Source organism: Curcuma longa, unplaced genomic scaffold (assembly GCF_044706935.1).
Source record: "Curcuma longa cultivar G26 ecotype Majalengka, Jawa Barat unplaced genomic scaffold, ITB_CL_G26_1.1 contig_18626, whole genome shotgun sequence".
NCBI lineage: Eukaryota > Viridiplantae > Streptophyta > Magnoliopsida > Zingiberales > Zingiberaceae > Curcuma > Curcuma longa.
Window position 1 is genome coordinate 64,583 of NW_027430861.1, and position 141,787 is coordinate 206,369.

The 141,787-nt window shown below is 37.0% G+C and overlaps 15 protein-coding genes, 1 long non-coding RNA gene, 1 other non-coding gene and 2 pseudogenes across 21 annotated transcripts in view; 9 read left to right on the forward strand and 10 right to left on the reverse strand.

The window, feature by feature from the left end:
* The first annotated feature begins 1,488 nt into the window (after window positions 1-1,488).
* Window positions 1,489-3,418, forward strand: LOC141816913 (uncharacterized). 2 transcript variants are annotated; one of them, XM_074704634.1, is made up of 3 exons: window positions 1,489-1,588; window positions 1,699-2,437; window positions 2,885-3,418. In XM_074704634.1, the coding sequence occupies exons 2-3, from the start codon at window positions 1,783-1,785 to the stop codon at window positions 3,175-3,177; spliced, it is 948 nt and encodes a 315-aa protein (XP_074560735.1). In that variant the 5' UTR covers window positions 1,489-1,588; window positions 1,699-1,782; the 3' UTR covers window positions 3,178-3,418. The 2 variants fall into 2 exon arrangements, with proteins under 2 accessions (XP_074560735.1, XP_074560734.1); XM_074704633.1 differs by having other exon boundaries at window positions 1,489-2,437.
* Window positions 3,419-4,168: 750 nt separating this feature from the next.
* Window positions 4,169-4,271, forward strand: LOC141816926 (small nucleolar RNA snoR103). The gene has a single exon (XR_012600759.1). It is a non-coding gene; the product is annotated as a small nucleolar RNA snoR103 (small nucleolar RNA).
* A 3,639-nt stretch (window positions 4,272-7,910) lies between these two features.
* Window positions 7,911-10,953, forward strand: LOC141816903 (cation transporter HKT1;3-like; annotated as a pseudogene).
* An 848-nt stretch (window positions 10,954-11,801) lies between these two features.
* LOC141816915 (uncharacterized protein At4g18257-like) lies at window positions 11,802-14,463 on the reverse strand. Of its 2 annotated transcripts, none has more exons than XM_074704638.1 (5): window positions 14,125-14,463; window positions 13,544-13,861; window positions 12,980-13,181; window positions 12,304-12,435; window positions 11,802-12,191 (listed from the first exon to the last, which is right to left on the reverse strand). In XM_074704638.1, exons 1-3 carry the CDS (start codon window positions 14,409-14,411, stop codon window positions 12,980-12,982), a joined length of 807 nt encoding a protein of 268 aa, XP_074560739.1. In that variant the 5' UTR covers window positions 14,412-14,463; the 3' UTR covers window positions 11,802-12,191; window positions 12,304-12,435. The 2 variants fall into 2 exon arrangements, with proteins under 2 accessions (XP_074560739.1, XP_074560738.1); XM_074704637.1 differs by having other exon boundaries at window positions 12,938-13,181.
* Window positions 14,464-16,021: 1,558 nt separating this feature from the next.
* Window positions 16,022-25,803, reverse strand: LOC141816889 (pumilio homolog 5-like). Its single transcript, XM_074704612.1, has 10 exons — window positions 25,639-25,803; window positions 23,177-23,957; window positions 20,577-22,015; window positions 20,348-20,489; window positions 20,128-20,235; window positions 18,581-18,793; window positions 18,390-18,500; window positions 17,478-17,672; window positions 16,444-16,615; window positions 16,022-16,339 (listed from the first exon to the last, which is right to left on the reverse strand). Exons 2-10 carry the CDS (start codon window positions 23,789-23,791, stop codon window positions 16,323-16,325), a joined length of 3,012 nt encoding a protein of 1,003 aa, XP_074560713.1. The 5' UTR covers window positions 23,792-23,957; window positions 25,639-25,803; the 3' UTR covers window positions 16,022-16,322.
* A 3,371-nt stretch (window positions 25,804-29,174) lies between these two features.
* LOC141816890 (F-box/kelch-repeat protein At1g51550-like) lies at window positions 29,175-33,807 on the forward strand. The gene is made up of 2 exons (XM_074704613.1): window positions 29,175-29,696; window positions 31,830-33,807. Exons 1-2 carry the CDS (start codon window positions 29,210-29,212, stop codon window positions 32,786-32,788), a joined length of 1,446 nt encoding a protein of 481 aa, XP_074560714.1. The 5' UTR covers window positions 29,175-29,209; the 3' UTR covers window positions 32,789-33,807.
* Window positions 33,808-35,855: 2,048 nt separating this feature from the next.
* Window positions 35,856-37,332, reverse strand: LOC141816905 (putative plastid-lipid-associated protein 8, chloroplastic). Its single transcript, XM_074704628.1, has 4 exons — window positions 37,080-37,332; window positions 36,642-36,765; window positions 36,374-36,553; window positions 35,856-36,291 (listed from the first exon to the last, which is right to left on the reverse strand). The coding sequence occupies exons 1-4, from the start codon at window positions 37,266-37,268 to the stop codon at window positions 36,101-36,103; spliced, it is 684 nt and encodes a 227-aa protein (XP_074560729.1). The 5' UTR covers window positions 37,269-37,332; the 3' UTR covers window positions 35,856-36,100.
* Window positions 37,333-37,548: 216 nt separating this feature from the next.
* On the reverse strand, window positions 37,549-38,482 carry LOC141816921 (B-box zinc finger protein 32-like). Its single transcript, XM_074704644.1, has one exon. The coding sequence runs from the start codon at window positions 38,400-38,402 to the stop codon at window positions 37,734-37,736; it is 669 nt and encodes a 222-aa protein (XP_074560745.1). The 5' UTR covers window positions 38,403-38,482; the 3' UTR covers window positions 37,549-37,733.
* A 3,296-nt stretch (window positions 38,483-41,778) lies between these two features.
* Window positions 41,779-42,490, forward strand: LOC141816916 (uncharacterized). The gene is made up of 2 exons (XM_074704639.1): window positions 41,779-42,114; window positions 42,203-42,490. Exons 1-2 carry the CDS (start codon window positions 41,922-41,924, stop codon window positions 42,322-42,324), a joined length of 315 nt encoding a protein of 104 aa, XP_074560740.1. The 5' UTR covers window positions 41,779-41,921; the 3' UTR covers window positions 42,325-42,490.
* A 3,021-nt stretch (window positions 42,491-45,511) lies between these two features.
* Window positions 45,512-61,932, forward strand: LOC141816906 (uncharacterized). The gene is made up of 14 exons (XM_074704629.1): window positions 45,512-45,685; window positions 45,759-45,855; window positions 45,924-46,170; window positions 50,493-50,534; window positions 51,601-51,672; window positions 51,942-52,077; window positions 52,190-52,347; window positions 53,688-53,766; window positions 55,436-55,575; window positions 56,604-56,765; window positions 58,047-58,199; window positions 58,827-59,087; window positions 59,713-59,964; window positions 61,486-61,932. Exons 1-14 carry the CDS (start codon window positions 45,622-45,624, stop codon window positions 61,735-61,737), a joined length of 2,115 nt encoding a protein of 704 aa, XP_074560730.1. The 5' UTR covers window positions 45,512-45,621; the 3' UTR covers window positions 61,738-61,932.
* A 4,844-nt stretch (window positions 61,933-66,776) lies between these two features.
* Window positions 66,777-68,209, forward strand: LOC141816894 (uncharacterized). The gene is made up of 4 exons (XR_012600755.1): window positions 66,777-66,855; window positions 67,152-67,199; window positions 67,702-67,767; window positions 68,062-68,209. It is a non-coding gene; the product is annotated as an uncharacterized LOC141816894 (long non-coding RNA).
* Window positions 68,210-69,600: 1,391 nt separating this feature from the next.
* Window positions 69,601-75,328, reverse strand: LOC141816893 (4-coumarate--CoA ligase 1-like). The gene is made up of 5 exons (XM_074704615.1): window positions 74,221-75,328; window positions 73,799-73,997; window positions 71,687-71,900; window positions 71,469-71,571; window positions 69,601-70,068 (listed from the first exon to the last, which is right to left on the reverse strand). The coding sequence occupies exons 1-5, from the start codon at window positions 75,223-75,225 to the stop codon at window positions 69,937-69,939; spliced, it is 1,653 nt and encodes a 550-aa protein (XP_074560716.1). The 5' UTR covers window positions 75,226-75,328; the 3' UTR covers window positions 69,601-69,936.
* Window positions 75,329-84,260: 8,932 nt separating this feature from the next.
* On the forward strand, window positions 84,261-85,690 carry LOC141816887 (F-box protein AFR-like; annotated as a pseudogene).
* Window positions 85,691-87,972: 2,282 nt separating this feature from the next.
* On the reverse strand, window positions 87,973-91,360 carry LOC141816925 (protein SMAX1-like). Its single transcript, XM_074704648.1, has 3 exons — window positions 90,009-91,360; window positions 89,596-89,878; window positions 87,973-89,516 (listed from the first exon to the last, which is right to left on the reverse strand). The coding sequence occupies exons 1-3, from the start codon at window positions 91,130-91,132 to the stop codon at window positions 88,128-88,130; spliced, it is 2,796 nt and encodes a 931-aa protein (XP_074560749.1). The 5' UTR covers window positions 91,133-91,360; the 3' UTR covers window positions 87,973-88,127.
* A 6,675-nt stretch (window positions 91,361-98,035) lies between these two features.
* Window positions 98,036-106,054, forward strand: LOC141816891 (putative ubiquitin receptor RAD23a). The gene is made up of 13 exons (XM_074704614.1): window positions 98,036-98,181; window positions 98,771-98,932; window positions 100,669-100,707; window positions 100,781-100,875; window positions 100,974-101,027; window positions 102,606-102,774; window positions 102,906-103,055; window positions 103,145-103,210; window positions 103,734-103,781; window positions 103,849-103,958; window positions 105,013-105,094; window positions 105,185-105,299; window positions 105,705-106,054. Exons 1-12 carry the CDS (start codon window positions 98,116-98,118, stop codon window positions 105,296-105,298), a joined length of 1,155 nt encoding a protein of 384 aa, XP_074560715.1. The 5' UTR covers window positions 98,036-98,115; the 3' UTR covers window position 105,299; window positions 105,705-106,054.
* Window positions 106,055-109,941: 3,887 nt separating this feature from the next.
* LOC141816886 (autophagy-related protein 11-like) lies at window positions 109,942-115,919 on the reverse strand. The gene is made up of 5 exons (XM_074704610.1): window positions 114,615-115,919; window positions 112,854-114,540; window positions 111,316-111,536; window positions 110,721-110,937; window positions 109,942-110,472 (listed from the first exon to the last, which is right to left on the reverse strand). Exons 1-5 carry the CDS (start codon window positions 115,577-115,579, stop codon window positions 110,077-110,079), a joined length of 3,486 nt encoding a protein of 1,161 aa, XP_074560711.1. The 5' UTR covers window positions 115,580-115,919; the 3' UTR covers window positions 109,942-110,076.
* A 3,761-nt stretch (window positions 115,920-119,680) lies between these two features.
* LOC141816914 (protein RRC1) lies at window positions 119,681-132,228 on the reverse strand. The gene is made up of 14 exons (XM_074704635.1): window positions 131,728-132,228; window positions 130,773-130,910; window positions 129,430-129,549; window positions 129,181-129,346; window positions 128,711-128,823; window positions 128,546-128,608; window positions 126,658-126,879; window positions 124,202-124,260; window positions 123,984-124,068; window positions 123,685-123,822; window positions 123,382-123,606; window positions 121,616-122,391; window positions 121,342-121,520; window positions 119,681-120,424 (listed from the first exon to the last, which is right to left on the reverse strand). The coding sequence occupies exons 1-14, from the start codon at window positions 131,881-131,883 to the stop codon at window positions 120,171-120,173; spliced, it is 2,694 nt and encodes an 897-aa protein (XP_074560736.1). The 5' UTR covers window positions 131,884-132,228; the 3' UTR covers window positions 119,681-120,170.
* A 3,619-nt stretch (window positions 132,229-135,847) lies between these two features.
* On the reverse strand, window positions 135,848-136,729 carry LOC141816924 (uncharacterized protein At1g66480-like). The gene has a single exon (XM_074704647.1). The coding sequence runs from the start codon at window positions 136,611-136,613 to the stop codon at window positions 136,110-136,112; it is 504 nt and encodes a 167-aa protein (XP_074560748.1). The 5' UTR covers window positions 136,614-136,729; the 3' UTR covers window positions 135,848-136,109.
* Window positions 136,730-138,860: 2,131 nt separating this feature from the next.
* Window positions 138,861-141,787, reverse strand: part of LOC141816904 (putative inactive cadmium/zinc-transporting ATPase HMA3) — a 4,727-nt gene continuing 1,800 nt past the window's right edge. For all 3 annotated transcript variants that reach the window (XM_074704627.1, XM_074704625.1, XM_074704624.1), the window contains 6 exons: window positions 141,410-141,665; window positions 141,172-141,309; window positions 140,765-141,092; window positions 140,455-140,657; window positions 140,154-140,350; window positions 138,861-140,082 (listed from right to left, as the gene is read on the reverse strand). In XM_074704627.1, the coding sequence (XP_074560728.1) occupies window positions 139,075-140,082; window positions 140,154-140,350; window positions 140,455-140,657; window positions 140,765-141,092; window positions 141,172-141,309; window positions 141,410-141,665 (2,130 nt within the window). In that variant the 3' untranslated portion in view covers window positions 138,861-139,074. The remainder of the gene's footprint in view (window positions 140,083-140,153; window positions 140,351-140,454; window positions 140,658-140,764; window positions 141,093-141,171; window positions 141,310-141,409; window positions 141,666-141,787) is intronic.

The following is a 141,787-nucleotide window of genomic DNA, read 5'->3' on the forward strand; positions in this document are numbered from 1 at the left end:
AACTTTTAATTGTTGTGGGCACTGAACTAGTTCCACTCTCATTCCTATGATGGAAAATTGCCACCTATCACATGTAGGTTAAGTTATAAACTTTTAATGACACATATACTTGACAAGGACATGAATCCAAAAAGTATTATTTGTATTTCCTATTTAAAGAGTATCATAGGATACTCTTAATATGACATATCACCTATAAAAATGTGAAGATGGACCACTTCAATTAAATTACTTATGAATTCAAGATGTTGTCCATGGTCAAAACGGACACAATAGTGAGAACTATAAAGATGTGAGAAAGGTTATTATGTAGGTATCATGGTCTTGATTTTCATAAACGACTGAATAGTTCAAGAAATGTTCACTAAACAGCTTAGTAAATTTGATAATATTCTACTATGGAAGGTTCAAACCATAAGTTATCTCTCTTGATGCAATAATCGTTCGATTGAACTCTCCTTTTATGTTAACATACATGCATGCATTAAGCCCTCACGGGTTGAGTCAGATGGTTCCTGCATGAGAGTTGTTATAATAAGGTTTAAGGGTCGATTGCTCAACATGTGCGGAATGCCCCATTGGTTGTCTCACCTTCTCATGTAGTGGACCACTAAGCCAAGGTGGTCCTTCGTGATTTGTCTCTCTTTCAGATCGCTTGGGATAATACTGGAAGGACCCCTAGGTAAGGGTATCATCTTTTTTGCCACAATACATGCATGCATTAATTTTCATTAACGTGGGAGATTGTTGAAAAATTAATTTTGAATCAATTAATGTGTGAATAAGAAATCACTTGATATAGATTAATGACATGGTTTAATTTGGATCATCGAATTAAGATGGACAAATCATATTCATCCAAATGAGAGGATATAAGTGCCTCTTCATGATGATTCAATCTCAGTTATTGAATTCAAAATGGAAGACTTAGATGCATCCAAATAAAGAGACAAAGTACTCTTTCAAATGAAACTTGATCTAAACCGTTAGTTTCAAAATAAATGAATTAGATTAACCCAAATGAAAGGGCATTTCTTATGTTCTACACGATCCAATTCAAACGGGACGAATGACATCTAATTGAACCAAGAGGTTTAATATATTTTTTTTATCTATTTTAATAGGACGGAAAATCATTTTCTCTTCTCCCTTCTTTATTTTTTCTCGTCTCAACCACGAACACACACTGCGCAAGGTCACCGTCTTCACTTTAGTAGAAGATGAAATTCATCACCCCCAATGACCCCAGGAAACAGGACATACAGGAAGGGCATTATCTCAGCTTTATCGAAATTTAATCCTTATCCACTCAACAAATCAGTCCTGCAGTAACCAAGGGCCACCGTCTTTGCGATATTTGGGAATTTCGATAGTGCAGGGTGTTATTTGGGAAATTCTGAAAGATAGAGCCTCAGAAAATCTGCCAAAAAATCGATATAAAAAAATAAAAAATAAATAAATTTCACTAATTTCTTCTGCCGGATCTGTTCTACGTTTGTCTTCCTCGATCACAGTGGGCGACGAGCGACCTGCGGTATTGGCCGGCCGGCGAACTTCTACAGGGGAACCGATCCCTCCGTCCTCGTTGGTAAACCCTCCCCCACCTCTATTTCCTTTGTCTTCTATCTCGCCTGGGATTTGGATCGCTCGGTTCCTTGTCATCGGCAACCAAGTCCGAGAAATCGGTGGATTCCTTAGGGTTCATCTTCGGCAATCCCTAACCTGGAGAAAGATTGATCTCCATCCCCTTCTCATCTCAAAGATTTACTCAAACCCTAGCGAATGGAGCAACCGAGCATCGTCCAGGCTCTTCCGGCCGAGCAACCAAGGATCGTCCGGGTTCTGCCAGGGGAGCAACTAAACATTATACAGGCTCTGCCGGCCACTCCTAGGAAAGAAAAGGTGCGCATCGCCGGAGCCGCTGCCACCGGCAGCAGCAGCCTTCCGGCGCCGACCAGCACTTCTCGATGCACTCGCTTGCAGGCCGCCCCTGACTGGTCCACCTACGAGACGCTCGTCCTTCTCAACGAGATCGCTTCCATGGACGAGGACTGGCTCAAGGCGCTCTCCTCGTACCAGAAGTGGAAGATGGTCGCGGACAACTGTGCCGCCTCGAACGTCGTGCGATCCTCCAACCAGTGCAAGAGGCGGTGGAAGTCGCTGCTCTCTGCCCACTCGAAGATCAGGGAGTGGGAGTTCAAGCATGGAGAGGGATCCTACTGGAGCTTGGATGGTGAGAAGAAGAAGCATTTGCTAGGGCTCCTGTATATGCTCGACCAGGAAGTGTTCAGCGCCATGGATGCAGTTATTAGGCCGCAGGAGGGTCAGGCTGTGTCGGTCGATATGGAGGTGGAGGGCATCATCATGGCTGCCAATGGTTTGCAAGAGCTACCTGTGGCCGCAGAGACAGAAATGCTGGATGTTACTGATGCGCCAGGTCTGTTCACAATTCCACTTTCAGTCATTAAAGCATTTACTTTTGCTAAGCAAAGTTATTGAATTAGGAACCATGAACACATACAGCACGTACCAGCCATCATTCAAATATTTGGGTTGACTACTTATCATTGGCAAACAAGCTAACCAAACGCCATTGTCCGTGAGCCTCTCCTTTAATTTGTGAAAGTTTGCCTCCACACCCAAGCAAAGTCCAACCAATCTTGTAACCAATCATTCTGATGAACTTTGTGGTTTAGAACAGTAAATCATGTTTTCTATGGTTAAGTCTCTATGCCACTAAATCTTCATGGAATTTATGTTCTATGGTTAACCCTCATCATGAAATCTCACACCTTCTTCGCCACTACTTTTGCTTGAACTTGTTGGTTGAAAATCTTCATTCTGTTGATGTATCCTACTGAGAATACAGAATCTCAACTTTCAGGTTCCAAAGAGAATATAGAAGATGAGAATCAAGATAAAGAAAACTTAGAAAAGGCGAGAATTATGATGAGTAAGCTGCAGGAGAATGCTCAACGGATACATGTCATTCTGAAACACGAGCTGAAAGATAATCTTTGTGTGAATCCTGCTTCGGTGGATTTGGAAAACCCTAGCGATGCGACGAGGTTGCAAGCAGATCAGTTAATCAAAGCTCTGAGGAGCATTGTTGGTCCTCTGAACCAGTTCACAGAGCTGATCAGGGTGGTCGGTTATGAAGGCATTCGACCTGTATGAGTCCATGATATGCAATGTGATGCCACTTTCTTGAAGTTTTGGTTGCATCACCTCACACTTTGTACTGATCAGGTCTACAGTGCACTTAATTATTTACAAGTTAAACATGACTAATCACTTTTGAATTTTAGTGTATGAGCTTGTAGCTATCGAGGATCTGTCATGTTCAAAGACAGTTAGATCATATAGCATGACTGTTTTATTTTTGGTCAAATAATTTCAAGGTTTCCTCTAAATTCAATACACAACTTTAGTTATATATGGATTTGCAAGAACACTGCTTGGATTATCCTCACATATACATATGAGAACAACTTCAGAGAGCACCACGCTTCTAATCAGCATTCATAAGCAATCACACTGACTCTGCGACTATTTCGATATGTAAGCATCTCTCTCTGATAAAAATATCATCTTTTGGACATCTGCTTTGCCATTGGTTCATCTGGTAGCTTTGTTTGGATGCAAAATTAATATTTCTCTCAGATTTCTTGCCATTTTGCTGCAGTGCCACACTGTTGATGGGTGATGAATCTTGCAACTATTTTTGTAGGTAAGCTCCTCTCTGATAAATTCTTATCTTTGGATGCCTGCTTTGTGGTTGGTTCATCTGGAAACTTTATTTTGATGGAAAATCAATATCTCTCTCGAATTTCTTGCCATTTGATGCAGAATCAACATCAATCATTCGTCGTGAACAATCACGCTGCTGATGGGTGATGAACCCTGTGGCTATTTTGATAGGTAAGCATTTCTCTCTGATAAAAAAAAAATTTCATCTTTAGATGCCTGCTTTGTTGTTGGTTCATCTCGTAACTTGATCTTGATGCAAAATTAACATTTGCCTCAAATTTATTGCCACTTGATTGTTTTTTTCTGGATTTTCTACGACATGATGACTCTCTTTGCTATATCTGTTCCCTTATCTGTGATTTATCTTATAATTTTATTGTGGAATGAGATTGCAAGTTATGTCCTAATTCTTGGTGGGTTGTTTAAGTTGCGCACTGTAAATATGGACAGAGAACAATTGGTGGGATTTAGATGGATCTTCCTTGAGTTTCTGGAGGTCCATAAAGGTCCACCACACGTCTTATAGATTTACATATTAATGGACCAACTCTTTATACTTTTCCTTTCTTTAAATACTTCATAAATATTCTTAGTTATAATGGTAGGAAGATAATAGTTATAATGGACCCAACTTGGAATGTGGGTCGTTCTTGGCATGGGTTCATGCCATTCTCTGCACAATCCAAACGTGGTTGTGCTAAGCATGACCCACAGGTCAAGTGGTGGCCACCCAACCCGACTGCGGGATAGGCTAAGCTTGGCACAATATGACTTAGTCTTTGGTGGGTCTTGTTCGACACATCTGATCTTGTGTCAAGCTAGGCTATGTTACGGCTAGCTCAACCAATTGATGTCGGGATCATGTGAGCTCAAGAGCATGGGAAGAAGCTTCAAACCATCCAACCCAACTATGTGATAGGTTGAGCATCTCATGTCTTTTAGTGACAAGTACAATTTATTTACACTATACTTTCAGTGGAAGTCATACTGTCCTTCACTACAATATGATTTTAGTGAGGTCATATCACTCTTATTAAAGAGTTAAAAGATTCTCATAAATAATTTATTTCTATAGAGCAAGTCAACCCATTTCCTTATAGAGAAAAATAGACTTCCATTAAAAAACATTTTTGATAGAAGTATATTTTTTGATCTTTTTTAAGTAAAAGATTTTAGATGTCATGATAAAGGATGGGCATCAAGAAGAGGAGAGGAAGAATTTAGAAGTTGAGTTTAGTTTTATCATTGTTTTAGTTTAACTAGTTTTATTGAGGATATTTTTATGATTTTTTAATCAATTCTATAGCTCTTTTTTCTTTATACCATCTAAATATAATTAAAGTAGCCTAAACTTATATTCCATATGGCATCTTCTAGCTTTCATACCCCAATAATTAAAGTAGCCTAAACTTGCTAAATTACTCAGGAACAACTAAAATGATCAGGATTTGAATTCCACTAGGAACGAGATTAATTTATCAGTGTGTATAAATTGTACTCTTAATTTATCCATAGGCGAATTATGAAAAAGATCATCTACTTATTATCGAAATAAAAAATTTTAAAAGAATAAAGTAGCCTAAACTTATATTTAATCTCTCAACGTGTTTTGTGATGCATCTTATCTACTTTCGTGGCTGTGGGTTATTTACTGAAATATAGCAAATCCACTTGAAATCACTGAAATTCTTTTAGAACATTGCTCTGTTTTTCCACACCAGTAATGATACAATGCTGAAAGTTGTTTCAACTTTCAGAATCTGTTGGATTTTATTTAAAATTTTGTGTGTTTTTTAAAAAAAAAAAGTTATTCTGATGCATCAAACTTAGTGGAAGAGTTTGTTTTTGGTAAGACAAGTAAATCACTTTCGTTATCAAGTGACATGGTAACTTGCGGCTCTTTGCACTTTGAAGTTTTTGTATGAAAATTATTGTTCGTAACATCCTCAAGTCATTCGCAACCTCTATCCAGTCTTGTCGAAGACTCGGTAAAGAAAATTAGGAAGAATAGCACACTAAAGATGATTCAACTATAGCTTAGACCTCTATCCATTTGAGGCATTCATTAACCTCATTCCAATCTTCATCACTATAGTCATTAATTTGAATTGGATCTGTTGGATTGATCCACTCCGTCAAATAATTTAGGTGGATTGAATTGAAATTTTATCAATTTATTTTAAAATGGATTCAGATCATTGACTGATCTAGATTCGTGATCCGCGTGAGTTGACCTGCGACGGATTTGGATTGATCCGCGAATTGAGAAAGTTTATTTATTTATTTTAAAATTTAAAATTAAAATAAAAAATTTAATGAATTGTGGACTTGATCTGTTTATATTACAATTCAAGTTTAACAATTTATCAATTTAAATTTAAATTTTTTAATATTTTTTTTATTTTTTGACAGACTCATGGGTTAACCTGTCTAATTCACAATCCACTTTGGATTGGGTAGGAGATTTTTCAACTCTAAATTAATGGATCGATCCGTTTTGCTCATCATATGATGAATTTTTAATGGATTGATCTATTCTATCATGGATTGATCCCAGCTCTATTCATCACCCTTAAACAATTCAATTGAATCCCGAGCAACTCTTGATAGCTATCGGTTTAAAAACCCTGTAAGAAGGCACTGGATTGTAGTCAAAAACATTTTCATTTGACAGCATTTGGCATCCACAAAAGGCTCACACAGAGGGAATCGACAACATGTGTCGACCTCCTCTCCAAACAAAACGTATCCCCAACTTCTTCCACTACAAAAAGCTGTCGAACCCTAACTTTCCACCCATTTTTTCTTCCAAACCCTAAGCACAGCCATGCCAACTCTCAATTAAATTCTTGAAGTTATTCCAAATGAAATGATAATGATGGAGCACTTCCTTGAAAGTAGAACACAAATGGTGAGATGAACAATGATCGACTACTTTGAAGTAATATAATTGGTGAGTGTCCAACTCCATTTCAAGAATAAGTTCCAAAAGTGGCAACCTCACTTGGAAAAGAAAATGGCATTTGGTGTTGGATCACTACATAAAATCATGGCCCTATTTTGTTTTTGTTTTTTAATATATAGCATAATATTTACAAATTATTAGTACTCCAATTTAAATAGAGGTGCTAAAGATATAACTACTAAAGTTACTTATGTAATGTCTTGAGAGTTTAGTAAATACTCAAGCTTCTTACAGTAATCTAACCTTATTATAATTTCTACAACAGTAAAATTATTATTATTTGAAATAACTCAATAAATATATATATATATATATAGGATTTTAATAGGTGGACATCAGTGAGCATCAAGTGTAAAAAATAATAATAATAATTTTGTGTAAAAAAATTAATAATAATAATTTTTTTAGGATTTAGACGGGTTTAGGATGTATGATTTAATGTTTAATTTTTTTAAAAATAAAATAAAATATATATATTTTACAGTTGGGGTTCATTATGATGCTATATATATATATATATCATGATTACTCGATTAGGAAAATTTTGACTATGTAAAATGTCAACATAAATATGTATTCCTTTTAGCGAGCAAATCTAATCAAATATCTCCTTAATTTATGTCACATATTCTCCTAATAAGAACTGATTCACTCCACCTCCTAAGCGATGCATATTCTTATCATTTACCCCCAATTATTAGGAGAACTTTTATTCCATCCCTTAATTTATCTAATTTTATTTTTTAAATAATAATAATAATAATCATCCTTTTATCCTAATAAATAGAATCGACTATATAAATTTTTTTAAATTTATTTTATCTTATTTTATCATTTCTAATAAATCTTTCATAATTTATTTAATTCTAAATTAAGTATTTGTTGATCATTAAATATATATTCATACTATTTTAAATATATCTTTTTTTTCAATAATGAAGAAAAAAAAAGAATCTCAATTTTCTTTTAAATATTTTTATTTCTTTTGTTTTAAAGATCTGAGAAATTAAATTGATAACGATTTAAAATTTCTCTAAAAATGGGGAATAGTCCTATATCGAAAAATTTCGATGGGCTTTCATTCGTTATTAATGATGATGTGAGAGTTAACACAAAAGCTCATGTGCTCTCTTTTCACGACTGAGCATGTGCTCGTCCTTGCCAGCCCGCCACCCGCCACGCACGCACGCGCGCAATGGACGCTTTATCGGCGCACTTTGCACTTCACAAAGTGTCAACGGATGAGAGTCGTTGATCAAAGAGGTGTGATGTATCACATATGATGCGATCTGGAGCGTTGGATCATGAAGAATCACGATCTAACCACTTGGGATGAGACTTGATCTGAAGCATTAAATCATGGCTTGGACCCTAACGGCTGATGACCAAAAGGGAGATCTAATGGTCACAACCCTTCAAATCTGATGGATGATATTAAGAGGGATATGTGAAGGATTACAACCCTCCGATTCCAGATTTTAAAGGGTCACATCCACCCACCTAAAGGGTATTCAACCTCTTCAGTCAGTATAAATAGATCCCATCTTATGCATTCATCTCATCTTATGCATTCAGAGTTCAAAAAACCTACGAAAATATTCGTTGGTCTTGGAATTTGAAGTGTTATTATTTCGAGACGTTCGTCGTTGTAAAAATATCTTGGAAACGAGTTACTGTTATCCGTAAGTACTGTAGAAACAATATCGTTTACGAAGATAATATTAAATACTAATCTCAACGATTCATATCCGTCTGCATCCTTTAAGGGAACCAACATCTTTTTATTTTTTTCTCAATAATCAGAATCTCAATCTTCTTTTTAATATTTTAATATTTTTATGTTCTTCTATCAATTCACAGCGATTTAAAATTTCTCGAAAATTTTCATTAGCTCATTTAGTAATTCCGGAGGTAGATAATACGGCCCCACACACCACCCACCGTACAAATCCGGATGAATATGCAGATTTTCACCCCACTAGACTGCCCATTAGACAAATACATGCTTACCCTTTTGTGTTTACTATAAATATTCCCTCCCTCTCAACAAAATCTTCAAAAACTTTTAACTTTCGATCAAATTTCTTGATCATGGAGATAGAACAAATCTGTACAAGTCTCCTTCTTCTCCTCCTCCTCCTCCTCCTCCTCATTCATGGCGTTCTCGCGCGAGACGCTTCAGCCACTTCCTCCTCTTCTGCTGCGACCCCTTCTTTCTTCAATTCTTATACTTTCTCCTCATTTCGCTCGTCGGCTACCTCGTGCTGAGGACGCCGGCGGTCGCCGGAAGGGGCCGTCACATTGAAGATCTAGACCTGTTCTTCATGTCGGTATCCGCCTCGACGGTGTCCAGCATGGACGCCGTCGAGATGGAGGCCCTCTCGCGCGCTCAGCTCTGGGTCCTCGTCGCCCTCATGCTCGCCGGCGGCGAGGTCTTCACCTCCCTGCTCGGGCTCCACTTCACGAGCGCGAAGCTGAGAATAAAACGGGAGGATTCGAGCGTTGGTTCCGCCGTGAGCGGCGGTGATGAGCTCGAGAACAAGCGCGAAGCGCTCAGGTGGCTCGGCTACGTCGTGTTGGGCTACCTCCTCTTCTTCCACCTCGCCGGAATCTTCCTCGTCTCGGTGTACTTCGCCGTCGCGCGCGACGCGAGGGAGGTGTTGAGGCGGAAGGCGATCGGGGTGCCGCTTTTCGCCGTCTTCCTGATCGTGTCCTCCTTCAGCAACTGCGGCTTCGTCCCCACGAATGAGAACATGGCGGTCTTCAAGAACGACTCTGCTCTGCTTCTCATGGTGATCCCGCAGATCCTGGCCGGCAACACCCTCTTCCCTTGCGGCCTGAGGCTCGCGGCTTGGGTCACGAAGAGGGCGGCGAGGAGGGAGGAACTGGCGGGGGTTCTGCGAGCGCCGGAGGCGGTGGCGAGCGAGTACAAGCACTTGTTGCCTAGCAGGCACTGCGTCTACCTGGCGGCGTCGGCGGTGGGGTTCGTGGCGGTGCAGGTGGCGATGATGTGCGCGCAGGAGTGGAGGTCGTCGCCGGAGGTGTTGGGCGGGATGGAATGGTACCGGAAACTGGTGGCGGCGCTGTTTGAGGCGGTGAACTCGAGGCACACCGGGGAGACGGTGGTCGACATGTCGAAGCTGTCGCCGGCGATCTTGGTGCTCTTCGCCGTCATGATGTGAGTGAATTCATTTCTGCCATGTAAATATTGAAATTAATTATTTATTTATTTAAGAATATTTGAAATTTTTTTATCTCAAATTTGATATTTAAATTTGATTTGGTTTTTCAATGTTTAAATTACGATTTTTTTATGGGAAAAACAATATAAAAATTAAAAAGGCACCTTTCATTTCCAAATTATAGGACGTTTTATTTTAATTTTTTTAATTGTTATTTTTGTCCAACTAGACACATGATAATATCTATGAGTTTATAATTATTATTAAGGTATTCGATCCATTTAAAAATTAAATAAAATTATTATAATATTGAGATATAATTAAATAATTATATATAATTAAATAATAAGATGAAGTGTTTTTTGATTTAAAAATCAAAATGAAACATCAAAGCCTTTGATATTCGAAAAAAAAAACCTTTCTTTATTTATTTTTATCCCAAAAAAAGATAATTAACTATTAATTTTTTATTTAAAAAATTACATACTAAGTTTAGTACATATATATTTGTAGGTACGTTCCTCCGTGTACTTATTTTGTTCCTCTAAAAGAAAGAGACGAAAGAGACTCATGGAACTCTACCAAATCCAAATCCAAATCCAACGAAACAAAGATGCTTATGCGGAGCCTACACCTCTCCCTGATATGTTTCCCGATCATCTTCGTCATTCTCGTTTGCATCGCGGAGAGGGAATCATTTTCGACCGACCCATTGAACTTCAACATCTTCAACGTCGTCTTCGAAGTCATCAGGAAAGCTTCTTGTTACTTAGTATGATACAAATACTTACACGAAATGCTTTACTTTCGTTATCGTTATCAAGTCGTGTTTTCGATGGCCTATCTTACAGTGCCCATGGAAACGTCGGGTTCTCGGTCGGATACAGTTGCGACCGGCTGAAGAAAGTGAACCCTAATGGCAGCTGCAAGGATGCTTCGTATGGGTTTGTAGGGAGATGGAGCGGCAAAGGAAAGATCATCTTGATGATGGTGATGCTACTGGGAAGACTCAAGAAGTTTCAAATGAATGGAGGGAAGGCATGGATGTTTGGTTGAGAAGAATAAAAAAAGACAATCCGGTTCCCGTCAATCTGAGATTCTAAAGAAGAATCTATTATACGCAGTCTTACTTTGCAATGCAAATGACTATTTCTGAAACTCAAACTCATGAAGAAGAAAGAACGAGTAAACAAAAAATAATAATGTAGTTATTGTCTATTCTATCAACAAGCTCTATTGCATTGAATCTATGAGTGTTTGTTTGAGAGCAATGGTAAGCTCCAATAAGACTATAGAGAATGCTGGGAGACGAGCAAAATATGAGTTGCTAACTATGTAGGTGTAGGAGAAGATAACAAAACAAACGATAGGATAGGAATAAAAAGTACCTCTGCCACAAATTTGAGAAAAAAAACATGAAAATGATGAACTTAATCATAAATTCCAGAATTAGGCTAGAAATATTTGACAATCATGTAGAATGAACAATAGAAAAGGGCCAAGTCCAAGATTTTTCGGTTCTTCCACAAATAAGTGAACACATATTCTACCATGGGTAAGCTAGCTTAGATGGATCAATGTCATCAGATCAATCATCCTCTATTACCTTAGTTTGTTTTACCTATCAAGACATCCAGACTTAGCATGACCCATGCCGACTTGAGCAGGGATTCTTGACACATTTTATTCGATAAAAACCTGCAATGCAAAGAGGCATAATACGGAGAGTTTCACTCATCTACTTCTACATTTAGATTCGTTAAGTTCCTTGTCTGAAACCATCTGAAAATTGGCAGATATTAAAGCAACTGATGTAAAATTTCATGAACACCACATAACGCCCAACAATTACAGTTCTGAAACAAGTGAAGTGCATAACATGAAGCAAAAGCAATAAGGACAGCTAAAAGAAAGTGAACCTTTTGGATATTGCGACAGCCATACATCTGAAGACTCAAAGGTAAGACATTGCCAACAAGTTTATTTGCTAGTTCTTTCCTCTGTTCAGCGATTCCATGTTCAAAAAATTGCAAGATTCAAGCAGCGAATGAGAATGGATTGTCAAACAGGTGGTGTCTTCAGAATACTTATACATGAAGAATTTATGAAATGGGAATCAGAGGAATCAGTCAGAGACAAGTTTGGTAGTTGTATCTTCTGAATAACATAATTCCCAAATAAATCAGTCATTAATGAAGAAGCATGTGGAAGTACTTCAATGAAAACCATTGTCTTCTTCTTGTAGATACTGCAAGTCTCTAACTTCTGCTGGATAAATAGACTCCCATGTGGCTCTGGCAAAATAAAAAAAAAAGCATGAACTAAAACAATACACCACATAATAACCTCCAACAATACAATCAAACAAAAGGTGAAATTTAGAAAAGGAAAAAAAATAGTACTTGCCTAAATTCCACCGCACGTCGAATACTGTCAGGCACAATTCATACCTATGAGTTTTGTTAAATTTGAGCTCTTCAAGGAAAGAGTACAGCTTTAGATCATCAAACTTCTTGCGCCCTCTTTGGCTTTGCCACCCTGATAAAGAACCAGTATGTCTCTCAGAATTGAATGTAAACTTAATGCTTTCATTCTTCCATCCTGAAAAGCATGTTCGAGGAGGTCCTTGAAAAACATGACCGTCCAATTGGTAAACAATAGGAAGTGATAAAACCATCATTACCTTTTTTTCTTTCAACATCATTAATAGATTCCAAAAACATATGGGAAACATGATATTAAAGTACCACCCAGCTTCATCCAATTTTGTTGATGAAAAAGTTTAATCTCAGCATGTTAAAAAAATTGAGAAACTACACATCATTCTGAGAGATCTTGTTAAACAATATTTGAAATGTTTAATCTCAACATGTTAAAAATTGAGAAACTACACATCATTCTGAGAGGTCTTGTTAAACAATATTCGAAATGTTTAGTCTCAGCATGTTAGAAATTGAGAAATTACATATCATTCTAAAAGATCGTGTTAAACTATATTTTCCCAAATCAACCAAGTACGTGCTGAATGTTGGTTACATACCCTCATAATGAATATAATCCAGCCCAATGGACTTGCATTCACCTATTTCTGTGAAGCCTCATTGTTCATGGTCTGTGTGCAATTCTCGCTTGAAGCCATTTGTTTTGCAGAGGTCAACTGTTCCAACCGTTTCCTGAGATATGCCTGCTTCAGTTTTTCGCGTCGAGCAGCTTCCTGCTCCTGCCGGCGCAACTTCAACATTGTTGCCTTTTGCCTTGCCTGGCTAGCTTCCTCATGAACTTCCCTAAAGACATTCAAGCAATGAAATCAGGAATCCAGTAGAAACATCAAGAGTGTATCCAATTCAAATATATCACATATCAATGCTCTACTAAAATACAGCCACAGGGCATCTGTTGCTTGTCCAACCTAAATTCTTAAGCCAGAGTGCCAAGAAACGAGGCGATGAGATGGTGTTTAACACAGTATTCTCAAGGAAAAAATAAAGCATAGTAATAATAGCATCCAATCATTTGCAAGCTAGTTTTCTTTTTCAACTTCAAAATAGGCTTCCTGTCAGCTTTAAAACTCATAAATGGTAAACAAGCAGGTGCTACTAAGATTTAATGATAGTATTCAAGGTTGGGTAATGAAGTGTGAACGTACCTCACAAACCGTTTATGCTCATCACCGTCCACAGTGCTGCTGGCGCGTCCAAGACCAAATGGTCTAGCAAATAACAGGGTTTCATCAGTATGAGCTTCTTCCTTTTGTTGTGATAGATCAGAAGGAGTACTATGTTCTTCAGGTGGCTGTGAATTGTCTTGCTCGAGATTCTTGTGGAAAAAATCTACACAATATCGCTCTTTGTCTTCCTCATCTGGGAGTTCTCCTCTAGCTAGTTTTTCATATATCTCAGCCTTCTTCTCTAAGGCTGCATAAACAGCTGATCCATCCTTCATAGCCTTCATTTCCAGCTTATCTCTGAATTATCATGATGAGCAGACAATGAACAATCAAGTTAGTTTCTTCAGAAGAAACCATCAATTTCTCTGAGATCGAACTTACAATTCACAGTCACAAAATCAAATATCCACCAAAATATGATAAGATTCTCTACACTAATTTACTCGATTAATCAAATTCAAGTTGCTAGGATTCACGGTAAACCTAAAATTACTTTTCCCCCCAATAAATTAAACAGCCGACGAGATAAACAATGAAAGAAATAGAAGAGCAGGAAATACTTGTTGGCGCGGTTCTCGACACCGGCGTTCTTGTGCGAGAAGACATCAGAGGGAAGGGGCTTCTTCTTGGCGCGGAGGAACTCGGCAGGGGCGGCCTCCTTTGTTTTTCGGGCCTCCTCCTGGGAGCGGTAGAGCTGGGCCTTGAGCTCGACGATGGAGGCGGCTCCGACGCCCTCGATGGACTTGCGCTTCTTCGGCATCACCGATGACTCCGTGAGCCATCCCAGCGACTCCACGCGCTTCTTCCTCTCCTCTTGCTCCTCTCCCCCCTTGCGATCTTCCCCCATGTGATTCCGCTGCTTCCTCTTCTCTTCTGCCTGGAGTTCGGTTCACGAGAGATCCCTAACCTCGCCGATCTTCTAACACAGGGTTGAAGGTTCGGTTAAACAAACCATTTTTTTTTAAGAAATCAAATTTTTAAATAAAAATTAAATAAATCTATAAAAACTCGATTAATTTAATTAAAAATTAAAATAATTAAAATAATTTATTTTTTAAATATTATAAAAAATTTATCAATTAATTAAAATTTTAAAAATTTAAAAATTATTTTTTATTTTAATTAATTCGATTTTTAAATAAAAAATTTTAAAATTAAAATCGAATTAAATTAACTGAATTAATTAATTTTTTTAAAAATTAAAATTTTAAAATAATTAAATTAAAATTTTAAATTTAATCGATTATTTATTTTGATTAATTGAATATTTACTCACTTCTATTCTCATAACAATGAGATAATTTCAGTTAAACCCATATATTTTAATCATTTTCTGTCCATCTTCTAATAATAATGTCTCAAAATACTTTTTTCAGTGAACAAAACTTCAGTTAAACGAAATAATCGATAAAATCGAACTAATTCAAAATTTTAATTTGATTTATTTATTCACAATTTTATTTTTTTTAAAAGTATATGAATTATTTTAATTAAATTGGTTCGATATTAAAATATTTTAATTTTTTATTAAATCAATTAAGTTTTTATTAAAAAGTTTTAATATTTTTTAAAAAAATAAAAATCGATTAATTACCAACTGAATTAACAAATTTTGTATCATTTATTCGATTTTAATGTAAAATTTAATCATTCGATTGGTCCTATAAAAAATGGAATAATTTGATTCAATTAGTTTGAAAATTCAATTGATTCGATTGGTAAAAAAAACGAATAATTTAGTTTAATTAGTTCTATTTTATCCAATTAAATAGAGGACATTGGAAGATATACAATACAGTCATAAAGTAATTTTAAATGTATCGAGCATGATTTAATTATTTAAAAATTTTAGAGTGTTATTTAATGAATTACTCAATTTAATTGATAATTAAAATAAATTTAATTTGAAGAATTACATATCATGTCAACATTTTAATTTATTTTAATAAGCATTGTATTTTTTCATGGGAAAAAAAGATTAAAACACTCATTTTTTAATTCTAACAAACTGACAGAAATCATCAAATTCCAAAGGGTTCAATTTTATTTAAATATGCAAAAGTCTATTTTTTAAATTGTAAACTGATTTAAATGTCTTAGCTTAATTTAAAAGGCTATTTTGGTAGGCCAGTTATCTTTTTAAAAAATTAAAAAATACTTAAACAATTATATAAATTCCTCTTTTATAAATATATTTACTAATTCTATGAAATATTATTATTCTTTCTCATTGAATATCATTAGGCATGGGAGACAACATTTTTATTTGGTACACTTAAAAAAGCTTATTAGTTGAAATTAAAAAAAAAAGATTATACCGAAATGCATTAAAAGATCGATACGACAATGAAATATATATAGTTATAATAGATGGTTTCTAAGATCTTTAAAACAATACAAAAAGTATCACAAATACATACATGTTCTATACAATTTTAACTATATACTTAATAAAAATACAAACAAGGTTTAGGCAAATCAGAGATATATTATCAACCAAATCTAGGAGGAACAGAAGTCGTACAATACTATCGATATACACCTTCGAATACCCTAAGTTAGATACCTATAAATAGTTTAAATACACAAGGATATACCGAATTTCCGTCGTATTATAGAAGCAATATACACCTGAAGTATGAATCTACTTATACTAAGTCTGACCTGTGCATTGTAGAAGGCATGACAGAAGCCACCTTGAGGACTTTGTTGGAGTTCTCCAGCATTAAGGTCGCAAATGTATGTGGTTTCCCTTGTTTTAGGGTTCAAGGACATCTGGAAGAACAGATTTTATAAACTAAGTAAAGATCCAGTGGAAGAACTTTGAAAAGAATGGTTTAGTTTATTTGTAAGATTATCATCAAAGGGTGGTGTGACACCTTCACTGTATGTTTGTTCGATTCGAGTGACGATATGTTTCCCGTAAGTGTACTTCTTCAAAGCCGACAGATGAACTTTGACGCGGTTGAGCAGGATTTCCCGTTGCTTATCGGTGCATGTTTCGAGAATCTTCTGAACCACATAGTTTGCGAATTGATCCTTCATCATCACCTGAAAAGGGAAATGAAGAGCACCCCAGATGTAATCGCAATTGCCGGAGAATTATTCAGACTAACAAATGGATATGTAACTTAAGAAATGATTCACACAACTCAGCTGCATCAACAGGTTCCAGAAATTTTTCAAGAGAATCTACTTGCTTAAAAATGTCGGTACCGGGCGGTAAGGTCTAAGAGAATGGCAGAATTTATGCATTTTAAGATAATACTGTACTTGGGAGCATTTGGTAGTTGCTACTTCAGGAACAAAATCTACATCAAACCTACTTACTGGTTAGTAGATTACTCCTCCAGTTCTAGCAAGCGAAAACCGAAGTAGGATCAACGATAAGAAACCAGCAAGCTGGTCATTCCATATTCAAATGGGCATTGCTCAACTCAACTAAAAGAACGGCGAAAAGCAGGTGAGACTACAACTAGGGAAACCACATTGCTCTAAGTTTTGGAGATGGCTAAAGTTTCGACATTGAGTTAAGCTGGTTTCTTCGTCTTCTTCTTTTTCCTCCTCTAGTGTTTTTTTCCTCTCCTCCTACCCGATTCCATCCCCTCGGTGTGCATCATCACACCTAACACGATACCGTTCCAACCTGGAACTGAAATCCCAGCTCTGAACTATATTTCAAACTTTGCCTATGAGGTCTTCTTGATCCAAGCATTAGCAAATATAATGAAATATAGGATTCTAACCCCAAAAATGTAGATAAGAAAACAACTATCAAAAGATGCACAAGCTGTTAAATATCCTCGTTCATTATAAAACTTGGCCAAGTTTCAGAACTTATCTAAAACGAAGAGTAGATGATCAGGATACTAAAATACACATATTCAATAATTTGCCAAGGATTTGAGCATACCAATAAATTGTCATTTCCTTCGGTTTGTCCAACTATTTCCCTGATCAAGTGATCCCTCTCTTCAGTACTACCATATGCCAAGCACTTTTCTATAACATTTGAAGCAAACTTGTTCTGACTCATCTGCACGATTTGCCCAAATAATTTGCTGATGATCTCGCTTCTTTCATGTGCTTTTCCCCTCTCCAAAACATGCTGAAAATGACATAACTATGTGAGAATTGAAATGTGTCTGGAGACAGTAAGTCGAATCAAAAGGAGCAAACCGGTATAGATAATCTACAAATTATTCACGGAGAAATTACCTCGTCATAAGATGTAGAACTCAAACACAATTGACAACATATATTCAGTAAAGATTGGCAGGGTTAACTATGGTATACTCTCGACACGGCCTGCACAGACCATACATAGAATACTGACAAATGAGGGAACCGGGAGAAACGAGGGTGCAATGAATGGGTTGGTTTACACATAGCATGAATGTGAAATAAAGGGCTCAATAATATATAATAATATGTTTCCGTCTAGTTTAAGCCTTTATAACACTCATAATTGCACATTGCATTTCACAAAGCATGATGGAAAATGACCAACCCAAGAGCTAAAGGCTCTTGTGTTTCTGCATGCTTGTCAAATGAAGAAAGAAGACCATCCGCTTTTAACTTCAAGGACAACTCAATTAATTTGCTCTATAATAGATAATAACTTGAAGGCAACATAAAGATCAGTAAGGAAAAACGATTGCACTTAGTTAGCCTTGCCCATCAGCCCATGTTATACTGCAGATAATGCCACAGTATCGCACCAGATGGCATTACACGTGGATCAACGAATTAAGCATGTTCAAAGTTTTCATTATTCCAATCGATGATGAATGCATGAAATACATCATTAATTACAAAATCTCACCTGGGTGACATAATTGCCATACTGATCTTGTGCAAGCAGGCAAGCTGACTGCAAAATCTCATCCACAATGAATTGGCTTTGAGATTCATCGCTACAATGCTCCAGGACTCTCTACAAAGAGGAAAATAATGTTTCAGAGTAACTGCATCTCAAAATCAGAGTACTAACTGGAGAATAGAAACTTGCTTGACCTGTATGACACGGCAACCATAAGGATGTGTAGAAAGTGTTGCAACTTGACCATGAAACGCAGATATTATGAAGCCAATTTTTTCTGCTGGTATACACTCAATGCACTTTTGAATTACATGATTTCCATTCTGATCACGAACACATCTCATGACATTTCCATCAAGTTCTTGCACAAGTTGCGTTTTCTGATCAAGATGGATAACCTCAAGAGCCTGCAACAAGAAAATTTCAATGAGATTTGACAGGAACTGGATAAAAGGCTTAAGAAATCTCTCAGCATGACTGAAAATGTTAGTTCTGCCTTTTTTTCTCCTTAAAAAAAATTAAAAACTTGCAAACTCTAGTATGACCTCAAACATAGGATCTAAAGAAAAGAAGCATCCAACTTCCTGCAAAAAAGAACTTCATTTATTTGTAACATAATCACTCTCTAGCTAAAAACAGAACAACATGCATGGCTTTGTGAACATTTACCTTTGAACAAGACAGACGACAACAAATGGCAATTCCAGGCTATTTGGTGCCAGCTACATATCCCATCATTATGTTCTTTGTCAAATTTTTTATATCTCTACCCTCACACTTCTAGCTTTAACTGACGAAATTTGTCCAATAGAACCCAACTTGCAAGAATCTTACAATCCATTATGATTTGAATTAGACTCAACTGCTCATGACTAAATACCAATGAGTTATCACATTTTTTTATTTCCACATGTTGTTTCCAACAACCCGTCCATCTAATCTACGAAACATGGCAGGTGATACAACTTATATTTTTTTTCTCTTACACAGGAAATACCATGATCACATAACAATCTAGAAGTCCCTCCTCATCTTGACCACATGATGTTCGCACAAATTTACCTTAGACCCCATGATAATCAATATCATAAACTTGAATGGATTGTTTGGCCACACAATGAGCCTTCAGCTGTCTGACATTATTACAGTAAACACTCACTTAAGCCATGGATTTGTTAGGGGGAAAGCAACCAAATTCCAAGTATCATTAGAATGCAACGAGGTCATCTCATTTATTATAGCATGTCTCCTTTTCAATCAGAAAGTGCATCTGAAACAGTCTTATGAATGGGGAAACAGAGAGAGAGAGAGAGAGAGAGAGAATAATGAGGTGACAAAGTATAAGAATACAACCATAGAAAGTGGATGTCAAGTAGCACATTTACAGGTCTTTTTAGGTACCTTTTTGGAGGGCAATGGTAAGGTCCAGCCGAGACTAGATCTGAGACAATAGACAACGTTAGAAAAGCAACAAGTCTAGAGGACTGACTTTGTAGGTTTAGATCTTGATCTTCTGCGATAATTATGGAGTGGAAGAGGCTCTGGAGTTCAGTAGAAACAACTGCCCTCCTTAAATTCAGTATGACAAATATAGTTCACAAATCTCAAAGCTACTGATGTAAAATTTCATGAACACCACAGAACTTCAACAAGGTGCCAGACTATGTGCATTACAGTTCTGAAAGAAGTGAAGTGCATAACACGCAGCAAAAGTGATAAGGATAGTTAAAAGAAAGAGAACCTTTTGAATAACGCGACAGCCATACATTTGAAGACTCAAAGGTAAGACATTGCCAGCAAGTTTATTAGCTAGCTCTTTCCTCTGTTCGGGGCTCCCATGTTCGAAAAACTGCAAGAGCAAAGCCATGAATAAGAGCATGGTGTCTTGAGAATACTCATACATGAAGAATTTATGAAGCGGGAATCAGATAAGTAGTCAGAAACAAGTTTGGGAGATGTACCTTCTGAATAACATAATTCCCAAATACATCAGTCATTAATAAAGAGGAATGTGGAAGTACTTCACTGAAAACTGAAGCCTTCTCGTCAACACTACAAGTCTCTAACTTTTGCTGGATAAATCGACTCCCATGTTGGTCAGTGCTGAGGCAAAAGGAAATACAGAAACTAAAACAATACACCACATAATAAGCTCCAACAACAATCGAATAAAAAAATAATAATACTTGCCTAAATTCCACCACACGTCCAACAATGTCAGGCAATTCATATCTATGAGCTTTGTTAGACTTGAGCTCTTCAAGCAAAGAGTACATCTTTGAATCATCAAACTTATCGCGCCCTCTTTGGCTTTGCCGCCCTGATAAAGAGCCAGTATGTCTCTCAGAGTTGAATGTAAACTTAACGTTCTCATTTTTCCATCCTGAAAAACTTGCTCCAGCCACTGGTGGTCTTTGAAAAACAGGACTGCCCATTGGTGAATTTGAAAATTGCATCATTACACCGATATCCATAGGGCTCCCATAGTAAGTAGGGCTGACAGTGCCTGCTCTTGTAGCATTAAGAGCATTGACACCACTAACACTCGTGACTTGGGGTAGTTGATCAGCTAGATATGTAGAAGAACCCTGAGCTTGTTGTGGATCATAGAGGCCTGGTAAGCTCCCTACAGCATTTCCCCTGGATATCATTGACTCATATTGATGTGCAGCTGCAGTACTATAAGCATTGATTGAATGATGTTGATAGAAAGGCATATACGAAGAATCAGTTAAGGGAGAATGCATAGCTAAACCCAATTGACCATACATCTTATATAACTGCTGGATGTCAACTCCAAAAAAAGTGTTTCCCCCTGAAGCAACTACTGGAACCCTAGAACTAAAGTTAGGTCCGACTGCATTCTCAAAAGGCACTGGAATAGCATTTTGATGATAAGAATAAGCAGTGACAAGTGGAGGCCCTAGCGAGGGATTTAATGTGCATCCACTTGTGCTAAACTGAGAAGGAAGTAGGCTACTAGATTGCAAACTATGGTAATATGGAGTTCCATATGCAGCTGCTGTTATGTACAAGGGAGAAATGCTAGAAGATGGTGACAGTGGTTGCACCTCAGCCGCTGATAATTTTGGTTGGCCATGAGACGTATGATTCCCAGGACTCTGAGAATGTTGTATTCCTTGAGAAATTGTCTGAGACTGACCAACCTGAGCTCGAGCAAATGAGCCTTGTGAATGCAAATTACCTGGCTGAGAGTGATGCCTTGATTGGCTGGTTAAATGTCCATCAGAAGATAACCTTAGCTTTCTCATTTCATCTTTGATATTACCAAGGCCTAACCCAATCACAGCACTAGGTGAAACCCTGTTCTCAAAATTGCTGATGCCCTTGCTAGTTTCCATTTGGCTAACTGTCCTCTCAGCCAATGTTGCAGATAAAATTGGCATGCCACCCAGATCACCACTCAATATCGATCCAACTGAATGTGAACCTGTGTGAAGAGAATGAGATTGTAGGCCCACCCTGTTTTTTCTTGGTTCTAGCATAGTCATGCTAACTGAAGAATCATGTACAGCATTCGAAAAGGAACCATGGTTGGATTCTTGCTCCAGCAATATTTGTCTTGAAGGATGAGAATGATCAGGATATGAAGTATGAGGAAAATCCTCCTGAAACATCAGACAATCAAGCTTCAAACAACTGTAAACAAAATAATTGATATTCTCAACACCTAAGATATAGAAATAATCTATCTAAGCCAGTCAAAGTTTACGAAATACTTCTAAAAGAACCACGTATAATTGCAATAACATAAAAATAATGATAAATGATATGTAAGCTACTAAGCTTGAACTATTACTATGAAAACACTAAGAAATGCTCATGCAAACTACCAGACAACCTCCATGGAAAGACTCAGGTAATTATAAGTGTTTATAAAAGTTAAAACGAGATTCTTAGAAAATGCTTAGAACATTTATGAGGACTCAATGGTTTAGTCACATAGCACAAGTGGCAAGCACATGCAGCAAAAAACATTCTAGAATCAACTCAACTGAGCATAATAACAACAAATCTGAATGTTATAATGAATTTCCAAAACAAGGCCTCCAATCAAGCCATGTTTTCTTATGTTGGGTCACTCAGCAGGCAATCTCAAACGACTTCCTAAGGTAGTGCAGAAGAGAACATTGTATTGGTTGATGTATTACGTACTTAAATCATCCAGATCAGACTGGCATAGTACTATTAAGAAACTTACATGCGCAAAGAAAGGGGTATTTACATCCAAACTTAGGCCCAAAGGTTTCAAATGGGTCAGGCCGTTGGTTGCCCATCACAGTCTATAAGCCACACCTACATGGCCAATGGGCTGGGTCATGCATGAACCAGAGCCCAGTCTACCCCGATTCCAACAGATTATAATTTTTTTTAATACTTAATAATGATATTGCTATTTAATATCAATATTTTAATAATGTTTAACCAACAAAAAATTATTAAATACTATCAAATATTTTAAACAATACTTCTATTATCAAAATTTTATATAATTAATAATAAATAATATATTTAATAAAAAGGAAATTTTAAATAAGAAAAAAATCGTGCAGGCTTGTACCCTGGCTAGGCGAGAGTCTAGGCCTTCACGTGCTAGCCTAGATACAATCGGGGTAGCATAGTTACTAGCAGGCCACCTGAGCCCAGATTGGGCTGGTCCATTGTCACCTCTATTTTGGCCATAAGAAAATCATTGATCAGATGCAGCCTTTGCTATTCACTAGGAGAAAAAAGGGGCTATCAAAAAATTAGAAGAATAGATAAATTACCTTCACTAGATCTACCGGATTATTATGCTGCTCTTCAGAATCAGAAAAAATGAAAGGAAGAATATCAGCTTTCTTATCTACCCAATTTCTGGGTTCAATTCTAGGTGCCCTATCATCCTCAGGTTCCTCGTCATGAGTACATAGGGCAGGTCTGTTGTCATCAAATGAAGGCAATCTCCTACTCTGACCAATTCCTCCAATCTGTTGCATCATATGTCGGTTCTCCCGAGAGATAAGAGGCTGAGGAAGCCTTGGTTTCAAGTTTACATTAGCACAGTAGTATGCTAAATAGGATGGATGAGCACGTAGTTCCTCTTCAGAGTTACAATTTTGTGCTTCATCATTTAGGTTCTCCAAGCCACCATCCAAGTCAGCAATCTGGCCTTTTAAGATATCAAATGCTGCACAAGAACCTTCAATACTCGGAGGTGCACTTCCACTTCGACTGAGACCATTGATACCCTTGTTTCCATGGTACTTTTGCCCCTCCAAAAGTGGACCCAAATCTTCTGAAACTAAATTACCTGAAGATGAGAATTCTGATGGGTCCTTTCCAAGGGCCCAGTTCCCAGCTCCATTATTCCCTATGAATCTCAGTGGATTCTCTGTGGCCATTACTTGAAGTTGCTTATCTTCAGATAATTCATTTATAAAATGTCAAATCTTCTATAGTTGTACTAGGAGTGATCTCCAGTTGAAAATTAGGTGGTCAGCAATTCACAGCCAAAAAAACTTCTTCAGAGAAGCTGAGATCAACTCACAAATACAAAGCAATCAGCTCCTGCTAAAATCAAAAAGATCTCTTTGAATTAAGCCAAATACTGAAGAAATAATTAATAAGGTTCAAAACAAAAAGATACAACTGTTCCAAATTCATCTACTACAATAATAGATTTAGAAAAGCCTAGTCCAGAAACTACAAGCAAAAAAAAAAATCATATGTGAAAGACACGAGAGAGAAACTATTTGAAAAAAAAAACATATATACAAGTGCCAGGTCAGAAAGACAAATTCATGAAGCAAGCATATAATGAATAACCAAACTTATTTGTTATAATTAATCAGCCAATGAACTCTATGGACTACGACATTATCAAAATACATTCAGCTTTCAATAGTGATTTCCACCTTGATCAGAGAAAATAAATTAAGAAACATAATCACAGTTGGCTCTAAGAATCAGGGACCAAAAATCCATCTACAGACATGAAATATTTAGAACATTAGATGGAATAATAGCTAGCTCTAAAGTTCCATCAATTCAAAGAGTTTAAAGATCAAGAGGAAGTGTCATTGAAAAATGCAAAAGGCTCCAAAATCCATTAATAAATATACGGAGAGCACTAACTTTAGGTGTCAATTCATCAAAGTTGCTAATATATTAAATTACAGCCTGAGAACAATTGCCACACATTTACATAAACTGATAACACAAAAATAGATACTAAACTACAACTCCATTACCCAAACTACCAATCGAAAGATAGATAACTACCGACTAATGGCTAGGAACATAGACTCTATTGGAGACTGACAGATCGAATCTTAGGACAACACTCTGCTGAAGTTCAACAACCCTCCGTTATGAAAGATTCGACCAAGTTGCTTGCTATGGAACACCCTTAAACATTCGGACTCCAATCATCGTAGTTTGGCAAGCTGAAAACATCTAACACGGAGATATATATCCCTTAGATTTTCAGTAACAAGACTTGTAATCTGATACATCTAATATGGACACATAAAAAGGGCTACAAATATATTTCAGGATTGCAATAATTATGTGTCATCTGTAATCGTGACACATTAAATGCAACCAAATGAGCGTACACAAGATCTTAAACTGGTCAGCCACTGTAGTGATCACTTATCTAATCTCTCCCTTTATCAAAAAGGAAAGCAAAAAAACTTTATTCGCATCACTTCTTTCTTGGAATTGTTTTGTCTTGACCAATAAAAATGACTCAGGCGCATTTCAGGCACCTATCCTTCGACATGAACCCTCCAGTTTCAGACTGCCGATTCTGTTTCCTTCCATGACCATCCGAATCTCCGGTCCGTCTAGGAAAGCCCGAACAAACAAACCAACGCCAACGCACTTGTTCCTGAATTAACTGTGTTGCATGTTGCACTAGCCATATAAAGCATCATAATCATAATGCCCAACCTTTATAAGTAAAAACAAAAACAAAATTTTCACAACTAAATTCTAAATAAACAAAAGCCTAAATCTGTGGCCAGATAGAGATCTAGAAAATTCGAACTTGAACCCTGCCGTGCCGTCTTAAAAATAATCCAGGTCTAAAACCTCTCAGTTCAAATACCATACTACCAGAAAGGGCCTCGAGTAGCGCAAAACGGCAATTTTGGTGCTTTAATCGAGACAAGGCAAGCCAAACGCAATCATGAGCTGGTTATCAACCTGAGCCCAGACCCGGAAGACGACGATGGAAGACTCTCACCTGTTTCCCAGGTCACGAGACATTGACTTCCCGAGCCCCCAATCCATATCGTCAGACAGCAATCCGTTAGCTGCTCTGGTCCATTACGAAGGAGAAACCGAACAAGGTTGGCCGATGACGAACCAGGTCCCCTCGCTAGCTTCCCCCCTCTCTCTCTCTCTCTCGCTTCCTCTTCTCTGCTCGCGTCGCTTCTAAACTCCTCGATCGCCGGGCTTTTGGAAATTTCTCGTGGCCGAGAACGGTGAAATGACCAAAATGGGCCTAGCATCGTTCAGTTGCACCTCTGTAACAGCCAGAGTAAACTTAACCACCAGCCATTGCGCGACACGTCAGCTTTTTGCTGATCTCAATTGCGTGGTTCAGAGCTCAGGATAAGCGGTGTGCTGACTCCGAGTTCCACGTCAAAGGGCAGTTTCGGAATAGAAAAAAGTATTCCCTTTTCCACCCAAAACTAAGTATCCGGTAATTAATTAGTGAATAAACACAAGCTTTGACCATAATTACGGATAAAAATTAGATTATTCCAAAGAGAAAAAAATTCTCTAAACTACATTACCAAAATATATAATAATTTAAATTCAGGTTTAATTTTATTGTTTATAATTAAAAAATATTTTTAAAAAAATAAAAAATTGAAGGCTCGGGAGTTATTGGGTTTTGCGTGAGGGGCCCACGGAACGTATCCTCGGCGACTCCGCGGACGTCGATCCCACCGCGCCGATGACGTGGCAGATTTATAACCGCACGCGGCCCGGAAAGGCTGCCTGTTGCCGTGCTGCCGCTTTATTTTCTCACTTTTTATTTTTCCTTTTTTCTTTTTTTTTTATTTTCCAATTTTTAACTGCAGCGTCCCGTAGAAAGCACATGGAGCGGGGCCTGCAGTACACGTGGAACGTCACCAGGCATCCACGTTGATAGTCCCTGGCTTCGACCACCAGCAGCACGTGTCACGCAAGTGGGTCCTCAGATAGGACGTGACATTGCACGTGAGATGAACGAAATGAGCCAACCTCAGCAATGGTGTAGGACATCCGGATTGGATCCGCGATTCGATCTTTAGCTTGGCGTATTTGTAAAAAAAATTTTCCAAATGAGAAAAACGCAATCAAAGGATGCTGGGCATCTGGATTGGCCGTCGTATGCGCTTCCCGATTTACCCTGATGGTCGGTAGGAAACTTCCGTGGGACCGGCGGCCACTCCTAGAGATGTGGCTACTGGGATTATCATTTTTTTTGTTTGGGAGGAGGTGTCCCCGGGACAATGGGCCAACAGTAGGACATTTGGATTGTGATTTGTTCGATCCTCAACTACGATATATTTACAGAAATTTTCCTCTAAATGGGGAACGCAATCAAAGGATGCTGAGCATCTGGATTGGCCGTCGTATGCGCTTCCCGATTTACCCTAGTAGTCGGTGGAAAACTTCAGACCAGACCGACAACCCTCAGGGATTGAGTCCATGAGACTGACTAAGATTTATCATTTTTTTTTGTTTGGGAGGAGGTGAGGAAGGAAGGGGAAGAAAGGGTAAATAAGGGGAAGGGAAGCCTTGGGATTTAACTTTGTTTGTAAAGAAGAGAGAGAAGAGGAAGGAAGGGTAAGCTTTCTCTTGCATGCCTATAAATAGACATAATTCCTTACACTTCCGATTTGGGATGTAAGGAAGGGGAAGGAAATGTTAAAACATATTTATTCCAATTTTACCCTTATATTAAAATATTAATTATTAAAATAACTTATCTATTAGATTTTTGCACTGTTGTTCCTCGTCACATAATGCAGTCGTCACAAGATCTCATCACTCGCACTCCTTGATGTCGACCTTCGTCGTAAATTTTTACATCAGTAAATTTTTATAAAAATATATATATAAATATTGATTTATCCTTTATCATACCAAAGTGTACAAATTCTGTATTTCGTATATTTTTTATATATCTACTTATTATTTTTTAAAATTTTTATTTATTTAAGTTGTAAATATTAATTTTTTTAATCTTATGAGATATATATTTTTTTTCACATATAGATTTATTTTAAAAAATAAAGATATTTTTATAATTTTATATATTTAACCTTCATTCCTTTTTCTTTCCTTTCAAATAAGATAATACATGTTACGTTAATGAACCTTCCTTTCATCCCAAATAAGGAGAATATAAATACTTATCTTCTCTTCCCTTTCCTCTCCTTTTCTATCTCTTCTCCTTCCATTAATGAACTTCTCACTCCATCCAAGCATTAAGCATGCAATCACAAAGCATTCTTAACGACAGCATATTAAGAATTAATTTCTTCTAGTGGAAATATAATTTTAAAATATTGATTGTAAAATAATAAATAGTTTGTATTTTTTAATTTATTTTGATGAGAAATTTTTATAATACTGAATATCATCTCCAAAATTAATGGTTCCAAAATAATACATGAATTATTAAAAAAATACAAAGCATATAGATGTTAAAACAAATCAATTGGGCCACACACGATTTGAGTTTAATCAATTAATTTTTATAATATATTAGGTTATACTATATCTCATTTGTCATGATCATATCAAACTATCTACGATTGACTAATTAGGTAGTACAAATCGAGTCAATCATGTTTAATATGATTTATGTAAAAATTATAAATTTTTTTAAATTTATTTTTTATTTATAATTATTTGTTTAAGATCATATAAATATATAATTAAACGATGAATAAATATTAAAATTAAATAATATAAAATTATGATAAATATGTATATTATATAAAAAAATAAAGATACAAACGACTTGATTAAAAAAAATAAAATAAAATTTATTTAAATATAAATAATAATATAATAAAAATAAAATTTAATGAATGATAAGATAAGACTTAATATATTATTGTATAATTTGGAATCATCTACAATGAGTTGATAATATCAAGCTATACCCTATTTTCGATAAAAGGTATTATTAAAATCATATCAATTGTCTATTATTTTATCGGTTCGATTTATTTTTTTTCAATTAAATTTTGATATAGAAATATACTATAGAAGACAAAGATGGTGGGACTCGAATGCCATCCAAATCCGTGGAACGCTTAGTCTTATCTAAAAGAATGTCATACGATGCTAATTTTAAAAAACACCATTAAATTTGGTGATATTTGCTCTTCTTCTCTCGTTTTAAATAAAAATATCAAATAATGGATGATATTTTAATTAACATAATAATTAGACCAATGTGGAGGAATCTTTGCTTGTTTATTTGCGAGGAAAAAGGAAGGAAGGAAGGAAGGAAATAATGCGGTGTTTACTTGAATGGAAATGATAGATGAGAAAAAAGAAACAAAAAAATCCTTTTATTATTTTTTGTAAATAGAAAAAACTTCAAAATAACTTTTATCTCGTTTTTTTTTTCCAAATAAACAGCAATCTTTTATCCATCCTTTTCTCTCCTCACAAGTAAACAAGACCAGTGAAACGACGAAACCGCCCTCGCTGGTACAAAGCCTCCGGCGTCTTCTCGTCCGTCCCTTTCCTTCGTCGTCCTTTCTCCTTTCTTCGTCTGTCTTCCTTCTTTTCCTTCTTCCATGAAGCCCACGGCTGAAACAGGGCACCTCGATTCCTTCTCCATCGCCATCTCAAAGAAGGGCCATCTCATGGCGTCAAATCCTCCGTTCTCTTCCTCCTCGTCCTCGAGGTCCCCGCCAAGTATAGCCCAGTTGAGCAACGATCACATCATCTCCGTACTCCTCCTCCTCCCCATCGAATCCGTGCTCTCCTTCTCCATGGCCTGCAGAAGGTTCAGATCCCTCGGCTCCTCGGACGCGCTGTGGGAGCCCATATGCCGGCGGGAGTGGGGCGGCCGCGGAGTCGATGCGCTAGTCGGTTCCTTCTCCCTGCAAGAAAGGCTGCGGATTTCCTGGAAGCGGCTGTATGCTCAAGTTTCCCATCTCAGTTCCCTTTCTTGCCGTCGATTGTCGTGCAAAAGTGGCTCCTTTCCGACTCCTAGGGCTTCTCACTCCCTCGCCTTCGTCTCCGATTGGCTTGTGCTCTTTGGCGGTGGATCCGAAGGAGGTTTGCACCCTTGTTTGTACTTGTCTTTGGTTTCTATCATATTGACTAATTAACCTGTGAGTATATCTCAATTGAGTGCCGAAATGCTGGAGTTTGACTACCGTTGTCTAAGAATTTTGCTGGTTGAGCTTGCAGTGCCTTGATGGATTCTGATTAATCATTGACTCTTAGCATCTAATTTTTTCCTTCTAGTTTGTTAGATCAAATTCATAGAGATTTTTTTGTATAGATCTTGAGTAGAAGATGATGATATGAAGACTAACCCTTTTGAGTATGCTGCAACATATCATCCACTGTCGATTTAATTTTCCTGTTTCCCCTTCTATTGCTTGTTTTTCAATTGAGGATGCAAAAGTACAAAGTGGTAGACGATGCTAGTTCTACAATTGGATTTGTGTTAGCCACTAAATAAGTTATGAACAGGAATGTAAACCATACACCTTCAATTGTTGGGTTTCTTCATATGTGACTCATAAAAAATGTATGCAAAAGCACTTGGCAGTCAACAAGGTTTATATGACAGCCCCGACCTTCATTAGTTTACCTGATTAGTTCATGGATCTTAGATAATCCTGCTATCATTGGCGATCTAGTTAGGCAGACTTATTTTTTTGCAAAATCTCAAAAATTGAAGTAATCACATGAGGGTAGAATAGCCAATTAAGTTTAAAGTGTAACCAGTCTTACTACTTAAATGGCACCTAGCAAGTTTCTAGGAAATGGACTCAAGTCTTGCTATTCCTAGCATTCTGAAATTGGACAGATTCTCTGCTAGCATTCTTTCTCAAAGTAAATAAAGATGGCAATCAATTATTTTTCTTGCAATCCATGCTGTAGAAGGATATGCTCTGTTGTTGATCCTATTTCTTGTTCTGTACTTCGGAATGTTTAGATGATGGTGTGCAAGGAAGATCTTTCTCTCTTAGATTTCATCGTTTGACATTCTTGTTATTGAAAAATAAGCAGATCTCATTTACTTTAAATTTTGGGTTTTTGTTACTTGATATACACTACCTACATTAGTTTATTAATTAATTAATTTTTTTGAACAAAATCTAAGGAAAGCTCACCATTCACTGCTATAACTGGATGAAACTTTATGTAATACAACTTAAAAATTGTTAAATATTTTCTATACATAAATTGAAATTTTTTCTTCCTCGTTGTAGTTATCGTGGTTAATGTATCAACTGCATGTTTTGATGGACATAAGATAGAAAATTTTGAAGTCTTATATTAGAACAACTAGTTCACTTTCAATAAGCTTGTCTTTAGTAGATATTCTAAAACTAGCAGTAATGATGTGTGCAATTTCAGTAATTCAGGTTAGTGATCAATGCTAGTGGAATCGTAGTATTGCCTTTGGCATGCCAACTTGTTAACTAATGTTCCCTTGGAATTGTCATCACCTGCTACTTCTCAATCCATCTATGAACTAAATTTTATGCTTTCTGATGTTTGTAACTTTGTTTGATAGAATACTGTATAAATAGTTTAACAAGATGAGTAGCTCTGAAATTTTCAACTATCCCTTTCTTTTATCCAGCTCAACCTATGGCTCTATCATGAATTTTCACTCCTGGATATTGATCTCCAAAGTAAAAAATCATCAAAATTCATCAGCATGAGAATATTATTTTGTTTACTTTTTGAAGTGCATCTTGTTCTATTCTTGTATTATTTGAACAAATTAAGAAAAATAGGTCCATATCATCCAAATTTGTCAGTTACGAGATACCAATTTGAATTAGTCCAAAATATTTTAGAACATTTGCTAGAAATTCAATGTTCTTCGGAAGGAATCTTATATTTGCATTGGGGTTAATATTTAAGGTAGTTCTAATAAGGTTTTTTTTTAAAATGTTTTTAACAAGTTCCTTCATCAAATATTTGCAATGTTTTATAATCATTTAGTCTGATTTCACCTGACACTATAGAGCTATTGAGCAACCATTCGTCAAGATTAACAGATACCATGAAACTTAGCTAAAATAGTTTTTGCTTAAATAATATGCCATTCTTTTGTTGCTAAGGTATTTTATGCAATTTATTCATTATTTTGAGTTGATTTTCTTTTCATGGGCACACATTTTTTTATAATGAGACCTTAAGGTACATTTCTCTAATTATTAGGACGCCATCTCAATGATACATGGATAGCATACATCGGAAATGGATGCAACAGGGCGCTAAGTTGGCAACACATTAATTCAGGTGTCCCAAGTGGGCGATTTGGACAGACATGCACTGTCCTTGGCAACTATCTAATTCTTTTTGGTGGCATCAGTGATAATGGAGACCGTTTGAATGATACGTGGATCGGAGAGACATTTTACGAGGGACAAGACATGAGAATTGCATGGAGGCTACTGAATGTGAATTCTGTAGTTCCATCTCCTCGTGGAGCTCATGCCGCATGTTGTGCTGCAGATCATAGGATGGTGGTGCATGGAGGAATTGGGTTGCATGGCCTTAGACTTAATGATACATGGATTCTGAATTTGTCAGACGACTTCAAATCTGGCAGATGGCATCAGATAAATAATGTTCAGTCGCTACCTCCACCACGCTCGGGTCACACATTAACTTGGATTGGTGGAACATATATGGTTCTGTTTGGTGGGAGGGGATCAGGATATGAAGTTCTTAATGATGTTTGGCTCTTGGACATTGGTGTCAATAATCCCGAATGGAAGGAACTCAAGTACGAGCTATACGGTTTGCCAAGTGAAATGCCCCTTCCACGAGTTGGACATTCAGCAACACTTGTATTAGGGAGAAAGATTCTCATATATGGTGGTGAAGATTCACAGAGGCATAGGAAGGACGACTTTTGGGTGTTAGATGTAGGTGCTCTTCCGAGGTTCCAAACAGTAGGTTTAAAGAAATCGCCAAGAAATTTTTGGAAAAAGCTGCAAGTTGAAGGTCACCACCCGTCATACAGGTCTTTCCATGGCGCTTGCACTGACAAGTCTGGACGCTACGTCTATATCTTTGGAGGTATGGTCGATGGCATCATTCAACCTGCTGAGCCCTCTAGATTGAGTTTTAACGGGGAATTATATCATATAGAGCTTGTTCTCCAGTTATAGCCATGCGAAGAAGTTCCACATCGGATGCATACTAGCCTTTAGACTATATGTTGCGCGCATACGAGTAATATGGTACAAAATCAGGTGCACCTTGTGAAAACCTGTCTGATGATCAACCTTCTTTGCACATGGACCTGCTTGTAAGAATAATGCTCCTCGAAAGTAAGAGTCCATAGTAATATTGGTTTGTCGTCCACATGTTTGTACAGAGTTGCAGGACTTTCTGATATTTGTTAAGGATCTAGTCTCAAAATGAAGGCTACTAGGAGGTTCCGGTAAGTTACACCGATGCATTTCTTCCAAATTTCCCACAAGCTAGGGTTTGTGCTGGAAGTCTCAGTTTAGGAATTAATACAGCAGTACTTCATATTGGATTTCCAGAAGATATTTTTGTCTCCAAAGAGTGTTTGTGGAAGAACACATTCTTCATACAAGCAACTCTGAAAGTGTAGCTTGATCAGGTTATTCTGGTTCAAAGAGGCCATTTCCATGGTCCCATCTTTCTTTGACAGAATAGCTGGTACCATTCACCCAGGTCTATTGTTCTCCAGCCGCGGACCACTTTCAAGTGACAGGGCTATCGAAAAAGGAAAGGAATTTTTGTAACCAATGAGGATGCTGTAGATTCTATTCTTTTGCAAGAGATGATGGATAGATCTGGAAGCAGTTGCGACATTGCCAAGCCACAAAACATGGATCTAGCAGACAATAATAGAGCATGGAGCTTCACCGGTCCGCTTGTCTTTATGCCTGAGCTCTCATGTGTTGTGGTCACTGCTTGAGCAAGAAGAGGGGACCAACAATTTGCCAAGACAATCTGGTCCTGCAGTTGATTGTGTCACGTCTGGACGGTTGCAATCTCATTCTCGATCGACCGGGCACCTTGTGATGAAGGGGACATGGACCGTGGGCGCGTGCCAACTCTCGGAAGTAATGTTGTTCTCTTCAAGTAAGAATACTAAACCCTCTGATATTACTGTGAACAAAATTGCATGCCTTCATTGTCTCAACTTGTGTTCTGATGCATTGTGTCAATTATCTTGCCTTGTTTTGTTTTTCATCCTTGATGAATATAGAAATGTTGATGGTTAAATAAAATAAGATAAAATTTATTTAGTAAATAAATTCAAAGTACAATTTATGCATACTTATTTAAAGTAGACCTCATCTCTATTGAAATTCGAATTTTGATTCTTTTATTTGTTCCACTAAATGTTTTACCATTATATCACATTCGTGGAGGTAACATGAGTCATTTCTTGCTCTAGCTAGGTGTGTTTGGTTGGTTTAGGCTAATCACATGTAGGGATGACAATTTTCTCTTAACTCGATGGAGGATTCGATACCTGATTCATTTGGAGGCTATGAAAGGATTTTTTGAACCCGATTAAATAATTGAGTAATCAGGTATAGGGATTTTCAGATATGGATATGGAGGTGGATTTAATAAAATTGTACATACCCGACTCGAATATATATATTAATATATATATATATATATATATATATAAACTATTGATTTTTCTTGTTCATTTCACCGGCAACTAATTAAAGAAAAAATAAGAAAAAAAATATGATCTTCTTCTTTTCTTTTTCGGCTTACTCTTGTAGTCTTTAGATGTTTATTCTATTTTTGTTGAATTATATATATCTTTTGTAATGATATTAATTTTAATATATACAAAATGATGATAATTGGATGGAATGAATAAAATTATTAGTATAGAGGATATCCAATCCTTTGATGGGTATGAGGATATGGATGGATATTCATTCTCTGATGGGTATGAGGATGAAGATAAAAGTTGAATATCTGAAGGGACGAGGCTGAGGATGATATAATAAATGGCGATGAAGATGGAGGATATGGACTCAACCCAAATTCTCATCCCTAATCGCATGAGTTAATTGCGATCCAATCACGATTCAAAACTGACGGTTTGACAATTTGAAACAGACGGTTCAACGGTTTAGAATCGTCGATTTGATTCTTGGTAGGTCACTCTTAACTTTAACTGTCTAAGACGATTACGATTTATAATTCAGAATTGTTATTCATAATTCGTCATGGTTCGTCACCGTTCAAAATTATTATATGAAAAATTTTAAATTTATAAATTTATAAAATCATTTGCACATTGTTGGACCAGGATTAATTGATTTGTCGGCAAACGATTATAAATTAAGTAACCCATACGTCTCTCTTACTTTTCTTTCAATTATTAAAAATAATAATATAACAAAATACAAATTATTGATTATATATATATAGTTGTAGTCTAGAATTGATTAGAATACTTAGTATTTATAACACCCGAGTAATACTACTAATACCAATATATTTCTTTTTAACAATATATATATTATTACGGTTCAGGCCCATAACCGGGTCCGGACCGGACCTATCCGTGGGCAGACCTACTTTCAGCAAGTTGATTGACGAGGGCGGCCCGGTCTAGGCCCACCCGTGGGCAGGGCTGCTCTCAGCAAGTTGATTGATATGGGCGGCCGGGTCCAGTTAGGACCCCGCCCGTGGACAGGTTAATGAACGATCAAGCCTGATCAACCCACTTGATATTTTCCTACATGCCACAAAAAAATAAAATAAAATAATATATATATAAATATATATATAATAAATTTTATACATGGCAAATATAGAAAATTAATTTTTTAATAAATAATTTATTTTAAATATATTTCAAATAAATTATAGGGAACCTAAAAATATTTATTTAACAAATAATTTATTTTTTAAAATACGCGCTGTTAATCGCGCGTTTTACAAATAATTATTTTGTAGGGCTAAACCGTTAAATGTGTAATACCTTTAATATATTTTAAAAACAAAGGCGACCACCACTGCCAACCACGTGGCAGTTTAGCTGTGTTGCGCCAGCTGTGTTGCAGCTGCTCTAAGTCTTTAAAACGCATTTTAAACCTGTTAATTTTATATATTCTTAGTATTAAACAAATATCAATGAGGTGTAATGTAAAATATCAAACGTATCCAAAATAAATGACTATGTTCCTAATTTTAATTCTCATTAAAGAAAGGGAAAAAAGATTATGAAGCAATCTTCCTATCAAGTTTAAACAATTCCTAAAGGAACCTGATACAGAAATTACAAAAGAAGAAACAGAGGAACACTTGATTGTGCTGCTGCATTTTGCTCAATCAACATGTTTGTTCAGTTATTACTAGGTCACAACTCTACAAACAACAATGACTCCACATTCCTCCGAACCACATACCGATTGCTATGCGTAACTTTGCCACCTTTGACGAAGGGTAGAGCTTGAGTTTCGCATTCAGCCTCGCCGTAGGAAGACAAAGAGTGAACCCCTGGATCCCAACCCCAGCCTTATTTTCTCATCAATGTATGTGATTTGTAGCTTGACCTCGCTCTGAAGGCCGTATGGTAACTCGAGCGGCCCCAACTTCAGCACGGGGGGTTCGAATATGACTTGGACCCATTTACTGTCTAGCACAATCAGCTTACCTGAAAATGGCTCTTAGGTTAAAGAACAGAAGATGATCCTCACAAAGAATTACCGAACATGTTCTTCGTGTCGGGTGTTTACCTTTCAAGGATACTTCTCCATTGAGGACACCAAAAATAGAAAATGTAACTTTGTTTCTCACGACATCAGGAGCTTCCAATGCCTGCACCATTTCACTGGTCTTGAAGATGAGTCGTCCGAGTACACTTCTATAGCCTCCTCCCGGCGATGTCGGCCTCGAACAGTAGACCACATCCCATTCTGAGGTGCATATCCAGGCATATGAACTTGTTAGACTAATCCTGAAACTTAACCGAGTATTTGTTCATCCGCAAAGCTTGGAACTTACCTCCAAAGATGAGAGGCGACTTAACCGGCTCATCAACGCAATATCCTGCGAGCTGATTAGCCACATTCGCCACCTCTTTGTGTCCATCCGTATTAAGTGCAATCCCTCCATCAGTTCCTTTCACCTACAGCACCAACCAATCTTACTGTCGCCGTTACCGATCTGTTTTCATCTAACCCTAAAACTACAAGCGATTCGAATTCCAACTCCCTCCAAAAAATTTGCTGTCGCAGAAGTTGTTGAAGAAAACAAACTTCAAATTGTGTAAAATGGAGGGAAGGATAAACTCTACTATTTGAATTCTAGAGGACAACAGATAAAAAAATCCCCAAAAAAGTTGAAATCCAGTTCCCAAGAAAAGAAATTCAAATTATAGAAATCCTAGGAGCAGTGTGATTCCATCCATTTCTTTTTCTTTAGGTGTGTAAAGGATAGAACCTTGGATAGGATGGAGGTGACGAGGTCGTCCGGCGCCGCCGCTACGAGGGGCTGCGCCGAGACGGTGGCGCGGACGGTGGGGATCTTCCAGCGACGTGGCAGCGGGATGAAGGAGGGAGGCGGCGATGCCGTAGGACGAGGGAGCGCTGCTACGGGGGAGAAGAGAGCAAGGCCAACGGAGGACGCCATGGCCGGCCGGCGGCGGAAGAAGGTTCTCGATCGTTTCTTTTGCTGTGCCTCCCTTCTAACTTTGACCAACGCCTCTCTATATCTTTTTCCAGTATTTATTTATTTATTTATTTTATTGTAAACTATTTTCTCGTTTTTGATTGGCTGATTCGTGATTTCTGATAAGAGGAGATAGTGGGCCCACTGGCTACGTGGCGTATAGTTATGGCCAATGGGCGTTTTCCGAAATCCAAATTGATCCACCGATTCAACTCACTGCCACTGAGTCAAAAGGACCGAGTTGAATAATAATAATAATAATAATTTCCATTCTCGATTTTTCAAAATTAAATGGAGCAAATTTCACCGTTACATCGATCTGTTTTATTATCGAAAATTAAAAGCTTATTAATTTCCTCGGATAATTATGAACAGCATGTGTCGCGCACGTGCGAGGGTGGTACGCTGTGGAGACTGGAAGCGAGTTCAGTGACTCAGCGACGGGACGCGACGCGACGACGGGGGAATCGGGAGCCTCGCCGGCGCCGCGCCAATGCTGCTCCGCGAATCGCCGGAACTGGAAGGCTCCTCGTTGTCATTCTCATTCTTGACGTCGTCGTCGCCCTTGTCATGCCGCGCGAAGAGCTTGACGGCGGACCAGAGCGCGGCCGCGAGGGCCACCCGTCCCGGCTTCGCGCCGATCACGACCGAACGAGAAGAGAGTAATCGCGCTGCTGCGGCCGTGCATCGCCGCGCGCTCTTCAGCCCCATTCTGCCACTCCAAACATTCAACACCCGCTTCGCCCTCTCGTCTCCAAACTGGCGCCGCCGACCCCGCCGCTTCGACGGGCCTCGCTTCTTCTCCAGCCTCGACGCCGTCGTCGACTCGGCGGCGGACAGGCACGACGAGCTCGAGGGCTCGGCTCCGTCGCAGTGGCTGCAGAGGGAGCGGAAGGGCCGAACCACGGCTCCGGAGACGACGCAGGCTCCGGCGTCTACGGCGCGGCACTCCGCGCAGGCCACGCGGCGGACGTGCCGCGCGACGAGGAAGTTAGCGCCGTGGACGGAGGCGTCGCAGGACCAGCAGAGGAGGGCCTCGTCGGAGTCGCAGTAGAGGGAGGCGCCGCAGCCGCACAGCTCGCATTGCTTCTCCATAGATGCCGTCGGAAGGATGCCCCGTCGCGCCTTCCTTTTAAAAGGCGGCGAAGCGGAAGAAACCTGGTGCCGGTTTTGGGTAAACCGGGCCTGGTTTTGTGGTCGGAAGAGGAAGAAGATGGTCTAAATTAATTAATTAGAATTTTCTTTTGTTTAATTATTAATTTACGGCCAGAAATTTTAATAATAATTAAAAAAAGAGTTTTGAGAGCGCGATAACAGCTGCCACGTGTTCGTGATGCAGTCGACAGACGTGGAGTAGACGGAGGACGCGTGCGTCGCTGTCGCTGCCGGCTGTTGGACCCGGTTCGGTTGAATGGACGCGGTCGTCGGAGAAGGAGTTGAAATCTATGAACGGCGGGTCCGAGTGATGATCGATCACATGGACCATCGGGTTATTGGACGACAGGGTCTTAATCGACGGGCCGACGTCGCGTAATTTGGAGACGTCGCCAGGTTCGAAACCGTTCGCCTCGGTATCAGCCGGGACACGTGTCGGAATGCGCCATCAACGGGCTATTGGCAGTTTTTCGATTAGTTTTTTACATTTATTTGGTATCATAGCGTAAGTTTACATTCTGTTTATCGTATTTTTAAATCTATCAAAATATGATTTTACGATTAATTTTTCAAAATTAATCGTTGCATTTTAGGACTTAAGTTTAACATTTGTTTGGATTTGTTTGTGTATCGAGTAATCGAAAGTCGTATTTGTCGTCGTATCGGGTTTATCGAATTTTGAATTGCTCGATCCAGATTGTGAGATGGAAATGACATGGCAAAGATCTCTAGGCAAAAATCTGTAAGTATATTGGTATATTTCTTTAGTTGGGTAGAAAATTTATATTAGTTATATATCAGGTATCATCTGATTATATGGTTCCTATATCCCGAGAACGAGGTTGACCCCTGAGACGACCTGATAAGTCAGAGGAATTTGATATTATTCAGAAGGAGAGGGATATACAAGATCAAAATCATAATATTCCTATCGGAGAGCCGAGTTGTTAGGCCTAGGGGATTCCTCCGAGTATGCCCCCATCTGTTCTGGCTGACAGAAATCGGATTATGACTTTGGCCAAGTCGGTCAAAGAACTCTTTACTGTATTTCACGGAGGATCTGATCTGTGGAAGGCCCGATCGTAGATGGAGAATTTGGTGGATATTTATGACTATATGGATTGTACGGACTCAGAGAAGGTTGTATTGACTGCTTATCATCTTCGAGACCAGACTCTTACCTGGTGGAAGACTCAGAAGATCATCTTTGGAGCTCAGGAGGTGATTTGGATTTCTTTTAGAGAGGCATTCGAGAGATAATTTTTCCCAGCTACTTTCCGTATGGCACGCCGGCAGGAGTTCTTGAGTTTGAAGCAAGGAGAAAAGTCTGTTACAGAATATAATACGAAATTCTCTAAACTCGTAGAGTTCTGTCCACAACTGGTGGCACAGGACGAGGACCGGATGGTTCAGTTTATGCAGGGCCTTTCCACCTATATACGAGTTCGGATGTCCGGGTCTTCTATCAGCTTGTACAGAGAGGCCTTAGACCGGGCACTTACTATCGAGTTAATTCGGCAGCAGATATCTAGAGAGAAAGAAAAAAAGATTGGAAAGTAGAATGCTTGTGGTAAGATGAAGAGTCCAGACTTTCAGCCGACTGCTCAAAAGGGACAGAGAACTGGACAGCCGTCTAGAGGACAGTTCCGTAATACTTCGTATTCGGACCAAAAAGATCAGAATAAAAAATGTAATCACTGTAGATCGCATAGTCATGTGATAGCTGATTGCCCACTGGATCAGCAATCTTTCTTTTTTCAAAGACAACAATCTTTCTTTTAATTTTTTTTTCCAGCGAGCAACCTTTTCATTTTCTCCCTTTGTCCGACCACAGCAACAATAAGAGGAGTAAGTTATTCTTTTCTTCTTTCATATTTCATTAATTGAAAGACAAGGGTAAAGTATAAACTTTATTTTATTAGATTGCTAGCTAGGATGATTATTTGGATTGGAATGGAAATCTTAGATGTGTTAAATATTATAAAGAAGTGAGATTACAAATGATTCTTTGATTTTAAGTCATAGATAAATTTTGAGGATCCACGGATCATTATTTCAATTAAAATTAAAAGTTAAGATAGGAATTTTTTATATTTAAATTTATATTCAATTTCGTAAATAGACTTGTGAAATCGATTTACACTTTTTAAAATTTTTAAAAAATCTTAACTTATATTTTAAAAGTATTTTTGAATTTTTAAAATTACATAATTCAATTTTATATTATATTAATTTTTAAAATTTATTAAATTCATCCCTCTTAATTGAAAATCCTAACTACTAGTTGAAATGTTCCATAATTACTACAATAACACCGAACAAAAGCATTTTTAAAAATAAAAATATACCGATATGTTTATTTGATGATAAAGGAAAAAGAATGGTCCCTCTATTTGATTGATTCAAATAAAAAGAGATGCCTCTTTAAATTGTTGCACGTTAATATTCATTTTTTTTTTGTTGTCTTGGAACGTGATTGAATTGATTAGTGCGAGACAAATTTATTAAAATAGATAAGAATCGAATCTTGATGAAGTTGAGACAATGATAAATCTAGTTAGTTCCATTGACTATCTCTGGGGGTGACCGATCCGATCCCACGGAAGTTTTCCATCCGCCACCAGGATAAATCAGAGGTCCAACATCCTTTGATTTCACTCTCCATTTAGAGGAAAATTATTGCAAATACGTCATAGCTGGAGATCGAACCGGTCCCTCTATTTGATTGATTCAAATAAAAAGAGATGCCTCCTTAAATTGTTGCATGTTAATATTCATATTTTTTTTGCTCTTGGAACGTGATTGAATTGATTAGTGCGAGACAAATTTATTAAAATGGATAAGAATCGAATCTTGATGAAGTTGAGACAATGATAAATCTCAGTTAGTTCTATTGACTATCTCTGGAGGTGACCGATCTGATCCCACGGAAGTTTTCCATCCGCCACCAAGGTAAATCAGACGTCCAACATCCTTTGATTGCGCTCTCCATTTAGAAAAAAATTCTTACAAATACGTCGTAACTGGAGATCGAACTGTAGATATCTGGGTAACAACTTGAATGTTTTACCGCAACACCATTGCCCCGGAGACCGATGAAGTTAAGACAATGCCCTTCCTCACGTTTCGTACTGGATGACGGATTGACCTTTATCGAAATATTAGCATTCATATTTTATAATGAAATTTTGGAGGACTAGAATGAAATCATGTACCTAATTTTCTCAAGTCACGACTCGACTAATCGTAAGCGTATTCGCGACGTAAGTTGTTACTCGTGCGTCAGTTGTCTTACGCTAAGTCGCGTGTCAGCTGGGAAAAGAGACCGCGAACCTACGCAGAGCAGCGTGGTAGACCTGGTGCTCCTTCCTTCCTAGGGTTTCCTCTTCGATCTCTTCTTCCCTTCTCCTTCCGCATCCCTCTGTCGTCGGGCCGCAGATCTCCCTCTTTCTCCCTCCGATGGCTTACGTCGACCACGCCTTCTCCATCTCCGACGAGGACATCATGATGGGCGATTCCAGCTACGCCATCCGCAGCCGTCCCCCCATCAAAGAGATCGCCTTCGCCGTCGCTCTCCTCGTCTTCGGCTCCCTCGCCATCGTCGTCGGCTCCATCATGGCCGCCAACCGCGTCGGCGGCGACCGCGCCCACGGTACCTGATTTCCCTCTCAATTTAGTCCGGTACCAACTCTTTATGCTGGTCCTTCTTCATACCCTATTGTTGGAATTGGATGAATTAGGGGTTTTCTTCGCGATTTTGGGGTCCGTGCTGTTCTTGCCAGGGTTCTACTACACGAGGATAGCTTATTATGCGTACAAGGGGTATAAAGGCTTTTCCTTTGACAATATTCCTGCGGTCTGAGAACTATGGATGCATTTCTTGGCTCGCCATGAATGATCCCTTCCTGTATAGTATGCTTCGACAACACTTTACTAGGGTTTCTTTATCTCTTGTTCTCTTTGTTCTTCTTGGACCACTTGCATGTAATTTTTTGTTGAAATTATAATAATGAACTGTGTTATGTGAAGTCTTAAAGTTAAATTGTCTATGTGTGCTTGCTAGTTGATAAAGTTTAAGGGTGTTGATTGTTTTTTTCCTTCCCGCTAGAACAATTAGTGTAATATACATTGTGAACGGTGGAGATTAGAAGAACCTCACAAAGTGCATTACTCTGTTGTTTGACAAACTGTTCTATGTATTTTTTTTCTTAGAATTACCTTTTTTCCTCCCAAATAGAACAAATAGTATAATATACATCACACAATTGAGTTTAGAAGAACCTCACAAACTGCATTATTTCTGTCGTTTGACAAACTGTTCTGTGTTTACAGCTACATTTTTTTTCCAGATATCTAAGAAATGCCCTTGTTAATCTCATTTTCAGCTCATTGCTTGATTTTGCATCTCTCAAATAGTTTGTATTTTTTTCAGGAAACTGGCATAAATAGGAGGTTCAATCTTATCGGTAGTCTAGTAGATATATTCTCAATACTTGCTGAGATTTAACTACTGTAAATGAACATCCAAGATTAAAGAATGTGCTTCACTGCATTAATGCCGATCATTTTATGTTTTCACAGTATTTTAGCAGAGATAACACTTCTTTAACATATTTGGGTTCATTCTTATTTCTTGCACAAATTTGAACTGTTTGAGTTGTTTCATCATAGCCAATTACTGAACTGATTCATCATTTTATTTTGGGGTTTCTGAATCATACTAACAAACACTGAAATTTCCTCATGGATCCTGGTTTAACATGTTTTTTTCAGACTTATTTCCACTTTTAGTTTTTTCACACCTTGGGTTTTTGTGTTTAATCACACCTTGGTTTTCTTGGTGGATATATCGATAAACTTCTGCATCATTATTCTTAGGAATATAATGTTCATTTGATGAATCAAAACAACCTTGTATGTCTACCAACAAATGGTTTCTCATTCACTCTGTTGCCAATCAATATGTCTCGAAAGCTTCAGTTCCAAAATTTTTTATATTGCCACCCACACAACCTAGATGATGTTGCTTAAGAACAACATGGTAGAATTGGCCCATGGTTCCAACTTCCGAGTACATTAGATTGTGTTTTCTTCCTTGTTTTCATATTTATTTATTTATCTATTTATTATTTTTCTTTCAACACCATGCTTCTTCTATCCTAAACAGTGTTACTTTAAAGTGGCACTATGATATCAAACTAAACATATTTTGCTGACTGTTGCATTACTTCTACTTGGGTTTCAACATCTAGCAAACTTGGATAGAGTTCATACAAGTCACTTGTTAGAAGCCATCAGTCATTAGGCTTTATGATTCTGTATAATTGTCAATCAACCTCTTCATCTTGTCAACTTGTATGTAAAATTGCAAATCATTGTTGATGTTTTTTTTCTTCTCTTTCTCTTGAAATTGTTATTCCTGTTTGCATCCATTTTCCATGGTACACATTCAAGTATTGCAAATGGATTGAGTTTATGCAACTTTACAATGCAATTGTTAGTATGCAAAAAGTTTGGTTAGAGAATCTACACTTGTTTTTTTAGTAATCTAAGTGTCCCTTTTTCTCTTATGCAAAAAGGTGTAATTCGTCATAACGGCTCCATACGATCGGTCTCACGACTATATGTGAAGTGTTCCTTTTTCTAATTCATCTATTGGTAAATCCATAGTACAATTTATACTCACTCAAAAGTTAAAGTTGACCTTCAAGATATTGATCGATTCAAACATCTACACTTTTTTTTAAAAAGCTTGTAATTGAATATGTTCCGGGAATTTGATACAATAAGTCAATTACTAGCATAACTTTGTGGGCTTCTTATACTGTAAAGAAAAAAAAAACTCTTTTATTGTTTTAGTGACTTCCATAGTTGAAATTGTATTTGGCATAGAGTCGAACTAGACAATTTTGAATGAATTGAACTTATATAAAAATAATGATTTTATTTTAATATTTAATTATAGGTCAAATTCAAATTTAATCAGATTTCAATATATACTTAAGCTTGAATATTCGATTAAAATCCAATCGAACTTGTTGAAATTGAATTGATCCAAGTTTGTTATTAAAATCGAATCAATATAAAATCAGTTAATTCAGATTAATTGATTATTCTTTTTCAAAAAATAATGATAATTTATTGAATCACACTGGAATATTCAAATTAGATAATTAACTTTTACATTTATCAATATATATATATATTTATTTGTTGATTGTTCTTTCATTAACGGTCTATTGTTATTGTTATGTATTAAAACGATTGTTTCAGTAGATTTTTAAATTTATTATATTAGATTTGTGATATAACACATCAATCCATTATGAATATTTTTTTTTAAAAAAATTAAAAGTTTGGATTAATCTAATTGAATTTCTGAATATCGGTTATTTTCTATTTCAAAAAATATTTTAGAATGTTAGAATCATCAAAATGCTCTTTTAAAAATTTAAAATATTTAAAGGAAAACATTTGTTTTATTCTGGATTTATTTTAAATATATAATTTATTTTAAAGAGGATCCACAATAGTGGGTTTTATAAAAATGAAAAATTGACAGAATCTAATTGACTATTTTATGTAGCATATCATTATTATTATTATTATTTTGATGAAATTTTACTTTTCATGCCTATTCGGTCCACGGAAGTTTAAATCTGGAAGCGCATCCCGAAGAAAATTCTTATAAATATGCCAGCATCCTTTGATTGGAAGAAAATTTTTACAAATATACCGTAGTTAGAAATCAGGGGTTAGGACAACTTGGATGTCTTACCGCGTATCATTATTTCGGAATCACAATACTACAATAGTGAGTTTCATGGAATGAGATATAGTTGTTATCGAATTATGATATAATTTATTTTAAAATGGGGCTAAATAAATTTTCATCGGTCGTCGAACTATTTCTGCATTCGGAATTTCGGATCTCCAATTAATCGGTCGGTTGAATCGATTTGGAAGCCATCCGGTCGGGTCGGGTCCGGTCCATGTATTTAGAACAGCCACGGCTGCGGCGAGTTCAGCCACCGACACTGCGGCGAGCACAAGGCGGTGCGGTTTCCCTTCGCAGTCTCCTCCCCTTCCTCTTCCCCGCCTCTCTCCGATCGCTTCTCTTCCTCCTCGGCCGATGCGTTCGAGCAATTAGGGTTCGCCGATGACGAATGCTTTCCGCCCGCTGCTCCTCAATCGCCGCCGCTGGAGACATCTTCCCTCCCCTCGTAACCCTCCTCCCGTTCCCTTTTCCTTCTTTGACTCGCTCGCTCTCTCATTGCAAGAATGCTCGTTTTTCAGATCTTTGTCGTCGGCCCGATTCCTCTGACTGCTCGCTGATTAGACCCTCAGATGGCCTCCGGATCGGGAGTTGTTGGTCGTTTCTTCTGATTCGGAAGTGAGTCTTCGATGCTTTAACAGACTGTTTATTGGTTCGTGTGTCATTCACTTTGATTGGGATTCTAGGTTTTCCACTGGCTTCACGAGTGTCCATGGGGAGAGGCCGTCGGCGGAGTACGCCAAGCTGCGCAAGGAGTCGTTGGAGACGGAGTTTAGGCACATCCTCGGAGCCCACGGATCCAAGTCCTGGTTTTCTTATCATCGGTTTGGTCCCTTCTTGGCGCTGTATAGAGCGGCGATCATTTCCTTTTACCTGGCCAAACTGACCGTATGGCATTTCTTTGTCCGAGATATAAGGAAGCGAGCTGTCAAGGTGAACCAGTCATCCTCTGTAACATCTTTTTCCTGCTGTTTGCTAATTAATCGCAATTCATAAACAGATTCAGCTCTTTATCTTTTTTTTATTAGAATTCTAAACTGGACACTGCGTTTTTGAGTAGTGGAAGCTTCCCAAATTTTATACTAGTTTTACTAATCTTAATCACGCCAGTTTTGTCTTTTTTTCACCTCTGTTTGATGTGCGAATATAAATTAATGCATATTGAATAAAATATTTGTTGTGTATAAAGATTTACTCTTTAGCTTGTAGGAATGACTTAGAGATGAAAATGGGAATACAACAGCTACAAGAATGCCTGTAATGCTTCCTGCATATTAAACTAGTTTATGTTGTGGACAAGGATTCAAGAACTTATTTGCATCCTGTAGAGAAAGGAAGATGAAGGGTACGGTGTGCTTTGGTCACTAATGCTAAAAAGAATGGCAAAGGAGATATCAACAATTCTTGGCAGCGATCAGGCTAAGTGCAGATGTGTGTAACTTTGGCCATAAGTTGGGTCAATACAAGTAATTTGAAGTTGGTGTAGAAGTGTATAAGTGTTCTACCCTAAGTCAATTTCTTGGTATTGTGGTAGGTTGAATATTGCTATAATTTCATAAGTTATTTAGACTCTACAACCCCAACCAACAACAACGAGCCTTATCCCACTAGGTGGAGTTGGCTATATATATTCTTCTATGCCATTAGGCTCTATCCTCTACTATATCATCATCTATACTTAAATAAAGTTTATCTTAGTTTATTATTGTTAACCAAGTCTTTTTTGGTCTTCTTTTTCCTCGTTTGATGTGCGTATTTGTCATAGTTTCACATCGCTTAACTGGAGTATTTATTGGTCATCTATGCATAAATGTGTCTCTCAGAGTTTTCCCTCAATAAATGTAACTCTGACTTTCGCTCTAATGCTCTCATTTCTTATTCTGCCTATCTTCGTATGCCCATACATCCATCTTAACATCTTTATCTTTGCAACTCTTATTTTTTGCTCATGTGCTCAAGTCATAGCCCAACATTCAGTGTTATATAACATAACATGTCTAACCACCGTTTTGTATTCCTTTTAAGTTTTAGAGGTACTTTACGATTATATAAAACACCCGACGTTCTCCTCCATTTCAACCATTCTGTTTGTATTTTATGTAAGATATCTCTCTCAATTCATCTATCATTTTTGCAAAAATAATTATAAATACTTAAAGCTCTTAGTTCCAAGCAACTCGTCATCTCCTATTTTAATAATTGTCTCATTACGTCTAATATTCCTAAACATAAATTTCATATATTCTGTCTTTATTCTATTAAGTCTAAAATCTTTCACTTCTAGTGTTTCTCACAAAGATTCTATCTTAGTATTTACTCCTTCACGTGTTTCATCTACCAAAACAATATCATTTGCAAACATGTACCACGGTACTATGTCTTGAATGTAAAAAGATAGACTTAGAGTTGATCCTCGTTGTAACCTTATCTTTATTGGAAATATTTCAGTTAAACCGCCTGAAGTCTTCACTCTGGTTGTTACATCTAGTTCAATATATGCTACGCTAACACCTCTCTCTTTTAGAATTCTCCATATAATTTCTCTTGAGACTCAATAATAAGTTTTTTCTAAGTCAATGAATATTATGTGTAGATCTTGCTTTTACTCCCGATATTTTTCAATTAGTTGCCCGAGAAGATGCATAGCTTCTATTGTTGATATTCCAGGCATGAACCCAAATTGATTTTTGGTCACCGTGGTTTCCTTAATTCTTTTTTATTATTTTTTTCAAAAATTTTATGGTATGACTCATTAATTTAATACCCCTATAGTTTGCACAATTTTGTACGCCCCCCTTATTCTTATATAAGGGTACTAGAGTACTTACCCTCATTGATCAGATATTTTTTTTCGTTTTCAATATCATATTAAATAATTTTGTAAGTCATTCAATACTGTATTTCCCTAGACACTACCATATCTCTATCAGAATATCATCTGGTCTAACAGTTTTTCTATTTTGCATCCTATGTAAAGCTTGTTTTACTTTTAAAGTTTGAATTTTACGATAAAAATTTAAATTTTCTATACTCATTTTACCTACTTAAATTACCTAAGTTAAGTTGGTCACCCAAACCTTCATTAAAAATTTGATGAAAATACCTTATTTCTCTATGATTTACTAGTACCCTATTGCATTAATCTTTAATACATCTTATTTAGATAAGATCTTTTATCTTTCTCTCTCTCATTTTAACTATTTTATAAATGTTTCTTTTTTCTTCTTTTGTATTTAATTTTTGATATAACCATTCAAAAGTTTCATTCATTACTTTCTTAGTCTCTTTCTTGTCTCTTGTATATATTTTTTAAAGTTTTTCTTATTCTTACAAATATATAATTCCTTATAGGTTGTTCGTTTTTTCTTCACTTTCTCTTGTACTTTCTCATTCCCCTTTGACTCACCGAGTACATTCTTGATTACTATTTTCAACTTTGATACCATCTTATCTCATGTTGTATTAGAGTCACCGTATATTTCACCTAATACTTGTACTCCTACCTTCTCCTTAAATATGTTTTGCTTTCCATCTTTTAACTTCCACTACTTAATTCTAGGAGTTGTGTATATTTTCTTTCTATTGATACTATGCTTGAGGCATGTATCCAATACTACTAACCTATGTTGGGTAGTTATGTTTTTTCCAGGAATGACCTTGCAATCTTTATAAATTTTTCTATCTTTTTACCTAACTATAAGAAAGTCAATTTGTGATTTATTATTCTTACTTTTAAACGTGATCAAATGTTCTTCTCTTTTCTTAAAAAACGTTTTAGCTAGTAAAAAGTCATATGTTATCGCAAAATCTAATATAGTTTTCCCTTCTTCATTTCTTGTTTCAAACCCATAACCTCCATGCACGCTCTCATATTCCTCATTTTCCACTCCGACATGCCTATTTAGATCGCCTCCTATTAAAATCATTTCATTTACAGAATATTTTGTACTTCTGCCAAAACCTTGATTTGGTCGTCTCAAAATCTTGATTTGGTATCTTCATTTAATTTTGCTTGACATGCATATATGCTAATGATGTTCATAGATTTTTTTTTTCATTACTATCTTGATAGGTATAATTCTATCTTCCTTTCTAACTACTCTTATAACTTCATCTTTTAACGAACTATCTATAATAATACTTACTTTATTTCTTGTTTTACTTTTTCTTATGTACCATAACTTAAAACTCGAGTTCTTTATCATCTTTGCCTTCTCGCCTATTCACTTTGTCTCTTGTACACATAAAATATTAATTCTTCTCCTAATCATTGTATCTATTACTTCCATGCTTTATTAGTGAGGGTTCTTATGTTCTATGTTCTAAATCTTAGACTATTAATTTTTCTATAATATTTATTCTTATATAACCTATGGTGAGAGAATTTTTGTCTATTTAACACTACACAAGTTTTCATGGAGATGTAGCAGTCCTTGCAAATATATTACAGTCGAGCCCTACAATGCGAACTCTTGCATATTTATCACTACACTTGAGTTTTGAAAATGTAGCGGTTCTTGCCGAGATGTTACAATCAGACCTTGTGATGCATTCCTTCCGGGGAACAACCTAGCATTAACACAATAGTTTAATCGATCCATTCATTGAACATTTGTCTTAGTTTGACACTGGCTGACAACCTAACGCAGCCCTCCTCCTTATTTAGACTTCCGGGGACCGGCCATGACGGGTTTAATTTGTCGTGGGCGGAGTTAAGTTATTTAGACTCTATATTCAAAATATCAGTGAAATGGATGATCTACATTATCAGTTGGACCAGTACATACTGCACACCATACTGTACTATATTAACAGAGAATAATTATTTTTATAGTGTAATATATCATACAATGTTGTATCAACATAGGAAACACCGTCTACTATCGACTGCCCATAATTGGATGTCTTATTACCTGTCCACCTGTCCCTGTTCAGTAAATAGCAGTCTTACTACCTTATCATAAGTAAATACTAACTCTACTACACGGTATTGTATATTTAGGCTAGTCTTATTCATAGCATTTTATTTTTTTGGGCACGAATAAGCGAGTAAAAAGATGGTGGAGAGATTTTTGTAAATGGTTTATCTTGGTCACTCATATCTTTCCACCGAGCTTAATTTTGACCTGGATAAAACCAAAAATCAGTAGTAAATAATCTGCAGGTTGTTTTTATATACTTGTTTGTTGTCCATATTTCAATATTTTTTTAAATTTCACTGGAAATTAGTTTAATTGTATTTTTTTTTTTTCCAGTTTAGGGAGGCTCTCATTCGCTTAGGCCCTTTCTATATTAAGGTAATCCACTTAAAGTTTTATTTTTTCCCTTCCATTCATATTATTATTTATTTGTCTTTCTCTTTCCTATCATGAATGGCTCTTATTGGGCATCCATGACTATTGATTGTCAAAGTTAACTCTACTACTGAGTTTATTGATTATTTAGAAAAGGGCATTTCTATTATTGTCTTTGTGCAGAAGTTTTCTGGTTAATGATATCCATTTTGTCTACATGCCTGCAACTGGCAACTACACCTTTTGTACACAATTATCTGTAATAGAGGATTGGATAATCCTTTAGGAGCTTGATGACAGCTGCTCAGGATCGTTTCTCAATTTTGTAACATGATTAGTATTTTCTAAATTTGCTAACCATACAATGTCTGATCTCAATGATTGGCTTGGATCCTTATACAATACTGCTTAGTCTATCAACCAATTGTAATGAATTAAGTGTGCTATTTTCAGACTCATGTGCTTTTTGACTGGTGGTACTAAAATTTCAATATTTTGATTATTAATGTTTTTTTTTTGAAAAATTGGCAACTACCATAGCATGAATTATGAGCATATTACAATAGATAACTTTTTGATCTTAGATAACTGGCTATAGTGTGATTCTTTGTTATTATATCTACTTTTCTTTTTATAACTGGCTATAGTGTGAAAAAAAAAAAAAAAAGAAAAGTATCCTGTTTCAGGAGTTTGATGACTTGATCATTTGTTTGAGAAGTATATAGGAAAAAAAATTTAAAATGCTTATCTGATGTATGGCAAAATTATTGAAGAACAGAACTAGCTTTTTCTTTGGATAACTGTGCTTGCTTGTGCATCTTGACCTTCCTAGATATATATATGATAGGTGTGGTTATTTTTTGCATCCAATCTTGCTTGTGGCTGGCTGGCTTTCCTATAAAAAAGAACTGGAGCTTATTTATTTGTTCCTTTTGTAATTGACTAGTTTAAACATTGGATTTTACATTTTTATATCTTTCAGCTGCTTGCCAGGCCATGATGCACTTTAACACATTATTTGCCTACTGTGGAACATGTAAATAACTCTTGTATTTTTCCTTTTTTGCAGCTTGGGCAAGCACTTAGCACACGATCTGATATATTACCCAGTGCTTATTGTCAAGAGCTTTCCAAGCTACAGGTATTTAGAAGCCAATACATTTACAGAAAGAAATTAGTGAACTTCAACTTTATGCATTTGATTCTGAATTACATAATGAGTCACAATACAACATATTTATGCTTGCGAACACTAGCAGATGATTAGGCTTGGGCATGTCCTACAGGAGACTTTATATGGCTTACTAAATGAGCTTGAAGCCATTATGCATCCTTGTTATTCTAACTCCGGTTTTAATACTTTCATTTAACATTTCTTAATCTATATTTGATTTCATTTTTTAAATTCAGGATCAAATACCGCCATATTCTACTATTGATGCAATCAAGTCTATTGAATCTCAGTTGGGACTTCCAATTAATCAAACCTTTGCAGATATAAGTCCAAAACCAATTGCAGCAGCATCCTTGGGTCAAGTTTATAAAGGTTAGCAATCTATATCAATGCGAATGTCTTTGTTAACTCCCATTATGGAGGTCTAAATTTTCTGGAATCTCTGAGGTTAAACACCATCCCTTTGATATATCAAGTCATGCAGCTCATCTGCATTCTGGGGAGCTGGTAGCTGTCAAAGTACAAAGACCTGGCATGAGTTTTTTTCTGACCCTCGACGCGCTATTGTTTCATATGATTGGGGGGCAATTGAAACGATTTGCGAAGGCTCGCAAAGATCTCTTGGTAGCTGTCAATGAGATGGTGAGCATGATCCTTGTTACTATGTATTGATTTCCACTTATCTTTCTGATGTTTCTATGTGTCTTTGATTTTTGTATTCTCTTTTAGGTAATCTCTTGAATAAGTTTGAGTGCCTATACTGAAATTGAGATGTTAATTTGGCAGAAGTCTCTAAATGGACTATAGAACTTTATTACTCGATTGCCATTGTAATGACAGGTACTGACATTGCTTGAATTTTTTACTAGGATCTTCTGTCCACAGGTTCTAAATTCCCTTTCTGAAAGGCATATTGCAACTTTCATTCCTTGAGGGTGTGACAGACATAGCCAGGGATTCTTTAAAAGGGAGATTTAGTTAGTGGTTTTTAAAAAAAAACATTTAAAAGGATGTTTAGATTTATTTGGGAGCTCGTTTAGATTTTAAAAAAAAAGTTTTTTAGATTCATTTGGGAATTTGTTGAAGGGTTTAGGTAATTAAGAGGTACTTTTACAAGAACTAACCTCATTACCTGCCTATAAAAGGTTAAGATCCCTTGTATTGAATCTGTTTTGAATTAATAATATTGGCTTTGTGAAATTTACTAATTGTAAAACTACAGGCATTCAAAAAATCCAAGGATGCGGCTAAACCTAACGAATTGCAAAATTCAAATTTTTTTATCAACCTTGGACGTGGGTTTCAGGTTTTTAGATTTTTGGGGTTGAGTTAGTTTCCATATAAAAAACTCAAAAACATGATTTAACAATAAAATCTAATTAAAGTTCCTTTTAGAAATATAAAGTTAAAAAATTGTTAAAACTGTACCAGACCCTAGTTGATCCTAGTTGGTAACAAAAAGCTATTTTCGAATAACAAATTGACTAACTAAAGTAATTTCTTGATAGTGGAATAACCTGAATCCCATCTCTGCCAGGGAAAAACCTATTCTGATCACTGTAGAGTCATTTTCTCTTCCAAGTTCCAAAAGTCAGATCTGGTTTCTATTCTACACTTTGCAATCACAATAGACTAAATATTCGCTAATCATGATGCTTGTCTATTTGGCTCTTCTCAGAAAACCTGTAAGTTAAGGTTAGGAAAATCTAGTCATATAACAAATGGGAGAGAAAAAATAATCTTAATGACATAAGATAAATAAATGATAAAGGATAGAACTTATGGCTCACTTTTAGTGTAAATTTCTTGCTTATGTATTACAATTTTCTGCAGGATAGGTATGATGCTAATTATTTAGATCTTTTGAAGCTTGACACCCATGTTATATTCTGGTGGTTACTTTTTTGTGTCCTCTGTAGTCAAAGCCTTGCTGTTATATTGTTGCCTATAACATGCTTCTGATCTGGTCTGACAATGAATAGGTTAGACACATGTTTGATGAAATTGATTACATCCTGGAAGCACAAAATGCAGAAAGATTTGCTTCCCTCTATGCATCAAGTAAGTTCAGAGCAGTTTCATTTAACCTTTTTCTTTTTGTTCAAGCATTTGCATAATTAGATCTTTTTAACTTTAGCTTTTTTTTTTAAAATTTTTTTTTATTTTGACCCAAGTTTAGTTGACATGGACACTATTTGGGTGTCTGTTGGTTATAACAAAAAGGAATTTGAGTGATGCTACTGTTACATTGTGTTTATGTACAGAAGAAAAAACAATTAGAATTGTTAGGAATGTTTTAACTATGAAAGTATTCAATAGATAATGGGATTAATTAATAGTATCAAATAAATGTATTAATGAAGTATAACTTAATATATAAAACTTCAGTGTGATTTTGGTTTGATGAGTCCTAAAGGAACTTTGTCCATCTTCTTGCATCACTTTTTGAGTTTTTATTGCATGCACCCACTATAGAGCTTTGCTGCTGATTGCACCTGTTGCTGAATTGTTGGCCATCATCATACTGTGAGCTTCATTGCTCACTTTAAATTTTGAGCCAATCCTCTGTGCATTATGCCTCTCGTCCTTACTGTAAAGTATTTGTCCACAATCCATATACATGCGCCTTGTTTAAGGCTTTGTCTCATGCCCCAACTAGAGCTTTGTTGCCAATGCCTTGTTTGAGGCTTCACCTCATGCGTCAATTAGAGATTTGTCGCCGATTGCTTTTACTGCTAAATTTATTGACTGTCATTGTACTACAAGCTTTGTTGCTCACCTTAGCATCTGTGCTAAGTCTCCGTGCAATTTTCCTCTCATCCTTGATGCAAACCTCACATCCCACCTGGACTGAACTTTATCATCCATTTTCCCCTCTTGCTTCGTCTCCTGCTTTTGTGGTTGATTTGTGTGTGATAGAAGGTAATCAACTTAATTTGATAGAAAATGGCCAATTTGTTTGATTCTTGGTTAATTGCATCTACTTTTCTTGTATAATTAGCCAAATGTGAGGTTCTTCTGTCAGTATTGAGGATTCTGGAATGCCTCATAGGAGTGATCAAGAAATCAATAAGCCTTGGAACAGCTATTATCACTTCCAAGTTGTATTACACATAATGTTTTTACCTTAGATATATATCTTTACTTTATCTATTTTCATCCATTTTGTGATCCAATGAATATGATATCATAGTCAGAAGTAGCTAATTGGCATGCCCCATGAAAATGCTAGATTGTGATGCTGCTGATACTGAATCCTTAACTTGTGGAATACCGTGAATGGATAGTGCGCATATCACTTGATGAATTACCTCTTATCCATTTCATCACAGGGGCTCTTTTGTTGATAGAGATGGTTGTTACAATCAGATAACTTGAGGCACATGCCAAGCTAATATATTATTCCCCCATTACTTTGACTACATTGGGGCACTACAATGGGGGTCATGGTGCATACCTATATTGATTGCTCAAATACAAAAGTTCAATGTAGTTTCTTACACGATTTATTTAATAAATTTCATGTCTCTTTGATTCTTTTTAATTATGACATTTATTTTCTTCACGATTCTGTTTTATTTGCTAAATTTATTTATTTATTCTGCATTATCCATTTCCTTACATTTAAGTGTTACTGATGCTTTGTTTCTTCCATGGCTTAGAACTTCTTGCTTTATTTATCCAACTTCAGCTTATATCACAGCTAATAGTCATGATAATCCTAGAACAGAATCCATCAAAGTTCCTAAGATCTACTGGAATTTCACACGGAAGGCTCTGCTTACAATGGAGTGGATAGATGGAATCAAGCTGACAGATGCTCATCGTATAAACAAAGCTAATTTGAATCGGAAACAGTTAATCGATCAAGTAATTCTGAGCATTCTATATTGTCATTTCTGTTTGATAGTTTAATTCAATTGCATATCCTGAAGGGGAAATTTGAATCTGTACTTTTTGATGCTTCATAATATCCCATATTTCGTTCCAGCAAGAAAACATATATGGGATGATGCATGGGTTATTATATTCCAGTCAAATTAGTTGTTTATATATCATTGCATAACAGTTTCAATGTAGTTTAGAGCTGTATGGACGAAACAGACAAGAGTAGAGTGCACTGGTTTTTTAATGTTCATATAAAAACTAGTGAAGGTACTCTGTATTTCTGATACCTCTTTGATTTAAGAAAGTAGTATTTCTACTGCAATCAGAAAATTATATCCGTAACCTTTTACAAAGGGATGTCGTGCATTGATGTTGTCTTGAATTTATAGTATAAACATCACTCATTTCGTTTGTCACAGTGTAACCTCTTGTAAGGAGTGTTCTCCTTATCATGCATATTTATTCTTCTTTTCCATATAGTGGTATGATAAAATATAACATGCTAGGGCTGAAAATTTTCCAGTGTGAAAATTTTGAGTTATTTTCTTTCCCTTTTTTCTTGATTCTAAAGCCTGAAAATACTGGCAGGGTGCACCTTGGAGGTGGGCTTTTAAACACTGGCCATCACTTGGTGTAACTACACAACTAAGTCTATCCGAACAAAGTGTTTGATTAAATTTTAAAAATAGATGTAAATACTTAAACAGCATTAAGATACATATATTAATATTTTCTTGTTGACCAACCTTCTAATTGCTATCAAACATACATGGAGAATTCAACTTATCCATTAAACATCCTAAAGTGCAAACTATGGTTAGGTGAAGCCTCGCCAATCATCATTATTAAATCTGATGAGGTTAGTTCATTTTGGGAGAGGAAAGGTTGTCTCATGAGCATCAGCACATCATAGGAATAGATTTCACAGTAGTCATTTACTCCTATTAGATTAGTCTATTTTCTCTCAATTTTAACTTATTGGCTTATGCTAATATTTTTACCAACTTCAGGGGCTGTACTGTTCATTGCGGCAATTGCTTGAAGAAGGATACTTTCATGCTGATCCTCACCCTGGAAATCTTGTGGTCACTGAGAGTGGATCTCTAGCATATTTTGATTTTGGTATGATGGGTGATATTCCCCGCCACTTCCGTGTAGGACTTATCCAAATGGTGAGCTACATTATATGTCACTACTAACAAATCACTAGTTCTTGTTTGTCCAGCATCTATAATTTATTAGTGGATTCTGGAATTTATGATAAGTTCAATGAATTGATACCTTATGCAAGTGATATCTTAGATCATGTGTATTGTGTTGCATTAGAAATTGCTCTTGTTACTTGTTCAGAAATTATATTGTTAATGTGTTTGATTGCTTTGAGATGGTGTTTATCCTTGTCACATGGAATTGCAGTTACTGGTTTGATCTGAAGTTTTTTCCTAGTTTGGAATATGCTTTAATCAGATCTGTGTTTTGTTTGTTTATGTTTCTGTTCATGTTTCCTAAAATCTTGTGCTAGTGAGCTTAGGTCACCAACTCTAACCATTGGTTTTAGATTCAGTATGATCCTAGTACCGAGCTCAAATTGATCAACTAAACTATAACATCTTCATTTGGAAATGGGATGTGTTGGTTGAATAATCTCCCATTTTAGACCCTCCCAGCTACATAACACCATTCACAGATGCAAATGCCATAGATAGATCTGTGAATGCCTTTGCTGCTATCATTAGTACCCTTCTAATGTTAGTACCAAATTATGGCATATTTGAAAGTGCTGGCACAACCGAGATGATTTTAAACATTATTAATTATTGTGTGATCGCCATGTAGAGGATCCTATAACAAATGCCAGATTGGTTTAGTTTTTGGTAACTACTGGGAAATTAGGACACCCATAAGACAATAGAGTTTCTAAACCAAGGTATAATGGACATTGATAAGAAACTACATGGTGCATATTATGATTATTAGAAGGCTATGCAACAGTGGATTTTGGACCATAGATTATGTGTCCTTGAATATCTCATAAAGGTCCAGTGGCTTATTGAATGGAGCAGATGTAATTTTGTTTTGAAATGAAAATTGTAAATTATGGTACTAACAATGTCTTGTTTGGGTGAAATATCTGTAAAAATACAATACCACTGTCAAGGTGTAAAATAGGAGTTCGTCGTAATCCATTATCTTATGAATCATGAGATTTCTATAATCGGATATTTTTTTCATCTTTTGTTGTACACAACCTCTTACAAAATGTAAGGTAAGGTCGCATACAATAGACCCAATTTGGTTTTATTCTCCCTTGGGATTTCACATTGACGGGGAGCTTCGTGCACCGGATTGCCTTTTTTTATTATTAATCTTCACCTACAAGTTGTTTCCTTAGAATAAAATAGTTTTTCTTCTCTCTTAGTATCTAACTCAAGCAGATATCATTACATATTCAGCTTGTACACTATGTCAATCGTGACTCATCAGGCTTGGCAAATGACTTCCTTTCCCTGGGATTTATTCCTGATGGGACAGATATTCAGTCAGTTGCAGATGCACTGCATGAATCATTTGGTGAGGAAGGATCTAGACATTCAAATGATTTTCAGGTTAGTTTATTGTCTCATGGTAATATATATGTGTCTTGGGACCTTTATGCTCTTGAAAAGTTTATTCTAGTGTTTTACTCAAATCTTTACTCAAGTATAAAGTTAGAGAGAATCAAAACTTCATTGGCAAAGGCCATATAGATTAATATTGTGTAGTTTTTTTTATGGTTATCATCTTTTTTTTGGATGCTCTACTTTCTTATTTCTGCAGGAAAAATGACATGAATAACACTAGTTTGCTTAGTTTATTTGTGGTTGTCATCTTTTGACCAACTAACTATTATCCTAGCAGTTGATTTTAAGATCTTAAGGAGAGAACCTTTTATGGCTGCATTTTGGATTTTTTAAATTAATCATCCTAGCTCATTTTGCTGACAATAATTTGCTCATTCTGGATCATATTGTAACCTATCATTTGAGAAATTTATTTCATCCATGCAAATCATACTATGCCCTTGAACCTCGAAACTCTTTCTTGGAGTAAACTGGAAAGGCAGATTTGTAGGAAGAATGCATTCTATCTGCATGTAGATTCTGATCCTGATTGTTAAATCATCAACTTAATGGCTGATCCTCCCAAAGGCTGAAGCAATTATTTTACAGAAAAGAATTTGCAATTCTCTGCAGGGGATAATGGATCAATTATATGATATCATGTATGAGTTCGACTTCTCTTTGCCTCCTGATTATGCACTGGTTATCAGGGCATTGGGGTCCTTGGAAGGGACTGCTAAAGCATTGGATCCAAGTTTTAAAGTCGTCGAAAGTGCATATCCTTATGTGATAGGGAGACTTCTTGCAGACCCAAACCCCGATATGAGGAGAATACTGAGGGAACTGCTTATACGAAGCAATGGCTCTATTCGCTGGAATCGGCTGGAGCGTCTGGTGAGAAGAAAACATGAACCCACGCTTTCTTTTCCTTGATTCTTCATTACTTAAAGCCTTTTTTTATTACTTTCATTACCCGATTATAAAGTAAAAAATAGTACTTATCTAATTAATTTATTCTGTCTGTTAATATGCTCTTTTATGATCTATTTCTGTTGTTAAATCAGGATGTGGATTAAGAATGATTTTTCTGTGTTGAGTTGGATTCATTTTTTGTAGATGGCATGGTTTTTAGTGCTATTGCTTGCAATCAGCACAATGACCTCTTAGAAACTTAGAAACCATGGAAACTTAGAAACTGTGTACAAGAATCTTTTCTTTGGGTAATATCAGAAGAAGAATGTTTTAGGCATAAAATTTTATACTGCACTATGTTATTCTCTGATATTGGATTATTACTTCTCATCATGTGGATAATAGGCATGACTTGGCAAATTCCAGAAAATCTATAGGATTAAATTTTAGTAAGACAGTTTGGCCCATGATAATTTCCTATTCTCCTGCCTGATTTGTTGCAGTAGTTTGCATTTTCCTGGAAATCTTAATTAGTCCTTATTGTTTAAAATATTGTTCCAAGTACAGTTTTCATTGACACGTTACTAATGTTGATTGGTGCCTTCAGATATCAGCTATCTCTGAACAATCAGCTGAAACAGAAAATGAAGCCACTTTGTTGCAGAAAGGGTTTGACATGCGTTCTGTGGTTGCTTCCACAGAGGATTTGCTCAATTTTGTGTTGTCAGAAAAAGGTTGGAGAGTTCGGGTTTTTCTGGTTCAAGATATTCTCAAAGCTGCAGACACTTTTATTGAAGAAGCAGCAGGCTTGTCATGCATGTTTGACAGCCAAAAGACAACGGAAAGTTCTGAGCTCGAGGTTAGTCACTCCAACTATTAACACCAGTTAAGTTTTCACCATGGTTTTTCTGGTAACCTTAAAGATTCAGTATCAGTTTGAACATTCTTACAAACTACAGTAGCTTAAGTCTTGACCCCTCTATGGTGGATCCCAGCAAAGTGATCTCATTGCATTTTTTTCTTCTTTTACTTAAACCTGCTATTCATTTTTCCGGATAGAACTTATATGATAGCCATTGCACCAAAGATCTAGTCAAAGGGTTTTCATAAAATGACACGTGCAACACTAATCTCAAAGCATACTGGTTTTGTTATACTAGACTGTGGCCACCTGCGTAATCAAGTTGTAGCACCTTGCAAAATTGAACTTTCCCATTGTATAGGAAAACCAAACTGTGGGTTTTTCCAATCAAGTTGTGGCACCAATTATAACTGAACTTTAGCGCCCATGTTTTGTATTATCGTGATCCTATGTAAGATCGATTTAGGGTCAGGATCGGATCTATCGGGATTGGATCGTAAAATCGTACCATCCTATCAAAAACACTTAGAAATTTTATAGTACATAATTAATAATTAAAAAAATGTTTAAAAAGATCATTTTGTATATAAATAAATTAATAATTTTACATATACATACAATCGTCGACACTTGACACTACAGATGATATTATTACATGTATAAATTTAAATTAACTAGTAATTTAACTACCATTCTAACACAATAATACTAAATAATATTTATATTTTCATATCACAAAATACAAGATTATAAAATTTCTACTAACACAATAATAATAATAATCACATTCAACCTCAAGAATGTTCCCTTGGTTCACAAGATGATCCAGTTTAAAGACCAATAAAGCAACCCCCAAAAAAGAATGTGTAGAATCATTTGTAATGTAGGATCATACCGATCCTGCTCTGATCCCACCAATCCTGCTCTGATTCCATCATAAAAAACGATTCTACACGATCCAAGAACGATTTGGTGTTTCTGGATCATACTAGATTGAGATTCTACAAACTATGGTAGCACCTACCTATTGTATCAATATACAACAAAATCAAAATGTGGTACATTAATCAAATCATGACACCCTCTGTAATTCAACAACAACTTTTAGTGTGCCAGTTTACAACAAAATCAAACCGTATCACTTCAACTAAACTGTGACACCTAATATAACGAACTAGTAGCATTTGCTACAACCATATGCGACATGCTATAACTGACATGTAGCATCAATTATGATCAAACATGGTCGTGTTACAAAATTAAACTATGGCATTATATGAAACCAGCCAAACTGGCTTGTCATTAGTGCAGCAAGTGCCATATATAAAAGCCGCTTCATAAAGTTAAGCTTCATGTTTTTTTTTTACAGTTTTTGCAAAAAAAAAAAATCAGTTTAGAATATCGTTCACAATTTTGGTCATTCAAAGATTTCAGAGTGAGATTTTGTAGCATCACTTTTTCCAAGTTTTTGTTTTCCTTTCAATTTCTTACATCGGTATTGTTTTTCTATGTTGGCAGAAAGACGCTTTAGCAACAAGATTGGTCAATGGGTTTTGCTCCCTGAGGCGAGCTATTAGCTTGGCACCAGAAGTATGGGGCGCCATGTTTCTACGAACATTAGCGAAATCTAACACCCGCAGGTTTCTTCTAGACATTTTTTCCTCATTGGCAGTTCATTCTGGCAACAAGATACCAGAAACATTTTTTCTTTGCATATCTAAATTTATTCATTGGTTAGAGAAGGAAGATTGTTGTCAAAGAGATTCATAACTTCTAGTTCTACCCATTCAATTTTCACCGGAGCACTTTTTTGTGCTTTGTATAGATATTGATCACAATTTTGTTCCAACAACTGTAAGCCCTTAGGAAGCCCAGAACTTTTCACCAGCTATGTATTTTTTTTGTTCTTGCTGTAGGCTGCCGAATGAGATATCTGGTAATACTATACACCTCTTATCATGGAATCCTTAATATAAACTGAGTTGCCCTCAGGGCGCAGCACAAATGGTAGATGTATGGTATTATTAGCGTAATGGTCATGGATCAATCCTAGGAGGTGATGATATGGTGTCGATTTCATTATGCGCTTGATGCTTGTGTACTTGAATAAATTATCTCCGTATCTGTGAGATCGACTCCAGAGGAATCGTTGAGGTAGCAATATATATTTTTCTTAACATAAACTGAGTTGCATTCGTTACTTAATATACGCCCAAGATATCTGTTCTCGTATCAAGCATGGTGTGTTTCTCATGGGGTACAGTGCAAATGATTTGACATGAGTAACATAAACAAACATCTGGATCAACGCCTAGTAAAGGTTTTTGTCCAATGTAATTAATTTTAAAAAAGTTTGACAAGATTGTGGGATCATTTTATGTTTTTTTGAATTTATTTTGATGGTCAATAGAAAATTTTTATCGGATTCAAAAAAAAAAAACACGGTGTGTGTACAAGATTGTGAGTCTACATTCCTCATGTCCATTGCACGTAACACTGAATCATCGTGTGCAAATCATATGCAAAGTATATGGTACTCTTGCCGAGTCTAACATTTTACTAAAAGTTTAGATATGAGACTAAAATCTCATGGAAATTTTATCAACTTTTTTTTTAAATTTTTTGACTATGAAAATTGTTTAAAAATTATTTTTTCTTTCAATATTTTCAACTATTTATTCTCTTAAACATGATTGACCATTCGGTTGTAACAAAATCAATCTATTCTAAATCAAATAAATTGAATTTTTTTATCATTAAAATTAAATAAATTGAATTCATATAAAATTAATTAATTTGATTGATAGTTAAATTTTAAATAAAAATTTAATCAGGTTAATAAAAAATTATACATTTTTATTATTTAATTAAAAATTGATTTTATGGAAGTTTTGTTTGCTCCTACAAAGACATACAATTTCAAGACTCTATACTTCAAAAGTAAAGATAGATAAAAGACAATCCAAATAGATGGGTAAATTAGATAACTCGAATGTTTGAATATTAAGCAAATTGACTTGACTAGTTAAGCTATAAATAATTAAGCAAACTGAACAAGTTAAGAACATAAGAAATATCAAATTTTTATCGATCGGACCAAATATGTTTGGAGAATCATGTTAGTTGGGTCGAATATTTCAAATATAGAATCGGATCGTCCGTCTCGAAATTAATCAACTCTCAAGAAGAATTGGATATGAGTTTTTGTAAGAGCAATAATATGCAGCATGAAAAAAATACAGTATGAAATCAACATGACACATTGCATGCAGTGGGTCCGAATGGGACCCACAACTATGTAATTGAGTGTATAATGTTGATTTCATATTGTATTTTTTCATGCTGTATATCATTTAGACATCTTGCACTAAACAAATTAAACATGTTTATTGTATTAAGTATATTTCAAAATTCCAACGGCTATAAAAATCCATTACACTGAATGAAATAAAATATTCCACTAATCATACTATTTCATGAGTTCTACTACCATTCCATTCTATTTTACACTTGCACAAAGGTATGCTTTTTCTTAAATAAGCAGTTGTTATCTTTAATTTAACTCTTAATCCAAGTTAAGCTCTTTTTAAATAAGCAATTGTTTAGATTTAATTGCGGCGCATCATGATTCGCACCTTCCCCGCCTCGACCTCCACCGCCCACCTCGCTCACCTCCCTTCGTCGCCGAGATCCTCGATCCAGCGGCCAGGCCTCTTCCTCAACTGCACCCGACCGCCGCAAGATCTGAGCTACTACCCCTGGTGGGATTTCTTATTCGATTCCATTTTTTTTTTTTAAAGTTGGTCGGTGTCGAGAGTCGTGGCATTTTGCTTCGTTAATACGAACCAGTTCGAGTCGGAAATACTTTAGCTTTGACTTCCGTGGCACGGGGGCCGATCTTGTTTTCTTGGGATCGAAATCTTTGGTTCTTTCTGGTGAATGGGAATGGAGAAGTCGAGGCGTTATGTTAAGGTGAGAAACTGGATCGATCCTCTGTCTCCTCTTCAAGTTACATTTAGGAAGAACTTAGATCGGATTTTTCTTAAATATTTCATTTTTGCGGAGGTTTTACTTGAATTTGGACATCTAATCAGGGGGATGTAGTTGATCGGTTTGGACTTGTACTTGGATCACTTTAGGTTCCGAATAACAGAGATTAATGACATAGGTTCTCTGCGTCCACCTGCTAGAGTTCAGTGACTGGTTGATCCTAATGCTTTGGCGATTGCTCTCCATCAGATCTTTTATTTTTGTCATTCTTTTGCTCGTCCGGGTGGTTGTTTCATTCCTCAGATGATCGAGGACTGCAGATTTCCGGGATTATGAAGATAATATAACTGAAACTACTGCCAGTACTGATGGAGTTTTTTTTCCGAGGTCGTTATCTTTTGGTTCTAGTTGTGTGGAATGACCCCACGGTGATTCTGATTTGGACCTGCTTAATAACAAGTTGTTAATGTAACCTTAATGAGTTGTTACTGAAGCAGCAGGGTGTACCCTTTTTGTGCATGATTAAGGAAAAGAAATGCAGTGGACAAAGGGATGAACAATTGTTCCATTTCATTTACTTGAGCCTTTTGGTATTTGAAAATAATTAGTCATAAAGAAACCTTTTAGTGCCATGGCATTTTCTGACATTGGATGTATTCTTATACACCAAAGAAGTTTCAGTTATGCACTGCAAATTGGATGCCTCAGTTGGATTGTCGCTGTTAGGAACCATTGTCTATTCACGAGTAGGTAATTGCTGCTTATTGTTGGTGTTATCCATCAGGTGCAGAAGAAAAGAGAAAAAAAATCCTCAGACCTTCAAAGCCACACTTACTCAAGGATTGCATATTTGGTGAAGTTCAGTTGTTTTATCTTAATTGTTATTCAGTTACCTATACATCTTATTCTTGCAGAATGTTTCTACTTCTAGTTCAAAAGAAACCTTAAAAGCTGGTCCTTCAAGGAAGCCAATGTCATTGAAGGATATCGATTCAGCTTTCCATGGAGCTGGGCAAAAGTCGTATCCTGATCATGTCACTTTGTTACACCCTTGTTTTTTTAAAAAAATTGTCGGACTTATGTTGTTTACTGTTGGAATTATTAAGTTAATAACAAGCTTTTGTTAGGATTATCACCCCTACCAAACATAGGTTGAATTTGATAAAGAAGTATTACAGCCACAATTAATAGTTAGAAAAAACTTTTGCATTCATGGATCAAATTCTAACATTATAACTGTTTTTACTTTTTCAATAAAAAACTACTTTCATCAGCACAAGAAAAGGCCCATTGTTTGCCTAGAGTTTCCAGAGTTCATCAGCACAAGAAAAGGCCCACTTACACAAAAGTATGCTTTTTACTCATTCTTTTCGCTTACTACTTTTGAGTTCAGCAACTTCGCAAATATTGCTTATCTTAATGTCATTCCCTGCCAAATTCCTTTAGCTTCTTTCACTTTTCATTCTTTCCATAATTGAATGATCCTTGTACTTGCAATCTTTCCCTTTTGTGGATCTGACAATGAAACTAATGCGCAAGGGTTGGATCTTCCCTAGCCATAAACAAGACCTCAATATTATTGTCTGAGTCATGTAATGCATATCATATGTGAAAGGGGTAATTATTGTGGCTAGATCCTCACTGTTCAAGAGGCTTTACTTATTGGATTGTGCTCTTGATCACACTGTCAAATTCAATGCTGACCTTTGTTTTAGAGAAATGCTTTTTGCCTGTATCATTTAATTTTCATGTTCATAAATTATCACTATTGTATGGAGCAGGAAAACCTAACTCACTCACTGGTATGAGCTTAGGTTCTTAGTGGGCTTACCCAGCAGATTACCAGATACAATCTTGGAGAATTCTCAGGAAAGCGTCCTTGATAGATTACCTAGAAGGAATAAAGATGAAATTATGCTTGTGAGTTTCGTTAAAACTTTAATATTGCATGAAGCATATGTACATTGATTCCTGAAAGATTTTATACTAGTATTAGTTGCATGAAAATTTTCCAATTTGTTTGATCATGTACCCTAGTAGTTCTCCAACTATAAGAGCTTGTTCATTTGAATGGATAAAATGAATAAGAGGATGGGTGGGCCCATATATCTATTCGTTCAGTTGTTAGTTGGAAGGTTGAATCAATGGATAAGTTGAAGGATATAGATTCTAATTTAACCTTCAGTTTTTTCCCACATCCGATCTGTGAATTAACCTGATTGGAATTATTTTACCGCTGGTGCCATTCATGTGTTTACAAGAACAATGCAGTCCTTTGCCTTGACACCAACATCTGCCATCCATAGTATCAATGGTCTGCTACCTGAAAAAAATATTATTAATCAATTACGATTGACAAATGTTTTTAGACAATAGATGATTACACATTTAGATTAAGAATTTTAAAAGTTTGTTTAAGAAAAATTATAAAGTATTCAATTTTACTAAATTTTTTTAAAGAGAGAAGAGAGGATAGGAGTTATAGAGAAAAGGGTGGTATTCTTATTTTTTTTTCAAATTTAGTTGTCTGTTGTTTGGCTTATCATTCCAACTTAACATGTGAAAGGATGGATTAGAGAGATGGATCATTTTCATCCATCTCTCAGTTCAAACAAACAAGCGAAATAGGATCAATTAATCTTCATCCATCCATACCTCTCCATCATTGTTTAAATTTTTCTATCATTCCAACCGAACGAGCCCTTAGTGTATAGGATTGCATTGACTTCTATACTGCAAGTTTTTCCATCTGAAGATTTTTAATGGTTTGTTCCTGTCATTAGATTAGAGAACAACTCTTACACCTTGCTTTTGTTTTAGCATTGCGTGTCAATTCAGGAGTTACTTTGACACTTTTGGTCATCTTATCCAATCACGACTGCACACCTATATAATAAGGTAACATCTCATTTCCTGCTATGGGCTTCACAATTTTATTAATTTTTATCATCGGTTAGTTTTTGTCATCAATTACTTTTTGGGTATTCCCTCGAGCATGATAATATTCTAAACTACCTGGTAACAAATTCACCTAGAACATTCACATATTTCGTAAGTTCGCTTTACATTATATTCTGCTTTAAGTGTTTCTTTCATTAGTTTTTAACTTTCTCCATCTGATTTACCTCATCTTTGAGCCTATTCAGAACCTACGAATTCTTTAAACTATTTATCTGATACATTATTTGAATTAGGTTCTTAGGCTGAAGAGTGCTATGGCTGATATCTATCAGAAGCTCAAGGTAACATTACATTCATGTAGCATATACATTGATTATAATAAAGAGAGACATCGTTCTAAATTTCAATTTGCTTGTTTCATCGAGATTTGGCGGTGATGGTTAACGAAAAGTTTTTTTTTTGTGAAATTTATACTTACCTATGCATATACTCCTTTGCAAATCATCTATTTTTTTCCAAGAAATGTAGAGGCAACCTGTCCTTGCCATCCTTGTTTGTGCCATCTGTTTTTTTTTAATTGGCACTAAGTATCCAACTTACGCCAATTAATCATGGGGTGGGTGCGATTCCACGGAAGTTTCTTTTTTGTTTGTGCCAATCTTTACCATCTCGGAGGAATTTCCATTTCAAATTTCTGACCTTGCTATCGTGTTTTGAATCTTGCGATTTCGTTTTCACTTCTAGGAATTCTACTTTTGCACGTAAAGTTTCTTTTTCTTTTCCTTTCTTCTATGTATCTGAAAAGCTAACTGTATTTTGCATTTGCTTCCTCTGCATTTGCAGGCTATAAAGGATGTGCAGTCGGATTTCCGGCATCAGACCTCTCTTCTTATTCAGCCCATGCTTCAGGTATATCCTCCATATCGAAGTCCTCCAAAATTGCTAGTTCCTAACCGTCATATTGTAGCTGATATTTAAGCTTATTTGAAACCCAAATACATACTTCTTAGATTCACCAATAAATAAATAAACAAAGCTTATAACATGCATAAGCATCTAAGGGAAATCCTAAATTTTCGTTATTCACTTCTGTATCGATGTTTTCTGAAAACCCTTCATTTTCTTTTTTGTTCAATCGTCATCATCCCAACCACTGTTTTCCTTCTTCTGAACGCCCTTGCTCATTAGTTTCCTTCTCACCAGGCTCTGGATGCTGCATTTGCTCATTACGACGCAGAGGAACACAAGCATTCGACAAAAAATGGGGCCAAATCGAACGGGTTTGTTCAGTGAAAATGCATTATTTTTCTTCTGTACATATAATTAAATTTTGAATATCAGAAATATATTCCAAGGGCAACTTCAATCGGTAGAATAGAAAATACTTAGTCTATCATGTGCTTGGATAAAAGACGATTAACTGATTTTAAGAAGATTAAATGTAGTCATAATATAAAGTAGTAGAATGTCAAAAAAAAAAAAAGGTATTAGTTAGTTATTGGGTGTAAAGTAGAGATGATAATTTTCTTCGAACCCAATAGAAAGATATCCAACTTGAATAGAGGAAGGTATGAAAGGATTTTTTAGATCCGATTAAATAATTAAGTAATCAGATATGAAAATATTTTGGATATGAATATAGAGGTGGGTCTAGTAAAATTATTTATATCCGATATGAATATTTATATATATATATAAGATTTTGATACTTGCATACCTCATCCTCAACAGAAAATTGTGGATGTCCGGAAGTGTTTCGGACGTTGGAAAGTAAACAGTCATTTTTTATTTTTTTTACAATTATACCATTTAAAAGGGGTTGGTTTATAGGATATATAGTACAATAAAAATAAAAATTTTAAAATAAAAAAAATTAATTACTCATGGAAGTGTATTGGGTTGTTATCTTTACATTTCTTATTTGACACACCTGGTGAGTAATTAATTTTTTTTTTATTTTAAAATTTTTTTATGTTTAATATTAGAACTTAACTTGTAAATTTTAAAGAAAAAATCTTAAATGATTTAATCGTAAATAAAATAAATAAATAATGATGACATTGTTCATGTTTTGAGCACTCAGAATACTTCGGACATTCGAAATTTTCTATCATGCACTATGCGCGTAGGGTATTAGAATATTATATATATATATATTTTTTTATTTCACTAGCAATTAATTTAAAAAATCTAAATAAGTTTGATCTTCTATTTTTATTTTTCAACTTCTAGATGTTTATTCTATTTTTATTGAATTATATTTTTTTAACTATGATGGTAATTTTAATATATTTGGATAGATGTTTATTTTATTTTTATTGAATTATATTTTTTTAATTATGATATTAATTTTAATATATATTTTTTTTGTTGAATGATGATAGTTAGATGGAATAAAAAAAATTATTAATATAAAAGATATCTTGATGTTTGATGGATAAATGCGGATGAGATCTGTAGTGTAAAGTTAATAAAATAATAGAATTAGAATAATTATGCAAAGTATTATGAAATCAAAATGTGATTAAACAAGAAAAAATGCATAATAACGAAATGTTACTTACATAGACGTGTTGTCATTTAAAGAAGATAATCCTGAAATATTAGTTTATTTATCACTTAGCTAATAAACCTATTGTCAAATCCAATAAATGATAGAACAAAAAGATAAAATAAAAATACAATCATGCTGGCCATAGATTTATAAGTCTCAAAACAAACATCAAATTTGAGGATCAGAGATATTGCAATTGTTCAATGAATTAAACAAAGTTTTTTACAAGTGAAATATCTATAACCAACAAACTGACTGACGATACCAAATGTAACAAGTCATATTGTATAACTTATCCACATCAATGTCATAAAACATCACAAATTTAGAACATATATTATCGATGGAGAAGAAAGACCAAATAGTGCTATACCGAATACAAATGAACAAGGTGCAAAGAATTCTTAGCTGTGTTTCATTTTGGAAGCGCGTATTCTGTGAGGAATAGGACACAGCATCTAGGGGAGTATAGATTATGTATCTGTGGTCGTGGACGACGGTCCCATTAGCAGTCCGGGCAACAATCACGGAAACGGGCCAATGGGGAATTGCTCAACTAGCTTGGCTCTTAGATCCTTTCTCAAGATTTTGCCGGATGGTGCCTTGGGGATGACTTCAGTGAAGAAAACCTTGCTGATTCTTTTGTAGAAAACCACCTGCAAGGAATGAAAGTTCAAATTTAGATGATTAAAGTTTGAAGAAATAAATCCTCTTCTTTTTTTTTCCAAGTATAAAGAAGGGATAAATTTCAATTTCTTGCATATCAAAACCGGTATTTACCCTCCTAGTATCATCGAAATGGTTTTACAAGCATACAAATTGACTAGGGTTTATAAAGTATGAGGATATTTTGACAAAATTTAAACTAAGAGATTGCTAACAATAACGATTAACGTAATTTCAGAAGGTGATAGTGTAATTATTTTCCTATTATTTAATAATACAATAAAATCCTTAATCATTCATCAAATTCCTAATTAGAGACTCGCCATGCCATTTTTCCAAAACCTAAAAGTACGAAAACAATTTAATAAGAAACACCAAAATGATTGCAACTGGTTCTGGGATCCACCTACTGACCTCCATCGAAGCCTCTAGAAATATTGCACTCGACAAGATGTGATTGTTTATTAATAACCAGCCTAGATACCACTAAGAGGAAATTATTAGACGGTGAAAGAATAAATATTAAATTTAAATATTGATAGAAAATATTAGAAGTAAAAAATTTTAAATTTAATAATATTAAATATAATAAGATAATAATTAAAATATAAGATGATGAATTATTTATAATTGTAATTGAGGATGTGCTACGAGAGAGAGTTTAGGTTGAGAAGGTACCCTGTCTGCACTATTGTCCGGGTGATAAGAATTGATTGTTGATTGTCGGTGGGTGAATCCAACCGAGCCTTAATTCATCTATCAAAATTTAATCAAAGGGCCCCCTATGCCTCCTTATAAATCACGTTGAAATTATTGTACCTAACCTAGCTCGCCCATACCCCACAAAGCTACAAGGGTAGCAACTAGGTACGTGTGGTCCAGCTCATTCAGGACCGTCAATAATGCAATCTGACACCATAGTATCTAATACAATTTGGATGACCGATAAATACAAAATAATAAATATGCACATTAAATAAAAAATCAAAAAAAATATGATTAAAAAATACACGAAGATGATATATTGCACGTCTTCCTATGTACACGTCTACGATTGAGTGTGTGTCAAAATAAGTCAAAGAGTCCTGAAGTAATTTGGACGTCCCACGCATTCAATCGCAGACGGATATCATAAACAGGAGGACGGGCAGGACATCACTTCTCAAAAGATAGATATATTAGTATTAATATCCTTTTCCGTCGTGACCAACTGATTTCTCGATTTACCTCCTCACAGATAGATCGTAGGACCGACCATGAGACCGCTAAAGTGACAGATTCATCTTTTTTAAAGAAGATATATTAGTATTGAAGGGGTGAATGAAAAGTCATGGAATTAGAGACATGTAAGGTCGACAAATGAACAAGAACTCGTTGTGCGATGTTTTACCTGTCTCGAGATGTACTGCTTGATCTCATCTTCGGTGATTTTTGAGCCATTGGACCGCACAACAAAAGCAACAGGAACTTCCCCAGCAATTTCATCTTTCATCCTGCAAAATCAAACCCACGACAGGACAATTACTATCAGACCTGTGCTCGGTAGATCTAGTGCGCGAATCCCGCAAGGCCAATTGAAACAAACAATGTGTTGTGGAGGAGACTCACGGGACAACAGCTGCATCGGCGATTTTAGGGTGGGTAACAAGTAGTGCTTCGAGCTCAGCCGGAGCTACCTGGAAGCCTTTGTACTTGATGATTTCCTTGAGCCGGTCGACGATGAAGACCTCGTCGTCGTCGTCCACATAACCGACATCCCCAGTGTGCAGCCACCCGTCCTTGTCGATGGTGTTCCTTGTGGCCTCTGGATCATTGATGTAACCTGAATAGCATACTGAATCAGTAATCTAAGGAAACTATAGTGTCATTTCTCCCCATTAGAGGAGCATGAAGTTCAATAGAAATCTTGAGGTCAACCTTGTTTTGACTTGACCAAAATATCATCTAGAGATTTCGAACTGCCCTCATTTCTCCCTTAACCATTGACCCTATCACTTTATTTAATTGAAAACTGATGTGATAGATACTCATATCATTAAAGAACAGTATAGTTGACTAAGACATTGCACCAAACAAGCATTGTCATTTGACAGGAGTTGCTTTTTGTAGGAAAATTAAACAACCCATATATCTAAATTTATTTTAATATTAAAAAGCAAAGAATCTGATCAGATCAGGCTATTCCTGAACAGAAGCCATAAACATTTCGACCTCAAATATCAATCTGTCAGAAGTTTGAATATTAAAGTGAAAAATGATAGGAACCTACTTCTTGCAATTTCTCTGAGATTCAGGGGTCCCAGCTTAATGAAGAATGTAGATTAGTTCAATTGATAAGGATCAGTGTAGTATAAAGTTTAAAAATAACACCTCTGGAGGTATTTTGCGAAAGAAGGTAAATTTTAGGGGACAAAATGAAAATTTCTCAACGACTAATTGGTGTTTCACCTTTGTCAAGCCTACCTCACAAAATGATTGTTGACCAATACCTAACTTGGATTAAGATTGTTGGCCTGTCACATGAAGGGGTGAATTGTGTACCCATTGTTTCCAATTAGGAATAGACTTGTCTGATTAGAACCATCAATCAGGAACTTTGATAGCCATGGGTGACCAGATGACAAAAAGACAGCATCTCGAGCAGGTAATCGAATCGAATAGATGTAGCTAAATCAAATTTGCCACTAATGAAATACTTGGCTATGACATGCTTCTTGAGTAGATGTATATGTATGATATGGGACAATCAAGTGGACAAAAGCAACACTTGCCTTAATATGTGATCTTTTAATTGAGGTCCACTATCTTTTCTCTGCTGTGTCTCAATCGCATCACATTTTTGGTGAACAACCAGCTACCGAACATTGTATATAGTCATTAGATTATTTCTGTTCTAAGAAAGAGTTGATCGCCTTCGAGTTGGTACATGCCCTAACAAAAAATGAAATGTCCTTACACAATAAGCAACTCCTAGGTCTAACCATACATAATGAAATTCATCGGTTAGTTGATGTGTTAATCACAAAATCTCCCTACCTCCATTGTTGGATATGCATTCATTATCTTCCTTGTAAAAAGAATAGTGATCTTTTCATTTATCTAATCTTTGTGGGAACATCATTTTGAAGAACAACAGCTACTCATCTTGGTATCTAATTAATCATTGTGTGAGGAACCAAATTTCAACATCATATCAAATCTTATTATGAATTGCTTAGGTTCAGATAGATATACTCACAAAAATCAACCAAGTCACCTTCTCGGATACCCAAACAATCCTCCTAAATTGCAGTAGTTTTCCAACAAACACCTGAGAGAAACGCAATGTCTAGATCCTAAAGAGTCAGGCACACTTCAGACACATCTCTTTAAGTTATAGTGAGGTTTAACTCCCACGCCTACTCGAAAGACAACTCCATCTGTTCCACACAAAAGGAGAGAATTAACCCTAAAAGAAACTACCCCTTGCTTGTTGCTCCTCCAGATTGGAACCTATTTTTCTTTGGACTGTAGATTAGATTACTCAATAGCTCGCACAATGTTTATTTTAGCAGTGATGAAGAGGTTTAGGATGTTTGATCATAACTCTATTCAGAGAATTTTGAATAATCTTTGTATAAAATGTAAAGAATCTTGGCAGTCCTACCAAACAATCGTGGCATAATTGACATTAAAGCATGTATGAATGGCAAAGTGCAGCATAAAGTGTGCCCTGCTCACCTTTCATGATTTGGGCACCTCTGATGCAGATCTCGCCTCGCTGGTTCCGCCCCAACGCCGCCCCCGTCTCCGGGTCGACGATCTTCATCTCGGCGTTCCTCACGACGGTGCCGCAGGCGCCCGACTTCACCTCGAACGGTGCCTTGGCAAATGCCAAGCACATCGACAGCACCGGCCCGGCTTCCGTCATCCCATAGCCCTGTCAGATTTGAACAAGATGAAGAAAATTGACGCGTGAGCTCCGGTTCACTGCAAAATCCTTTTGCTAGATCTGTGCAGGAATCGCACGATCTGTTTGAGCTGGAGCTGAGTGGAGCAAGTAATGACTTGGTCCAAGGGTAAGGCATCGCGAAAAGTCGAAGCTTATCGTTACTTTTTTTAAGCTTGTGCGGTATGATGAAGAAAAAGAGTAGAGGCCTCACCTGGCCCAGCCTGGCATTGGGAAGCTTGGCCATGAATTTTTCCTCAACCTCCTTGCCCATCGGGGCGGCGCCGGACATGACCATTCTTATCGACGAGAGGTCGAAGCTGTCGACGAGCGGGCTCTTCACGAACTCCAGGACGATGGGCGGCACCAAGGGCGCGATTGTGATCCTGAAGCGCTGGACCAGCTCAAGCAGCGGGCCGACCTCGAACCGCCGCAGGATGAGGATGGCGGCGCCGACGCGGAGGCTGCAGAGGAGGACAGAGTTGAGGGAGTAGATGTGGAAGAGGGGGAGGACGCAGAGGAGGACGTCGTCGGGACAGAAGTTGAGGTTGGGGTTTTCGCCGTCCACCTGCTGGGCGATGCTGGTGACCAGGCTGCGGTGCGTGAGCATCACGCCCTTGGGCAGCCCAGTGGTGCCCGACGAGTACGGCAGCGCCACCACGTCGTCCGGATCGAACTCGACCTCCGGCAGCGCGCCGGCGTCGGAAGCCAGAAGGTCGGCGAAGGCGTGGCAGCCATCAGGGACGGGACCATCGCCGACCGCAACGATAGTGACGCCGCGATCTGCCGCGTAGTCACGGATCTTGTCCACATAGCAGGACTCAGTGATGATGAGGCGCGTGCCGGAGCCATCCGCCTGCTTGTGGATCTCTCCAGGCGTGTAGAACGGATTCGCCGTGGTGGCGACGGCCCCCCGGAAGGAGGCGGCGAGGAACGCGATGACGAACTCGACCGAGTTCCGAAGCAGGATCATGAACACATCTCCGCGCCCGATTCCGACGCTATGCAGCCCCGCCGCGAAGCGGCGGGCTGAAGCTTCCACTTGGGCGTAGGTGAGCACGCTGCCGGTGGCGCCGTCGATGACGCACGGCCGGTCGGCGAACTCCGCCAGCCGCTTGAAGCAGTAGGTGTGGAGAGGAATATTGTTGTTGATCTCGATGTCCGGCAGCTTAGATCGGAAAATGGTCTCCTCCGGCCGCGCAACTGAACCCATTTCCATCAGATTCGCCGGTGCGGAGAAGAAATCCGCCGACAACCGACGGAAAAACGAGGCGTAGATGAGAAGAGGAGAGAGGAGCTTTCTTTCCCTCGTCCCTGAGGAAAGAAGGAAGGGGCGAAGCCGAAGCGTGGTAGTCTTGATATAACGGTGGAGTCCACCCGAGGGCAAATTAGTCAATTTCGGACTTGACGACTCTTTGGCTTGGCATTTGGAAACATACGCGGCCAGTAGAGTCTCGCCACGTGGACGCTTCCAACGCGCCGAGCTGGGTAGCGGATCGGGTTGGTCCACTTACCCGCCCAGTCTAATCAGGAGCGTCGGTGGCTGATCGTACGGTTAGAAATCGGGCCAACTTGCGGTGTCTTTTATTGTGCCATTAGCTGTCTTCCATAATTTGATTTGACTTTATATGCTTCTTCATCAATTATATTGATGTATAAGAGTCAAAAACTAGAAATATCTATCTCATTATTTAATTATACATAATTACTTAATTGTCTTAATCGTATATAATTAATTATTTAATTATTTTTTTAATATTATTTTTATTATTATCTCTTTTTAAATTTTTAATTTTTTAAATCGATTGAATGCATTATAACCGTTACGAAATTATAACAACTACATATGTTTTAATCATTATGAAATCGTAACAATTATATATGTTATAAAAATTATAATTTTATAACTATTACAATCATAAATATTAAATGTCATTAAGATATATCATTAGCTATCTCTCAAAATCTAATCTAATTTTATACGCTTCTTCAATTATATAAAAATATAATGGGTAAAAATAAAAAAATCATCTTTCTTCCATATTATCAAAAGGACGTGTCATTTTAATTTTTTTATCAAAAATATATTTGTCCTATTATTTAATCGTATATAATTACTTAAATATCTTTCAATACTATCCTCATTATTATCTTTCTAAATCTTCCATTTAAATTCTAAATCGGTCGGATATATTATAATAACTAAGAAACTGTAACAGTCATATATATTTTAATAGCTACAAAATCATAAATACTATATATATTATAAAAATTATGATTTTATAACTGATACAACATAAATATTAAATGTAATTAACATATATCATATATTGTGCCATTAACAATCTCTATCTATTTTATAAAATTAATTTTTTATCTGAGATTTATCATTTTTTCAATTATATAGAAATATAAAAGGCAAAAATAAAAAAGTCTCCATATCTATCTCAAGGGTTTTCATTTTTATTTTTTTATCAAAAATATATTCATCCTACTATTTAGTTGTGTTTAATTACTTAATTGCTTATTCTCATTATTATCTCCTCTTAAATCTTCACCCTAAATTTTGAATCCAATGCATTATAATAGCTACATACATTTTAATAGTTACAAAATCGTAAAGCTACATATATATATATAATTACGATTTCATAATTACTATCATATAAATATTAAATAAATAAATCAAATCCATATTATAATAAATATAATTTCATAATAATTACAAACGTACATGAATAGAATTAAATCTACATGAATGATTAAAAAAAATCTTTTTGATTTTTATCCATATATATATATATATAGTTGCTATATCTAGATCATATTGTGCCACTTATTTTTGACCCTTAAAACATTATTTCAGCTTAATCATCCTATACGACTTGATTCTGGTACCTAGATTGAATTATTCAAAATATTAAAGTAATTTTGATTAAATTATTATCAATGTGATTTTAATTAAATTAAAATAATTTTAATCAAATTTAAATTATTTTAATCAGCAACATGTCGAATGCTGTTTTGATATTAAAAAAAAATTAAATGATAATAATTAAGAATAGGGGAAGTAGGGGGTATATAACATTTCGACTAAACTGAAATAACTGATCGATTAATTAAGAAATTTATTTTTTTCAATCAACATTATTTCAATTTATTTGACTCTCTCGATTATAAAATTTCAAATAACAATCGACGTTACCATCAATTGATTGCTAATCTAAATTTATGAGTTTTGACGAAATAAACAATCAAATAATACAGTTGACTAACCTTCACAAATCAAATACGATACGAAAATAGATTAGTGCAACCGTCTATCTCATAATAATCGATTGATGATGTAATATCAATCAACAACCAATTTAATGTGGTGATAAGAGCCTCTAGTGACGACTTACTGATGATATTAGATCGTCATATCAGAAGTCACCATACTTTTTGAATTTACTTAATAGATAAAGTGTAGAATCGAATTCTCTATCTCGAAATTAATTAGTTCACAAGAATTAAATATCTGATTGCCAAAATAATAATAATCATCCATTTTATATCAATTTGATTTATTCAATTTTAATGGCAAATTTCGATCGATTTAATTTATTTCAATTAAGTCGGTATGAATTAATTAATTGGCGAAAAAACGCCCGTAATGAAGAAGTATCTGGGTGTTTTATGAATAGCAGGAGCTCCACTTTTATCTAGTTGACAGCGATATGTGTAAAATTCAGTGAGAATTAAAAAAGGATTTTTTTTAAAAAAAATAATAAATCCTAATCAGATTCAATCCCTGAGAGTGATCGGTCCAGTCCCACAGAAATTTTCTACCGACCATCAGGATAAATCAGAAAGCGTATACGACGGTCAATCCAGATGTCCAACATCTTTTGATTACGTTTCCTATTTAAAAAAAAAAATTTATAAATACGTCATAATTGAAAATAAATCATGAATTTCTGAATCATAATGGAAATCCTACCATTGTACTATTGTCCGGGATGACTTTTTTTTTTTCCACATCGAGGAGGAAGTGGGGCGTCTCGTTCACGCCATCAAAGGCCACGTGCCCATGACAGCGATTTGAAACCGATCGCCAAGCAACAGTGCGATGCGATAGAGGGGAGAGGCGCCTCCAACTACTTCCGTTCCGTTTGATTGGGATGAAAAAGATTCAACGAAAGAGAAAGGGAGGGAAAGAAAAAAATATATTTATGCTTTTCTTATTTGAAAAGATCAAAAGAAAGATTGATTAACGTATTATGTATTATATTATTTGAGAGGAAAGAAAAAGAAATAAAAATTAAATATATAAAATTATAAAAATATTTTTACTTTTTAAAATAAATTTACATGTGAAAAAAATATGTATATTTTATTAAATTAATATAAGATTTTTCTTACTAAAACTACATATCAACTAAAATTAATATTTACACTTAAATAAATAAAAAAATTTTAAAATAATAAATAGACATACAACAAACATGTAAAATATAGAATTTGTATACTTTGGTACGATAAAGAATAAATCAATATTTTTATATATATTTCTATAAAAATTTACTGATATAAAAAAGAGATGAAAAGATCACGCTCAACAAGAGAAATTTAAAAAATTTAGATTAAATAAATTATTTAAGAATTAATAGTTTAAAATAAAGATAAAATTGAAACAAACAATATTTAAAGTTGTCTTTCCTTTTCTTACACCTCAAATTAGAGTGTAAGAAAATCTTCTTTTTCATAAGTAAGGAAGGTTAAAATTTACACTTTCCTACCCTTTCCTCATTTTCCCTCACTCCTTTCCAAACAAGATTCAAAGTTCCCTTTTCCTTATTTACCCTTTCTTCCCCTTCCCTCACCTCCTCCCTTCTTCAGCATAAAGGTGGAAATCATCCCAACAGCCCAACATAAGTCTCACGATCATATGTGAGGAGGTAAATCAGAAAGTTGCAGTTGACCAGGACGAAGGAGGGCATTGTCTTGACTTCGTCGAAATTCGACTCTTGTCCACTTCAACATCTCTACTTCATCGTAACCAACTCAATTATGTCCCAGAAGCTCTCTCACCTCCTTTCAAACAAAGCGTTCATGAATTTGATAGCTCTATCTCTCTTATGTTTTTTTTTTCTTTCTAAGTTCGGTTCTTGATTAATTCAAGGAGTACGATAATTGATTTACTTCTTTCGAGTTCAAAGTGAAATTTGGTGGAGGGGTTCTTTACACTTTTTTATCCATATCTTACCGTAGGGGGTTGAGGGTTTCTTTACACGCACATTGAATTTTGGGGATCTTCAGACGGTTCACTTTGAAGCGAAGAATTGTTACGAACTTGTAGAGGAATTAAAGCCCTTGGAGAGTTATTAAGATCACATTTGCTTTTGTGGACCTTTAAAAAGCCAAACAACATTCAATGTTTGTATCAAACATGCTTCAATGACTTTATGTAAAATGCCTTGAATTCTAATTGGGGTAGTTGATTGAAAATTCCATCCATTAACTAGATACAATTTTAGTTGATTGTAGCTCAAATATAAATATTTGTTATTCAAACTCTAATTAGCTGAGTTTCGCCCTCAATCGATTGAATTTGCTTGGAGATATTGATTGGCATCATCATAAACCTATTATCCCTTGGTTGAAGACCTTCTACAACCTACTAGGCAGTTTAAATCCTAATGATGTTACCTAAAGGTTTACGAACCTCAAAATTAGATTCTCTCGTAACTTCTCATAGCTCATATTGCTTTCGAGTCTTCAACCTTGAGCGATTCTCATCGTTGCCCTTGAGTACATAGACCTTCGCTCTTTCAAATGCACTATGTCATCCTTCACTCCTCATAAGTCCACCTCAAGGCGCCCCGGGCTACCATCCATGTTAGGTCCTCGGTTCCTCTAATTCACAAAGCTCTTCAAGTTTCTTCATATATCATCATTTCACTCTTCAGCAAAAGGTGAAATTCGTCACCCCAACGACTCCACATAGTCGGCCTCACGACCATCTATATGTAATCAAACTTAAAGAAGTAAATCAAGAAATTGCAGTTGGCTACGACAAAGGAGAGCATTGCCTCGGCTTCGTCGATATTCGACCCTTATCCACTTCAACAATTTGATTCTGCTCCATCGTAACCAACTCAACTATGCCTCAAGTGCTATCATCCTTTCACTCACCTCAATGTGTGGTGTAAACAAATGCTAGTTCTATCTTGCAATTATAACAACAACCATCAAATTTTATCCCACTAGGTGTGATAGACTATATCATAACAATTATAGGTCTACATATATCTCTCCTTTGTTGTAGCTCTCTATATCGATGCTCATATACACATCGTTGTACCTCTATTTGAGTTCCTTGCATCTAATCTAATATTTCTTAAGCTACTTATCATCTCATTTCATAATTTTAAGTATTAATTAGTAAACTTGCTAATTAAATTCTTAAAAGATTCTATAATCAAATGTCAAAGTTTTGTGATATATTTAATCCAAGACGCTATAAGAATATTATTGCAAAAGTGTTTTTAAAAAGAATAAAAAATCCATGAATAAAAGATTTATTCAAAATAAAAATAACTAAATTACAAACTAAAAAATATATTAAATTAATTTAGACTGCACAACTGTAGCTATTGGACAACTTGATTGGTGGCTCTGATGTTGGGCCCAGCCCAATTTGAAAGGGCCCAGTTAGAAATAAGCTTAACTAAACCTAAGTTATTAATTAGGAGAATCCTATCAATAATTGCTTGATCTAGCGATAAATGAATTGAATTCGAAGAATTTTTAACTTTGAATTTCTATAACGCTAATATTTAGAGCTATCAGACGGACCAACTTGCAGTTGGATGGGTCGGCCCACCAAAAATCATCATCTGGTTGGCTGAGAAATTTCCAACCCAATCCAACCGAAGGTGAATTATAAAATTTAGATGATACCAACTCAACCCATGAATTGCGGATTAGGTGAACCTATTGACTTTTCTATTTTAATTTTAAATTAAAAAAAAAATTTCAACCCGCAGACTAATTCGAACCTGGCATGAGCCAGCCTGCCTAATTTAATTGGTGGCCTCTGATGTCGGGCCCAACCCAATTTGAAAGGGCCCAGTTACAAATAAGCTTAACTAAACCTAAGTTATTAATTAGGAGAATCCTATCGATAATTGTTTAATCGGCGATAACTGAGTTGAATTAGAAGGATTTTTCACCATTGTTTAGAAATTTGAATATCTATAATGCTACTCCCGGAGCACAGTTAGTTGGTTACGACGGAGTAGATTTGCTGAAGTAATCGAATCTCGACGAAGCCGAGGCAATGTCCTCCTCCGTTGTGACCAACTGCAGCTTCTCGATTTATTTGAGACCGTGGGATCGCTGAGGTGGTGGATTCCACCTTGCTTGAATATCTATAATGCTAATTTTATGAGAGATTTGTGAACGCCTTTTTAAAAAAAAAGTCTTAAAGTCGATATTCAATTTAATTTTAGGTTTTTATAGAGATTTTTTTTTCAAATTATATAGATCAATTATAATCCTAATATCATTTAATAAAGAATAAAATCAAATATTGCAAATTATTATGAAAAGTTTAGTTAGTCCCAAAAAAACAACTTGATTAGAAAACAACAATAGTAAATTAGAAAATTAAACTAACACAAAAATAAATGTTAAAAGACAATTGAAGCATAAACAATGGAAATAATAATAATAATAATCCTTTGGATTAGGTCAATGATTTAGTGAAAGATTTGTCCTCTAATAGGATTCATTAAGTCCTTTAATTGAGGCAAAATTTATGGTTATTTTTGTTGTTCACTATGGACTAAAAATAAAGAATACTTCATATTTATCAAGCAAATAAAAACAAATAACACAAGGCAATAAAATAATGAACCTATCATAATTGATTGCATAGTTAGGCTTGCTTTTGGTTGTTAAAATGCTTAAAAAATGCTTGAGTTTCATCCTAATGTAGGGTTCAAGCAAATTCTAGGGTTCATAGTTCATGATTATGTGGGACGATGAGTGTAAGTAGAATACAATTTTGACAACTTTCATGGAAGTTTCTATTCCTCAAAAGCCTTCACAATCTACATAAATTAGGGTATCTTGTAAAGTAGTGTCCCCTAAAAAATGTTGATGTTGCCTCATTTATAAAGTGTAAAAGAAATAAAAAAGATAAAATTAAGGCTAAGTATAAAATTTAAAGTGTTATTATTTTGAGTTATCTACAAACTTCAATCACAATATATATACATGGCTACTCTTAATCAAAATAAATAATATATAATCTTCTATAATAAAAAAAAACACAGAGTGGAATATTTCAAACTACTAAACAATGAGCAATCATTAATTTCATGGAACTATATTTTAAAGCCCTGAAACAAGCATGGAAGACGATTAACTGATGCTAAAAACCTCCCAAACAGAATACCTATCTTCTAAATTATTCACCTACTAATGAAATATTTAAGAGTTTTTCTTTTCAAAATAATTTTGATAGTAAAATAAGAGAATCTACAGTAAAGCACCATTAAACAAACAATGATACCCTATCACAGCAACTTTTATATATGTTTAATGGAAGAAAGAAACTATATAAATTATATGCAATGAAACAAAATCTGATGGGTTTTTTTACCAACTGACCTTGTGTTTGCCAGCAGATCTCATCAGTCTCCACAGGAATGGCTGCAGATTTGAAGGCAAGATCCCAAAGCCTTGTCATCTCATGTTCCCTCAACAGACTTGTTGTTGGCCTCTCTCTACCTGTTAAAAATGGTGTAATCATGTGTTCTATTCAGAAACAATATCGGATTAAAAGATTCGAACCATTCATTCAATTCTACAAGTTCATTCTCCCTGTCTGCCCTCCTTAAAGAAACATGTCAACCACCAGGTGTGCTCAAACAACAAATGCCCAGCTGTCTGAATTCGATGGATCGATGAACTAGTTCATTGTCTATCAAATTATTGTTCGTGAAGAAGGTGTTAGCTTGCTAAGTTATTGCTAAGATCTTGATTTTGAGATATGGAGAATCACGAGTATGTAATACTATAAAGTAGGGTAGAGTGTTTCGGTCATCCAATGGCCTGAGTTTAAGGTCATGACAAGGGGCATCTAGTTGGTTAAGTTGTCGTGATAAAAAGTTTGAGCAATCTGGCACCATCACATAGTGGCAAAACAACACTCGATCATCCAGACGATAATCAACATGGCAAGATCAAATCAAACAAAGCACCCGACTAATACCAGAGCACTTCATGCTCACAAAAGGCAGAGGCATTCTAAATCTCAAATTCTCATAGCTTTCAACTCAACCTTACTAGTGTCATGTACACCACTTGATTTGCCCTCAACAACTTGCGAGTTCGAGTAAGCCTCATATTCAACCAGAACTCAATAATCCTGAGCCAAACCGACCCGTAAAGCGGGAATTAGGTTTAGTGGAACCCATCCACTTGCTCAAAATCATGGCAACTTATCAACTCATGCCTTGACCTTTACCCCGGAACCCACTGAATTTTTTCTTTCCTGACCAAATTATTCCACCAGCATGAATCATTCTGCTCAAGAAACCCAGGGATCTAGGAACTAAAGATAAGACTACTAATTGAACACTCTACTGTCGTCGTCACCAGTCCATTGTTGTCCCCATGATAGCACTGTGGACTACACAATTCTCCGGTATCCATCCGGCAAATGATGGAACTCGAATCTCGGATGAGATCCTATCATCATATGCTCTTTCAGTCATTTCCCCGAACACCTGTCGGGCATCTTTGGGAAGAAGAAGAGCTAGGCTGATGATCCACTGCCTCCTTGGGGAAATTTTGTCGAACAACTGTTGGGCACTGCTGTTCACCATCACATCGATGAGCCACAAAGGCCCACAATCTTTAATGGGCCGTCAACTTTACCGTTCTCTCCTCCAAAATTCCAAGAATGAAACGATGATCATTTTTCAAACACAATCTCAGCTGTGTGAGACTGAGACAGCCATTATCAAAAGTCTGAGGGGTGAAATGATACACATTCACAAATAGGAGCAAAATGCAAAAGTTTGATCTTTGGCCCTAATTTTGGCAGTCGGTAGGTCCGGCGGTGCACGCCACGACGGCGGCCCCACCACCACCACCACCCAGAAGCACCACCACCAGCACCACCACCACTCCTCTCTGGCTTTTTCTTGTCTCTCTTTGGAAGCCCATCACATGATTGATTGCTATATATAAATACACTATTTCCCTAAACCTAATCCGAAGGATCCTTCTATATATAGACGCGTATTGCTATTTGCTTGAGGAAAAGGAGCAGAAAAAGATCAAATTTTTAACTAGGATCGAAGAGCGCTTACCATTTCGATCGAATTGGGGACGATGCCTCCCCGCTCGGAGCCGGTGGAGATGGCAGCGGCGACGGCGGTGGAGGGGGAGGAGGAAGAGGAGGAGAGTGTGCCGCGGCGACGGTTGGTGGAGGCGGAAGGGGACCAGTTGATCCCAGGATTGCCCGATGAGGTGGCAGAGCAGTGCCTCCTCCACTTGCCCTTCCCCTACCAACCGCTCGCCCGGTCCGTCTCCTACGCCTGGAATCGCGCCCTCTCGAGCCCTACCTTCCTCCGCAGCAAGGCGGAGGCAGCCGCCGAGCGGTCGCTTCCGTACTTGTTCGTCTTCGCCTTCGATCGGGCCACCCTCCGCCTGCAGTGGCAAGCCCTCGACCCGCGCACCCGCCGCTGGTTTGTGCTCCCGCCGATGCCACTTCCGGCGGGGGAGACGGCCCGCTCTGCCCCCCGGCCTTCGCCTGCGCCGCCCTTCCTTGCCGCGGCGAGCTCTACGTCCTCGGAGGGATGCGGTCGGATACTCAGTTCCCGCTGCAGACCACGCTCGCCTACCGCGCCGCTACGAACTCCTGGTGCGCCGCCGCACCGATGCCCACCCCGCGGTGCTTCTTCTCCGCTGGCGCGATCGGGGGCCGGATCTTCGCGGTGGGGGGCGGCGACGGCGGGATCTCGGCGGTGGAGTGCTACGATCCCGCGGCAGATAGGTGGGTCCCGGCCGCCGGGATGCGGCGCGGGATGGCGCGGTACGACGCCGCGGTGGTGGGCCGGCGGATGTACCTCACCGAGGGCTGGACCTGGCCGTTCGACTCCTCGCCGCGGGGCGGCGTCTATGACGCGGATCGGGACGCGTGGGAGGAGATGCGGGTGGGGATGCGGGAGGGTTGGACGGGGTCGAGCGCCGTCGCCGGCGGCCGGCTCTACGTCGTCTCCGAGTGTGGCGACGGGCGGGTGAAGGCGTACGACGAGGGGGCCGACCGGTGGCGACCGGTATCGGGTGGGGGAGTCCCCGGCGACGTGAGGCGGCCGTACGCGGTGATCGGGGCGGCCCGACGCGGGACGCGAAGGGGGGAGGAGGACGATCTACGTGGTGGGGAGCGGCCTGCACGTCGGCGTGGGGACGTTAGCAGACGTGGCCACCGCCGGCGCGGCGGAGGAGAGCGTGGAGTGGGAAGTGGTCAAGGGACCGCCGGCGTTCGCAGATCTCGCGCCTTGTAACGCGTTCGTGCTGTTTGCTTAATAAACGTTACGATAACCAATATAAAAAACCGGTTTATTTTGGGTATCGAACGACACATCTCTGTAACATATGATATCTTCTTTTCTTTTCCTTTAGGCTTTATTTCTTTCAATATTTGAGAAGAATAGAATCATAATAATATACTTCTCCTTGTATTCTTGTACTAATTCATTAAAATAATAAAGATAAATATATTTTAATATTATGATAATAATACCACTAGTGTAATGGAGCTGGATAATTGATATATATTGTAAGACAACTCTAGAATTAATGGAATTATAAAGTGATGAGTCATTTGCACTTGTGATGATTTAAAATCATACGTTATGATCTGATATGATAAAATTTTTATAGGACCGATTCGATCATGTTCGAGATTAATAGATTTGAAAAATTAAATATCTAAATTATTTTTTAAAAATTATTTTAATGAGGTGTCCTCGAAAAAATTATTTTAATGAGGTGTCCTAGATAGATTTTTAATGAGATAGGAAATATATTAAAAAAAAGATTTTTTTATTTTTTAAAATAATATTCAAATAGTATCTAGCAAAATTCTTTCAAAATTTTTTGAAACAATTTATACTTTATAACTTATTTTAATTATAGTAATTTTGATTATTTTTAAATTAAAATATTAAAATAATTTTAATTAATATTTAAATAATATTGATTATAATTATTTAATAATGTTTTGAATACGTCTATAATAATCTAATATGTTGCAGCATTCGTACAAGCAGCGTCCGTAATTGAGTGTGCATCGGAACGAGTCGAGACGTTCGAAAGTGATTCAGATACTCCTCCCACTTAGTCAGGGGCGGATGTATTAAGGGGCCCGGGGGGGCCATGGCCCCCAGTCCAAGTTGAACCTTTAATGTGTTTAGATTAAACCCTTAGGGTTACTGGTTAATAGGTTTTAGGGTTAATGGGTTGTTGATCTATTGGATCCTAAACCAACTCGATAAACCGATAAGGAAACCTAAAAATCGCGAGTCTGCCCTCGTTGGGTCCCGATCGCGCCTCTGTCTTCTTCGTGTCTTCGTCGGGCGCGGCGGCAACAACTTTAGCTTGGATTGCCGGCGATCTGCAAGGTGGCTGAGGACGCCGGTGAGTGAAGGGTGGATTGGGCAGTGCCGGTAACAGGGTCAATCGGCAGCGGCAGTGGCGTGAAGGGCAGACCGGAAGAGTCGAAGAGAAGAAGTAAATCGGGTGAGTTTCAGCCGAATATGTAAGTTTGTACTTAGGTCCTTGATATGTATCTTTGGGCAATTCTTTTGTTCAAATGAGTATATCATTTTCATTATATAACCCCCCAAATATGAAATCCTAGATCCGCCCCTGTACTTAGTCATGGATGGATCGATACATGCAATATCATTATCCTATATAGTTACGATGCACGCTCTTCTACATGTGCTACTGAGTACGCAGGGACGTCCAGAACTGTATTCAGTTTGTACGCACACAAACACGCACGGAGTGATGTGCAAAGTATCATTTGAATGTCATGACGCATGCAATGTATAATTGGAGCTCTGAGCCTCCGGGACATAGTCGAGTTAATTATGACAGAGCAGAGTTGCTGAAGTAGACAAAGGTCGAATCTTGACGAAACCGAGGCAATGTCCTCCTCCGTCATGATCAACTACAACTTCTCGATTTACCTCTTCACAAATGATCGTGAGAACTGACTATGTATACCGTTGAGGTAACAAATTCTACCTTTTTACTTAAGTGTAGGGTTGGAGGCCTGAGCTGTTTAGCTTATCTATTTGGTAGTGGATGGGATCCAAAGTAGCTAGCGTTGAATTGGTTCATCCTCGAAGTCGTTATCAAAAGCCCGATTCAAGATATCGAGAGTCAGACCATTCCATTTCCATTTCCACGGATAAGAATGGTGGAAGAGTTCGATTTTTTCGGATGTCTCTTTCAATTGTCTAAATTCAATTACAAAAGAAAATATTTATATAGGTCTTATTAATTATGATCGATAATAAATTGTGCCTAACCTCCAAGATATTGGAGCTATTTATATAAACCACTAATCTGGTTTCCGTCCAATCACCAATCAAGCTGTTAATTTTTATGGTGTCATATTAATTGTATTTACATAATTAAATTATCTAATAATTTTATTATAATGTGTCATTTGTTTATTAGGATAATTTATGAATATCCTCTTTTTTTCTTTCACAAAATTTCTATTTTTCTAATAATTATTTATTATGCAGAAAGAAAGATATCAAGAGGTGGTTGGGCCATCACCAGCAATACAACCAGTAGTTGATACAGATATCAGAAACAAACAAACTGGTTGCGGTGCGGTGTGAACAAGTCGAGCGAACTTGAACGAACTCATTAAATGAACTCGTATCAAATCGAACATCAAATTAAGACTAATCGGCAACAACATCATTACAAGTATTCTTAGCATAAAATGAATCTAAACCTATCAGCAGTTTAAGTTTCTATTGGCATATACACTCTAACTTCTCGAAAAATTTTGATTCAAGTTTCTAGGATCCTTCAGCTATCGTGGCCGCGGTCGATAGCAATAGCCACGTTCGTCGGTAACCACTCCTTCTCGTTGCTTCTTGTTAGGTCTCTCTTAATCGCGGAGAGTCGAATGAGTCTGAGTCCATGTTCATGCTTCAAATTGTCCCTTAGTTGCTTCAGGCTGGGCACCAACACCCTTTCAGCCCACTCATCCAATGTCGTGCCGCTGACCCATAGACCGCCGGTGATTTTGTCCAGAGCTTCATCGTCGATCCTAATTGTGATCCCCTTGCCCATCGTGGTCGCGAATTTCACTGACACGGACTCGACAACGTCCCGTTGTAGCTGAGCAAAGTGGACTGGCTTGAACATCACGACACCATCGACTAGTTGGGTGAGGTCTGAAGCCAAGGAGGATGTTGAGTGGCTAACCGTGAGCCTGCCCTTGTCAAACTCATGCTCACCGACTGATCGGTTAAGGTTGAGGGAAAGACTAGCGCTTACGGAGCACTCCTTCCTAAGCTTAATTGGTCTATCATTGTCACAAATCCAATTCGAATGTCGTTTCCCGGGCTCGTTCCCGGTTGTAAGCTCCAATTCAAATCCACCACGAGCTGAATCGAGTATGGTTTTCTCATACTCGATCAGGGAACGATATGAGCTTTGTAGCCCTTCCGGTAACCAATCTGAAGTAAGAACAAAGACGATACTCCCAAAACTGACCTCCCGACCATACGAATCAACGAGATGCCCCTTCTCGATTGCTTGCTTAATCCTAGCCTGCGCAAGCGTGTCTGCTTGATCTATGTTCTCAAGGACAATCATCGAAAAAGGGTTTCGGCCAACTTCTTCCACGATTCGATCCATGGATGTCCTTCCACGGAGACTTAAATTCAACTCATTGTCATCCCCAAGGGTGCATGATGCATGACCAAAGTTCACAACCATAGGACCAGACCCAAACATGAGCTCAGATAGAGCACTAGCCATCTTCTTCTTACCGACTTCGTCTGGCCCGACCAGAAGAAGCCATGTATCTCCTTTAGTAGCCCCGCCGCGCCTCTTTCGATTCCCCGACTTGCATTGCACCACAACATCAGCAACAGCTGAAGCTGCTTCCTGTTGCCAACTGACTTTCTCAGTGAGCCCTCTAAATAGCCTCTTGAACATGTCTGGATGGTTAGTAGGCTGCTTTGCTACGATAACATCCCCGCTTTGCGATAAGGTTAAATTCAGTTCAGGCAGTCGATGTGGACTCAAAGCACTCAAGGGCTTGGAGTTGGACAAAGTCGGAGACAATCGTATCGCGGAGCCGATGGACAATGGACGATATTCGCGGTGAAGTCGGGAACAAGTTTCACTCCATCTACTTCGAAGCTCTTCACTTCTTTGCTTCCGAATTAGTCCTTCCTCCTCATTCTACACAAAGAACACAATGCTCATCGTTACGATACCATGTTGCTCACTACACATTGTCGCAAATTACAAGAACCGATACCTGAAGAGGAGCCTTAGCTTTGGCAATTCGCAACCACTGAGGCAATCCTTGGCTGCCCCCCGGTTTCGCGGAGTCCTTCTTGAACTCCTCAGCCGCAAGTTTGGACAATTCAAGCTCATAACTCCCCGAGCAAGCGGGGCAGAGAGTTGTTCTTCGAGATGATAGATCGGTGATCATCGCCGGTGGTCGGCTTGGAAGAACTCCGGTGGCACCTATTCCTACTAAAGTTTTCGATGCCACTAGACTCTCGAGATTGTTACCGTGTATATTGGTGCCCCCAAACCTGCCAAAAGGAAAACCCAAGAGATCCTAAAGTTTGTTTATGGCATGAACAACTAGCCACGCACGATTACCAAATATAGAAGCGATCGAGGTAAATCTGATCGGAAGAGAATGAAGGATCAAGCGTTGACCTTGACGCGATCAGGACGGGTTGGAGATCCAAGTCGTTCTCCATTGTCGGGTGGTACACCTGGCAGCGGAGGTACGTGGCGGAAGCTGCCGCTCCGACGAGCCACAGCCGGCTGTTCCCTTGGAAATGCTTCCAGAGCCTCGCCATTTCCTGTACGGTAGCCCGGATGGCCTCGGAGATGGCTGGCTTTCCGGCGCCGCTGGGGCTGTCTGCGAGCCATTTTAAGTCGCCCAGATCAAGAATCACGGCGCTGTCGCCGCTGCTGATGGAGGACTCGATCGAGCTACCGAGCTCCCTGATCTTGGCGGGGAGAAGGGAGTGATCGGCGGCGGAGGCGATTTCCTTTGCAAAGGGGAGAATTTGCGCGTTGCGCAGCGGCGACGGGGCGTCGAGGGAGCGAATCCTCTGCAGCACTTGTTGCAGGGTGGCGTCGAGGTCGTGATCGCCGACGAGGATGGGGTTTCGCTTTGTGGGTCTTGAGAGGATGTCTAGGACGCGCTTCACTTCGTCTTCTCTCGGCCGATAGGCGGCGCCGGAGCCGCCGCCGCTGCTGTGGGGGTAGTGAAGGCGGGGGTTGAGGTAGACCTTGCGGGAGGCGGCGGCGGATGAGGAGGAAGAAGAGGATGGAAGGGATTGTTCGATGGCGGCCTTGACGGCGGTGGAGGAGAAGCTGGCCTCGCGCATGACGCGGCTGACGGAAGGGTCGTCGAGGATGGACATTACGAGCTGCTCCAGGTCGACCTTGACGGCGTGGAGCGGCGGCTGGTGCTGCTCGGGGAACCCGCGGCGCTGGTTGGCCTGCGCGCGTTTGAGGGCCGCCATGAGTGCATTGGAGATGGTAGGCTCCGCCGCCGCCGCCGCGGCGGGGAGGCGGTCAAGGGCGACAGAGAAGCAGAGCTCGAGGGCACGGCAGCGGAGGGGGTGGGATGAGGAGGACTGCGAGTTGTGCGAGCGAGCGCAGGCCTGGCGGAGGAGCCCGCCAGGCGCCTCCAGCAGCATCGCCACCACGTGCAGCGGCGTCGCCTGCCCGTGACTCCGCCGAGCCGCCTCCCCGATCGACTGCGTCAGCACGGCCACCGCCTCCGGCGTCAGCGTCTGTTGGATCGTGCTCAGCCCCGCCCTCATCGCCTCTCCGATCTCCAAAATCTCATCTTTCCAAATCAAAACACATCAAACTCCAACCTTTTTCTTCTTCCCGCAGACAAATCACTCCCTACCATGCCAAAAACAGCACAACCATCGCTCAGTTCAACCAGAAGCCGCCATGGACGAGCTTGCCGAGGTCCACAGAGAAGATCAAAAGATCCAATTTTTCTCAATCGTTTCAAAAATCCAATCTTTCGTGATTTTGCTCTCGTTACCTCTTCAACTCTCTGTCTCTCACTGCATTCATATATATAACCGCTTGATCCTTGGTTCCTTTCTCATTCAAACACTTCTAAAAAAGCCCTTCAAAATATTTCTACCTGCTAAACATCCACTAAACTTTTAAAATCCTCAAAATACCCTAATCTTGCTAATATTCATGTTGACTAATCTTGAAGGAGACTAGCTCAGTCTCATGAAAATTTTTTATTGACCATCAAGGTAAGTCAAAAAAATACAAATAGATCGATCTTAATGGACAACTCAAGTGTAATATGTCCTGGATAAGATTTGAATCTTTACCACCTATTCCTGATAAAGTCCCCGAGACAATGGTGCAATGGTAGGACATTCGGATTGTGACCCAGGGACTCGCGGTTCAATCCCCAACTACGGCGTATTTACAAGAATTTTTTTCTAAATGGGGAACGCAATCAAAGGATGTTGGGCATCTGGATTGGCCGTCGTATGCACTTCCCGATTTACCCTGATGATCGGTGGGAAACTTCCGTGGGACCGGACCGACCACCCCCAGGAATTGAGTCCATCCAGATGTCCAATATCCTTTTGATTGCATTCCCCAATCGCTATTCAATTGAGTGATGCACCATTGCCCCGGGGACATCATCTTTACCATCACATTACAATATAGCGGTTGCCAACATTGAAGTTATTAACAATGCTATTGGAGTGATCGATTGTAACACGGTCCCACAGAAATATAACTGTAACTCAATTCCAACATATAAACACAAACTTTTAAAGGAAAAATTGAATAATAATTATAACAAATGAAAGTGGTCAAGACTTTTCATAAAAATATTTTTTAGGACAAAAATAAAGAAGTAGTCATTTTCTTCAAGTCATAAAAAAAAAGGCGTCCCCTTTAATTTTTTTTATCAAAAAAAATATTCCACCCATGATACAATTATCTTCCAATATTATTTTTATCCCACTTAAAATTATCTTTAATATTATTCTCATTATTATCTTACATATAATCCTAAATCAATCGAGCGCATTTAGTAATTATGAAACGATAACTGATGAAAAATAATCTTAAATAAAGAGGATTAAAATTCTTTAGAATATCTGAAAAGCCTTTAAATGGTATTTTTGGATTAAGATTGAGTCCTATTATGGGTTATACCTAATAACAAATGTAGATCTTTAAACGAGTTTTAATTTGATATATTATGCGTCTCATGATTCAATCTGAGATAAAAGTTACGATCTCTCTCAAATTTTATCTAACATTCACAATTATACTAACTCAAATCATATAATGAAGGGTAATTGGGTAATTATACATAGGGATGAGATATCATTTTAATAAAAAATCTAAGTGGAGCGTCCTTTTAACAATTCGGTAAAAAAGAAACACCCTTTTGATATTTGTTATTTTTTTACTTCTAAGAAGAAGGAAGACGAAGACTCTCGTCTACTTTTAAGGGGTGTTTGATTCAAAGTTATCGTTAATAACCTTGTTATCTGTCTAAGATTATCAACAAAAAAATGTTGTTTGATTTAGGTGTTGAGTGATTCTTGAGTAATAACGCATGCCCGACACCTCAACAAAACGTCAACAAACGAGGCATGCAACCCGAAGTGATTACCTTAGATTTTTTAGGTTTTCCTTGATTATGAAGTTATCGAGAATCCTACCATGTCGGTCGTCGTTGTTCCTTGGTGTGGAATAGAACCAAACATTCTCGTCGACGTCTCGACAGACAACGACTACCAAGGGACGAGTGAGCGTGCGTGAGTAGGCAGTGTTGGCGGCTTGCAGAGGGGGACGACAGACGACGTCATAGTTCTCGCAGTTTGCGGAGGGCCCAAGGGACGCGCAAGGAGGTCGGCGATTGTTCTTCGACTGCTCACGATGGGGAAGAGAGGAGTGTGGGCCCCTCGCATGAGTGAGTTCATCAAGTGAGCGACGGTGAACCGAGTGGTGGCGAATTGAGCAAGGCGCGGATGAGGGGAGAAGGAGATGATGGCACAATGAAATGAATGAACTTTAAGATTTTAATTAAAACTTTAAATAAATCACCTCTAGTATAGTTGAAATAAACTAAATAGAACTATCTAGAGTCCAATAAAATTATCTCAAAAAATTTTAAAATAATAAAAACTTTTAAAATATTATCCAAATTTATTTATTTATATATATCACCGATAATAATAATAATAATATATTTGATTTTATTATTAGATCGATCTGATGACAGATATAATTTTATACGCTAAGTCATACACTAAAACCTCTAAATAAATAAATTTTTATTATATTATCTAAGATTGAATCAAATAATATTAAATTATATTTCATTCTCCATAATATATTTATATAATTACTTAGTAATTATACAATTAAAGTTATACATAATAGTTTTAAACTAAACGCACTCTCAAGGTTAAGGAATCCAAAGATGAAGACATGTCTCAGATTGCTAATACAAACCTAGAAAAATTTTTGACGCCCTAAAATATCTGCAACAACTCTAAAATAAAAAGACAATTAACATATATACAATAATAATAATAATAATAATAATAAGAAGAATAAAATAAAGAGTAGTTTGTTTCGAGTATTAATGTGCAACTACATGAAAGCTCCATCTCTTGGGACACATTATGTCACTAGATATTCAAAGCATCGAGATGATCTTAATGTCTTTCACGTTCTAGCTATAAGATAAAGATAACAATTTATAAATATTGCTACATTTTTTTTCCTGTCTCAGTATACTCATCGGCCAACTTACCAAGAAAATGACTTTTCGATTCTTATTTATAAGGATGATAAATGAATCGAATATTTGTGAACAAATTTAGTATTTGATTTGGTAACAATTTATTTATTTTTGTTCAATACACATAAAATCAATTAAACGAACAAGTATGAATAATTCGTTAAACTAAATGAAAAAATTTGAGTATATATATATATATTTATCTTATTAATCTCCGTGAATAATATTTCATAACAATGTTCATGAACAATAAAATTCTTATCAATATATTAAATAAATAAAAAAATTTTTAAAATGAATAAATAAGTTTGTATCAACAAATTTAATAATCAATCAAAAAAATTTAAATGTAAAAATTTTAAATAATTAAATAAGTTTAAATTGAGAATTCAATAACATCTAAATGAATCAAGTTTAAATTTGTAAAAAAGAAACGAAGTCAAACTTTAATAATCATTTCAATGACATGTTCATTTTAGACTCAATTTGACTTTGCTCGATTATTTTATCAAATAAACTTAAACACCACATAGCTTGGCTCAACTTGCCTCAGGTTTACAACCCTACTCATATTCTCATATTTAGAGTATAATTACTTCTTCGCCCTCCTAATTTGATGTCCAAGTAAATGTGATTTTTGTTTCTTTTAAGTTTACCCTAACTTCTCACCCTCGGGTATGCATGTAATTTTGTAAGCTCATACCTAGTCGAATCGATTATCTTCTGAACAAAAGAATTAATTCAATTACAATGTTTTTATCATTTGAGGTAAAAGAATTAGTTCAATTACAATGTTTATATCATTCGAGGTGGATAGGATTGAGCTCCGATATTTAATTCAAATGGTTGAACCTCGCTATCGAAGATGATTTTAACGACATTGATTAACATTGACTTCAAAGTTGCGAGAGAGACCGAAACAATGGAAGAATAAATGATCACAACACTTCCTTTAGGAAGTTTTCTTCTTTGAAAGGGATTGTGGGGAGAAGATATTTTCCCTCTTGTGGTGGAAACAATACATGTTGTTGCTCACATGATGTTGCTCTTCACATGGTGGAAAATTTTCTCCATGAAACATTTAATACGGCGAAAAAAACCTTATCGATTGCGATATGTTGAACAATCTCTTAAGAAGACTTCAAATAATAATTCCGATCATAGACTATACGAGTGCATGGAAAGCTCAATTTATGGGCATTAAACATGGGCAAGGTTTGTGGACGGTGTAGACGAATATGATTCATATTTGAGTTGTTTTTTATGTGACCGACATGGCAAAGATCGAGAAGCTTAGTGCACCCAAAGGACAAGGGGCATGAGAACCGTGGAGTGACTCTAGTTTGATGAATCGGAGCTCCGTAATGAGGTAAACTTAGAGGTGAGGTGAATGATGACTAAAGCAAGCTAGAGGCTTAGTGAATCTGAGAGACTTAAGGCTTGACAAGGTAAATTCTAGGGCGATCTCTAATGAGATAAACTTGATAAACTTGAAGGTTAGTGAAGAATAACTTAGAGCAAACTTAAGGAGTTCGATATATCTAAGGCTAGCGAAGATCTAGGAAGGTGAAGGCTTAGATACCCAATACTTCGAGAATTACATGAGTGAAATATAATCTTAGGGTTTATGCTTGGGGTAATACATCGATAAAGGTAAAATGAAGTTAGAATCTTCGAGCAAATTCAATCGATTAAATTATTAAGTTAACTTGATAAATCAGTATAAATATAGAAAAACGCTTATTACATCCTAGCAAGAGTGTTTGTGCTTTCAATACTCACATTTTTTTTATCTTTATTCAAATATATTTATTTATCATCCATTTAATTAATTGGAAAAAATATTTATGTTGATATAAATTTAAGGAATAAAATAGAAGTTTTATTGTTTTTTAGGAATAATTTTCTGAATTGTAGAGAGCTAAAATGTTTTATTAGATTTAAAAAGCTCATTTCGGTCCAATAAATTGTTGGGATAAATCAAAGTCTTACATTGGAAATACATGAAAAAGATCATAGATTTATAAGATGGAAGATATCTCCATTAGCATGAGATATTTTGGGTTGAGCTAAAAAATAAAACCATGAGAGCTTAGTCTTAAAGTAGATAATATTATACCATTATGGAGATATTTTGATTCCATTGGTACTAACAAGTGGTATCAGAGTCATGATCTATGTAGAACCATGTGGGGACCCTCAAGAAAAACAAGGACGTAGGAAAGGCCCGGACCATGAGGATATTAGTAGGGGAGCTCCTAGTAAAGGAAGTTCATACTCGGACCATGAGGATAATGGTAAGGGGCTCCCAGTTATCCTTTGTTTGAGGGGTTGAGCCCAAAAATAAAATCATAAGAGCTTAGGTCCAAAGTGGACAATATTATACTATTGTGGAGATATTTTGATTTCATCGATACTGATCCGGTGGGAATATTTGGCAATTACGTGGACTTCGGGTGCAATAGGAAGTAAGGGAAAAAGAGTAAATATAAATATTTGTTAATTCAGGAAATCTCGATCTCTCTTTTTCTAGTCTCGGTATGCTTCCTTAAGCATATGCCAAGCTCCTGTTACAGTCTTTACGTGCTCCCTGCATTATGCGCCGACCTCAACACTCGGTCTCGGCATGCCTCCAGCATTATGTACCGACTTCACGACTCGGTCTCGGCACGCCTCCAGCACCATGTGCCGACCTCATGACTCGGTCTCGGCACGCCTCCAACATTATGAGCCGACCTCATAACTCGGTCTCGGCACAACTCCTGCTTCATGCGCCGACCTCACAACTCGGTCTTGGCACGCCTCCAGGATCATGTGCTGACCTCATAACTCGGTCTCGGCATAGCTCCTGCCTCACGCGCCGACTTCATGACTTAGTCTCGGCATGCTTCCCACCTCTTGAGACGACCTTGGGGTGCGATATCGATGTGTTTCCTACATCCGGGGTTAATTTCCAGCGCGTGATACTTATTTAAAGACCCAGTCGTTCCGCTTAAATCGGGAAAAGAATACAACCAATTCTTCCGCGGCAACAGGAACTAATATATATCAACAGACGAAATCTTTCTAGGACGGAACCAGTTTACCCGAATATTTCTCGAGCGGTTGCTAAAATTTAGAGAATAACTACTATAAAAAGGTAGTCCATGCCCATGGGTATAAGTACACACACATATCTATCCTAATTTTCTTAAGTCATAAAACTCGCTCTTTACGCCTAATCTTAACTTGAGCGTCGGAGTAACTTATCGGGACTCAACCTCAGTGTCATTTTAACCTTCTTTTTGAGCACTTTTCAGGATCTCTCTTCTCTCTGGACGACTCTCTTTGAGGAGCGTGCATGTCGACTGAGCCTTGAACAAGCGTTTGAACTATCCACGGTGTATTGGCCAGAACAGGTACTAACATAAATTGCCCGCTAACGAACTTAGTTGCTTGAATTTCGACTTGACTTGATGCAGTTTAAGTTGCGTCTCACGTAACACAACCAACATCTAATTTAGAAGATAAAAATAAATTTAATGGTAAAAAAATATTATTTTGATCAAATTAATTTTTTTAAATTTCCCAATAAATATTTCAAAATTTCTTGAATTTTAAAAATCTAATTTCCCCCTATATTTATAATTTCAGCCTTTTTTATTTTATTTTTTATAATTTTCATTTTAATGTTATTTATTTATTTTTCATTTAAAGCGACAGAATATTTTGAGAATTATTAAATATTTATTTGATACGGAACAAATTTAAACAACCATTATTTCATAAATAATAACAAATATTTATTTGAGAATTATTATAAACGTTGGGGATGATTTTCTAAAAACAAAACATTTAGAGGGCGCATTGAACTTTGCCCAGCAGAACAAAAGGTCCTCCTCTGTTCTCTCTTTCACGCTTCAGATCTCAATTTGTTTCTTCGAGTTCCAGTTAGGGTTCACTCTTATTCTCTCGCTTGCGCTCGGGGCGGGGAAAAGGGATTCGATCGCCATGAAGCTGACGGTGAAGACGCTCAAGGGCACCCACTTCGAAATCCGAGGTCAGCCCAATGATACGGTACTGTAATCCCTCCCCCTTCCCCCATGGTTTGTTTTCTCGTTGATTTTTTGCTGGGCTTATGTTTTCAGACAACGAAGTCATCTATTTGTGATTCGCCAGCGCTAATGCAGTTTTCTTTTGAGGAATACATTTCCACATGCATTTGCCTTTTCCATTGAGTGGTCGAATCTGTTTTATCTTTCTTCGGCTTTCCAAAATCTGGTATTTGGGATAGTAGTTGACTTGAAGTGGTATTTTAGGTGCTTTTTATTGCTACACTCTGTTACCAATTGCAGCTGTTTTCTGAACTTTGAATTTCTAAAGATTCCAATCGAGTTAACACCCCATGGACATGTTGTAGCAGCTAATAATTATCAAAAGTTCTGTGAGGTGCTTATTTGTCTGCCATATTAGAAACATGAAGAATATTTATTTGAACATCATTTGGAGTTATGCCGAAACTAGAATAGTGGCTAAGCTTGGTTTCCATTGATTGACTAATTTTGTTTGACCACGTGTTCTATATCCTATTTAAGGTAGCTTTAATTTTCAGCAGCTTTAATCATCGAGTTGTATTTGGATTGCATATCTTATTTCAATTTTGCAGATTATAGCTGTGAAGAAGAACATTGAGCAAGTACAAGGGAAAGACAACTATCCGTGGGGTCAGCAGTTGCTAATTCACAATGGAAAAGTTTTGAAAGATGAAACCACACTTGAAGAGAACAAAGTTCGAGAAGATGGTTTTCTTGTTGTCATGCTTAGCAAGGTTCTCACCTTAATTGTCAGTATTATTTTCACATGAGTTTGATCTTCTTCTACTTAATCAGGACACTAGTTTATCTATAATTTGGATTGTGACTATTTGTAGCTTGTAGCAGATATAGAAGAATATGTATACATTTGGCACAATAACATATTACTGAAGTGTTTCAAACTTGTTTATATAATTAGTAAAGTCTTGCATTAAACTTTTCATGGATTATCTGTGGATATACAATTACCTCATTCATGTAATTCATGGTGGTGAAAGATAATAGCACAAGAATTGTCTGCTTGGGTCATAGTATCCCCCCTTGCCTTACACTCTTTTGAGAATTGAGTTTAGTGTGAGCCAGTCAACCTCCTTTTTAGCTATTGTGAGAAAAATTTCCTTTAATAGTCTTCCTGGATCTATTGAACCTTATTAAATTAGGAAAAAAGGCGATTCAAGTCTTATTATCATAACCATTATTTTTGTTCCACTTCTAACTATGTTTACGGAGATCTAGGTTATTAAACATGTGGGCGAGGGTCTGACATGGAGGTTGAAAGTCTTCGACAAGGGTGTGGATCCATGTGCTTAACATAGCTATTTCTAAAAATTTTACATGCGATCAATAGAAATATCAATTCTCCTCATGGAGCGCCAATGTGTGAGTATTGATATTTAACACGGGTGCAAAGAGGGTAAATGAGAATTATTTCAAAATGATCCCTAATATTTGATCATTCAACTTAGTTGCTGCAAATATTGTTCATGTATATTTGCTCTACCAGTTTTATTGTTTACCTTTTTTAAATTGTGAATCTTGCACTTTTGCTAATTCCTGTCAGAACCTTTCTGAGACCAATATACACCATTTGCATGGGCATGAACCTTTCATGTGAATTTTAAGTTTGTTCCTAATGGCAATATAAGTACGATGCTCTGTCTACTGATTCTGAACAAATTCCTATTGTTAAATTTTTGGACAAGTTAGTACATAAGTGGGTTGTGGTTGCTCACTTTAGGATGCTTGGAAGTGTTCTTTACAAAAAGAAGTTTTATAAAAATGAAGTATCCTTTGCTTAAATACCTAAACTACAAGTTGTATGATTTCTTTCTAAGATTATTTTGTATTTCAATTTTTTGTTAAATGTATTATGCTGACACTACCCGGTTGGACCCAATCTGCACTTTAAATTGAAGGATTTGCATTTATTTATTCTTGTTCACTGTTCCACATTTTGTTTTTGGTTGTTGTATGGCATGCAAAATTATAGTTGCAATACATGTTACCACTTTCAATGCTTTTGCTAAGAATGTTTTTGTAGTTTGGGAACATCTTGTAGGCAATCAAATGCTTGCAAGCAGTTCCTTCTAGAAATTGTCTTCCAATAAGTTCATTCTGCAGACTACTAGATACTTCTGGTTTGCATATATCACATGTGATGAATGTAAATGGTATAGGCTTATCTCATCTACAAAGTTTGAGAAATTTACTTCTAATCCTGTACATTTTTTTTATAACTTACTGTTTTAAATTGTTCTTTTCTTTCCTTTTTGTTTTAAAATTATTTTTGGATGTCTGGCAACACAATTATCCAAGCATAAACTTCCATTTCTGCTGAATGGACTAATTATAATATTTCCTTAATTTTCTTTTCTTTCTTGTTTTTATTATGTCAACCTCCACATATGTAATGGTTATTTCGATTTCTTGTTGCTGTATTTAATGTAATTACTACTTCAAAATCTTTCAGAGTAAAGCTGCAGGCACCAGTGGAGCTTCCTCTGCTCAGGTATTTTTTTTACATTACCTGTCTCACTACAAAGAGTTAGTGACTGACCTTAATCTGATGCTTGCGTCGATAGCCATCGGCAACATCTGTAGTCCAGCACCTTGCACCTAAAGATGCTCCCCCACAAGCTTCATCACAAGCTCCATCAGAAGCTCCAGCACAACCCATGTCAGTATTCTTAATTGTATTACTATTCTTCCAATACACTATAATAGCTACCGTAGTTTCTCAATTGATACTTTTGCCTTTTTACAATCTTGTTTTAGTGTGGCAGAGAATTCATCAAACGCACCAGCTAGATCTCAAGGCCCAAACGCAGAGTATGTGTTTATTATTGTTTGTTATTACTTTTATGTTCCACCATTTGTATATACCAATTCAAGTGCATTATGCATTGAGAATTCCAGAGATAGTAACTGCAGCATGTTTATGTTTTCTTGTGCCCCGTCCTTGTCCCTTCCTTGTTGAGTCATGTCCCTTGTGCTTTATGCGATACTATATCACTAGTATTATTCAAATAATTAATTTAGATTTTATTATACAATTTCCATTCTGATGGATTCGACTCTTCTAATTATAAATTTTATTAATTGCCTTTAAAGACATCCATACAATCTAAACCCATTTTCTCTCTTTTTTTTTGTTTGTTGGAGCTACATCTAATAATCTTTGTGCAAGTATTTTTTATTTAATCCTTTCTATTGCATTTACTTTTTATGGAAAATCATGTGCTCCCTTTATTATGTCAACGATGAAGTTATTTTGGTATACTAAACCAGCAAGTTTCTTATATTGTTTGTTTCCTTTGGGCTTTGATTTGCAAAGAAATCTGTTTCGGAATTCAAGTATGTTGTTTTGAATGCCAGCAATGAATTCAAAGTTCTCTAAAAGCCTCCTGCTACTAGTAATTGGTCTTAGTTAATCCCTTATCTGCTGCTTACCAATTGCCTTCCACCGAAATGTTTCTTCTGATGTAGTGATCTTGTAAACATTGTCTTTCCCTGTTGTTTTCAAGTCATAGTTAATTTGGTCCTAAAGAGATGATAGGGTCTAGCTGTGTGGCAAACACTTGGGTAAATTGAGGCACATATTTTCATATTATCAAATATAAATGGAGCTATGCAATTGATTCATATTGTCAATAAGGGTTTTTAGAGTTCTCCTTTTCTTAATTTTAAATGCAAAATAGAAAGTGAACTATGTCACATAAATATACATATGAAAAATGAGGAGATATGACTCTTGAAATATATTTATTTGACGTGTCAATGTCAGCATAACTTTTTCCTATAGTTATTATGAATATTAGCAATAATTGTTGAATGTGGTCATCAAATTGATAGACAATTTCGAAATGGATCTTTCTCAATTTTAAATTCTTAACAATTGCATGTTTTTAGTGTATTCTGTTGTATAGAAATCAATGAAGGGAAAAGATCTATATAGCCCATCCTTGGGACTACCATGGCTAGATGGTGGTGATGATTGATATAAAGTTCTCTTTTACAATGAAGGGTTTGAATGGACCATCAATACATTAACCAAGCAAATAGAGAAAGAGAGGGATTATATTTCTTTGCTGTTCTAAAATTCATTAATAGAACATATGTTAATGCATGATTCTATATATGGATGGTCGGGGCCCTGTTCATATGCATATTTCTGAAATAGGGATCTTAGCTATCTAATTCTTTAGGTTTTTCCTTGACATCAGTAGTAGATTTCTTTTGTCTGTTGATGTAGAAACTTTCATTCTTCAAGCCTTTGTGTTGCATATATGTACGAGAAAATGCTTCATAAAATTTGTCTAGAATTCTATGATACTGGAGATGAATCATGCATAATCTTTCTTTTTTTTTTTTCAAATCCAATGTAAATTCTTAAATATATATCTGCAGTCTGTCTGATGCCCAAGCTGCATCAAATTTAGTGGAAGGGAGTAATATGGAACAAACGATTAACCAATTGTTGGAGATGGGCGGTGGCAATTGGGACAGAGAGACAATTTTGCATGCACTTCGTGCTGCTTACAACAATCCTGAAAGAGCTGTGGAATACCTATATTCTGTATGTGTAATTCACATGTCATCCTTGCATAACTCGCATTACACCCCAGCAAAACTGGCGATATTAACTTATAAATATATGATGATCCAAACTAAGATACTCACAGGTTACATCTTTCAATTCTTGTATAGGGCATTCCAGTAACAGCTGAAATTGCACTTCCTGGCGATCATTTCCCTTCATCTGTGGCATCTTCTCAAGGTGCTGATACAGCTGATGTGGTTGCTGCAGGGCCTCTCTTTGGAGTACCAAATTCCACTCCTTTGAACATGTTCCCTCAGGTTCAATGATCCACCTGATTACATCTATGTGATGTCTGTTTTGACGGGTGTGGTATGTGAATAAAAGCAGTGCCATTTTTTTATTACAGGGCGATAATAATTCTGGAGGTGGTGCTGGAGATGGATCCCTTGATTTCCTCAGAAATAACCAACAAGTATGTCAACTCCTGCTTCATGATCCTTTTTTCACAGGGCTAATCATCCTGTACAATTGGATACAATTTTCTAAGTTTAAATGTAAGAGAGAGGTTTATTGACAGTTCTGAATGGTATATCTCCTAATATACCTGGTTAAAAAAGAATTATAATCTGTACGGAAACTTCTTCAAAATACATGGCTACTAGGTGATAGTAGAAAAATATGATTTTACAACCTCTGTATGGGAATTGAATGGCTAGTCCTGGGATCAGTCAGAACTTGAGTGCTTTAGCACTATTAGTTATTTAAATTTTAATTGGTTTATCATAGGGAAGATATGGTATACCTAATCATGGTGTTTGACTTGCTCTGGTCTTGTTAGGTCATCTGCAGAGCAATTGGGTCCTTAAACAACCGATAGACTTAGTTAATTGACTAATAGGAGCCTTGTCATTGTATTTTGGAACTAGGAACTTTCCTAACATCCAATTGCTCAGAATCACAGTATTCTTACTCTAACTTCCTTATTGTTTTTGCAGTTCTTAGAATTTAGAGCAATGGTTCATACAAATCCACAAATATTTCAGGTCAGTACTTTCATCTGAGGTGATTTGCTACAACACAGTATGCTTCTTACTAGCTCTCTCCTTGCAGTCAATGCTTCAGGAATTAAGCAAACAAAACCCTCAACTGTTGAGATTAATCCAGGAGCATCATGAAGAGTTTCTTCATTTAATGAATGAACCTATTGAAGGTCTTGAAGGGTGAGTCAATGATTTTGTAATTCAAATTTATTGACATGGTGTTGTTGAGACTAAGAGAAATTTCTTATTTCTAATTCGTGGTTACCTTGCATTGGATGTCATGTAGCATAATTTATAAGTATCTAGTGGGTCTTTAGTACATTGAATGTAGGATCTTGGTAAAAGAAACATTAAGCCCTTGTAAGATCAAGCATTATGTGGTCGATTGCATTCAGGCTTCAAATTTTGTTACCAGTTGAATCTTTGTTTTTTTATTCACTTCATATTTAAGATGCTCATATTGTAATGGTATCTAAAATACATCCAACTTAACAATGATTAAATTTATTTATCTTTTGTGTTTTATCAGGCACTCTTTACGCCATGGAAATTGTGAGAGTTATTAGTAACCTAGAGAGCTCTATAAGCATATTGTATTTTTTTCATAATAAGATGTGATACCTTTTTCTTGCGGTAGTGAAAAAAATATGGGAATAGAACAAAAGCTCAAAGTGAGAAGCCCATGAATTCGGGTCACAATTTTTTTTTAAAAAAAAAACCAAACTGACAAAACAAGAGAATGTATATCCAGATATTTATTTACCTTTGAGAGAGATTCTATTATTCTATATGTGCTCCATGTAAAGTATAAACAGATTTATCATCAATATATTTGGTTTCTAAATCTTTGCCTTGACTAGAAATTTTGATCGGCAGTAACTGTTCATTCTTCATGATCTAGTTTGCCAGAGAAGAAATATAGTAGCATTGAAAACGCAAGTTTTTTTTTTCTGTAAGGTTTGGCAGGTGTTTTTCTTTGTTAAAATAATTGACCATCCAACTTAAACTGCATCTTTATTACATTTTTGTCTTCAGCTTCTCGGGGTTTAAGGATTGGATTTTGAGGCTATTCTGAGCTTTCCTACACCTGCATGATTGTTGGTAGCTTTATTAAAATGATCATATAGCTAGAAGTGCATGATGATATTTGTGAACTCATTGTTGTTTCTTTATGTTTCAAACTATTCCCAATATCTTGAAGCTTTTTGAGTCTTTTAGTATGAACAATCTTCAGGGATCTGTTTGATCAGCCTGATCAAGATGAGATGCCTCACACCATAAGTGTGACGCCCGAAGAACAGGCGGCCATCGGACGAGTATGCTTTATTTTGTTGCAATTGGACTACCATATTGGCAATACATTATGCATGCTAAATCTATTGCCTAATGCACTTCACATTATTCAGCTTGAAGCATTGGGTTTTGACCGAGCACGAGTTATCGAAGCATTCCTAGCCTGTGACAGGAACGAGGAATTGGCGGCAAACTATTTATTTGATCATTTTGGAGAAGAAGATTAAGGTACTATATGAGTTGTCTTTCCATTTGATCAATGGGCTAAATGATTTCATTCTCATCTGTGGACTCCCATTATACACATACCAGTCACTCAATGGAAAACAACCCAAGGTAACTTTTTTGTAATTTAAGGTAAACAATCAATGCCACATCTACACTTTCCAGTTAATCACAACTCAAATCTACACAATACAACAGCCTAAACATCGTAAAGTAAGAAATTAATCGTTTGATTATTCTCCTCGTAACACGACTACTTCCGTATTAGGTGGTGTCAATACAGTTTTGTTCCTGCAGTGTTTCCCTACTAGGTAGTTTTGATCTATGTTCTAACAATTGTTAACTTTTTCTGATCATGGCTAGCTCTATGTGATCTCTGAGTTATTTTTTTTCTGGATTTTGTATTAGGCTTTCCGTAATTGCCAAGATAATTATGATCACATGGATTTTTCTGCTAAATCACTCCATGGAATTTCGAAACAACCTCCATCTAACTACGCATGCCTCTTCGCTTGATGATGAATTAATTGATTGCTTGTTGGAGAAATTTTATCAAGTAGGGTAAGTGACCACCTTCCTTATTCATAGATATTCTTTCCAAAAATTTTAACCAGTGGCGATAAACTGATGTTCTTCTTCAGATAATGTAAACTTTCTTCATTCTTCATTTGTATCTTTTCTTTTTTGAAACATGTTCTTCCTAAATATTGATATTGGCACTGTATCCGTAATTTATCACGATTTAGGTTCACATTTTCCAAATAGATTTTTTTTTCTTCAATTGTTGGGATGAAATAATGAATCTGGTACTCGATGAAACAAACATATTTCTTGTGTTTGGTGGATGAAATGTATCGCTTCTGCATGTGAAAACCTTTTAAGATGTGATTCGGGCTTCGCAATGTGATATTCCTTTGCAAGAGATGAAGGTGAGCAATGAAGTCTTCATGATCAGTGCTTCTTCGGAAGGTAAATGACTTTCTTCATGTTTACCCTTTCCTCCTCGTCCTAATCTTATTTCGCCCTCTCCGGTGCCTCGTCGGTGGTTTTGAATCGGTTATCGATCTAATCGAACTAGTTGATTGTTGCTTCTATTTGTCAAAGTTGACATTCTATCTTACATTGTGAGAAAAATGTAGTGATCTAAGTTTTAGTTTTCGAATGATCATTAGTTCGGTCCCATAGAGATTTCTCATCGGCTACTAGTATTGAGGCCACTAACAACCGAGCTCTATTATTTTTTAGATAGACATTAGGTAGAAGATCAAATCATAGCCTAATTGTTTCAATTATTATTATAGTTATTCTTTTCCCATTAAGTGGAATGTGATGGAAGATATTAATAATCTCATCCAAATTTCCTCTAAAATTTAAAATTGTTAGAACACTTTTAAAGATATTTTAATAATTAAAAATATGTATAATTTAGAAGGGTAAGTGAAATTTGCCCAATTTAAGTGTTCAAAGTCGATATATGTTTGACTCTTAGTCGATAAAATCTTCATTGTCTTTATAGTTGGTGGATGCCAACCTAATTTTTATAACAAAGTGAGTGTTCATATTATCTTTAGGGGATTAGGGTGGTGACGTTTCGCTTTCCTCCTTTTCTTTTAGGTCGATATCTATTGTCATTACGATGATATTGACTTGTAATAAACCTTAGTACCTCATCTTTTTTCCGTTCATTTTTTTAAAGGTCGATATTTTAACAAAAAGTGAAATTTGTCATTTCAATAATTTCACACGATTGGTTCCATGATTATCTATAAAGAAGTAAATCGAAAAATTATAGTTAGTCATTACGGAGAAGATATTGTCTTGATTTCATCGAAATTCGACTCTTGTATATTTCAATAAATCTGTTCTATAATAATTAACTCAATCATCGACTTAAAAGGTCAGAACTTATAAGCCTATTGCAATCGAAGTTATCTTCCGTTCTAATTTGGATAGGGATTGTTGTGCAATAATATATATTTTCAGGGTCAAAATAAAATTTTGGTTATGTTAACTTTGTGGATTTGTGGGCCATGTTCTTAAACCCCTTCGTCAATCGCATATTACCGACGTTGCCCCTCGATCCTCATGAATAATTGGCGGCTCCTCTCAGTTCCTCTCGACGATCGCAGGAATCCTCCGCCTGGTCTCCGGTCGGAGCTCGTCGCGGATCTGGGTGTCGGTCCTCGACGTCGGCGAGCAGATTACCGTCTTGTTCTCGCCCTCTTTCTTTCCCTCGTCGTCGGACCGGGGTTCTCATCCTTCAGGTACGTTGCCGACCCCGCTCGAGTTGCAATCTTTCTTTGTCTTTCGATGCGCTGTGATTTTTTTCTAGATGAGTGCGCTACTGCGGATCCGTTGGTTTTTTTTTTTTTTTTTGGAACTTGCTTTTCCGGGTTCGATTCTTTGCGAGGTGGAAGATCTATGAAAAGTGGCAATATTGAACCTTGAACGATAGGGTTTCCACATTTCTGCTGGTGTTGGTTTTTTTATTTGGGCTACGGATCTTTTGAAACCTTTTTCTTGTTTGATGGGAGTATAGGACGTTTTCTCTTCGTTTACGAAGAATCCATGAAAAGGAAGGACTTACCTGAGCTAATTACGAGACAAAGGGTTGAAACACCGGGAGTAGGATCGATTTGATTGCAAGTGGAAATCGATTTCCTCAAAATGCACTTTTTTTTTTATTGTTCACGAAAAAAAATCATTGATAGTGATTTTTCTCTTATGAACAAATTTACCGTAAAACAAACGTTCCCAAGGATACAAATTTCTCTTATGAATTTTTAACAGAACTTTCGAGTTGTGATCTTACTTTGAGACACGAATCATGGTGGTGTTCATCTTGATTTTTTTTTTGTAAAAGATCATCTCCAAATTCCCCAACCTATGTATTTATCTACTTGAAAAGCCTCCATACCGTGAGATGCAGTGCCCAAACTTGTCTAGACTTTATTGCCAATTTCCATGTTCTGTGAACCGTTTGATCCTTATCCATACTTTAACCAAAACAAGAGCTTATGATAGAGCACTTCAAGGTCACAGGAGAAGAAACGGTTGTAGTTCATTAGCATTTAATCTAAAACATACCTAACTTAAGGAAAGGGATCATGTCAGCTTAGATCCATTTAATTCTTTAACTAGGATATTGCTTGATATCTTCTGTTACAATTACTCTTTGTATCATGCTTATAGACCAACCTAAATTCATGCATGGTTAGGTTTCTGCCTTCCAATATGAAATAATATTCTCAAAACAATAATCTCTATGATGCTAAATTAAGTTTGGTTAGTCTATGATGCATAATTGCAGTAATTTACAATATGGGATGATAACTAGAACATTGAACGAAGGGGAACCGTATGAGCTTGTGGTCACGGGTTTGAGTCGCGGAAACAACCTCTTGCAATGCAGGATAAGACTGCATACAATTGACCTAATGTAATCCGATCTTTCACTGGGATCTTGCATTGATGAGAGCTTTGTGCACCGGATTATCCTTTAAACAAGAATATTGAATCCAGATGTCCAATCCTTTTCTCAGCTCATGAGGTTTCCTGTTGTACTGTTGAATGTAAACTAGATAAAATTGCATGCTTTCATTGGCTCTAAACCTGTTCTGTGATCGGTTGGTAGATATTTTACTTTATCGAAACTGTTTGATGATATCCTCTTTCTTGTTGGTCTTTATCCTTTTCTTGGCACATGAGGTTTCCTTTTATAATGTTTGATATAAACTCGCATGCTTTCTTCTGCTCTTAAACCTGTTCAGCAATTGGTCAAATGGAACTGTTGGATGATGCAGCTTCATTTACTATCCCATTTTTCCTGTGTTTGTCCAGGGCTTCAACCAGTTGGCTGAAATCCAAACAGAATGGTTCTCGATACATTGTTGTCACCTCATCGAAGGGCGCAAAATGCTTTGTCTTTGTCCTCTCAATCTAAGAAACAGATGCTGGGTCTCAATGAGTTGGGTACTTGGTCTACCCTTTTCGAGCGACACAGGTTCCTCCTAACGATGCTAGCTCTTCTGGCATTCCTATGCACCATTTACCTCTACTTTGCGATCACCTTGGGCGCGGCTGGCACCTGCTCAGCCTTGTCTGGAGCTGAAAAGGCACTTTGCGAAGCAAAGTCTGTGCACAAGGGGAAACTAAAATTCTTCTGAATGCAAATTGCTTCTGCAGGATGTATTACTAGTTCATGGAGGCAAACCATAAAAACCCGGTCCCGATTCCTTGATTCATAACACCTTCAAGATACAGTGATACGAGCGCAATGGAGATTCGATCACTTATCGAGATGTCATTTTACCGATGAAGTATGGTACAATACAGTTATTGTGCCCTACTTGAGACCTGATATATGTATATGGCAACTAAGGAACATTCTTACATTACTTGTATTGTTCATTGATTGTTCTATACTTCCATTAAGTATTATTATTGGACAATCAATTCTAAAAATATGATTTTATGATGGATTACAATCTATTTTTATTATTTATTATTTTTGTATAAATAAATGTTACATTATTTGCATATTGTATTGTTAATAATTAGACAAGGAATAGATTTTCTTAGAATTTTTAGAATAGTTGTTATAATATGAAAAAAAGGAGGGAAACAATTCAAATGCTAATAAACATTAGAAAGCTCTTTTATTAACAAAGGTGCAGAGCCATCATCATGCATCGTGTATGTGCATCACTACCCTTAAGAAAGTGACTCCTATGTTATGTACAATTTCGATCTTCCTTCATTTCCGCGACGATGGGCAAGATCAGGAAGCTGAATGAATCGTGTCAGGTAGCATCGCAACCGTCACTATGAAGTATTCACAACCTACGGGAAGATTGTAAGGGTTCAACGCGGCAGCTGGTCCAATCGACTGATGGTTACCGGTTTCACTGTTGTGTGAAGCCTCTAGTTGATCGGCGAGCTGACTCCCGGGAGACAACAGTGGTCGCACGACTTGTCGCTCGATATGCACTATCTGTCCTATTATGTATATTGGACTGATGGAGTATTGTTCCTTAAAGAGAGCAACAGACTCTTCGGAGAGGTAGTAATTGGGGCAGTTTCGGTTGATTGCCTCATAGTGTCCAGTGGAGTTCAAAACAAATGCAGCAAGCTCGCGAACTTCGAATCGACCAAAAGTAGGTTTCTCCTTGTTCGCCTGTAAGTTTACAATTGAAAGAAACATTAGATGGCATAACTAAGTTTGCAAAGCCAAACCACTCAGTAGTCTGAGAACTACTAACTAGAATCGATATCGCAACCTTACCGATTTATGTATTTGCTCAAAAGCAATGCTGTGATATATTTTCGCGGGTCGATTGATAATGGTAAGGTAATGCTATGAGCTAGAAAATTGGTGGCATATTCTGCTTTCATTCTAAAAATTCAGAAGAATTTTCGACCCACCTGTTTCTCCAGTTGAAGTTTCATGTATAAGCTTGTAAGTTGCTCGTTCTTCTCTTCGAGTTCCCTTGAGAGATTCCGATGAGCAGCTTCTGCCCGTGAACAACACTCGGAGAGCTCCGCGCAATGGTGAGACAACAAAAAGGTTACCTTGTCTACCAAGACCTTTATGCATAATTGGAACTCCCTAGTAACATCCTCTTCATCCTCACTGACAAAACTGAAAATGGAAAAGAACACATGTTTAGAGAAGGAATCGAGGAGGATTTCGATGCGGATCAGTAAATAGAACAGTTAGTTGACCGGAGCAAAAGAATTTAAGTTTACTAATTCCGGGACCATCGAGCATAGACTAAGGAAAGAATTCAAACAGAAAGGTTGTGAAGTTGAATGGACTATAAAAAATCAGTCTTGAAGATGGCAATTCGATATGTATCAAACATGCTGTAAAATAAAACCGATAAATAAACAATCACAGACACTACTCCAGCAAAATATGAACAGCAACAAGAAACATATTTCGGAAAGGTTTCTTTCAGCAATGGTAATCAAACTGTAAATTCGGGAAAAATTGAATAAATAAACTATGAGTAGATACCTGGGGAGAGACATAGCAAAAGAATGTAATGAATCTGCAAAACTGTCTACAGCACCAGGCGCGGTAACACAGCTGCGAAATCGTTCAAATAAACTATGCATCTTAACAGCTTTTGAGCTCAAAGCATTGTACTCTGACACCCTTCTATCGGCAGCACACAGGTTAGTGTGAGCATCTTCTGTTGTTTCATGAAGGCAATTCTCCAAATGCACACAGTTCATCTTGCAGCGAGTAAAATTTAAAAATTTGTGAGATGTCTTAACTATGAAATTTCAAAATCATTGTGGTGTCTCAGATCCATGAATCAGTATAAATAAAAAATGTAGAATCATATTTCATTTTCATGAAGTTTTTGTCACAAAATTGATGAGAAACAACATGACAAAACTAGAAGTTTCAATCTCTAATAACGATACGGTTTCAGTATCTTATTGTGTCATGTCAATATAGTTTCAGTACTTATTTAATTAAATTATTAATAATAACAATCAACTTTTATTATAATTAATTAGATCGCTAACACATTCGGCCTCTCTTCTCTCCCTTTGCTTCCATTGTGCCCGTTGCCAGAGTTGTCTCGGTGTCAGACAACAGGCAGAGCAGATGGAATAGTAAATTCTGCTTGTGTCAACCAACACTACTCAGCATCGGAAACTATGCTCCTTCCCCAATCTACAACCAGAAACTCTCCTCCAATTTACAACTCTCCTTTTCCTCCTCCACAATTGAACTATGTTGGTCGAGTCAAAGTTTTCACTTCATATAACAGGTTATCTTCCTCCTCTTCTTCTTAGATCTAAATCTAATTTTGTCGGATTAAAAAAAAAACTTCTTTTCCTTTTCTATCATCTCTATGCTCCCTAATCTCTAGGTTGGTGAGAGACCAACTGATTTTTTTCTTTCGATTTTGACACAATTCCATGAATGTCTTTCAAGATATAAGCCACTTCTAAAAGGAACTTCATCATTCCAACGATCCTCGAAAAGACGTAGGAGAAATCAACCAAGACCAGATCAGTTGTCTATCCTGATTCACTCAGCCAACCCCCAACTATGTTTGACAGCCTTGTATCCTTCATAGTATCTCGATTTACATTACTTCCTTATGGACAATTGCACATAGAAATTAAGTAGTTTGGGTTCCTGTACTTTCCAAGTCAACTTTATGTTGCTTTAGAGGTGTGAGTCCTTCCGCAATATTACAATCAAGTCGAAGTTTAAACCAAGGAGGCTCTCTTGAAGACTAATTCAATATTGTCAGGAACCTCGAAAGGCAATGGATAATTTACACAAAAATTTATTAGAATTTGCCGGATGGATACAACGATGAGATACTGGTCTAAAAATTGTAAAAACCTACAGGGTGCGGGGAACTTTGAGAAGACATTACTATTTGTTATAAACAGAGTAGACAAGAGAAGCTTATCATAATAGCTCTAGGAGATGAATGTCTCTCAATATAAACATGTCTGTATATACACAATGCATATATATGCGCTAGATATTCAACAGGAGTATCAACCAATCTAGAAACTAACCTGAGACTCATCGAGTAGGCTTCCATTCATCTCCAGTTCGTTCTTGACAGAGCTAAACTCCTCCATGGTTGATTTGAGTTGGTTTTCCAATTCATCACACTGTTGTGCCTTCTCCACCAGGGCATTTTGTAAGTCCAGTACAAGGGCATCTTTGTTTTTTGATTCCATACCTAGCTTGTCAGAAGTTTCATGCAGTAAAATGTTCTCAGCGATCCCAGCACCAATACTGGATGAATACTTCACCATGGTCAACTGGGATGTCATCATTTTCACTGTATCAACAAGAGGATTGACCTGGCTTTCGTCCTGAGGTTGCTCTAGCATTGAAGCATCCATTAAATTATGTGTAGATTTAACAGCATGCAAATTAAGCGTGCCGGAAAGTTCACTCATATTCTCATCTCCACCTTCAGCTGCTTTACTCGCTTGTGCATAAATATGATCTATCTTTGGATCCAACAAACCAGATGTGCTCGACAGTTCATCCATAGGCATCGTTGATGTGTAAGGTATGTGAGCACCCCCTTCTCCAAAAATATCAAACTTATGGTTATCATTCTTGATGGCTGACATATTGGAATCAGAAACACCTTTACCTGCAAGTTTTTGCCCCTGCAGATACTGATAAGCCAATCTTTGTTCAAGATCTTCAATCCTTTTTTCATAAGATGAGCATTGCTCTTGCTTCGTATTTAGCATAGACTGAAGATGATTGGCAAAATCATCCTTCAACCGAAGAGCCTCAGCTGTCTTCTCCTTCAGATTGTTCAACAAATCATCCTTTGTGAATGCATCTGAATCATGTCCAGTATCAGCTTTGAGTACACAAATCATAGCGATTGCTGAAGCAAGTTCGGCTTTCAATTGTGCGTTCTCGACTTCCATCTTACTAGTTCCAGTAATGCCCACAGATTCACAACCCTCAAGAAAATCAACTTTCTCCCCAATCTGTAATGAACTTTCTTCAGATTTAGTGATACTGCTGCTGCTGCATGTAGCAGAGAAACCTTTCTCTGACGCATGCTTCTCGGACATAGAGATCAATCCTACTAAGGACACTGGTGCGAAACGATCTACATCTTCCATGTCTATCTCCAGCAAGTTTCCATCAAAAGGTGTTATATGCACGTCACACTGACTTGGCAAATCAAACAATCCCATAGTGTTTAATAGATCATTTGGTATGTATTTGCTCCAAGTTTTAAAGAAGGACTCTCGTCGTCTGATCTCGGCTTCCCTCTCTGTTGCAAGCTTTTCTGCTAGCTGCCCAGCCAGGCCCATGTACAGCTTCAAGGAACATTTCCTTCTTACAATCTCGGCGAGGCATGCTCTATATGCTTGCCCTACACCATTGACAAATTTTACATTTTCAAATTCCCTGTTTTGATGCCCCATTACCTCTTGAAACACATGAAGTTCATTGATCATGTCTCTGATGCCGACCTGAACGGACTTGACCTTCTGCATACTGAGATGAACCAACCAACTCATGTCGTTTTTCTTCCACTTGCACTTATCAAGCAACTTTGACATGGCATGATCACACTTCTGCACATTTGGAAGGTGATTTCTTTCGTGCACATTGTAAATTCGGCCAAGAACTGACACAGCATCATGCGGGAGAAGCGAAGGAGAAAGCGGGAGGTCTGAATCATCCACAAGTTTCTTAGCAATTTCGACATCCTTACTGCACAAGAAGCATACAGCTCAACATTAATTGATTCAACTCAATCTACAATAACGTAGGAATAGAAATCTAACCTCAGTGCCTGCATTACGGTTTTCTGTTCATTGAGAAACTTTTGATGATTTCTGATAGCATTCTCCAATTCTCCCCAAGTAGCTGAGCTCATAGATGAGATTAAGATCTCAAGCATTCTCTTCAGCTCCGCGAAACCTGTCTTCAACTCTGAAACTTTGGTTTCAAAGAGCTGGTGAGAACTGAAGCAACTATCCACACACTTTCTCAGGTCATCCTCCTTCACGAGATCGAGCATGTGTTTGCGGTTCTTGGATTGCAATCTTGGGTGGAGCCTCAAGGACCTGAGCTTTTCGACATCCCTCTCGAAGTTAGCAAGGAGCTCAGAGTGGCTCTTGTGCTGCTGGGCAAAGCACCTGACGAATTCCGTGTACCGCAATTGCAGCTTCTTGAATGTGTGTTCAAGATTGCCTCGAGCAGTGTCCAATGCCCTCCCCTGCACCTGCTGCTCCCTCAGAAACCTTCGGCACAGCTCCAACTTCGCCTGAGAGCGTCCGAAGAAGGCGTTGGCAACCTGGAAGTGGTACCGGAAGTGGCGCTCGTACGACACCAACGCCTTCAGGGCGGGGTCTGGCGCATTGTCCAACGGGTGGGGGTCGTTGGCCGGAGAAGGCGGCGGGGGGACAGCCGGCATGGGGACATCGATAAATTCCAGAGGCGGCCTAGGGGAGTCGGCGTAGAGCCTAGCCTTGTTATAGAGAAAGACCTCGCGGTCGTCCTGGGGGAGCTTGTAGTAGGACAAGGTCTGCTGCGCGTCCAGCGAGGTGTTGCAGCAGAGCAGGAGCTGGTCGACCAAGGCGACGCCGCAGAGGGCCTCGATCGAGCGCTGGATGGCCTCGACGGGAGTGGAGCCGCCGCACTCGAACTCCAAGCTGTGCCCGTTCTCAGCGACGTGGACCAGGAGCTTCTTCCCGAGGACCACATCCTCGGCGACGGCGGTCGACGTCACCATCGACCCGGAGCTCATCTTCCCCGCCCCAAAATCGAAGCCCTAGTCGCCAAAAATCCAATCTTCACCCAACAAAGCGGCCAAAAAAACCCTTTTCCCCTCAAATCCCCAAGCTCAACACAATCCTCGCCCCAAATTCAAGCAAAGAACCCCCAAAATAGCACGAATTGTGCCAATCCGGAAGAGGAACAAGCGCCAATGCCCCAGCGACAGCACATAACGATCTGAGGCGATTTTTACGACGAGATCATGATAAATTCCCAACGATAGAGGACAGCTGGGGAATGGGATGAGATCAAAACAGCGGATGCATCGCAATCCCTCTCCTCCGCGAGGATTTGCTTGCTTGCTTGCGAGGTTGGATCATGATTGAGACAGTCGTCGAGGAAATCTTCCTGTTGTTAATAAATAATTGAACGAAACAGCGACGAGAACTTGAAAGCACCAACATTAACAATTAACAATTTTTAATATTATGAGAGGAATTATATTCAAATATTAACTTCTTAAAAAATATTTATTTAATATTAAACTATCCAAATACTTTACCAAGGATTGAAATTTATGTTATATTATTTATTTTAAAATTTAAAATTTATATATTAGGGCATCCACAATCCATCCACATTATAATACCCTCCATCTCATTAAAAAGTATGAAGTCCACTATCACATACTCATTATAACAACATACCTCTTTCATCCGCATTCCTTTTAACATTAACACTCATTATTTATGGATCCCACCGTCCACTCAAAATTATATATATTGAATAAATACATTTTAAAAATAATCGTTAAAAAAATTACCTATTTTTTTAATTTTAAAATTTATAATTTTTTAATAAAAATTAAAATTAATCATTAATAATCGTTAAAATTAATCGTTTAATAAATATAATTTTAAAAAAAATACATGTGGGATGAACTAGCTAAGGGGCTAGCCTAATCCACTATCACGTTCAAGTGGAGAACACCATTTCACATTGGTGTTTAACACCCAGGAGTGTTATAACATTCCTATTAACAGCTATATTGGGATGCTCTTAATATTCAAAGAAGTTTATGTAAAATAGAAAGGTGTTTGAATATATTAAATGCAATTTATCATATCTTGTACTTATTTTTTATTTTAAAAAATAGTCAAAGTGTATATTAGCCCAAGGACTCATTCGGGTATTAAAATACCCCCTTGGTGTCCATTAATAATCTCAAATTAAATTAATTTTTTTTATTTTACTTAAATTGAATTAAACAATCACAAATCCTTCGTGGTTATGGATTCATTGTAGGGTCACGGTGGGGCTCACGATTGCAAGATCATGATAGAGCTCATGGCCGCAAAACTCATAGCGAAACTCATGGGTACAAAATTGCAAGAGAGCTGACGGAGTAGATGACATCATCATGATGCAAGGGTGGAGGAATGTGTTAATCTAGGGCTTTAGTTTGGGAGATCCATTTTAGGATGGGCTTTAGTTTGGGAGATTCATTTTAGGATTTAGAAAAGAAGCTTGTATAATTAAGAATCCATCCTTATATTTAATTATTTTAATCTTCTATCGCGTATGTTACATGCAGAATAACAATCTGACACATATGAGCATCTATTTTTTTTTCATTTAAAATTTTTTTATAATACTATAATCCAACTCCTAAATTTTAAAAATAAAACCTTCAAGGTAATCTTAAGTAAAATAAATAAATAATTAATAATAATAAAAATAAATGGTACTATTTTTATTCTGGACATCCAAAAATGATTCGAACGTTGTACAAATAAATATATAACATATCAGATAGATATATATATATACAGTATATCATATCGATCGATCTCATAATTATCTATCAAAAGATAAATCAAAAAATTATAATTGATCACTATGAAGAAGAGTATTATCTCAATTTCAGATGGCAAAATTCATTGTAGTCCAAAAATCATGACAGAGCTCGTGATTGCCACCACCCACCAACTCATGACCAATTTGAAATATTTTTTTATTAATTTTTATCCACAGGCCGACATGAGCATAAGATTGTGCCACAAGAGAGGAGAATGGGACGTGATTGGTTGTGTTACACTCGAGCACGACAACGTGGATATGTAAATTACATGCCGATTATTTCAAACAACATTTTTCGCATGTTTTAGTTGAGTCGAAAGTAACAAATTTTTGATTTATCTTTTCATAAATAATCGTGGGACCGTTCGTGTGGGGCCGCTAAAGTGACAGATTCCACCTTTTACAAAAAAAAATAACAAATTTATATACCGATTATTTCAAACAACATTTTTCGCATGTTTTGGTGGAGTCCAAAAGAAACCATTCGACCGGGCACAGTGCAACTGTAGGATCGATTTTTTTTTTTTTTTAGGATCACGGTTCGATTTTTAATTGGAACATGCACATATTCTATTTAGTAAAAAATATATAAAAGTAAGATTATTTGAATGGATCAAATTATTATTTGACAGAATGATCGTGTTGCAGTTCATAATTCTAATATTTAGATGGAACATGATGTTTTACGGTGATGGGTCAATCGTGGAAATTGATTGTCAATGATCTCAACGTGAACACTTCTTAAAGTATTCCTAATGATCGATAACAGATTTTTATGGGACCTGATCAATTACTTTTAGAATTAATCGAATCAAGAATTGAAAATATGAATTAAAAAAAATCATTCACCAACTCGTTGAATACTTGTGCAATGGACGATGACAAATTAGTGTATAATTATTTAATTTAATATTTTTAAGATTTATTTATTATTATTGTTGATCTAAATGTTAAATTTAAATTTTGGTGAGAAATACTCAAAAATGATTTTAAATTTAATAGAGTAAAAAATAAAATATATAAAATTTTATTTTAGAAATATTAAATGTAATAAAATAATGATTAAGATAGAAGATAACGAATGGTCTCTAATAAAAAACTTAAGTATTTAAAATTATTTTTATAAAAAGATTGAGAAATTGAGATGTTGAGAGGAATATTTTGCATACAAGTAACATAATTGAAAAAAAACATAACGTATTCTTTATAATCATAAAATACTTCTAAAATTTAAACAAAAATTCTATAAAATGATAATTAAATATATTATATTATATGAAGGTGAATGTTAAGTTATAATTAGAACACACGAATAAAAGATGAGATTTGTAGATATAAAAATGTCAAAATAAATATACGAACGTACAAAGATGAATAAAATAAAAAATAAAAATATTTAAAAAATCAGAATTATATCGAAAAACTCTAAGATACGACGATACATACATATATTTAAAGATTTAATTAATAATGATATAATAAAATAAAATTTATTTAAATATATATAATAATATAATAAAAGATATCCATATAATCACTCGATTATATATTATTATTATTTAAGCATTTTGTACTAACATCTTCACATGCTCCTCGTTTGTCTTGGTCTTCTTGTTTAAACCAGTCAAGGAATGAACAAACACGACGCAAGGACCACGTTGTGGAGCCATACACAGAAGTTTCTTGAAGTTTTTAAAATTAATCGAATCAGAAGAACTACATACGTTATTTTTCAATGCAATTTCTGTTATCTGTTAAAGGCTCAATCCTGTTATATTATTGTCTTATCATATTTTACAAATTAGTTTTATTAGGTAAAGAATAACTGTTTTTGAATAATAGTCACTGAAATGAAATCTCACATATGGGAGGATTAACAAATGACTAGTTTGGTATCTCAATCTAAGCTAGCTCTTCAAACTCGGTCGATTCGCCCAACCGGTCTAGTCTAGCTGCCCTTCTAACACACGGACTCGCCCAATTCATCTGACCCGATCGGCCAAGCACAAAGCTGAGCCAGACAACCATTCTTGGTAAGCAAAGAACAAAAATTTTGATGCCTTCAGCCTAACCCACTGAGAAGAACTGATGTGAACTTTTCAAATAAGGATAGTGTTTCAAATGCGCTAACCTACCAGAGTAATACTTCAACTCGATCGAAGAAATAGGTTTATACTTCGACAAGATCGTCAAATCCTCTGCAAACATAGCAAGAATGAACTAGTGCAAATGAACAACATTAAACTGGGATGCCAACTTGCAATTTTACAGAGAAGTCACTTCAACGGATCAAAGACATTATATTTAGCATGATTGATAAAGAGCACAATAAGGTCAAATGGAGAACACTTAATCGTTTTCGTAGAGACAGATCGAACGCAATCAGTACTGGTGTTCTTTGTCGAATACGTTTGACAAAGGTCCAGATTGATTGCTTGAAATAACTTCACCAACAGTTGCACATGGCACAAATTTAGCTACATCCTATCCATTCTCGACATACAAATATGTTATTCCAGTAAAGGTTTAAAGTCGAAAACTTACAGGTAATGACGGGAGTGATCCTCCTAGAATCTCTAATATCGATCCAGCTAATGTTCGAAGAAACCAAAAAGCCTGCTCCACCTCCTGTGCCCCAACATATCTGCATACCTGGAACATAAGTTTCAACAAACAATTTTTTTTCTCTCTTTCCGTCACAATATTGCAAGTGAGAAGAGAACAATCAGTCATCCGGAAGTCAACTGCTGCATGAGAGCCAATCACTTATCGTTTCTCCTCCGATCTTTCTCCCTCTCCCTCGTCTTATCACGGTTGTGATCATCCCTCTCTCTACTTCCGTTCTTCTCACGTGGACCTTCTCTCCCAATCTCACTTCCATATGACCTGTCTTTTTCGCGATGCCTTTCTCGGGTTCGATCTTTCCTTTCGGGGCTGATACTCCGGCTGCGACGTCGTTTCCTACTTGAATCATGGACATCATCCAATTTCTCCCTCCTTTCAGAGGATCTCCTTTCTGCAGAAAGAAAAGTTTGACAGTTACTAGTGTACACTTCTAGAAAGGCTAGCCGAGCTAGACAAGGTAAAACTGTCTGTAAAAGTTGCAGAACTATTAGATGTACAATACCCTTCAGGAAAATTTTAGTGTTCCTGTAAAAGTTTGATGCTACTCTCAATTTGGCTAAATCACTAGTGATCTTCTCAAAAGGGCAGCCCGGTGCAGATCCCGCCATGCGGGGTCCGGGGAAAGGATCCATTGTACACAGTCGTACCTTGCCTTTGGCAAGAGTTTATCCCTTTACTCTCAAAATCACTAAAATTGAAAATTCTTGGTTAAACTGAGAGATTGGTATTCTCAATTTTTTCCCCCACCAATTAGAGACATGCAGGCATTTTGATTTGAAAATGCACAAAGAGGTGAAGGGTTAATCAGAGATGATGGAACATTAGTCAAAGGAACTTTTGGTAGTCGAATAAAGAATTTACCTTTTAATAACTGAATAAATATTTAAAATTAAATGGATTTCTAGATAAATAATCTAGCACTAAAATATATCTACTGTTACATGTTGGTTACAAGGGATCACACTACAACATTAACAAAGATCAATAGTGTAAACTAGAAAAAAAAGGGTATACTGTTAGCAAAAAAAAAAAAGAAAAAGACAGTTGCTCTCTCCAATGTACACTGAACAAAGGGACAAATTAAGTTTAGGGTAAAATTTACAATTCAAAAAGAAAAAAAAAACAAATAAATGGGACGAACAATGGAATTTTGTTATCACTTCTGTCCAGGAAAATGATGTAGAAATTAATGGTCCTATTAACCACTCACCAGCATAAGTTCATATCAAACTAAAGAGCTTAATAGTTTACAGAAAACTTTCACAAAGATATGATCTAGAAGAAAATACAATTTCTTAACCAGCTTACCTGATGAATTTTTCTTGCTTCCTTGATCATCTGTAGTATCAGATAAACCAAATTCGAATTCAAGTTGTCTACGATAAACTGCTACCTTCCTATCTATTTCTTCAGCACTACGGAGGCCTCGTTCCTCAAGAGATTCACGGTACTCCACAACTGCAACTTCTAAACGTCGCAATTTCTGTCTGCAAGAAGAAAAAGAAAGGATGCTATTATCATTAGCAATAACATTAATTAATGATTTTAAGATCATTTTTTCTTAACAGAAGCATATACAGACCTCTTCTCTTCATTCAAAGAATTGTCAGGGAGAATATGGACTGCCTTGTCTGTGTCCACTTCAGCACCAGACTTGCGAAAATCCCCAGCATTCTCACTCCCAGATGAATAGCCTAAACCCAAATCAGGAGAACTCTTGTCCTCATCGCTACCCCCATCTTCTCGATTCCACTTGGAAGCTAGAACAGGATCAGATTTTGCTTTATGGTCCAGAGCTACTGCTGACTCAGTTGAACCAGAGCCTCTGTCGTGTCGTGTAGCCACTTCCCTAGCAAACGGAAGGATCGTGGGGCTCGTTTCTCTATCACTATTAGTTTCTCTTGATCCAACATTAACATTCCAACTACTTTCATCTCGTATGTTTCTGTAGAACTGGTTTTGCCCATACTTTGTATGATCATCTTGTTCTAACCCCCTCTCTCTTTCGGCCTCTTCTAAATTCAGCAATCTTGCAACCATCATCTCTCTTCCTCCACATAGAGATAAACCATTATGTCTGCAACGCCTCTCGAGCTCAGGAAGAGGAAGTCCCATTAGCTCTTTCATTGCTGCTCCCTTCCCCACAGCCAAGGCAGCATCCTGGTTAGACTTACCTCCCTCGTATCCTTCTTCATGATTACCTTGGTTTTCAATCTCTGGTGCATCGCCACATATAGAGTGAAATGGAAAAACACCTGAATTCCCAGAACGAAGAAAAGTTGCTCTCAATCCATTCAAATACGCATCGGAAAAGAGAAACCAATCAGCCCATACTTGAAGAACCTTCAGAACTCGTTCCTGTTCAGTAAGAGAAAAATGCATAACAATGCAAATAAAAGTTAAGAGCATAAGTCAGATGACAAATTATATAGGCATGTATCCAACCCACATCATCAACAATAACTCGTATGAATCCCAACTACATGGATTCTGCTGTATGGATATTGTTCCTTCATTGAACTTGATGCAAAGCTATATCTATTATTTAGTGATGTTCAATTCTCTTAGGTCACCCTTTTTTACGTTAACTGGGTTTGCTTTGATCTCCCTTAGGCCCATACAAGTTCAACTCTAATCAATTTATTAAGCCTAACTATAGAATCTATTAACTGTTGAACAGGTTTGTACCATTTTAAACTATTTTCTCTCATTTACATCAGAGCTTACACCTAATTTTTTAAGGATATTAGTATCTGTGATTGGGGAAAAGCCCAATCAAGACCTTGTTGTTCACAAACACCCAAGCATAATCCTCCATTTTAAAATTCTATAATATAGCTCCAACACAAAAAATGCCTAAAACGCTTCCAGACCAAGGTTCTAACTGAAAATTTGGTGTACATGATTTCCATACAAAAATGTTTTGGTTCATGTACAAGAATTTTTTTATCCACACATTTTTCTTGTGTGTAGAATTGGAATTTATCTTTTTCATGGGTCCTTAATAATGAGCTTTTCAAAAACGAGGCCTTGTTGAATAAATTCACATAATAGTATCTGTATGAGCTTTTTCCCTTTGATTTTTTTTTTTCATTTCTAGTAAATCCACACGTCATTTTAGCATTCTAACCCCTTTGTTACATAATTTTTTTTGTTTTTATTAACTGCCCAGGACTTGATCCATAGAGTATGCTGAATCCTACCACATATGCTAAATTATTCGCACCTGTGACACCATGCATAGAAACTAATGTCACATAGGCATCCACGGGCAACTAAAACATCATGATAAGCAGATGTAAACCCACATTATAAATATATTGCTTTGATTAAAATAAATATTATCACCTTCAAAGCTTCAGCAGTGATTCTTCCAGTAATGCTGCGATATAAGTCATTAAAGCTCTCCATTATATCAGGAAGGGTAGCTTCAAACTTTGTACGATATGCAGAAGCATTCTTAATTGGAGCACTGCTGTTATGGAGAATATCAGACACCAGCATAAGCCTTGCAACTTTTGTTGGTACAGGTGTTTCTTTTAAAGTCAATGATTCTGTGAGAACTTCAACTACCTGTGCTTATATACAATATGTTAATAATTTGGTGCTTTTGATTGCTTATTAAGACATGTATTAGAGAGGATATGTTACCTCTCCAGCAGCATCAGCATTATCCAATGCAAATCCCATAGCTTCTCTAATCTGACTTCTCTCTAAGGTCAAGGCCCGCAGCATATCTTCAAACTCATCTCTTTGAGGATCAGTCAATGCCCGCTCCAAATCGACTCGCTATAAAAAAAAAAAAAAATATATATTTATATATATTTCATAGTCCTCACAACATTAATTAAAGGAACACCTAATGAAGCTATCTTCAAACTATGCTACATAGGACTGAAAAAAAAAATGGAAATTGATTCTATTCCCTTCAAACAAAAAATCTCACTTACCCTGCTTCTTCCAGCTGCAAAAGTTGAAGCAGATTCTTTATCATGTTCAGGACTTCGATTAGCTGGCAAAGAAGGGGGAACCCATCTATGGTAAACAAGCAGCAGTTTGTTATGATAGAATGCTAATCCAGACAACTTGGAAAAAGTTATGAAACTACCTAGAACTCAAAAGTAATATGTAATAGAAATTTGCAAAACAAAGCTCCTCATATGCTCACCTCCCACTGCCAGTAATCATGATAAATGGTTCTGTTCGCCACCGCTGAAGAGTGTCACCCTGCAGTTCCGTAATAGTGGATTGCATTAGACAGAAGTCAATAGGACCCATTTTTATTCATGGGTTTGAGACAGTAGGCTCAGGTTTTACGGCTTTCACATATCTAAACAATCTTTTCCAGATAATTACTATCCACTTACAAAAGATATTCCACTAATATTGCTTAATATTCACTATCAACATTAACAACAATTTCATATTGTACTACTTTATTTGAAAATGATATTTATAACAATAAGTTTACAAAGGTTGAATAAATGATAGAAGAGGGACTTTCTTTATCAAGTTGAAGATATTAGAAGCCTTAGAAGTTGGAACCACATAAATTTATACAGAATGGGAACAAGATAGCACTTCCCCGAATAATTTATTAGTAATTTTGATTAGGTTACTTCCTCCCAAAGCATAAGACTGTAGGATAGAGCCTAATCTAAACACTCTATACCAAGTATAGCCCAACCCCAAAACATAGAGCAACTTAACTTAGGGTATATTTCTTTAAATTATTTTACACTGGCCAACTTTAGTATCATTTTTGGATTAGGATAGCACTTACCTCTGAAGTTGAAATTATTGGGATATGAACCAATCTATACTTTATCATTCAGGAAAAAAAAATATGAATCCACTTTCATATGAAAACAAATTGGGGAAAGTGAATATGTTAAGGAAATGAAAAGAATTCCATAGGTTGAGGGGTTTTTTTAGCAAATCTAATTGAGGATTTGAGACTAATCAACGAGAACACCACCCAGATAGAAGACTAGTGCAATAATACGTTTCCAAATGATTCCATATGCCAAATAGTATATTCTAAGGTCTCAGCATGTTTCAGTAATAGTATCAAGCCAGAATGATACATTAAAGTATTGACTAGTCTGGTGTACCCTGAGATACTTCAGTGTTACCAACAGTATTGCTTGACACAGAGGAAATGGAGGATAAGAGGAAGGAAAAGATTAAGCTGAGAGCAGAGGGAAAAGAAGAAGAGGCGCAGCAAGGGCACTTGGTAGGATAAGAATCATTTATATATGTTATGTGTGTGTGGGTATGGTATTATCAATGCCCATTATCAAAAACATTTTCAGATTAATAATAAAATATTGTTAAAATTTTATAAACAATATTTACCAAATTAATAATACTGGATTATATTAATTAATTTGCATGTTATAGCTATTTTTAAATTATTTATATTAACTAAAAATATTTATTAATAAAATTAATAAATAAAACAATGGTCATTAATAAACTCATATATACTAACATAGAATTACTAAGATTATTAAAAGTCCTGAATAAAATAAGATTATTGATTATATTAATGTTATAGGGTTTAGTTGGATTCCCAACTACATCCAAATCAATTTTATCTGAAGGAAGTTGGGTTGCAATCCCTGCTGATCAAGAAAGGATTTTTGTCTTCTCACTTGATGAATAGTTACTCAGAAGGAGAGAAAGAGGTGGCTCAAGCGAGTGGCAGATTGGGAGTGATAGCAAGGATAAGAGCAAGCTGCAGTGAAGATGAGCAATTTAAACTTGGATTCAAGCAAACCACGATGACTTTCTATCATGTGTATTTACTAGAATTCAAGCTAGGACTTGATAAAAGTATGGTAGATTGGCTGGGTTTTCTAAAAGTAGATCGTCTGAACATTTCAACAGATTCCATCAATTTTCTAATGATATAAAAAACATTTCTAGTTAATTTCTCTCCGCCTTTAGCCTTTTCTTTTAAACTTCTCTGCTGATCATTGTAAAATGCCCAATTTCACAAGAAAGAATAAGCAGCCTTTGCTAATATGGGTCCAGTCGGTCAATCTGTTTTGGTGAATCATCTGATTTTGATGGCGATGGATGTATGAGTTACTATGAGAGGTAAAAATGCTAGCACATGTGAGCAATTAAGCTTAGCCTTGAAAGGTGATAAAACAAGAAAACATTAAGTTAAACCAAAATGTGTATGTTCAAATATCATTGACATGTTTCATAATTAGACAAATTCAATTAGAAATGGAGAATAAAGGGGTGTTAAAGGGAGATCAAAGTAAACTCTAGTTAACAAAAGTGATCTAATTGATATTCCTTTCCTAGATATATAGCATTAATAGAGCTCAACAACAAACAAAGACATATGTAACCTGAACCAATTAAGCAGTCCGACCCAAATATATTGATTACATTTCATGTAGTGGACTCACACGAAAGCAATTTTACAAATCGATTCTACCAGATTTTGTTAATCAAGTGAAGAGGACTTCAAAGAAAGTTCTGAGCAAGTTACTGTAGGATCTCTTCTTCCACCAAAAACATACACATCCAACTACTATGTCAGGAAAATTTAGCTAAGTAATTTAATCAAAATCTGGGTAGCCAAAATAGTAGGGAAAATTAAACCTGAGCAAAGGAATAAAGTCTCCAGACATAGTATGTGTGTTCCTTTAATCGAAGATCAAAGAGAAAGTCAAAAAGTGCATTTCCACGGCCCCGCTCCATTACAGCTTGTTCAAAAGCACATCCACCATCAAGAACATACAATGCCATTGTGTCAATCACATGACGAAGGTGATCATCCTCAGGAGTCACAACCACAATGTCTGGAATATTTGGGGTAAGAACCTAGAATGAAAAAAATAATAATAAATATAATTAACATGGTTTCTTTCTGAAGGGAAAGCTAATAGTTTTAAGTAAGATAAGCATACTTTGATCCAACAAAAAATGTTGCCAGAAAAATAATATTATCTACTCATGAACTGATAAAACAGACACAGAAGTAAATGGATAAAACAATCTGGAACATGATTAAAAATACATCCAGAGGTTGTGAACCTACAAAATAGTATGTGTAAAATCCTTCAAGAGAAGGGCATTTACCTCCTAGTAAACTACATTTCATCGTTTTCATTTATCTGTGGGTCATTCTCCATCATCAATAGTATATAATTGTACACTTTCACATCCTTTAAGCATTGAATATGTTTCATCAGAAAGGTAACATACAGAGTATAAATGGATATGGATATTTTGTTTTACATAATTTTATTTTTAAAGTAATTTCAAGGCAGATATACATCCCCCACCAACCCTGATCAGTGCTTACCTTCTACTTCTTACATAGTGATCTTGGAACAATTCAGAATACTTGAAAACAACAGTCCTGAGTACTTAAGTTTTTTTTTTTTTTTGACAAGAAGATCATATAGAACCTTCAACTCAAATACATCTATTAGCATTGAGTTAGATGAGGCCAATAAGTCAAATTTTCACACCCATCAGGATCAGAAAATAGACAGAAATAGTGTTGAAATTAACTGCTAGTGCTGTGAAAGGATCGAGGTACTTAAAAACTTCTCAAGGATATATTGGTGAAATTTAACTTCTAGAGATCGTGGTTGTGTCTGCAGGCTGACTTTTATTGGATGAAAATGACAGGAAGATGCATCAGAAGTAATATGAAAATATCAAAGAAAAAAAAATCTCCACAATGTAAAAGTGAAATTTTTCTAGATATTGTGATTGTAACAGTAAGCAGCCTTGTTGCATGAAAATGACAAAGAAGATGCATTAGAAGTTTGGTCAGTTTGTCTTTGGGTCTAGATGCAATTAGAATGGATTGCATAGGAAACAAATTTCTGGTGTGTCCTACAAGAATAAGTAATGTCACAGAGATCAGTCTTGCACAGAGAACAAACCTCACAAAGAGGAAATTTATTAAGCAGAAATGAGATAAAATGAGGAAACTGAATCTTTTTAAAAATCCAACCCCAAAAAACCATGAAATAGATCAAATTACATAAAAAAAGAAACCCAATCAGATTACTCTTCTACCAAAATTACCCTACACTTCTAAACAAACCAATTACCAATTTAAGAATTACCTCAAATAACATAACCTCCTAAACAAGAGAAAGTACCAAACCATTACACATCTAAAACTTAATAAATAAAATAAATTCCTTAATTTGTATGACTGAAGATTTTGAAGACTTTCACAATTTAGTTGTAATTTTTATAAACAGAATAAGGGATTGTTTTTTAAATGGAAAATTTACAGCTTGATTGATCGGTAAGGAACTTTTACGAGCAGGTTTAAAGAGTTCAGCTCAAGTTGGAAATGAAAATCCAAATATAGCTTACTCCAGGAATCAAAATTCAGTTAACTTCTGCATTAACTGCAACATAGTGTTCATAAAGCACTTAAATGACAATGAAAGCAGGATCTGAAACTAAGTTCCTAAAAAAGTGAAATTGTTAGTATAAAGTAATAGGGTAGGTTACCTACCAACTCGGAGCTTTGACTAGTAACTGGTGCGCCATCAGGTCCAGATATTATAACAGTGTTGCCCTGATAATGACATAGTTAATGATCAAGAAAGCTGATTCCAGCACAAGATGCAGCTTCCTAACTGGAAGCATTACATATAAATCTTTAAGAAAGTAAAACAACCTCCTTATTTCTGATAGCCATGTGACCAGGTGGAGGAGCAGGCAATGCCTGTGCTGGAAGAGCTACTGATTTACCCCAGCCAATCTTCAATTCATATTCATAAACCACCACTCCTGAAACAGATAATTAAAAGAAATGTGAAGGCAAACAAGAAAAAATAAGACTTCTACTAATTAAATTTCAGTTTTGTTATGATGAGAATAGGGCATAGATGAGTTCTATTTTAAAAAAAAAAAAATCATGATGCAAAATGTCTCAGTTGTATAAGATACAATACAAAAGACCATTACAAAACTACATTCTCTAATTTAGACTATTTGATATCATATTTTTTAAAAAAATATTAGTGAAAAAGAATTTTTTACAATACATGAAGTTTGCAAGAAAGTTGAGCATCAAAACATGCTGCAGATAAACATGGAAACAGCTAGGAACGAGATTTTATTGTTGATGATTAAAGATAGTAAAACCTTGCATTTCATCTTTGGCAGCTTGTCCATCAGCTCTATTCATGAAAGCAACAAAGCCACAATTTCTCTGCCGTCTCCGTTCTTCTTCTGTTCGTGGCCACATTATTTTCACACTGGCAATGGGTCCAAACCTCCCAAATGTCCTCAAAAGAAAGTTCTCATCCACCTAACATAAGCAGAGTGACACCTCTAAAACTCATGAAAATATATGTAATATTACTATTTGAAGACAGAAAAAAAGATACCAACCTTGGGAGAGAGATTCCCAACATATAAATTTGTTGTTTGTGGATCTCCATCATCAAATGAACCTGGGAACTTGCCGCTAGGATCAAAATCATCTGGCAACTCATCAAAATGGCTAATAGGCTGCAGAAAATAGTCGACCTAATCAAGCATGATCCCCATATACACAACACAATGTAACATGTAATATGAACTATACAAATACATGTCCAATATCCATAATGAATCCTCCACTAGACCAACTCACCCTGTAATTATTGCTTTCTTTATATTAATCTTGACCTACACATGTTTGTGATAAATATAGAGGAAAATAGATTATGCTAGAGTTCTTTTAGCATGAAGCTTGCAATTAACAGTGGAACAGACCCCTTTCCCTTATTACATTCCTTAAAGCAAAGAAGAGAAATTTGGATGCTTTCCTCTGCCTCCATTTTTCATTCCTCCCACTTCGCATCTCGTCGTTGCAAATACAGTGCAGAAGACAATTTATGATTCTATAAATAATTCACAAGAAACACAAGAGAATAATCCTCTAAGATATTTATCAAAATTGAATAAAATGTTTACAAGTAATACTGTTATATATCAAACAACATTATACAATTTGGCAGACACATGTGGGAGTTCCAAAGGATTTATATTTGGCACAAGTCAGAAAGTTAAGAGAAATCGCATCAATAAGCATTGGAATCATTTTCGAATGAGTTTGGTAGGAACTGGATTTGGCTTGTTAGAATTAAGATGAGCAGGTGCCTTCAAACTTGTAGTGACACACCATAATCTTTGGAATTAGGAATAAATGCAGCTTGTAAAACATAGTATCACTTTAACCCATAAATAGAATGCTCTTTGATGTAATTCAAATTGAATAAAGGAGAATAAGACCATCAAGTTATCGGCTTACCTCAACTCTGTATGCCCTTTTCCACACTACTATGTAATGATTACCCATCACTCATTTTGTGGTTCTCTACTCAAACAAACTATCTTCAGGACACTTCTATCTTCTAATTTTCAGTATGCTTCATCTTTCTCTATTATCCTATGTTGTGCTCTTATTTTTCCCTATTCTATCTCCTCCAGCATAGCCTTGCTTCTCTGCTTGACCTATACCTAGATTACTGCTTTCTATAATTACTATTAGCTCATGAAAAAAATGCAAAAAGCTTCTAACTTACAGATGAAAGAAGATATTCATGCAATCACAATTGGTCCAGCAGGAAGCTATAATTTAGAGCAATTCACAGATGTTTTCCCCCAACTTTTTCTCATTTTACCACAAAGAAAAATGCCAGTGTATTCACTTTGCACTTTCTAGAGAAATATTTCTCATAAGTACTTACAACAGTATTATCTGTATGCCGCCCTTCACGCTCTTGATTCCGCTTCTCCCTTAGTTCTTGCTCAAACTTCAGCTCCTCCAAAAACTTATCAATATGACGAGTTTTCCCCTTCTCTTTCTCCCTAGGTTTCTCATCATCCTTCAGAAAATAACAAAGAAGACATCAGAGAAACAATAGGCAAATATCAAAATACAACTTGCAAAAGCTAATAAAGCATTGAAGATTAAAGCAACAACTACTCAGTTTGAGACACTTGGCTCTGGAATGCTAAGTGGAGAGACCAATAATCAAATACTCAATTTGCCACTGTATAAAACCAAAACTGCATGATAACTAATGTCAAAGACTAATTCATAGTGGCATAGAATTAAGATAACACAGAACAAGTTAGTCACATGATTGTCTATCTACTTCAGAAAGGAAAGAAAAAGGAGTAAAGCTAGATTATCAATTTAATTGTCCAGCAAAAGAAAATGAGGAATAAAGTTAACTAAATCAGATCAATTTAGCCTGGAAACTTTAACAATGATGCTATTGCAAGCTAAGCCAATACAAGTATCAAAAATATCTTGTTATCCTTTATTCACCAGCTTTTCTGAAGAACTAAGTCTGCACAAGTCTATCAATAAGTGAAAGTTTGACATCACCATTATGCTAATCCACAAATAAATATATTTGCAATATCTCTCTAAAAACTCTTTTTCTTTGTTCAGAACTCGACACAAGATGGAATCCAATGGACTAAATGGCAAAATCCAACATGTTGATCATTAAAATTTTCAGTATAATCTCTCTAACCACTTGTTTTCAAGATAATAATTGAAAGATATGAAGTTCCTCACAGAAGCTACAATCTTATCAGTAAAACCATGCATTGTAAAAAGTGTCATTAAGAAATGGCAAAAGAATTTGGAGATTCATTGTCCTGAAACTATGTCTGCCAACTCATACTAACCTTTTTCTCAAGTTCTCTTCCATGAGATGGAGGTGGCAGAAAAGATGGCACATACCTGTCAAAGAACAATGACATCAAGAATACATTTGATACACAACTATAGGTCACCTTGTACAATGTGATGACAAGAACGTAGCAATGCCACACAATAAACATACATACAATGCCATCCTTTAAAGTTGTAAATGCTATAGACAATAGATAATCATTAGTTTAGAAAGGTATGTGGCCATGCTCAATTGGTGTCCTATTCATCTGTTTCTGATATGTCATGAAAAGGAAGCAGTTGGAATCAAAGAGAGGGAGACAAAGTGATGATGGATACCTTTTTCTCTTGTATCTTCTGACATAACCTTTCCCTTTGCCCAAAGAGAAGGGCCTTATGCTTTTATATTTCTATAAACCTAACTTATTTTTGAATCTTAATGGCCACCCATTTGGTGGTCTAGCTGTTGGGTACATCTATTTCCAAAGCATCAAAGCCGCTTCCCACCATACAGCTTCGCACATGTCCTAAGATGCATGGTCTCAAGACAGCCAGTGAAAATCTCTTGATTGCTAGATGCACTTCATCTCCCATCCATCAAAATGTGTCCGCCACATAAATGGCAGGCTGTTATCATGCGTAGCAGGAACATGCAAGTGACACTAAATGGGTTGCTTCAAAGGCGCATGCGAAAGTTGAAAACACCATTTAGATGCCAAGATGCTGTTCCCAAAGAATTAAATTATCCTACCTCAAAACCCACTTAAGATCCTATCAGTAGGATGAGGGCAACCAAGACTCAATTGGATAAGTCACCTACTGTATGTCCAAGGTGGTCCAGTACAACCATATCCGTCTGTCATCCTAGACTTGATGCAAATAGGGTTATGACAATGTGAATGCAATTAAAGGTCAATGAATGATACTAAATGAAGACATCAAAGGGTTGAGATGCAATAGCTAAATGTATTGATTTGAATGCATTATTTGATAATTTTAATTAATCCCGCCATGCGGGGTCCGGGGAAAGGATCCATTGAAACCAGATTGAAACCAAACTGGATGATTTAATCAGTACAGAAGCTTGACCTACCCTTATTTCCACACAACTAAGGGGCAACAGCTCTGGATCCATTGAAACCAGATTGAAACCAAACTGGATGATTTGATTCAGTACAGAAGCTTGACCTACCCTTATTTCCACACAACTAAGGGGCAACAGCTCTGGCCATTCTTCCTCTTTTGTACATTTTTTACTCTATCTCTCTCTGTCTTCCCCACTTCCTCATCTAGTCTTAGTTTCTTAAGCAGATTCAGCATTCAGCAATTCGTCTCAGGTTAGTTTTAACTATCTTCTGTTTGCTGATTACTTTGGTATACATGTTTCAGATGGTTCCACCAAGCTAATGTCTAGTATGCATGAACATAATTTAGAAGTAGACAACTCTACCTATAACACTGGTGAGTATTTGTGCTTATGACAGCTACTTTTTTGAGTCCATTGTTGATTGTGAACCATACCATCTAGGATAAAATTTGATCTAATATATGTTGAATGTCCAGGTGTACCATTGTTAAATTCTCATAATCCATGACTAAATACTAAATAATTATACATTTTATTGGCCAGCCCACTTATTTGTAGGTTTCTATTTTATATGTTACTGCTGAAAAGAAAATTTCCATCAAGTCTAAGTGGTTGGCATCTTTTGGTCTTGTAAGCAGTGAGAGCTTTGTGGAATGGAACTGTATGGAAATATTTTATTAGAAATGAACTTGTCAATTAAATCCTGTTGATGGGTAGATTATTTCCCTTTTGAGTAATAAAGAAATTTATGAATTACAAATTTTGAAACTGATTTTCCAAAATTAATTGTAATGATGATCTTCCCACTATTTGACAGTAAGGAAACTTCATTTCTACTTGCCCTTTTTCACTGTCTTAAACCATACTGTGGAGTTGACAGTATTTTATCATGCTAGAGTTGATAATTCAGCCTAATATTGGGTATATATCATCAAGTGTCATGCTGAGTCTTTGTAATTCTCAACTTGGAACCAAAGCAGATCGAATCCTTAGAAAAGGATTTTTTGTTGTTCAATCCCTCAAGGGGAGTTCATGGGTTTGGTGTGCCAGTATGTCCTCGCCTTTTCTTTGTCGTATCTTTTCCTCTCCATGAATTTTTCTTTTTGCAACTTCTCTCAACCAATTCATGGCTCTAAATCCCTCCACGCATTTTCCCACCTTACTGTTGCATTATCACAGGACTCCTTATCACTTAACTTGCTATCTATTGCAAGTTTCGTATAACCTTACATACCACAACGTCCTGCACCTCCTCGTGGTGCTCCTATTCTATCCTCAAAAGCCACCATTATCCACCATGCCTCCTTATATCAACATCTACCACTTCCAACCTCCTGGCTATTTTTGCTACTCATTGCCTTCCTCAAATCCCACAAAAATACTTCATTTTCCCAAGTTCTAGTCCCTTGTCCTTCCCCTCTTTAGTCTTTGACACGCTGCTCATGGGCTGACTTTGAAAGCTAGGGGTTCACCCTTACACGCCTTCCAAAAAAAAATTTAGGTTGCTCATCAGTAATAATATCCTAACATCATATGAACATTCAAAATTTTAAGGTAACAAGTCATGGAAATGGTTGCAATATTTCATCTTTTCCCCTATTAGTATGCTAGGCAGCTAGTGTAGAATTTCACAACTTCTATGACTATCCTTGGAACTTAATATGGTTTCTTTTTGGTAAAGACTTGGATTATGCATCTGTGGCAGTGATGTATTACAAGGCTCTTGCCATTTTTCTCTAGTGAACTTTGTTGACCTTGTAAGCAAAGGACACCCTACTTGCTATGAAGTTTCTAATTCCATTCGTCTTTGAATGTCGTGAACCATTTCTGAATCCTAATTGGTCAGCATACATACATTCCTTATTTTTAACTTTGATCCGTTGTAAATGTTGATGTATTCTGACTTGCGACAGGTATGGAAAATACTGGAAGATGTACTGCAACAAGGTGCGATATAGGGTCCTACCCGGGATCTATTAGGTATTTCTGCTTGGATGGATCAACATGGTTAAATTCTCAGCTCATGCACGCTGAGGCAACTCAGATAATAAAAACGGTATCTGCGCAGACGAATTTATGTAACAAGATGTGCTGCTCCCAGTGAGTCATCCCTGTACTATATGTAACATGCTGAAATGTAAGCCTCGGCAAGCCAACTTTAATGGGGGATGGGGCAATAGACGATTCTTTACCGTTTATGCATTCGATCAAGCTTTTGATATTAATGGTGGCATCAAAATTTTCAGAGTAGGCGGACGATTTGTAATCCTGTGCTTGTTTGAGATGATTGACCTCCAAAGTATCTTCCCTTGCTGCAGCTATTGTTCATTAACTAATGATTTTCTTTTCAAATGGCACTTGAATATTCAGTCAAACATTGCATAAGGTCAAAAGCAACGCTTGTATTATTCTTATCTTCGTTGGCCCTTAACATGTTTGAGATCTACTTTTATTTAATTAAAACGAGGGAGGTGCAGCTAGATTGCCACCCTGCATTTAATAAGTGCACCCAGCCTCCTTCAATTTGTACGTGGCTTGCAATACATGCATTTCTTTGTTTTCCTAAAGCTTCAGTCACTACAAAATAATTCAGTATATATATATTTATTTATTTATACATATACGTCTCTTTCTGAATGTAAGTTTGTTCCGGCCACGAAAGGAGATACAATCCTTATCTATTGAACTGCAATCAAACAATCATTTAACTTGGCAAGTTTTGACTTTTTATCTTTGCTGGTTTGCTGGGGGAGGATTAACTATTTAACTGGATAACCGCCTCTTTGATCCATTACGCCTTCGATTGTCCACACGTAAACAAATCACTTGGAGTTAAAGTTTGATGATGTAGCTTGCTGAAATAAGGCTCGGTCTATTCATGAATAATTAATTATTGATGCAGTATTTACTCCTTTCCGATTTAATCCGTAGAAAAGCAGTGCACTCGATTTTTGTTTATTATTATTTGTTTTCGAATTAGACTACACAAAAGAATGAATGTGTGCATCCCACGCTTTGGAAACTCCCAAATATGAGCAAGTTGCATTACCAATCTAACCAACTCCCAGTTGTAATCCATAAGCATTCCAATTGTTCCAATCCAATTGCAAGAAGAAAACAAAAATAACAACCAAGACATACAGTTCGATCACATAGTTTTCGCCATTTTCCTTCCAATCTAATTTCGCTAGCTGTGCAGTTCAAATCACAACCCGAATGATCGATCGTCGATCGTAAAGCTAAATGAGAATCGAGACGTTGAAGAGAACAATAAGCCAACTCGTTTCCCCTCCGCCGGGCTCAGCTCGTTCACGTTTCCGCGGCCAAGATCGAGCGCATGCTACTGTTCCTGGAGTCCCACCGGAGGGAGCGGCCGAAGGACCTGATCTCCTCGATCGGGTCGAGCTCCGGCCTCCACGTCCCCCGCGCCGTCATCTGCCTCTCCCTGCACCACTGCACCTCGCTCCGGCTAGGCGACGAGGGCGGCGCGGCGACTGCGCCGCCCTTCCTGGCAGCGCCGGTGAGGCGGGTCATCAGACCGGCGAGGTCCAGCGGGGAGGTCTCCGACTGGAAGATGGAGTGGGGGATGAGGAAGTAGAGGCGGCCGGGCTCGAGCCGGTCGTCGGGCCTGAGCGGGTTGGAGCCGAAGGCAAGGAGGTGGGCGGAGGAAAGCAGGACGTGCGCCGGAGGCTTACCGGTGACCTCGCCGACGGTGACCGGGGGCTCGTAGTCCTCCAAGTAGCCGTTCATGTGAATCACCCTCACGCAATTGAACGTCCTCTGCCGCCTCTTACAAGCCATACACCCACCCATTTTCTCTCTCTCTCTCTCTCTCAAGTGGATTAAGATAACACAGCGAAACAGGAACAAAGCAGTTGCAGAGGATTGAAGGAGAAGAAGAAGGGGTTCTACAATCTATATATCTAATATTCAATTAATATTATATTTTCCTGGGATGGTTAGAATAATTAAAGTTAAGAGTGGAAAGTGGAATAGTTCAAAGACATTGAGGATTAGTGGGTAAAGAGCGTGTTTCTGATGGGAGGATTAGATCGATTTGGTTTGCATGCATTCACATTTCACCATGTGAGAATGACGTAGTTGACTTCTTATTACTAATCTTAATACTAATCTACTACTACTTTGTCAACGCTGTTCCTCACATGCACCCAATTATTTGCTAAAAAACTTGGAAATATTAACCAATCATAATTTGCAAATTAATTTTAGTTGTCTAGTTATATTTTTATAGGTTGGGAGACTCTCTGATTGGTAGGACTTGCCAGTAAATTTTCGTTTCTCGTTTTAACTACTGGTGTGAAAATTGGAACCGAATTTCATAAATATTAATATAAGAAGATAATTTTTTAATGGATGCTGATGAATTTTGATCAGAATAAGCCATTCTGTTGTCTCTGATATACCAAAGCTCCTCAATTTATTATTATTATTATTATTATTATTATTATTATTTTCTTTCCAATGTTGCAAACTGCTGACTTAATTTAAAGGGAAAATATCCTCTTATTGCCATTAAATATACCCTTTTGATCATTCCTGCTGAATAATGGACGAGGAGAATATTCTTCTCCAGCAGTAAATACACAGACAGAAGTGACATTGTTTCTTTCAAACCGTAATTTTTGAATTTTTACATGATATAGACATTTGTCGTTTAACTATATTCATGATGTTTGCATTAAATATCAAATCCTTTCTCTTCGACCAAAAGCACTTACACATCTATCCAGTCATTTATTTTCCATGTCTTTTTCCTAAGAATAATTTGCAGTGGGCCGTAGGCTGCGAAGGCATCATTTATCAGAAGGTTCAAAGCATGCTGCCTTAGCTTCATTTATCAGAAGGTTCAAAGCATGCTGCCGTAAGTTCAAAGCACGCAGTGTTGACAACTGATCGCAAGACTAATTCCGCAGTGTCTCTATCTTTTGAAGAAAAAGGGTGTAGATGATCGAGACATCATCCAAGATTTTAATCCACTAACAGGTGCTGCAGGTTACCTGCTCTGGACCTAGTATTTCAACCGTCGGCTATGAAATGACACAGTCAGTTTATATATATATATATCTATATATAATGACACATTTACATTGTGAAAATCTGATCGGGCATTCTAAATATTTTTAATTAGAAGAGTTTGGCATTGTTTTAAGCATAGATGAGATTAACTTTTCAAAAGTTTTCCAAGGGGGAGAAAAAAAAATCTTTTCTTTAAGTTGTAACAATGAAACAATAGCTAAGTTTCTTCTACCAAGTCGAGGACATGAATGAAAAAAGAGAAAAAATATATATTTAAAGTGTGTGTCAAGATGAGATAGAGAAACTTTCAACAGTTAATCTTCTTTTTCTATAGATATGTGATATGAGAAGGAGTCTATTATTAATTTTTTAAATTAATTTAGGCGAAGGTTAAACTTAGGGCAAATCATCAATAGCTTCTTAGTTTAATTTAAAGTTCCGGACTCGTTTCACCCGATGCGACCAAGCCCTCTCCTCCGCCGCCTTCTTTTTCCTAACGCGAAGCCCGCAGCGGCGTCCTCCTCGCGCAGTCGCGGCTGTCCCAACCCCTGCGACTTCTTCTCCTGAGCCGCGATCGCTTTTCCACCACGCATGGACTTCGTCAACCTCGAGACTTTTTCGCATCCGCGGAACCCTCGACGGGGCTTCCTCTTGCTGCGCAACACCTCATCCCTCACTGTCTGCCACTCGAAGAGGCTCCGAATCATACGATACTCGATCGCTGCGTTCGGCCCCAAACCCTAGCAGTCCTTCTCGCCCAGAGTTTTCGCCGCTACACCTTTGTTCGTGGTTTCCTCTACGTCCGGTTGTCGGGAGATCGCGTGGTTGGAAGGTGGATGAGATGATCATCATTAATTATAAGATGATTAGCATTTGACACAGCATTACTTTGTAGATTAGATTCCACTACAACTAAAAAGTAAATAAATATAAAGAATATAATAATCTTAATTATTTCACTGACTAAATGGAATAAGCAAATTTAAAATATATATAATAATTCTAATTAACTGATTCATCATGTAACTGCAACTGAAACTATTCATTTTCGATTAAAATTGGAATTATACATAAAGCTGTAAATTTCCATCGTTTCGATCTTTTGAGTAAAAAAGCTACATTTCTTGAAATTAAAAATATTTTTCCAACTGCATCAGGCGGGCACACCCACAAAAACAAAACAAAACAACACACAATATGCAATTACCCTGCGTTATTTGATTAGGATTTTGTCACCTTATTCTGCGATAATTTCCCGCAACAGTACTGTTCCAGTTGTACAACAGCCATCCCTTTGTCCACACCTCTTTCTGTGACTGCTACAGCAACCTCCCGCCTTTCTTCTTCCTATGATCCCATCTGAAGAGGAACAGATTGGTTCTTTCGCACACGCCTGTTTACTGTTGGTACAACACATGCCGTGCTCTTTTTCATCTTTCCCCGTACAAGATTTTGATGACTCACAAGTAACATGATGGCTCTTGATACTATCTTCCTCCATGGGTTTGTCACTGCACGTTTGGCTCTTCTTGCATGTATGTTTTCTCAACGATCCATTATCATGATGCCCGTTCGCCTCTGTTACCGAAACTATATGTTCTTCGCTTGAACTTACTTTCTGTGCCGTCTCATGACAACCATGAGAATCGTTTGATGATTCCATATGGCAACCTTGATTCACACAGTTCCTGTGAGCCAATCCTTTTTTTGGCTTCTCGACTTCGCAGCCATGGCATGACAAATGATCGCCATTGTTGGCGCACTGCGGAATTTCAGTGTGCTTTTTGTGAGAAGACTTGCAACACTTGTTGTTCTTGCTCTTCTTCGACCGTAATAACATCATGCTGTTCGAGATAACCAGTAGGCATGTTCCAACATCAGCTAGGACAGCAGCCCAAAGCAGTGGATGCCCGGCAAAGGCAATCGCCAGGACGACTAGTTTTGTTATCACCGAGAAGAAGATGTTCTGGATGATCTTGAAGTAAGTCTTCTTGGCTAGCCTGATGATTTTAGGGATCTTGCCAATATCGATGGACAGTAAGGTTACATGACTGGTTTCCATTGCAACTGCTGAACCTGACAGGCCCATTGAGATTCCTACATCTGCCAGGGCCAAGGAAGGGGCATCGTTCATTCCATCTCCAACCATTGCTACTGAGCCTTCACGGGCTTTCAGTTCTCCAACGAGCCGTACCTTGTCCTCTGGTAGAAGTTCTGCATGAACATCTTCTATCGCATTCCCTAGCTGACAATCAATAATAGTAGTTCAAGATTGGCCATTGCTTGCTTCTTTTTAATGAAGTGAGCTTAGTTTACCTGGTTCTGAGCATGCATGGCTGCTTCGGAGCTGTCTCCTGTAAGCATGGCCAATTTGATGCCTGATGATTTTAGCTCCTTCAATGCCTGTGCAGCACCAGATCGGCAAGTGTCAGAGAGTGTGAATATTCCAATTGGTGTCGAATCCAAGAATATGTATCCATAGTTGATCCCTTTCGCATCCTTTATGTCTGGAACTGAAATATTCAACTACGGTTAGAAATTCTTACAGTTAACTGCAATAAGATTTCAGTCGAGTGCAAGAAGTTAATGAGATCATATCACAGTGTGCTATCTCTACCTCTCTCACATAATGCCCTCGAAGCAATTCTTTTGTTTCCTATATAGATGTTCTTTCCCTCTATCTCTCCATGGATTCCTTCTCCCGGGTAGATGTGGAACTCGCTCACTTTCTCTGGTTTTGGTTCAACAGAATTTGATTTAGCATAGTCCACTAGTGCGGATGCCATTGGATGACTAGATTTGCTCTCGATGCTCGAAACCCTGTAGAATTATAATACCACGAATTGATTCATGTACCTTCATTATGCTAAAAAGAAGGGGGGAAAACTATTTTCTTTCAGAAAACCTTGCTGCTAATAATTCCTCACCACAAGAGGAGTGTCTCCATGGAGACGTCACTGCTAATTGAGCGGAAATCCATGACAGTGAACTCTCCTTTTGTGAGTGTTCCTGTCTTGTCAAATGCAACTGCTTTTATTCCGGCCAAATTTTCAAGAACATCTCCTCCTTTGATGAGGAATCCGATCCTCGCAGCTTTCAGCAATGCACAAAACGTTGCCACAGGTGTGGATAGCACCAATGCACAGGGGCATGCACTCACCAATAGCACCAGAGCCAACTTCAACCATTTTTTAGGATTCTTAGCTCTGATCACGAAAGGAACTACAGCGAATCCTGCTGCTATCATTACTACCCCTGCAACAGTAAAAGATGTATAGCTTCATCATTCGATCTTTTATTATTTACTTACTTTTCTTTCTAAACGCCAGCTTACCCGGTGTGTAATACTTGGCGCAGGAGTCTATCAGTGTCTGTGTCTTGGATCTGCGATTTTGTGCTTCTTCCACCAATCTTACCATTCGAGCAACAGCAGATTGCTCAGCCAAAGCAGTTGTCCGGACGCTAATATAACCTGCAACTCATCACAATGATCGTCAAGTTGATTAAGTTGTTAAAATCAATCAATAGAAGGCAATTTTGTTTTTCTTTCAGTAACCATGGAAGCATTATACCATCTATATTTAGCGTGCCAGCCCAAACAAGAGACTGGGGCTGCTTGGAAACAGGGAAGGATTCTCCTGTAAGGCTACTCTCATCGACTTCACCCCTCCCTTGAACCACAACTCCATCGATTGGGATTAGTTCTCCGGCTTTGACTGCAAGGATGGTGTTCACCTTCACATCTTGAGCATTCACTACTTCGCCAGTTTCGGCCAAGATGGCCGTCTGAGGAGCCATCCTCATCAGGGATGACATTCCTGCACTCGCCTGTGGTAAACAAATTATAACTTCAGGGCATCATGCAACCAACCAACTGCCATCATGCTTGTTCACTACATATTTTAACTATATCGCTACTTATTTTCTATCATTGAAGTGTGCACGTAATT

Bases quoted from the DNA above. Each gene is read 5' to 3' on its own strand.
- LOC141816913 (XM_074704633.1), top strand. From the start codon at position 1,783: ATGGAGCAACCGAGCATCGTCCAGGCTCTTCCGGCCGAGCAACCAAGG. The intron at 2,438-2,884 runs GTCTGTTCACAA...CTCAACTTTCAG, and splicing joins GGATGTTACTGATGCGCCAG to GTTCCAAAGAGAATATAGAA.
- LOC141816915 (XM_074704638.1), bottom strand. From the start codon at position 14,411: ATGGGGGAAGATCGCAAGGGGGGAGAGGAGCAAGAGGAGAGGAAGAAG. The intron at 13,862-14,124 runs GTATTTCCTGCT...ATGATAATTCAG, and splicing joins GTCGAGAACCGCGCCAACAA to AGATAAGCTGGAAATGAAGG. The intron at 13,182-13,543 runs GTACGTTCACAC...GAATGTCTTTAG, and splicing joins GAGCATAAACGGTTTGTGAG to GGAAGTTCATGAGGAAGCTA.
- LOC141816889 (XM_074704612.1), bottom strand. From the start codon at position 23,791: ATGGCCACAGAGAATCCACTGAGATTCATAGGGAATAATGGAGCTGGG. The intron at 17,673-18,389 runs GTGAGATTTTGT...TGTCATTTTCAG, and splicing joins ATGGCAATTATGTCACCCAG to CATGTTTTGGAGAGGGGAAA. The intron at 16,616-17,477 runs GTATGCTCAAAT...TTCCCTTTTCAG, and splicing joins AAGGAAATGACAATTTATTG to GTGATGATGAAGGATCAATT.
- LOC141816890 (XM_074704613.1), top strand. From the start codon at position 29,210: ATGAAGCCCACGGCTGAAACAGGGCACCTCGATTCCTTCTCCATCGCC. The intron at 29,697-31,829 runs GTTTGCACCCTT...TCTAATTATTAG, and splicing joins TGGCGGTGGATCCGAAGGAG to GACGCCATCTCAATGATACA.
- LOC141816905 (XM_074704628.1), bottom strand. From the start codon at position 37,268: ATGGCGTCCTCCGTTGGCCTTGCTCTCTTCTCCCCCGTAGCAGCGCTC. The intron at 36,766-37,079 runs GTTCTATCCTTT...TTGGTGCTGTAG, and splicing joins TCACCTCCATCCTATCCAAG to GTGAAAGGAACTGATGGAGG. The intron at 36,292-36,373 runs GTAAACACCCGA...AGCCATTTTCAG, and splicing joins TGGAGAAGTATCCTTGAAAG to GTAAGCTGATTGTGCTAGAC.
- LOC141816921 (XM_074704644.1), bottom strand. From the start codon at position 38,402: ATGGAGAAGCAATGCGAGCTGTGCGGCTGCGGCGCCTCCCTCTACTGC.
- LOC141816916 (XM_074704639.1), top strand. From the start codon at position 41,922: ATGGCTTACGTCGACCACGCCTTCTCCATCTCCGACGAGGACATCATG. The intron at 42,115-42,202 runs GTACCTGATTTC...TGGATGAATTAG, and splicing joins CGGCGGCGACCGCGCCCACG to GGGTTTTCTTCGCGATTTTG.
- LOC141816906 (XM_074704629.1), top strand. From the start codon at position 45,622: ATGACGAATGCTTTCCGCCCGCTGCTCCTCAATCGCCGCCGCTGGAGA. The intron at 51,673-51,941 runs GTATTTAGAAGC...TTTTAAATTCAG, and splicing joins AAGAGCTTTCCAAGCTACAG to GATCAAATACCGCCATATTC. The intron at 55,576-56,603 runs GTAATTCTGAGC...TACCAACTTCAG, and splicing joins GGAAACAGTTAATCGATCAA to GGGCTGTACTGTTCATTGCG.
- LOC141816893 (XM_074704615.1), bottom strand. From the start codon at position 75,225: ATGGAAATGGGTTCAGTTGCGCGGCCGGAGGAGACCATTTTCCGATCT. The intron at 73,998-74,220 runs GTGAGGCCTCTA...CAAATCTGACAG, and splicing joins CCAATGCCAGGCTGGGCCAG to GGCTATGGGATGACGGAAGC. The intron at 71,901-73,798 runs GTGAGCAGGGCA...TATGCTATTCAG, and splicing joins AGGTGCCCAAATCATGAAAG to GTTACATCAATGATCCAGAG.
- LOC141816925 (XM_074704648.1), bottom strand. From the start codon at position 91,132: ATGAGGGCGGGGCTGAGCACGATCCAACAGACGCTGACGCCGGAGGCG. The intron at 89,879-90,008 runs GTCAACGCTTGA...TCCTTTTGGCAG, and splicing joins CCCGTCCTGATCGCGTCAAG to GTTTGGGGGCACCAATATAC. The intron at 89,517-89,595 runs GTATCGGTTCTT...TTCTTTGTGTAG, and splicing joins AAGCTAAGGCTCCTCTTCAG to AATGAGGAGGAAGGACTAAT.
- LOC141816891 (XM_074704614.1), top strand. From the start codon at position 98,116: ATGAAGCTGACGGTGAAGACGCTCAAGGGCACCCACTTCGAAATCCGA. The intron at 100,876-100,973 runs GTCAGTATTCTT...ATCTTGTTTTAG, and splicing joins GAAGCTCCAGCACAACCCAT to TGTGGCAGAGAATTCATCAA. The intron at 105,095-105,184 runs GTATGCTTTATT...CACATTATTCAG, and splicing joins AACAGGCGGCCATCGGACGA to CTTGAAGCATTGGGTTTTGA.
- LOC141816886 (XM_074704610.1), bottom strand. From the start codon at position 115,579: ATGAGCTCCGGGTCGATGGTGACGTCGACCGCCGTCGCCGAGGATGTG. The intron at 114,541-114,614 runs GTTAGATTTCTA...CTTCTTGTGCAG, and splicing joins ACCGTAATGCAGGCACTGAG to TAAGGATGTCGAAATTGCTA. The intron at 111,537-112,853 runs GTTAGTTTCTAG...ACTCGCTGCAAG, and splicing joins GCCTACTCGATGAGTCTCAG to ATGAACTGTGTGCATTTGGA.
- LOC141816914 (XM_074704635.1), bottom strand. From the start codon at position 131,883: ATGTTTATTGTGTGGCATTGCTACGTTCTTGTCATCACATTGTACAAG. The intron at 129,347-129,429 runs GTTGGTATCTTT...TGCTTATGTTAG, and splicing joins TTGGGAATCTCTCTCCCAAG to GTGGATGAGAACTTTCTTTT. The intron at 124,261-126,657 runs GTTTAATTTTCC...ACGGAACTGCAG, and splicing joins GACTTTATTCCTTTGCTCAG to GGTGACACTCTTCAGCGGTG.
- LOC141816924 (XM_074704647.1), bottom strand. From the start codon at position 136,613: ATGGGTGGGTGTATGGCTTGTAAGAGGCGGCAGAGGACGTTCAATTGC.